Source organism: Phalacrocorax aristotelis, chromosome 3 (assembly GCF_949628215.1).
Source record: "Phalacrocorax aristotelis chromosome 3, bGulAri2.1, whole genome shotgun sequence".
In the NCBI taxonomy this organism is placed as follows: Eukaryota; Metazoa; Chordata; class Aves; order Suliformes; family Phalacrocoracidae; genus Phalacrocorax; species Phalacrocorax aristotelis.
In genome coordinates this window covers 23,500,004-23,644,182 of record NC_134278.1, presented here as the reverse complement: position 1 = coordinate 23,644,182, position 144,179 = coordinate 23,500,004, and the positions used below count along the sequence as shown (strand labels likewise).

Genomic DNA, 144,179 nt, shown 5'->3' with positions numbered 1-144,179 from the left:
TTTGATCCTCCTTGAAGCAAGCATCCCATATGATTTTCCCGAATGCTGTACTCTGTGGATATTCTCCACTTTTCTTCATATTAGGTTCCATGGTTTTTACACTGATGTTGTCATGAGTGGTGAGCAGCCTTCTTTTGCAGACATTAGACCTCACTGATTCAGCAATCAAAACATGAAAATTAGATGTGCCTTTCTAAGGAAAATCAGCAGTGTTCCAAGCTCACCTTTCCACATTAATTTCATGTTTCGGGGTACACAAATATTTCTATATTAACTCCACATGATCCTTTTTTTGGCATCCTCAGCTGTTCTTTCTTCCTACAGGTTTCTGATGGGTTTAGTTGCCATCTTTCTGGCAAGTACAGAAGGGACAGTGTCTCCCCCATTCTCTCTCCTGACATCCTGTACTTTTCCTTAGAGAAAGAAGGTCCAGAGACCTCACGTTACAGGACCACCACTTGGGCCAGTCAAGGAGAGCTACTCTCCTTGATCTCTCTGCCTACTTGGCCTTCTATCTTTAAAGACACTCCTTCATGTGAAATGTCCTGAACCACTCCTGTATTTTCTGAACGTAGTTACAACATTGACTTGATGAGCCAAACAGCTGAGGAACCTCTTTGGTGTCTCCCTGTCTGTTGAGCAGATTTGTTTCTAACAAAGATAAGGTGGTCAGAAGTGTTTCTGGATTTTGTGGTAGTGTTTCTCCTGGCTTGCTTGGTCACATCTGGAATTTTGCTGTTCTGATTCATGCTCAGATCTCTGAACTCAGTTTTCGGTATTGTGAAGGTGATATCTCATCCAGCTGAGAGAAATAGCTGGGACAAAACATCCCACTCTCCAGATTGTATGGCAACATCTACACTATAATTTTGCTAGAAGGTCACAGGTGCTGCCTGAAGGTTAGCAGAGCCCAACTCCATGTATCTTCACTGCATTTGTGAGCAGTCCAGGCTCCAGCTGACTCTGCAGCAGACAGTACCAAGGCCATCTTGTCTACTCTAAATCAGCCAATTCAACATCACCTCAGAGAGGTAAAGGAACACAGCAGTCCCAATGTGCTTTGCCCCTTCAACACAGTAAAACATTAACTAATGCAATAATAAAGTATCCAAATAGGTGTGCTTTACAGCTAAAAGTATACCTGAAGATCTCTTCCCTAAGAAAGAGTACAAACTGGTTTACCTCCACCTCAGACCCAGGCAGACTTCTGAAAGTAAGTGGCATGGACAGTTAGCAGATTTGGCTTTGAAACTGGCACTGAGATTATTCTGCAGGGGAAAAAAAAACCAGCAACAAACACACACCCCACACATCCCCCACCCTCCCCCCCACCCTCTGCAGTGTAAACTCTAGCTCAGAACCAAAGGAATAATTTTAACAACCTCTTCTATGCCAATAAAGGACCAGGTGAATTCTTCTTTGACCTGTGTTACTTTGGCATAGTCTTGTGCTGCTTGTTAGAAAGGTAAAGGTGTAGATTGTATCATGCTGTTGCATCTGCCTAGGAGGACAGGCCAAAGCCCGTCTAGTGATTGTACACAGTCCTTGACTGGACATAATGTTCTTTTAACATAGGGGACTCTTTTTTACTTTCCTGCCATTTAGAAGAGCCACCGCTAGCATGATTTTATGATTTTTACAAAGCTTAGGAGAATTGAGAATCAAGCCTATTTTGACAATGGCAGAAATTGGTTGTAACTCAGCATTTCAGACTGTTTTGGTGATATGCAATATACTTAAGACACAATTTATCTTTCTAGCAGTGAGCTTAGTACAGAGCTAAGTTATGGAAATTGTTTCCTTCAAAAGGACCACTTTTATTTTGTTCGGGTTTTTGTCTGTATTTTTAAATACTGCTGCCCACACAAGTAATACAAGGAGCTTAATAACATTGAGGTCTGTTGTTGGACTTGATGAAGAGAAGATCATCTTTAATACTGTAGGTTCTGTAGTATTCCCATTACTTGTATTTAGTGGGCAGGTAAAATACAGTTTGGAGAGCTTTAACTCCGTGGTATGTGTAAAAAGATATTGCTTATATCAATAAAGATCTGCTGTGTTTATTATCAAGTTGCTGATCTGTAAAACATCAGCTCTATTAAATTAATTAAAAAAGCTAATCAAAAGAACATTCAGCTCTGGTTTCTAACATATGGAACTTGGCTGAGAGTGACAATCTGACTAAGGAACATGTCTTCATGAATTGTAATATAGTTTCAGTAACTAAAACTAGATTCTGGGCCTGGAGAGTGAATTAGTTATAATCTCCAGTCACTGGGGAAGGAGACAGTTACATAAGTACACACTCACAAGAAATCAAAATCCAAAAAGGAGAGTCTAAAGGAAAAGTCCAGGACACCTGAAGCTACGGGAGATATATTCAAAATGTAATTACAATTAAAAATACATTGAGACCAATCTTAGCTTATTTTCTGACTTCCATTAAATTATAATGTATCTCTTTATCTAATAGCAATACAGAAGACAGGATCTGATGTAAGGCAATCTAAATAAATGCTTTCAAATACCTCAGTGAGAACTTACTTCTTACTATGATAGTAAATGACCAGGGCAAGGGCATGGGCTTCATCACTGGTCCAGAATTACCACAGATTCTCAGACTGGTTAATATTGGAAGGAAACTTCGGAGATCACCTAGTCCAATGCCCCTACTCAAAAAAGGGTCAGCCAAAGCAGGTTGCTCAGGGCTGTGTACATCAGGTTTTTAATATCTCTATGCATGTACACTCCACAACCTATCTCTGGGCAACCTGTGCCAGTGCTTGGTCACAGTAAAACTTTTTTCCCTATGTTCAGATGGAACTTTCTGCCTTTCAGTTTGTATCCATTGCCTCTTGTCCTGTCACTGGGCACCATTGAAAGGAGCCTGGTTCCATCCTCTTTGCATCCTCCATTCAGGTATTCATATACATTGCTAAGATCCCCCCCTGAGTCTTGTATTCTCCAGCCTAAAAAGTCCCAGGAATCTCAGCTTTTCCTCATGAAATATGTTCCAGTCCCTTCATGATCTAAATGGCCCTGTGCTAGACTCCCCCCAGGAGCTCCATATCTCTCTCTTACTGGAGAGTCCAAAAGTTGACACAGCGCTTCAGCTGTGGCCTTACCAGTGCTGAGTAGAAGGGAAGGATCATCTCCCTTGAACCGCTGGCAGTGCTTTGCCTAATGCAGCCCAGGATGCCATTAGCCGCCTTTGCTGCAAGGGCATATTTTTGGCTCATGATCAACTTGTGTCCACCAGAACCTCCAGGTCCATCTCTGCAGAGCTACTTTACAGCTGGATGGGACCTGGCATGTATTGATCCATGGTGCTATTCTTCCCCAGGCGTAAGAATTGGCATTGTTTTTTGTCTAATTTCAGGATGTTCCTATCTGCCCAATTCTCCAGCCTGTCCGGGTGAAAGACAGTACAACCACATAGTTTACCAGCCACTCCTCCCAGTTTTGTACCATCTGTGAACTTGCTCAGAGCGAACTCTATTCCATTGTCCAGGTCATTAATGCTGATGTTAAAGAGGTTTGGACTGGTATTGACCATTGGGGTACACTACTAGTTACTGTCTTCCAACTAGACTGACTCTAGCCATTCAGCCAATTTTCATTCCACCTCATTGTCTGATCATCCAGCCCATATACCATCAGTTTCTCTATGAGGATCTTATGGGAGACAGGGCTGAAAGCCTTACTCAAGTCTAGGTAGACAATATCCACTTCTTACTCCGCAAATATCAAGCCAGTCATTTCATCATAGAAGGTTATCAGGTTGGTCAAGCATTACGTCCCCATTTTGAACTCACGCTGATGACTCCTGATCACATTCCTGTCCTTATTGTGCCTGGAAATGGCTTCCAGGATTAGCTGTTCCATTAGCTTCCCAGCAATCAGGGTGTTGCTGACTAACCTGTAGTTCCCTGAGTCCTCCTTCTTGTCCTTTTTGAAGATAGGAGTGGCATCTGCTTTCCTCCAGTTCTCAGGCACCTCTCCTAATTGCCATTTTCATTCACAATATTCAAAAGTGTCCTCAAAATTACATCAGTCAAATCCCTCACTCATGGGTGAATTCAGTCAGGGCCATGGACATACATATGTCCAATTTGCTTAAGTAGGCTCTAAACTGATCCTCTTCCACCAAGGGTACACCTTCCATGGTCCAGACTTTCTCCCTGGTCTCCAGTTCCTTGAGTATCTGAAAACCAGTATTACTAGTAAAGACTGAGGACACAAAGACATTTAATATCTCAGATATTTTCCAAGCTCTCTATCACCAGTGTACCTGTCCCATTCAACACTTGCTCCACATTTTCCCTAGTCTTCTTTTTGCCATTTATGTACTTAGAGAAGCCCATCTTATTGTCTTTGACATCCCTCACCAGATTCAACTCCAGATGGGCTTTGGCTTTCCTAACTGTGTCTCTGCATGCTCAGACAGTGTCTTTATATTCCCTCCAGGTTTCCTGTCCCTGCTTCCACCCCCTGTATAGTTCCTTTTTATGTTTGAGTTTTGCTGGGATCTCCTTGTTCATCCATGCAGGCCTCCTCCAGTATTACTTGACTTCCTGTTCGTTGGGATGGACTGTTCTTGAGCTTGAAGGAGGTGATCATTGAATACAAACTAACATTTTTGGGATCCTCTTCCCTCCAGGGCCATATCCCAAGGGACTCCACCAAGCATATGCCTGAAGTGGCCAAAATCCACACTTCTGAAGTCCAGGGTTGTGTTCTTGCCTTTTGGGCTGCTCCCTCCTTTCAGGATCCTGAACTCCACCATCTCATGGTCCCTACACTCAATACTATGTTAAAGCATTACATCCCCAACAAGACCTTCCTTGTTTATGAGTATGAGTTGAATCACAGAATCAAAGAATCACAGAATCACAGAATCACAGAATCACAGAATCACAGGTTGGAAGGGACCTCAGGGATCATCTAGTCCAACCTTTCTGGGAAGAGCACAGCCTAGACAAGATGGCCCAGCACCCTGTCCAGCCAACTCTTGAAAGTGTCCAATGTGGCCGAGTCTACCACCTCCCTGGGGAGATTATTCCAACCATTGACTGTCCTCACTGTGAAAAATTTTCCTCTCGTGTCCAACTGGAATGTCCCCAAGAGCAACTTGTGCCCATTCCCCCTTGTCCTCTCCATGGGACTGCTTGTAAAAAGGGAGTCTCCGTCTTCTATGTAGCTGCCCCTTAAGTACTGGTACATGGTGATGAGATCCCCTCTGAGCCTCCTTTTCTCAAGGCTGAACAAACCCAATTCTCCCAGCCTATCCTTGTATGGCAGGCTCCCCAGTCCTTTGATCATCTTGGTGAAGTTCCAGCAAAGCACCCCTCATCGTTGGCTCCTTTATTGCTTGGGTCAGGAAGTTGTCATTGATGCGTTTCAGGAACCTCTTGGATTGCCCATATGTCACCCGTACTGGTCTGCTCTTTAACCCTTACTCCTAAGCTCTTAGTTGGCTCACCATCCATCCCCAGGCAGAGCTCCACACACTCCAGCTGTCCTCTCAAATAAAGGGCAACTACCCCTCTTTGTCTTCCTGGCCTGTGCTTCCTAAAGATCTTGTATCCCACCATTGCAGCACTCCAGTCATAAGAGTCATCCCACCAGGTCTCCATGATCGCAGCAAGATCATAGCCCTGCAACTGCACACAGTTCACTAATTCCTCTTTTTTATCTCGAAAACTGTGTGTGTTAGTGTACAGCTGCCTCAGGGAGACATCCCAGCATGCTGATTTCCCAGAAGGGATCAAGGGTAGGTGTTTCATAGCCATGCCTTGTAGGCACTTATTTGCTTACATGAAAATGTTTAAGGTTACCCCACTTCAGCCCTGCTTTGTTGATTTTTGTCTTCCTTTTCATTCACATCACCCCAGGACCTTTGCTCATCAAACTTCCCTTTCACTTTCCCCAGCAATGCTGCTGGTAGCTCTCTACCTCCCCCAGAATTCCTAGCTTAAAGCCCTCCTTAGCAGGTCAGCCATCCTGCTGCCAAAGATAACTTTGCCATGCTTAGTGAGGTGGTTCCCATCTCTCCCAAGCAGACACTGATCTGAAGAGTCCCACAGTCATAGAAACCAAAATCTTGCTGCCAGCACCAGCTCTGCAACCATCTGTTGACACTTAGAATCAGTGCCCTCCTCCTTACACATTTTACCTTCACCAGAAGGATTTTGGAGAACGCTACCTGTCTTCCATGCCCCTGACCATTGCTCTCAGACCACTGTAGTCACTTCTGATACTCTCCAGGTTGCCCCTGGCAGTACCACTGGTGTCCACACGAAAAAAAAACCAGCATGGGGTAATAGTCAGAGGGCTGGACAGGACTCAGCAGTCTTTGCACAATATCCCAAGTCTGGGCCACTGGCAAGCAGCAAACTTCTGTAGACGACAGGTTAAGTTGGCATATCCATACTATTTATCAGCACATTTCTTGACAGGGTTTCCACTCAGACCGAGATTTTCCCCCTTAAAATGCCCAGGTGTAGTTCAGGCAGTATAGGCAGTTCCCAGCAAGCAGTAGAGGCCATGATGTTTTTCCCCTCTGTGGGACCAGGGAAGGAGTTTAGCCTGTTAGCTGTGCCATGCTGCTCATTCTGAGGTCAGCCTAGTGGGCCTTGGTCCATTCTCTTTTCTGGAATAAAATAGTTAGGAGACTGAGGAACTGGAAAGACAGAGCTCTCGGAAGAGAAGGTGTGTTTAGCATCATGAAAGTAGAGAAGGAGATAATGCTAGTGTCAAATAAGGAAGAGTTTGGAACAGAAATCATCCAGGATACATTTGATTTATAAATCTTTGATACAATGACAGAAAGAAACAAGTTTTATATAGCCATAAGGTGTTATTTGGAATTGAATGGGTCATATACTGAAGGAATTTGAACAAGGGATGGCCCTTTGTTAGTGGAGTGGTTTTAAAAAATGAAAAACATTTTTCAAAGTAGAACAGAGCACAAAAAGGCAAACGGCAGTATAAAGCAAAGGAAGAATTGTGTAAGGAGAGGCTGATAGAAATAAAGATAAAACCAAAATGCACTCAAGCTAGAAATGAGCTCAATAAGAGATTAAATTTGGATTTATGGAGACTAATAAAGATGGACATAAGCTCATTAACAGAGGATTTTTGAAGCCCATCCAGCTATCTGCATACAGATAAATGTGTGAAACTATAAGCCTAACTGGAACTTTGCTAGAAGGTAACAATAAAATTATATTAATATCATGGGATATAAAATGTTTTTAGAATGGACATCCAGTGTAATGATGCTCGGGCAATTGAGACAGAGAGGGAGCATTACAACTGTGACACATAGGTAGGAGGCTGATTTTGCTGATATATCTCTCGTGTATTCTTCAGCTAAAAAATTTTTAGAAGTGTTGCAGCTGAACAGATCACACTGTGGGCCGTATTCAGAAAGTAAAAACATGGACTCCTTAGGCAATCACAGGCTTATGGGGCAGAATTGTGAACATTAAGATGGAGTGGAATTCATTAAAGTGCTTATCCCAGCTAGGGGACAACTTCAGTTTTCTACTTTTATATTTGCTAGTGTCTGTATAGGTGGTGGGGGGAGCGTTATTCCAACTAAATACTTAGCTGCAGATGGGCATACCTCCATAAAACTACATCCTGTGTCCAAAATCCCAGAGACTGTGATTTAGTCCTGCCTTTTTCTTTTTTTTTTTTTTTCCTATTTAGACACATGCTCTGCTTTTCCTACTAGTAATACTTTTTTCCAGTTGCCATTACCAGTTGCAGCTATCTCTACTGATTCGTAAGGACAAGCATATCGGTAGATATCAGCCAGGGTTATCTCAATGCATTCAGTTTGTTCTCCAAGAACCCAGAGACTGGGAAGATTCACAAATAATTCAAAAGAAACCTGGGCCATACAGCTAATCTACTGGAATGTCCCGCCCCTTGGAAAGGTGGAAATGTAGAATTTAAGAAAGCATTTGACATCAGCCAGTTAACAACACTTCAGCACTAAGGATTTAGACCACCTGATTTACAATGAAAATATCATGAATGGGATTCATGGTGATCTTTTCAGACATGACCTAACCACACATATTTTATTCCCTTTTCCATTCTATTTCAACTACATTCATATTGTCTTTTCCCATCTCTTTTCATTTGATGTGTTTCTTTCAGAGTTGATGCACATCTCCCTGAGACTAAGAAAAAGAAATTAGATGCCTCCTTTGGGCTGTGATTCCAGACTTGGGTCTTTGAATATGTCTGTGGCTTTGCATGTCTTTTCAGATGAATTTTCATTTTAATGTTGTATATGATGAATAAATCACATACAGATACACATATAATACAATACAACGCAGCTGGTTCATAGCTCTCATGACACTGCTTGGAATAAAAAAATGTGCAGATTCAAAACAGAAAATTATCCTTGCTGCAGCTATTACCTATTAGTACTGTAACTGTGCCAAGAGATTGCAGGTATGAAGCAGGACTTCACTGAGCTATACATTGCTTAAATACTAAAAGAAAGATGGTTCTTTAAAGGATTCACACTTTAACACCTTTTTAAGAACTTGCTGGATTAATTCAGTAAATGAAGACTGGAATATGACTGCTGTCTCTGAATATGTTACAGGGAGCCTGAAACAGGAAGCTAAACAAATTCCAACTTTTAAGATTAAAGCAAATTGGCCTGATATAACAATGAATGAATGCAGGCTGAAACTTGATAGACTTTTTTCAACTATAATATTAAACTACAAGATTCTGGAACATCCTTCCTTTAGATACAGTAGTGCAAACAGTTTTATAATGGAGTTAAGTAAGTCTATAAAGTGCTTGGGCTGTTAAATGTTATAGACACTATTCCCAGGAGACAGTCTGGAGTGAATAGGTCTGGAAGAATAGAGATGTTGGGCATGTAAACGCAAGCTGGGATGTATCACCTGGTCTCAGGACCAAAAGATGGTCTCTGGCTTATTATGGTTTGTATATGGTAGCAGTATGGTTTGCAAGTCCTCTCTCCCTCTTTCTATTGCCTTTCTTGACGCCACGTACCATCTTCCTCAGGAGTTCCATATTTTCCTTTCATTCATAAGCACCATTTCTCCCCACAAGACTCTTTATACTGCCTTTGCCTTTCCTCCCACTTCCCCACTCCTACCATTTCACTTTCCTGTTCTAGGACCTCTGTGTGACCTGCCTTGGCCATGACAGAAGGTCTATGTGTGCCCATTCTCCTTTCTTCCTTCAACATTTGCTGTTTATGGATGATCAGAGAACAGCTTTGAATCAAAAAATATTTTTAGTGACACTTGCACAGAATGAGTAGGAACAAAGTTTCCTTATCTTCTGTCCCTTTAGGGAACAAGCCAAATGTCCATGCTTCTGAATTAGACCCTTTGTTTGGGGAGATACCTCATGCAAACCTGAAACACTACAAAGCACAGCATAGTAAGACTTGGATAAAACCATGTTTGTCTTTAGTTCCTAGACCTTAATATAAAATTTTAAGTTAAGGTGAAGAAAAAGGATGAAGCAGATGTCAATGCTCATGTGTATGAGTTAGAAGAAAGCACAAAATATAGCGTTCCAAAAGTGTGATCACCTTTTCACCACTATTTTAAGGAGGTATTTCTGTCTTATTTCAGGATATGACAGGAGAAAAAGTATTATCCTGTGGAATAATTTTAAAGAAACAAATAAAGAGAACATATAACCTAGCAAAAAGGAGGGACAGATAAGCAACAAAATTATGTTTAGGTTTCACTGCCATTTTTATGATGGGAAGATATCTTCACTGACTCAACTTTTTTGCCAAGAAAAATTACATATACTTTTTCTACAATATACTTCTAGTGGAAGACAAAAGTTTGATAGAAAGTTACAAAATAGTTGACACCAATTTGATAAAATACTTTCAGCATATTATCTGATACTGAAGATTTACATCCTTTAGTAAAATTATGCTGTCAGTCTGTACGTTCCAGTGGGAACTTGGCTAACCCATTGGTTATTTTAATATATAACTCATAAATCAAAGGCCCAGGTTCAATCAAAAAGAGTAAAAATTCCCAAAGAGTAGAACCGAAAGGACTTCTTAAAATCCCAGAAACTTACTGTTTGAATTATGGAAATTATTTATTAGCAGATTTATAATGAAAATTTAAATATGCTATCAAAGGCATAATTTGATTTTTGGCATAGGTAAATTTACTCATATGGTAAATTGGTATCCAGAACAGATTCAAGCAGTACTCAAGGAATTTACATTTCCATGGAAGAAACTGAGGTCTGAACCTGTCACAGGAGAAGACATTTTGACAAGACCAATACAGACATTCAAAAAGTGATGAAGAAAGCTTTATGCATTAAAGGAAAACCCAAATAAATTAGAAATAAAAATTAAATACAAATAAAAATAGAAATCACAGAAATAGAAATACTGAAAAAAATCCCAGGTAAACCTAAAACATGCCCCATGAATAACATATTCTTAAAAGAAAATTGAAATATTGTCAACAGTAAAAAAATTCTAGAAAAGCTGTCTAAATTAAATGCTAAACAACCCTGTGTAAATGGATGAACTTATCCTTCTACTTTCAAGGAGTTTGATGCAAAAAGGAAACATTAAATCAACCTATTTGTCACAGACCCTTCATTTTTATCTTGATTAAACTAAATTTAGTTTAATAATATTAAGATAAAAATTTTCCATTACTGGGAACTCATATGCAGCATAGTGAGATCAAGCCACTTTAACAGTATTTATGATACAGAAAGGCTAATTTGGTGAGGAATAACAACAACAACAAAAAAGTAGCCTTCCACAAACCAACATGCAGTTAACTTCTATCCAACCTCCCTGAACTTCCTTCTCAACCCCAGGTCCACTAACTGCTCAGGCTGCTAGAGCCAAACAAGACCTAGCAGCCCCATGGTCAGGTGAAGCTCCATTTCTCCTAGAACTGGACACAGTGCAGAAGGCAGATGGGCCAACCTGTGGCATTTTAGAGGGCACCATCTGCCTGAAAGTCTGCATAAAATTAAAACCTGGAGATGAGAACAGGTACATTAAGGCAGAGCTAAAACTGTTGTGTGTTGAAGTTAGTGTAGTGGTTCATATTCTCCGCATGAAAGAAGGGTCAAATAGGATGATTTGTAGCTTATTAAACTCTGAAGACAAAAACAACCACCAGAGCTATCCAGCCTGACCCCCTGTATGTGCACTGACCACTGCAAGGCACAGAAGAATAAATAGGTTCAAGTATTAGCCCATGGGATGCTGAAGATGAAAATCAAACCTTTTTAAAGTTACAATTTTGGTTTTCATAATTCCCGATTGTTTTGTTATGATACCTCACAGCAGTAAGAATCCAGAACCAAGAGAGGAGAACTGCAGCTAGACTTTTGAGATTTTTTCAGTTGTGACAGTTTGTTTGTTTCATATTTTCAGTAAAAATGTGGTTAACAGGAAGAAATTTCAAAGTATTTTTCTAAAGAATGATTCTTCACTTTCCAGTCAGTTTCATGTATAAAGACAACTACACAAAAGTAAACTTGATTAAGAGAGAAAAATCCCTGCATTCCCTGGAAAACTCACCTCACCATACCATGGAGAGTGCCACCGTTGTAATAATAATTGCCTATAGGATATAGTATATTTTTCATTTAACAGACTGAACAAGCTTTCAAACCAGATTTCTCAATATCCCCCAATTACTACACTTTTTTTCATGCTCTGAGAAGTCCTGGAACATGCAAACTCAATTACTTTTGGAAGAAACTAAACTTCATGAGTGCACATAACATCTTCCAGTTGCTAATGGGTATGCAGTTCACAGGAGCACTCTCGAGCTGCTCAAGAAGAAAACCCTCAAAGAGCAGTGTGGATATCAGATCCTCAGCACCAGTCATTCAACCATATCTGTCCTCTGATTGCACCACACAACATGAATACATAGACACAGCTTTCCCCAAATCAGTGCTGGGATCAAAGCCCAGGATCCTGAAGGTATTTAAATACTTATCTTCTAAATCCATAGGTGTTAGATGCCTGAGAACCCCTGAGTGTGCAGGAATAATCTGATGTAAAAGATTAAAAAACAGAGGAACATTGATATGTACTGTCAGTGCAAAATATTAAAAACAACCCAAGCGTATTCCTCACAAACAGTACACTGCTCTGTGTTATGTTTTTAACTTTGCTTTTCTTCAGTCTTAAATACTTTACTTATCATTAGCTGGGAAAAAAGGAAAAAAGATGAATAATGCTTGTAAATAACAGCTTGGTCTATTAATTTCAGTTTAATGAGTCTATAGTATTGCTCAAAACTTGAGTATGCTATTTGATTTGGATCTATTTTTAATTTTAGTTCAATGACTTTTAAATCAGGTCACTGACCAGTACATTTACCCATCTTCAGTTAAAGCAAATACATCCACATTATGCTTTGTGGAGCATTTCAAAGTAGCAGCAAGCTCTAAGACTGCATTACAACATCTTGCAGATAACAGCATATAATTTTATCTGAACAGCAATACTAGTTAAACATAACACGTCAGTACAGTTTCCAGCCACTTCTCTTTACTGTCCTTTACCATTTGTATTTAACACCAAAAGTTCCTGACTGGCAGTTAAAAAGAGTATTAATATCTACTGAGATCTCAAGAGTTGTGTAACTGAAGAATCATGGCCAAATTTTTTTAAATTCTTGAAGAAAATAAGCTTTTATATTGTGCAACTCTGGCTTTTTTCTGTGTTTGCTATACCTGATTACCTTTCAGTTCCTATCACTACTAGTGATACAAGTTGCTGTACTTAATCTTAAATAAATTTCTTATTAAAAAATTGGGGTTTATTTTTTTTAGCTATGCCACATGGCATTAGAGTGAATTCTACATTGCTGGATTTTTTAAGATAGAGATTTTCTTAAATTTACATTATTAGTATTTGTTTTTTCTTCCTGTTATAAGGCCAGCCAGAAACTCTCTTATCACTTTACATCCCACGTAGTACCTCAAAGGAGAGAAATGTTGAAAGGCATATTAAATTAACCTTTAAAGTTACATGATATAAGCATAAACTTCCTAAAAGCACTTCTGCAAATCAAAACATCCTAAAATGCTTGTCAAAAACCTAAAGATTTTATGGCAATATGAAAGAAATATTTGATACCACAATATAAGCAAAAACATTAAAGTCACACATTGGGACATGATTCCCTGCTACAATGACGCAAGTGGAATTGAAATTTAGGAGGAATAATCTTAATCAAAAATGGATTCAGATGAAAAAATATCTGATCTAGAAAGAAAGCTCTCAACAACTATAAACTGATACTGTAATTCAGAAGTTACTATAAACACAAAAATTCAGTCAAATACTTAGAGCTAAAAAAAAAAAATCTAAAGGCTTAAATTTAAGCACTGAACAATATAGTTTCCAGAATCTTAGATATCAGACCTGGAATAACAGTATGCCAGTTATCTGCTGTAGAAGAATTTGCTGATAAACATGAGTTATAAGACATAAAATATTTGGCATCTCTTCCCATTTTACTTTAAGTAAAATAAATATTGCTGACATGGAGGGTTTTTTTTTTTTATTTTTCACTCTCACTTCATTAGGTTTCATGTATTACCTTATATTCTAACATTAATCTAAGAAATGTGTTAGAAGTCATGGCCAACATTGTGGCCTTCCAACCTAAACTGTTCTCTGATTCAGTGATCCACAGACCTCTGCTTCTTGGTGATGGGAAAGATGTCTGCTGCATCTTGTCTGCTGCATTGTCAGACACCCTTCCAATGGGTGAAGGTGGTTTACCGCTGGAACCAAGAACTCCATCCCCACACATGTTGGGATGTTGGTTTTGATGTTCTGGCTCAACATAGGCAATCAGTATGCCCAAACTAAAGGAGCATCTAATAAAATCATGTTTTTCTTTTGAGACAAGTGAACTGTTACACACTTTTCTGAGATTCTGGGCCCCAGCCAGGAGAATCCAATCTATGAAAGACCACAAGGACCACACAATAAAGAAATGTTTTGAGGAATTCCTTTTAATCACCTCATAGTATGCCACAGTAAAGGACCTTCTTGTTAAGGAAAAAAAAAATAAAAGAGCTCTAGTCATAGTTACAGTTGATATGAGCAAATTCAGCATCAGCATCAGGAGTATGATCAGCACCTACTGTTGCTCCAATGTGTGCAATCTCTTCTGAAGCATCTTGTCTGGTGCCTGAGTAAAAATACAGGAGAAGCAATATTTGACATAAAAAATAGTAGAGCAATAGCTACAGTATAAAAATGTTTTTTGTCCTTCTAAACTTCCTTAAATTCTGGGGAAAGTACATACTGTGCACATATTCTGCAATACCCTGACAGTTAAATTAACTTATGATTGTTTTAATAAGCAAAGTGCTTGGTACTTAAAAAACAGTTGTCTTCATTCCTAATAGAAACCTTTTAAGGGGAAAATGGATGTAATTATACAAATAATATTGTACATTCTCACTTATATATTAATCTATTTTCTATCACACTGATACAGGTGGTCAAGGTATAAGGAAGTCATCTGGTTGCAAAAGAATATTAAAATTTGAAAATGGTCTTACAGTTCATTAAGGATTTTAAAAGAAGTGTAACCTAATCAACATTCAACTTTTATGCTCTAATTATGTGATAATCAGTAATCACCATTGTCTCAGGTTATATGAACTAATAAAAATCTCTCCCAAGTGCACAATAAAGTGCCACAACATTAACTGAATTACATAGCAAGCAATTTTTCGTTTAAACATTTTTAGTAGACTTGGTTGTATTGTTCAGAGGTTGGTTTTGGTTTTGTTTTTTTAATGATAGTGAGTAGGTGGAAATGAGAGATCCTTTCCAAAATTTAAAAAAAAAAATCAAACTGATTTACAAATCTCATTTAATGAGCTTTACTGCAGTGTGTTTCAGAACCATATCCAACAGAATCCTGCAGTGGGGCTATGGACTGCAGGCTGTACATTAGCTTGGAGGAAATTTTCACTTCTTCCTCAGATAGCTTTGATAGTGAGTTTAGAATTGAAATGCCGCTGAATTAGTAACATTCCAATCTATCAAACCCGTAGATGATTCATTTCTTTCTCTTCTCTCCTTATTGAATATGTGATATAGAAATCATTGATGAAATGGTTATATGCTACTACATCATACCGAGCATACCAGCTCAGGCTGTAATTTATGCTTTTTGTGGAGGGGAAAAAAAAAAGAAAAAAAAGAAAAATCTATTTTCAGAGAGTGACAAATGTCAACATTCAGCACCTTGTGATCATTTTTAATTTGTGTGGTGTAAACACATATGTTAATTACCTGCCATTACAGTAATTTTTCAGTAATTATAATTAAAATAAATATGTATCTGCAGTTACTTTACAGTTGTACCTTGAGCTATTACTGCTTTGTCTGATTCTAAATGTGTGTGCCTAACTGCAAACATCACAGAGAAATTGAACAGCTAGTTTTTAGCATAGCAAACACTGAAACAACAAACATTACCTGTTCTTACAGTTTGGGACTGGAACTGAACACTCTTATGTATTTAATGAACTGATGAAGTGAGGAGAAAGATTTCAGAAGCAAGATATTCTCATACAAAAGCAGATTATTTATATTCTTGATGTCTGCAGAGATTTGTGTTATTTTGGTAGATCTTTACTAAAGTTTAGGAAAAAAAATCAGAAATTGGTTGTTAACAGTTATAAATCTATGCCAAATTTAGGAAGAAAACTTCTAAAGAATACATAACATTTTGAGAAAAGCAACAAATAAAACCTTTTATTTTGGTAAAAAGTACTTGCTTCCAATTTTTTTGGTTTGAAAAGAAGACTTTAAGACCAAATTCACCTGCATTTAATTAAACTTCACTAGACCCTGAAAATACCAGGAAACTGTTTTTCTTGCAGATCAGATTAAATTCTTTGTTTTGTTTATAATCAGTTTTCGATGCATTTATTCATTATTTTGCTGGAGCAATGAAAATGGCAGGTTTTAAAGAAAAAAAACCTGCATGCTTTGTATTCCAGCATTTGACCTCAGCTGAGGGAGGGCTGCGAAGCAGTGAGGATATGTAGATTTCTGCTGGTATATTCTGCAGCTTTGAAAAAACGTTTATCGGTCATGCAGGCTGCTGCTGGACTCACTCGTAAGGACAGTCTCAGCTGTGCTCCAGAGCTCTAATTCCTTGCCTGTTCTCAAGATCAGCACAACAGTGTTTATGCTGCATGAGAGTCAAACTCAGCAATGCCCAACCTTAGTCTGGCCTCCTAGCACCTTCCCAACCAGGAACAGGTCCATAATCATTAGGCAGCACAGGAAAAAAAAACAATATTCTGTATCTATAGATCACACACTGGTGTTTGCTTGCCTTCACATATAAGATGCCTAGTCCTCTCATTTACCTGGACCATCAGGCTACAACAAAAAAGCACCTGAGGTCTTGTTAGAAATACAGGCACAGAGCTGAGAAAGATTTAAAAATCTCATTAAGCTTCACAGGACTCTCAGTAATTTCTTTTCACTGAAGGAAATCTCTCCTTTTGCCACCCACCCACATCACCCTCATAGTTAGGAGTGGGAAGGGCTCCAGGCAGTCTCACACCTCAGGCTAACATCCAGAAAGCCTGCTTGATGTTGCAGATTAAATGCCTGCTTTTATTTTGCTGGCCAAATAAATCTTTCTAGCAATGAAACTCTTCTGTGCCCCTGGTGGAAAAAAAGGTGTGCTGCTACCCAGTACCATATGCATCCTAGAGTCCATTTTGACTTAGAGCATCTACCACACATGACAATATCTGATGCCTCCTAGGTACATTTCTTTTCCTTTTACACAGCAGAAGAGTTGCAATGTGCTCTGCCTTTTTCTGTCACCTGCACTGTACATTCAGAGTCCACAAGTCCAAACCAAACTCTTTTATTTCAGACCTTCCCCAGCCCTGACCAGCAATGCTGGTGCTATGGAGAGAGGAAAGACTGCACAAAAATGTTAGCAACTCGGAAAATGGAGTGTCGCTTCTGTCCCAGCACCACATTTTGCCTTGTCTTAGGATAAGATGGTCACACCTTTGGGAAACAGAGAATGGCACTTTCTGAACCACCTCCCAGCTATGTCCAAGATACTTCCTGGCTCTTCAGCAAATGGAAGTCCGCTAGGTGAGCACTCTGCTCCCAAAATCCAGGCACGGAGGCTGTCAGGAGCCAGCTGTAGTACATGCAGGTAGAAAAGCAGTGTGTCTGGTTTGCGCGGTGCCTGTCTCTTCCACAATCAGCAGCGGGCACCAAGCGCCAGGCCAGTGAGGACACCAGGGACTGCCCAGAAGCCTGGCACTCCTGAAACGTCACAAGCTTGTTTTGTCTTTTGTGTGCAGGGAGAGACACCAGCCATTCTCAAGGCAATCCCACCAGCCTGGCAAGGACCTCTGGGTCTACGGCTGTGCTTGTAAAAGCAAATGTTGACAGGGCCACACAGTCAGGCAACTTCTTTACTATTAAATCATAGAATCACAGAACAGCCCAGGTTGGAAGTGACCTTAAAAGATCATCCGGTTCAACCTTTCATGGGAACGGGAGCGTAGATGGGGTTATCTAGTAACCTGTCCAATCACATCTTGAAAACCTCCAGCGATGGGGACTCTACCATGTCCCTGGGGAGGTTGTTCCAGTGACTGATTGTTCTTATTGTAAAAAAATTTTTTCTTATACTGGGATGAAACCTCTCCCAGTGCAACTTGAACTGACTGCCTCTTTGTCTTCTCCATGTGGCTCCCTGTGAAGAGAGAGGCTCTGTCCTCTTTGTGGGCACTCTTTAAGTACTGGAATACTGTGATGAGGTCCCAGCCTGAGCTTCCTCTTCTTAAGCGAGAAGAGACTTACCTCCTTCAGTCTTTCCTCACAGGGAGTTTCTCCAGCCCTCAGATCATCTTCACAGCACTCCTTTGGACCCTCTCCAGTCAGTCCTAACCTTCCTTGAATTGTGGGGACCAGAACTGGACACAGTACTCCAGGTGCAGCCTGACAAGCACTGAGTAGAGTGGGGTGATCCATTAGCCTTAAAACAAAATGGTCACATGCAGGTTACCTACTGAGGGTACTCTATGGCTTGTGCCAAATCTATGGCATGCCCAAATGACCGGGACAGTACTAGCTGGGCCAGGCCAAACACTGTGCCAGGGAGCACTGCAAACATTTAGCAGGAAAAACAATTCAGTTCAAGTGCCTACTTGAACACTATTTAATTTACTAGTATAGACACACCTACTATTCTAAGTGATGGGATTGTACAGTAGGTTCTAAGGGAAGTGCTTCTGGCTTACCAGCATTTAGGAGAGCTGGGGAGAATAACCTCTCACTGTGAAGGCACCTGACATCCCCATAAGTCATACTACAAAACAGGTTCTTCTTCATCTTCACTCAAAATTAACACACCAGGCGATGCACCTGGTGGCTGCAGGAAGTAAAGCACCAATCCTTAAAAATTCTTACGCAGCTGATTATCTCGGCCCTTCTTGCAACCTTCCTTTTTCTCAACACTTCCATATCCATTCCCATTACCCTCTGGCCCACAACTTCTTAGCCTTATTTTTGGGAAGATCAAACCACTCACTCATGTTCCTCTGAATGTACAATTAGGGTAAAGGAAAAAATTAAAAAATTACTGAAGACATACCTCAGTTCTGAATATTTGTCAATTCCCAGTTTCCTGTAGCTATCACTTTCTTTTAAATATCTTTATATATCTGTATACACTGTTTATGAGTTGTGATTTCTATTTTGACATTCACTGCAACTCCAATAGCCTTTCTCATGTTAGAAAGCCTGCACTCAGTAAGCAGCACGTGTAAGGAGCGTTATTTGGGAAGTTTCTACTCCTCATGGGTCCTTTCATCCTTCTGCACAGACGATGAACCCTGATGATACTAACTGAGCTGGATCACTTCAGGTCCTTTAGGGACTGGAGGGAAAAATGCAAGGTGTTTAATAACACATTCAAGCAATTGATGCTCGTGCTATTGCATTTAGTAGTCAACATGTCAGCTGTGATGAAAGGGGTTCCTTTAAGAAAATACATGAAGGGAACAAGATAAACTCTTGCAACAGCTTGATTTTGTTTCATAGCTTGTACGTACTGAGGGTTTGCAAGGAATATTCCCCCTGCACACTGAAGTTGCACCAGGGGAAAGGTGTACAGGAGTGGAAGAGATCTCCTGGATCAAATCTGTTCTCCCATTACCTCAGATAGTGATAACTGTGATAAACTGATAAATCGACCAAGATCCATCTAACATAGATTCCACTCACTATTCATAACTGAGCTTCTGACAGCCTCAGTCTTGTGGTGACAAGACTCCTTCTAATTCCCAGCCTAAACATATTTATAGTTCCTTTACACCTCTTTGTCCCTATATCAATATTGTCTAAACACGAGCACTTTTGCTCTTTTACCTTCCTCTCATAAAATATCTTTTCATCCCTTTTACCATCTCAGAATCCTTGAATCTTCTCTATCAAATGCATTTTACTAGTGCATTTTAGTAATAATACTTCTTTAGCGTTCATGGAAAAAAGCATCACCCAATAATGCCCATGATCATATTTATTTTTTTCAGAGCTACATCACAGCGGTTGCTTCTAGTCATCCTGCTGTTGACGAATGCACCTTCTTATTATTCTGTTTTCAGTGGCATGAAACAGCAATGAGCTCCGCTGTTTAGGACTCATCTATGCTAAGATTGTCTTAAAAGGTAGAAAATCTCTTTGATAAGTCCACCTATTACTGAAACAGCATTATGTAGCAACCTCAGTAGCTAAGGCCACATGATTTTATGTTTGAAAATTATTTGTTTATACTTACACTCAAATTTACCAAATTTCAAACTTTCATAATGGCATTTTCTGCCTCAGCTTTCTGCCTGAGGCATTTTTGTGTGACATGGGTGAAAACAGTGCAGCAATTTTTAAGTACAGGGAGCAAAATAAATACTCTTCTATCATTATTTAAACATTTTAGCACAAATTTAATATCTGTGTTTTGCAATAAACCTTTGATATTTGACAAGAAAAGTCTCGGAACAATAAAGGATCAACAGCTCTCTGTAGAAAGCCTACATCTATGTGTAAACTAAGTAGAATAATTTTTAAATCCAGATATTCCAAAGCTTTCTTGGTACCAGATATGTATCTATAACAGAGGAACTGAAATAAGGAAGAATCCATTAAAAAATTCTCTGTGATTATGTTTATAGGATAAAACAGGACCTTCATTTAATTCGGCTGAATAGGGCAACCAAAGAGATGCAATGAAGTGCTTTGAGTCTATTCTATAGAAAGGTGGTGTGAAGACCAGCAGGCAGATTTCCTTTACTTTAGGGGAGTCTGCTGTCATGTTCTGCACTATTTGGAGCTTCCAAATAGCTGGTGATTGTCTATTTGTCTTCTCTTTCCAAGAGTTAATCTTAGAAGAGGAATATTAGAGTCCAAAAACCTTTCTGACTATAAGAGGTTTTTGTAGACAACAGGACTTGACCCACAGAGAACACCTGAGACCATGATTTCACTAGTACACAAGATGCGCCAGGCAACAATTTTTAAGAGAGACCTATCTAGGCAAAACCACTTTCATCCATTTTACTAAATCATCCTCCACTATAAGAGAGCTGACTGCAGGTTGTCTAGTGAGAGTGGTCCGTGGTCCATGGCCCATGTTAACACAGAACCATGCCAAGGAATCATTTGGGAAAGTGTTAGCTCAAAAACATGCCAGGAGCTGCTCTGGCAACTCACATGATGAAGTTTCAGCAAGCAGAAATGTTCCTGAGCATTATCACATTTTCTAGTCAAAGTAGCAAAAAAACGTAGTCACATTTTACAACTTTTATGCCTTTCAGCAGGATTCAGCTTTGGTTAGACAGCTATTATTTTCTATATGGTCTGAGAGAAGGATTAAGCATCTCAGAAAGAATCTGGCTGTAAGGACCCATGGTCAATACCTTGTGAGATATATGGCAAACAAGAGTGTGCCTAAGTATGTGTCTCCAGAAAGAGCTACATTCAACTACAATGTCAGTAATGTGGGCCTGAACCTCAGATAGGTCCAAGTTCCTTGCTCCATCTCTCATTTCTGAAGCTGTATTTGATGTTACCTAGTTTTCCAGTAAAATCCAGGAATAATCCTGTGAGCAGGGAAAAGGAGCCATGTCATCCATCCAACAGGAATTTCCTGCCTTACAGAGTCATACATATTCTTATATGTTCTAATAAACCAGCAAATCTTGTCACCACATGTGCACAGCAGTGCAGAAAGTGCAATTCCATGGAAAAGCTGCAACGTAGTTCTGCCCAGAAAAGGCCATTTCCTCATGGCTCAAACACTGTCATGAGGAACATGGGCAGGAACACACAAGCTGAGAAGGGAATTAAATTGGTTTGGAAGAACTGCAAAAGAAAGTGGTAACTGCAGGTGTATTTTGTGAGGTACCAGATACTGTTGGTGTGAGTTGAGACATATTCTGAAAATTCAGCCTGAACCATATTTCTATAGACTTGTTTGGAAAAAATAATTTATTTCTATATCTTCAGTGGGTTTACAGATGGGATAGGCTGCTCAGTCAACCTGGAGTATCATGTAGCATCAAATTCCACTTCTTTTACACTTTCTTTTATACATTCTTTCATCACAGTTTGATACCATAACCTTTGGCTGGAGAAAGAAAGGAAACAAATGAAAAGAAGTGATTCTTCTTTCTTAAGTCCAATTACCAGCCTTACAGATCAATTCACATGCTCTAAAACTCCTCTCCCCAAACAAGTCATCTATAAACACATAGAAGGATAGGAAACAAAATAATTTCCTCCACTTACATATTCTATTTTCTGTGTAGCTTTAATAATGTGCAAACCATTCAAGTGAAATAGTTTCTTGGATCAAACTGAGCTGAAAAAGCATTAGTGACTGCCTAGAGCAACATAAATAAAAGAACAAAGTGATGTTTTTTTATTCAGTGTTTGACTTTTGTTCTTGTTTTCTTTTCCATTGCTGAACCACACTTCTCAACAAAAAAGACACTGAATGTTTGCAGGTCACTTACATAATTTCACCTGGGGACTGTAAGCTTTAGTTCTCCAAAATCTACTCCAAACACAGTCAAAAACACAAACAAAAAGATCAACCACTTGCAAGCACTAGGAAGTTTCCAATTTTGAATTCTGCTGTGAAGGAAGTATGAATTTCAGCATATAGACATAAAGTCAGCACCCTTGTAAATAAGTCTTCAAGACACCCATATCCTTAAATAATCTGCACAAGACTGCAATAATAAGGGAGAAGTAACATGAGGAGATTCAGATACAAGGGTAGTACTAGTGAGGAGGGGCACGCTTTTAAGAGGAGGGACGTGTCAGCTCTCAAAGCTCTTTACATTGCCCATACACATACATCACCTGTAGTGCTCATGAAACAGAGAGATTTACAGATAACTTACAGGTCATTCATCTGAAAATATGGTAGTGATTATCTGTCACCACTTGCCAACCAACAAACAGACCACCTTATCAAGTTCGATTTTCATTTTCATCAGTGTAAAACCAAGCATGCCCTAGACGCGTGTAAACAGACATTCTGTTAAGTATTATAATTCTTATTTAAATAAAGTGAAAAAGTAATAATTCCACATATTGCAAAGCAAAGTTAGTGATCTCATTGTCCCTTTGTGTTGCATGCATATTTGTTTATCGGCATGAAGCAGCTTCTTATCTCTTTTCCAAGCCCAAGGCAAACAAAGTTAACATTTAATTAGAAACCTTAGTTTCTAAACTTATTGACGTTGTTGCTTTACAGTGATCTCCCTGCTCACTGACAAACACCCAAACAGCACAACTTTTAAACACTTGTATCTACTGATGTGGGAGAAGTTGGTATTAATATCATTGATTGCCTGTTCTTATGCAAGCTCCTTTGTTTCAATGTCATTTGAACAACCATTGAGCAGACGTGGGTTGATGGTTTAACCTGATAAACGAGCCACTAGTGTTTTAGTCCTGTGAATACATATGCAAACGGATGATGATGACTTTAATGGAAATTTTGCCTACAAAAACATTGCCCTCTACTGGGGAAGGGGGAACAAGAGCTACTCAGAATTTATATTTGGATCCTGTGTTTCATAACCCTTTTAAAGGAATGGGCCTTATTGTGCTTTTATATACTACTTTGATTAACCTTCCATCACTTCATAGAATTTGAGGCTTCAGGGATCTTCAGATCATCTAGGCTGATTTCCTGGATATCACAGACCATTTATTTTCACCCAGCAACCCTTTTATTAGTACAAAAAAACCCACCAACTGCCTAATATTAAAGCATTTCACAGCACAGAAACAGAGACTGTTGCATAGCACAAGCAGAGAAGCTCAGGGTACAGCAGCACTTCAGGGCTCCAGAATATTAGAGAACTAAATAGAGGATATACACCTCTATAATCCTTTGGGTGCTCTCCACTTCAGGTTGCCAAGGAGAAAAAAAAGAGGGACTCTGCAGCCCTGTGAATCTGAAAGGCAGGACTATTTTCTTCCAACTCCAGCTCTGACAGTTGCTCAGACTGTATTTTTCTGAACAAACATGATTATTTTCTTCCCCAGACAGGTGATGCGGTCCACATCAGGGCACTGCCTTACACTGTCTTGGTCACTTCTGAGGTGGTGAGAGAACAAAACAAAACAAAATAAAATATATAAACAAATATGCTTAATTGTGCCTAGAGGAAAACTTTCCTTCAAACTCTGCGTAAAATATTAGAAATTATATTTTTTAATCCAGTTTGTCCTAATGCTGAGCTGCACCTCTTTGGACAATATGAATGCTGTCAGAAGATAAATTAAAGCTTTTTTCTTCTTTTTTTTTTTTTCTGTCGAAACTTGTTTATATTTCTCTGAACTATGGTATGTCCATCACCTCCCCGGTGTTTAACTACCTGCCCTGCAGGTAAAATTCATCTTATCTTAAAGCTGGTTTTGTTTAACATTAACTTCCAGTGATTTAATCCTGTTCTGACTTTTTCTAGGAATGTTAGAAAGTTTCCACCCATCAGATTCACTTATGTGTGAAACAATCTTTCAACCTGCTTTTCAATAAGCTCTGTTAGGTTAAGCACCTTAAGTCTCACATTGTTTTGCAATTCATAGATCATTTTGAGTGTCTTCCTTCAAGCTGTCTCCATACATCTCCTTAAATTATGGAATCAGATGCAGTGGATTATCATTTCAACCTTAACAGTGGTGCAGCCAGAAGCAAGCTCATGACCCTATTTCTACTCTTTACCTCTACAAGGACCACATTACCTCTTCTTGCCCCCAGCATTACATTATGGAGGACATGGGGAGCTGGCTATTCCTGGTATCTTGAAGCCCTATTTTCCAAGATTTACATTCTCCTCCTGTAGACTGTCTGTGTTTCTTAGCTAAACTAACTTATTTTTCAGCATTAAAGTGTATTTTGTTGGCATCTGACCACTTACCTTGGCAATTTGCCTCAGATTTTGATAGTCAGACCAGTTATCCCTGGGGCATTCAGCTTCCTGAGCTGAAAGGGAGGGACAGGGACCAGAATAAACACCCCATAATCCAGGAGGAAGCAGTTTACAACCTGCCGTGCCACCTGGACACTCACAAGTCTATGGAACCAGATGGGATCACCCGAGAGTACTGAGGGAGCTGGCAGAGGAGCTTGCCAAGCCGCTCTCCATCATTTACGAGCCGTCCTGTTCATAGGACAACAAAGCTGGTGAAGGATCTGGAGAGCAGGTCTTGTGAGGAGCGCCTGAGGGAGCTGGGGTTGTTTAGCCTGGAGAAGAGGAGGCTGAGGGGAGACCTTATCGCTCTCTACAACTACCTGAAAGGAGGTTGTAGCGACGTGGGTGTTGGTCTCTTCTCCCAAGTAACTAGTGATAGGACAAAAGGAAATGGCCTCAAGCTGTGTCAGGGGAGGTTTAGATTGGATGTTAGGAAAAATTTTTTTAGTGAAAGAGTGGTCAGGCACTGGAACAGGCTGCCTAGAGAGGTGGTGGAGTCACCATCCCTGGTAGTATTTAAAAGACGTGTAGACGTGGCACTTCAGGGCATGGTTTAGGAGACATGTTAATGTTGGGTTGACGGTTAGACTTGATGTTCCTAGAGGTCTTTTCCAACCTTAAAAATTCTATGATTCTATGATTTATATCACTATATGAGAACACGCAGTCATCATTGTTTATTCTTCCATCAATAGTCATGTCATGACTGGATTTGCCTGGTAAATTGCTTCATCATCATAAATAAAATAGCTACAAAAATAAATACTAAAATGTTAGTCCAAGGAAAGACTTTCGCTATTTGCAACAAATAAAGAGTAAATCTAGAGCTTTGCAGTAGACAAGCCTTTAATTCATATGATAGAGCTCCTGTTATTTCTATAGGTCAAACTTTTAATTAGTAACACGTTAGATACCATATTATACTACACAATTATCAATATAAATATCCATAATGCATCCAACAGCAGTTATTACTATGTCATTATAATTATAGGCATTAAAATTCTTCACTAACTTCTAAATCCCAATAAATTTTTTTCTGAGGATCAATGTCCACACACTGGCCCACTTTAATTTCTTTAACTCTAAAAATCACAGTCACAGCCATCCATTTCTTTCAAAGTTCCAATATGACTTAAGTCAATATTTTAATTAATTAAAGAAATCTCCTTAAATAATTTCTTTAACATTCTTGCATACAATATCTATCCCCACTGATATTCTTACAAACTTTTAATATCTATTCTACCGATTACAGGATGCTTCTTTTAAACTCATTTTGATACAAAACATTACAAATACATCAAACTTCCCTACCTTGTTTGTATCACTGTTGATGGTTTTATTATCTGCCACTAGCTGAAGATATGGCTTTAAAAAAGTTTATTCCTAAGATGTATCTAAATCCAAATAGTTGATATTTAAGGATCACCTTCTCCAAACTCAAGTATGGTCCATCCCAACGAAAAGGAAATCAAGCAAATGCAGCAGGAGGTCCGCATGGAATATAGAGATGCTGTCTGATTGTGCACGGGTGGGATTAGAAATCCAAGGTCCACACGGAAACTGGAGAAACATAACTCTATGGGCCCCAACAGGTTGCACCCACAAGGTGATTGGGAGTAGTTGACAGGGATTCAAGGATCAACTTGTCCCTAAGCTGGCAAAGGGGAAATCCTGTTTACCCAACCTAATAGCTTTCTAAAAGGAGGTGATCAGCTTAGGGGAGGAGGGAAGAGCAGTGGATGTTGTTTACCTTGAGTTTAGCAAGGCTTTTGACACTGTCTCCCATAGTATCATCATAGACAAGCTGACAAAGTATGGGTTAGATAAGTGGACAGTGAGGTATATTAAAAACTGGCTGAACAGCTGGGCCCAGAGAGTTGTAATCAGTGGCACAAAGTCATGCTGGAGGCCAATAACTGGTGGTGTACCCCAGGGATCAGAACTGGAGCCAATACTACTTGACATCTAATCCGAATTCTGGGACAGAGCATACCTTTGGCAAGTTCACAGATGATATAAAACTGGAAGGAGTAGCTGATGCACCATATGATTGTGCTGCCGTTCAGAGGGACCTGGACAGGTTGAAAACTGGGCAGGGAGGAATCTCATTAAGTTCAACAAGGAGAATTGAAAAGTACTGCACGTGGGGAGGAATAACCCCATGCACCAGTATGCATTAGGGGCCAACTGGCTGGAAAGCAGCTCTGCAGAGATGGACTTCGGGTCCTGGGCAGCAAGTCAACCATAAGCCAGCAATGCACCCGTGCAGCAAAGAAGGCCAAAAGCATCCTAGTCTGCATCAGAAAGAGTGCTGCTGACACACAACTGAGGTGATCCTTCCTCTCTACTCATCACTGGTGAAGCCACATCTGGATTGTCCAATGCTGGACTCCCCAGTACAAGAAAGGTATGGACATGATGGACCAAGTCCAGCACAGAGTTGTGAAGATGATTAAGTGATTGGAGCATCTGGCATATAAGGAACATCTGATGTATAAGGAACATCTGACGTATAAGGAACATCTAACGTATAAGGAACATCTGACGTATAAGGAACATCTGACGTATAAGGAACATCTGACGTATAAGGAACATCTGATGTATAAGGTGAGGCTGAGAGAGCTGGGACTGTCAAGAGAAGGCTCAGGGGGGATCTTATCATCTTGTTTAAATACCTGATGGGAGGGAACAAAGACTCTTCTCAAGTGTCCACTGGCAGGAGAGGCAAATGGGCACAAACTGAAACACCTGAGATTACATCTGAGCACAACAAAATCCCTTTTTACTGTGAGGGTAGGTAGTCAAACACCAGAACAGGTGGCCCAGGGAGGTTGTGGAGTTTTGATTCTTGGTTGTGTTCAAAACCCAACTGGACATAGTCCTGGATAACCAGCTCTGGCCCTGCTTGAGCAGGGAGCTTGGAGTTGATGATCTCCCGAAGTCCCTTCCAACTCAACCATTCTGTGCTTCTGCGATTCCATAAACACATTGTACTGGTCTAGTATTAGTCTATCATACTCTAATATTTCTCTGAGTCTTTCAGTTTCTTTTTTTAGCCAAGGAGAATAATAATACATAACTTACCTGAATTTACTATCTGTTCTGTTTTTTGCAGAAGCTGACAAGTTTGTGCAGACTGACTGAAAGGAGCAGGGGCCTGCCAGCAGGAGGGTGCAACATCCACAACTCTGAGCTGATGGAAATATTTTCTTAAAAATCCACAGAATATTGTTTGGGTTTTTCTTCAAGAAAGCCTCTGATAAAAAGTAGCTGGAAAGAAGAGTGGGAGAAGGGATCTGACAAGAAAGGACACAACTAATAGGAGAAAAGTTTTCATGCTTTCTATTTAATAACGAATGCCCATCATATCTGAATTTTCCCATGTTTAAATTTACTTTGTTCCATTTTAATAGGCTTTTAAAGCACTGATTTCAAGCTTGGAATATACTGATACCTTTTGGTGCGTTCACTTTGAAGTTCCGCTCTGATCTCAGTGCATCCCAACATACCTTCACATGAAGTTATATTACAGCGATTTCAAGATAACTGGCAAACACTGAAGTATTCAACTTCTATGCATTTCTATTTTTAAAACTGGAGTAGAAGTTCATTCATCCTGTACCCAGCATCTCAATGTCCTCCACTGAAATGCAAACAGGATACTCACACTGAGTTTTAAGATAACTATGTACTGGGCTGCATGCCCAGGCACTGCCGGCGCTGCAGGGCGGGCTCTGTGAGGAGCGGCCGGGGCTGCCCCGTGCCAGTCACAGCCGGTTCCAGCCGGCTCCAACCCACCCACCCCAGGGCACGGCCGAGCCCCGCAGCCACGGTGGTGGTGCCTCAGGGATAGTTTAATTAAGAGAGGGCAAAAATCACTGCACAGGCGGTGAGGAGTGAGGAAAAAAAGTGAAACAACCCTGTGAGCCGGGCACAAGAGGAGAGGGAGGGAAGGAGGTGCTCCAGGCACCAGAGCATGGATTCCCAAAGGCACTGCAGCCATGCAGGACCCCTGCAGGGGCAGAAGAAAGTCTGAGAAGGATAGAGCAGCAGAAAAAAATCCAAAAGATCCAGGCCCGCTCTGCACGACCCCACTCCGTCACAGAGGGGACAGAGCGTTGCTGCTGCGATAACAAGGGGGAGGAGAGGTGTCTGTTGAGCCTGGGGAAGGAGAAAGAGTATGTTTTCCCTATCTGTTTTAATGTTTGTGTCTTGGTTTTGTTGTTATTTCCCAATAACCTAATTAGTAATTAAATTAGTAATTAAATATTTATATTAATTGGCAATAAATTAATTTCCCCAAATCAAGTCTGGTTTTCCCACAAGAGTAATTGATAAAGTATCTCCCTGTCATTACTTCAACCCATGAGTCTTCTCAGTCTCATTTTTCCAATTCCCCCCCCCCCCGATCCCATTGAGGGGAGGGAGGGAGCCAGTGGCTGCATGGGGCTTTGGCTGCCAGCTGAGACCAACCTGCCACAGACCAGAGGCTTCTGACACCCAACTAGATTCTTGAAACCTCACATCTTCCAGAGTTGCAGTAAGGGCACATTTGATCAGTGATTTAACTTTGTGTATTCACTGGAACAGAGTTTGTTGGGGATAGTATCAGTAACAATGTTGGGAGACACAGTTTTAAGTTGAGTTCTTTTTGTTTGCTACTCAAAATAGAAAATTGATTCTAAAAAGTGTAATGAAATTGCAGCTGATGTTATCTTTTCACAGCATGTTAGCACAAATAAAGGCCTGGGATGGTAGATGTCTAACTTCCCGTGAAAGTAGATACAGTGGTGGAGGGTTCAATCAGCCTCCCATTAAGTTATATCTTAATTCATGTATATATTTTATCTATAAACATTGGCTCCTTTTCTTCTCACGATACTGTTCTAAGGATCAGTCTTCTACTTTCAGCTAAGCAGATAGTCATGGGCTATAAAGAGAATAGGAACAAGAAATCCGCTGCTTGTAACTTAGCACTGTAGTGCTTAGAGTTTAAGGAGTGGGGCAGGATGACTTGGAGGCAAAGCTTTGCCTTCGACCGTGACCTTCCCATCATCTTCTTGAACTGCAGCTCAGAAGTTCTTCCTGGAGATTGCCTGTGGGTCTGGGTGTAAAGCTGACCTTTAGTTCGACTGCAAAAATTAGTGTGCATTGAAGCTTCAGTAATGCTCAAGAAATTTCTGAAGAGATTATTTATTAAAGTACCATCTATGTGAATGGAAAAGTTAGCTTTCTTTGTTTTGCGGTGCATTTACAGTGAAGTCACTGTTGTTACTGTTCTTTGCTTGTGTTACATTGGCTTCCAGAAGTATAGTAACCTAGTCCTCAATTTTACACAGTGTTCCTAAGGGACAAAAATATTTCTGCAAAACCAGAGAGGTCTCAAAGGTCCTAAGACTTACTGTCTTCAAAAATATTAAGACTCCTTATACAGAAACACCTCTTTCAAGGCTTATTGACAGCTGCTGATTCAGAAACACATTCAGTAAAACAGCTAGTCAACTCAAGAAAGTGGTGATAACAAATAATGAACACTGCATTAGGAATGAGAACATCTAATCGTGTTAAGATGTGGAGTAAAAACTACAGCACATAAGGCCAAGTTCCCATTGTCTTCTGAATATTTTATCATAAACATCCAAACTTACTTAGCTCTGTAATTAATGTAAAAGTATTTCACAGGGCTTTGTCACAAGGCAAAAACACAAAAGCAGGAAAGTGCATATAACTGAAATAATGACTATAAACTAAAAGCGCTACAAGCTTAAATAAGAATAAATATTTGATAATCAGACCTGTCCAACAGGTAAAAAGACAAACGTATGTTCTCTATCCAAAAGGCTCCTATAAAAACAGTACATTCTACCACAAAAATAACACTGTATCTGTGATGTTGCTAAGAGCAGACAAAATAAACTGTGAAATATCATCATATATTTAAAAGCACTATGAAAATACTATGTAGTTCTATATTGCTTCTATGAGGTCTAGTGACTGGGTTTTCCTGTTTAATTTGATGTGGGGGGAAAGGGCAGGGGGTAATGTAGGGAAATAATTTGTCTCACCAGATGCTCCCTACAAGTGGCAAACAGCATGCACATGTTCTGTGCATCGTATCATTGTGTCTGTTTAGGCTGAGCAGACTGTGAGAACTTGTGCATTTTTGAACGTGCCTACCTGTTAAAACTAACGTATACGAGGTAAGTGAAGCAAATTATACTGTTCTTGTCTAAACTTGATCAAAAGATTAAAAGCAGATAAAATTAAGCTCAGATATCATCCACAACATTTGAGTAAATTAGCCTTCATTTAGCTGTGTCTTGCTGCCAAACTGCTTCCAAGCAGTTTGTTTTATCTCTGCTTAATCCTGCAATTTAGATATCCCATAGAAACTAAATATGAGTGCAGACTTTAAAACCACAGAACTGGGAAGGAAACTATAAGAGCATGCTCTTGATGCCAAGAGAATTTCTCTTATTTGATCAGCTATGAATGAACAAACACAAGTGGACAAACAGAAGAAAGAAGAGTGGCACTCTGTGAGTTTACAACTGAAAAAGAAGGCACATTTAGGAAAAAAACACTCTGGAAGGCTCAGACCATATGCCAGAGATTATTTCTAGGTGTTGAGTCTAATAAGCAATATGTATAGGTGGTTTATTTCTTGTATCCAGACCTATGCATCATTTGTGCCATCAAAATTAAAGAGTAGTTGTCCTATAAACCTTTTGGCAGTCCTTCTGTTTCGTGGTTGTACTACAGATCGACCACGAAAAGATTTGTCTGATGACAGATACCCACAGCAGCAGCCAAGGTGAGCATTGGTACCAGGCGGTAGGGTTGCTAGGTCACAAAATTGGAAGTGCTGTGAAGATCAAATCAGAGCCTACAGAGCATAACAATGAGACCAAGGAAAGGGAAAGTTATGGAACCCACTTGGACCACAGGAACCACAACAGTCCTCCATAGGAAGACTCAGTCACAGCGGATTTGTTCATGTCATAAGTTTGGGGCCTGGGACTTTTAAACAAATCTGCCTGGTTGTGTGAGGGATATGCTGAAGGGGCAAGAATGTGTAGTATTCCTTACTGTATGCAGATGCACAGATACATAGGGAAAAAAATACTTCTGAAATTAAAACCACAGGAAAATCATTGCTCCGTGAATATGCCTGGCAATCACATGATTTTGGTACAATGGCATGAAATGCTGAGGTACACAGACAGCATTTAGCTATGATGGGAGATCACAGCCCTAGGAGAGAGGAAAGCACATGTCTGAGAGTTTAGTTTGCTGTGACTGATTAAAATAAGTATAGAAAATGATGCAGAAATCATCTCATTCTTGTATTATCTTCCTTCAAATACTCTTTAAAGTCTTCCTTTGCCACAATGGCTGCAAGAACCTAGACCACATAGCACCTGTTTGTGCGCAGGGCTAAGCAGGATTCTGTCATTGTCTTCTACACACCCATCTGTTCCTCTCTCTCTGCTGACTCCGAACTGTCAATTCTGCGACATAAGGTCAACTATTCTGTGCCCTGTTTGCACACAGCGTCTGTTTATGTATTTGATTCCTCTATGTTACAATATCAATGTATTAAAGTACAAAGCTATTTTTGCTTTTTATAATATGGTGTATTGCAAAGATTTTCTTCTGTAAAAAGATTCAGAGAAGGTAGGCTTTGATATCTTTTATTGTAAATTTATGACTGTATTTCCTACACCTCTACAAATTTACATTTGATATTGTTATAATCAAACTGTGGTTTACCAACACCTATTTTACTATGGTAGGTTTATCAGGCTTTGTACCAGACTCTAACCTCTATGATAATAATTGAGATGGAACAAGGCTGCTTGTAGGTTTATTTTACCTCTTCTAATTAGCTGCAGGGGGTATTCTCTTCTGAGCAATTAACAGAGATGCAGAATACCTACCAAACCACTTAAAAAAATTAAACTCCAGCAATTATTCCCCTAATCATATCAATACAGCCAATAAAAATGCATAATCCAGTGAAGAACAGAGGAATTAGCTTTTTTTTTTAAAAAAAAAGCAAATGTTCTGTTTCACTAAACAAATTTTTCCAAGGCAGCAATGTTGTATTCATATCTGAATTGAGCCTTGGAAGAAAATTCACATGCTTTCTTTAACTTCACTTTAGACATCTTTAATGAAGAGAAGAATTCAAATAATTATAATTATCCTTTAGGAATAAAAAAGTCTGCATGTAACTTATAGTAAATTCCATTAAACTTTTAATACTTTTTGAATGTGTTATTAGCTACATGATTCAAAGACTGAAAAGAAAAAAAGAAATTAAAAAACCAGTTTTATTTTTACCACATTTATGTATGACCACTAGCTGTAACCCAAGGCTTTTTTATAATATAGGATATTCTTTCAATTCGTCCTTCAGCCAGGAAAATGTAATTGATTGTATATACTTATTTCTATAACTGTGATAGGAATGCATGTCATGGCTGTTGTCACTTCAATCTTTCTTCATCCCTAGCAACAAGAATATACTCGGTGGTGTTTTGTTCAGTAGAATAGTGACATACATTTGTTAATTCCTGAACATTGAATATGTCATTTACACACAGAATATTTGAGGTTGTAAGGGGCCTTAGGAGGCCACATAGTGAGCAAGCAGGCTTACCTAGAGCTGGTTGCCCAGGACCACGTCCAGATGGCTTTTGCATATCTTCAAGGCGGGAGACTCTTCAGCCTTTCTGGGCAACCTGTGCTGGTGCTCGGACCAAACTTATATACAGGTTTCTTCAATGTTTTTTTATACATATGCATGTCTTATGTATATGTAACAAATTCATACTCAGAAGACCTATAGAAGGTAGGAGATCCCAAATTTTCAAAGGTAATGGGAGACCTCACATGTCATTCCTCTCATCTATCCTCAGACACTGACATCTACACTACTGTCCAGAACACAAACCACCTTCTTCCAGTTTTGATGCAGAGGGGAAGTGATGATCTATTCACTTAATCTGAAGCCTGCAGCTCAGACATCTACACTTGAGATAGTAATCTGAAGTGCCCATTATAGACAAAGTAAAGAAATTAATATTTTTCAATGTGCAAGCCATTTTATAGCTTTAAAAGCAATGCAAAGAATTTATGATTAACCCATCACGATAAAATAATATTTGTAGTATGACTATTTATTAATCAAATGTATCACTAATAATTACATGGAATACATCTAGAAGACCTACAAAAGTTTTCTTAAACTAGATTGATTTGCTGAACTAAAACATTCATGTTAGAAGTGGTGGTACCACTGACCATAAAAAGCAAAAAAAAAAAAAAAAAAAAGCGCCTTCCCACCCACAGCTAGTGCTAAACAAGTGTAAACACCTTTTTCCTGTCCCTTCTTTCCTCATCTTTCACCATTTCTGTTTGTCTTCTACTCTACTTTTGTTTTTCTTGAAGAACTCTGTTGGGGCTTCTCTCAGTATCTTTCCGCTGCATGTTATTCATTGACCCCTCTTTCTTTTTACCTCCCTCCAACTCATTATGCAATGCTGTCTTTGCTCCACAGTCTCTAGATTCAACATAACAGAATTATTGCACAGTGTTATGTATGGTACATGATGATGCCTGAACTTATTTGGTAGGCACCAGGAAAACAAGTTATTGGCAATAGAAACCAGCGTATGAAAAATGAAGCCTTGGTCAGGTATTAAAAATATGCTCTTAAAAACTAGGGCAGACCTTCAACCAGAGTAAACGACCACAATTCCATTGTCTTCAGTTTGCTGATGTACCCTTGAGTAACTGCTTATTGCTTTCTGCTTTGGAAGTAAATATGTTGTGATTTGCTTGAGCCAATAGCCTGTGAACAGCTTTTCAGCAGCAGAGAGAATGAATTGGATAGAGAACCACTGCCCCTTTAGCCTTACAGTGAGCAAAGCCCTTCTGCTTTGCAAATAACATCTTGAATAATGTCAGCCATGCTAGGTTTGGGTGAGTGGAATGACGCACACCACTCTAAGGGAATGAAAGGGAACATCAGGAGGCAGCCTAAATGGCAGTGTATTTACTTCAGCACTATTCATATATTCACACCAGCTGAGGATCTGGCTCCTGAAGCTCCCTTTCAGTCCAAGAAAACAAAGTGCCTCATCACAGAGCAACAAACTGCTCACAGTTGGTGCCATTCAAGAAGCAGTTTGCAAAAGCAGAAGTACTTTGGAAATACTGGGGAAAAAAGAAAGGACAGTGGTTTCATACCCAGTTCACTGACATACTCACTTCCCAGATTCAAGTGAATCACCAAAGCACTGTAAGATTTACTGCCAGTTCATAAACTACTGGGGAAGCAAAAACCTGAATAGTTACTGATGATTATGTTTGAAAATTAATAACTCTTCTGTTAACATTTATATAGTGTCATAAAAATTGTAGAGTGGATTGTGGATATGAGATTTTCTTGTTTTCATAATTCAGGAAACTCCCTTTCTCAGGCAGGCAAGCCACCCACTCAAATAAATGTATAAATCCAAAAGAGGCAGATCCCGTTAAGATGGATGTAGTTCAACAGTGCAGAAAATATGCTTTGTTACAGAGAAATAATTCTCTAGCAAGGAATATGAACAAGTGAAGTAATGATATTGGATTTCCACATATTTATTTATCAGGAATTGATTTAATTTAAAAGCTAAGGCCAGAAAATGCTTACAGAAGTAACATTGTTCAATTATATACTATTCAAATTATGCTGTTTATTTCTTTTTCAGGATGAATTAATTTCTTTTGCCTCATTTTCTGTGCACTCTTAAACATCATGGGCCTGATTCATGCTACACAGGAGACTTTGAGACAGGTTAGATTTTGGAAAGATGGCACTGAACGGGGAGTCACTAAGTACTATTGCCTAACAGCAGTTTTGCTGGCTCAAAGAGCAGCCAGGTTTAATTAACAGCCTCCCTCTATACTACCTCCACATGCCATGTACATGTGGAAGAAGAGAATGTGCAGAACAGGAAAGAAGTCTGCCTGTTGAAGTCCACATTTTAGCAATCCTCTTCTTTCGTAGCAGGCCAGCACAGTAGCAGTCAGCGAAGAGCTGCAGTATGTGCTGCTGTGACCTGTGCCAGGAAACACTTCTGAACAGCAGAAATGCAGAAAGCCAGTGAGGCAGGTGGCCTGGTGCTTGTAGCAGTCTGCACTAGACCAGTGTTCAGGGACATTGAGAAACTTGCATTTGCCTGCATCACCTCACCGTCTAGAACATCTGTGTATAAGTATTTGTACTTGATTTCTACCCAGTTCCTTGGAAAACAGTCCCATCTCCCCTTTTTTTGTTTAAGGAAAAAAAGAAAGAAAAATGGCATAAAGGACACTGGAGAGATGCAGAGGAAGTCAGATGCAGAAGTCAGAGAGCTCATAGAAAGCAACTGAAAGCAAAAGAGAGCAGCATGCTAAGATCAGCATTAATTTACTTAGGGAACTTGGTTGTGCATCCTTCTTGTCAGAGATCTGTCCTCTATTCCTGGCAAAATCTTGTCTGCAACCAGGAGAATTCCAACCCATAATGAAGATGACAGAGCTTAAAATATGTACCTGTTCAAGCTAATCACGTTTATTTTTTTTTTCTAAGACAAATTAACCCTCAACTTAGCAGACTTTCTTTCTAAATCACTGTATCTCTAATGAGGGGCTGGGGGGATGGAAAGGGGAGTAAAATTTTCCCCAAAATGGAGAGACTAGTAATTGGTCTGTGTTAGAAACAGCACAAGCCACAACTAGAGCACTTTTAGCTGCACAACTGTTTCTCCGGTACCCCTCCTACCATTGACAGACCCAGCTATAGCCATGAGAAGTCCAAGAGATTGCTTAAAAACACTGGGCTCTGAGCTTGACCCATTACGGTTCTCCTCCATCATCCCACATACTGTCTTCAGCAAGCAATTTTGTTCTACCTGTTTCCCCTTGGGTCTGCTTTCATACAACTCAAGGCAAATTTGTATTATGCTAGCCTGTGGGCAAGCAATTTCTGCAGAGTGCATGGAAGCTATTCCTGTTTGAGGAAGCAGGTTGGAGCTCCAAAGCATTCCCTGGTCGAGCCTATGTCAGGGCCTGCTGTGCGTGGGAGCAGACTTAAAAGAAGGGGAACAAGCAGTAGCTGGGGGAGTGGGCAGCCTTATGGGATTGCTGTAGGAAACTGAGACTGGCTAGATGTTCTTTCGGAAGGCCATCTTAGGCCCAGACTCTGCATTTTACCTCGAGCCTATATTTTAGGTGTTGCCATTATCTTTACGTTCTCTGGAATCACCAGTCTGGATACACTTTCAAAAGCCATCTGTAGACCATACAGAAAGGTTAACACGCTTTCTGCTTGGCCAAGATCTGTTCTTTATCAGTTGTAAACAGTGGAAATAAAAGTGATTAAATAGCATGCATTTGTCTCTGCAGCCAAAATAACACACCACTGCCGGTGCATAACCCATACCTTCACACTTCAAGGTACCAGCACAAACATGAAAGTTGAAAACTTTCCATGTTCCTTGTTGTCATGTGTTCAAAGGATAAAAATCTAGACAGAATCAACCATCTTCTGTATAACCCAAGTATTAATTGGAGTGAGACTAATTAGTTGCCTACCTTTGATGAGAAATGAGACATTCTCCTCTTCTCTTTTTTTAAAGTGAGAAATTTACTGTTCAATTTTAATGACATTTCAAACCTTTCGTTCTCTTTTAATCTGTGGTACTAATTTAATACAGATACCTCTGCAGCAGAAAGGTTCTCTGCAAACTGATTCTGATATGTAAGGTGAAACAAGATCATTTTTCAATAAATTGTAGGAGTCAACAGTAATCTGAATATGATGCTGTGCTGCTAAGCTCAATTAATAAATGTGGACTATAGATTTAAAATGTCAACAGATGATGTAAACCCTAATCAATTACATTATAACTAGTATCTCTAACTATAAAATCTCCATTCCAAGCTCTCTTAAAAGCAAACTAATATACATTGCAATTTGGTGTGCTGACCCAATAAAGCCATGCTGATTACCATACAGTAATGAATATCTGTATCATGAATAATTTCAGTGGCTTAAAACAGCTGTAGTATATGTAAACTACATATTAATGGCAAAGAACCTTCCTTGAAACAATTTATTAAGTTCTGCTGAATGTAAGAAAAAAAATCTACTTTTCCAGTGTCTGATATTTGATGGATGATGTTCACTGTTCTCCCTGTCCATGGTACTGGCAGGATTAGTATAGCCACCACACGTTGAAAGTATAAAATACTCATTATGGAAGTATTCTTCTTTGCTAGAAGCTGATTTAAATGAGAAAGCTGAACCTTCTGAAAACTTTTGTATCAAGAAAACTAGTATACAACAGTTCTCCCTCAGATCGCTAGATTTGGGGGGTTCTAACATAGTTGGAAATCTGTCAGTACATCTATTTTATCAGTTAATGGTGTGACAAATTCAAGAGAAAAAGCTTAACAAAAGCTTCATGGACTACCTCAAGCCTTCTGAGGCTTATGCAGAACAATTCTAACCTTTCATAGCACGATTTAGTAAACTGCACTAGTTCCATGCATTTCTAGTGCACTATGATTTAACCTGGAAATCTAAATGGAGCATCATTATTTTGGGTAACAATGCAATAGATAGAATTCTATCAGCAAAGATTCACCAGGATCCAAAAAGATCCTCAGGACCATGGCCTAAATGCTGATTTTCTATTGAAGAATTCACTTTCCCTTAATAACACATTGAAAGGTCATCAACCCCGTGGGGAAAAGCTTTCCCTACATACTTTTATATTTACCAGCAACAAAAATAATAGCCTTTCTCAATCTGTGTCTTTTTGGTATTATAAGTTTAGATCTTGTATAAAAATGAGATTTTCCTTACATATAATTTTATTTAATTGGAAACTTTTATAATGTTACATATGGGATAAAAACACTGTACATTAAAAAAGACTTTCGAAATAAAAAATTTGTTATGGTGTACAGTTGGACCCTTGTGCATTTAATATCTTATTAAAGATTAACAATAATGATTCTTTGCATGGCAGTTTTGTCCATAATATCCATATTGTAATTTCTGAGATATTCTACCTAGTATATATTACTACTTAGAGAAATATTGCAACGCTGAACTTGCTCAGAGACTGTGATTTCAATGGATGTGATTTCACTGGGTCTCTATTAGCCCTGGATCTGGGTCTAGGCTGTGTTCATAATGTCTAAGCATCAGCTAATTCATAATCAATGATCTAGCTGCTGCTGAGCCACCCTAAAATATTTGTGAAGGTTTTGCAATGCACTAACCTAGTAAAGGCCTGAGTAGTATCCTAAGTTATTTCACAAGCAAAATTAATTTCTAACTCTCTGTATGCAGTGACACGACAAAATATAAATGAAACAGAGACAAAACTGGGCAGTGGGAGTGCTTTAATTCTGCAGCTGTTACTAGCTCCAGCTGTGTTTGTTGCCACAAGAAAATCACTTAATTTTCTGTGTCCTATTTCCCCATCTCCAAATCAAGGATGAAAAAACATACCTTGTACATTTTGCAGGAAGCTTGCAGTTGCCTCCTGCCTTACACACGCGATAGCCAGGCCAATGTTTTGGCATATGGAGATTACACAACAGAGAGGATCTGTAAGTATTTCATCTACTGGACCAAAAGCCTAGAGTAAGAGGCAAGTATTGTTCTGCCCTGGTAGTATTTTGCAGCTAGAACATACCACCATGCTGAGACTGCAATAAACAACTCTCCTGCCAACCACCCTGAGCGTCTCCTCTCATAGACTCCATCGTCCCCCTTCTTCTATGTGACCAAAATACCTTGCCTGAATTCTTCATTAAGTACATTTCCTAATGGGAAAAAGCTGGCATTTGAGGGGAGAGAACGGGAAGCCAGGGGCAGAGGTTCCCTGAACTGCAAAGGCTGCTCAAGCTAAGGGGAGTTGAAGACACTGGTACACACATCCTGGTTCTCCTGTCAGTCTTTCCTGCCTCTCCTCCTTCATTGGTTTTCTTCCTGACAGCTATTCAGTTAAGGGCACATCCAACTTCAAACATTTGTTCGTAAAATTAAAAAAAATTCAAATGTTGAAAGAGGAAATGGAGGGATGATAAACCTTGTGTGTGGATGGAAAACCAAATGGAAAAAAACAGCTCATCGGTTGCTGAGAAAAAAGCTTTGTATGATTAGCTATTTACTTGGAAAGAAAAAAAAAAGTCATTTTGATATATCCTTACAATGCAAGTCTAACACAAATTCATCATAAACCAAGGGTATTTAAAATGCAAGTTACACTAAGGTCCAGAAAAACCCCAGATCATGAGTTGATTAATGATAAGATAATTACACTTAACAGGTTTTTTTAAGGCTTTGATATAACAGAGATCCACGAGTGTCAAGCACTTGCCATCTTGCTGAAATCAAAGATGCAAGCAAAACCCTCAAGTAATACATTACATGCTTTTCCTAATATCTAAAGCAGCACTTGTTACATCTGTATATTTTCCATGGGAAAATGTACTCCCATGGAAATTTCCACCCTCACCCTCTCTTTTACAAACTATTACTTCCAATGCAAGTGAATACAAACTTATGATTCCTCCTTCATAAGCCGCTGCATACTGTTTAAACTGACAACAGATCCTTCTTTTCCCAAGAAAAATGCACGTACAGTTCTGCATGGTGATCCCCTGAAGTGACTTGCTTAGGGACTGTGAAATATTAGGCCTTAAATGACTGCTGAATGACAGAGATCCAGATTGCGGTCCTTGCATCCACGCTGAATGCTGCCGCCTCTGTTGGGAGTCCAGCTAAGGTGCAACTTGCTGAAAGGTGAGTCCGAGTAAGATTTATGGCTTAATTTACATGCAATCGTTTTAAGAAAGGACAAATAAATTCTCATAAGTATCAGATGGTCTCAGAGCTCATCAGGTGCTTTTTAGCTGTTAGCTGGGACAGTGACTAAAGCAAACCAGAGGGCTGCGGTCAAGCAGACAGGTTCAGAGAAAATGTTACACCTGAGTGGGCCTGCTAATACAGGAGAAACTTAAAGCATTAGAGATTAAAAGAAACCCAGTTTGAAAAGGCTGTGATTGGTAACAGAAATCAAGCAACTTCAATTAGAATTGCCCCCAAGGAGATGTCTGAAGCTGCAATATGGGTACAAATTGCATTGCATTCAGAAAATACAGAAACTGTCTCTTTCAGAACCACAAAATCTACTTTGAACAGGCAATAGGCCTACTAGCATATCAAGTGGAACAAATTAAAACTGTCAACATCACAGCAACTGTTTCAAATTGGTAACTTAGCATGACCCTAAAGCAGAATAGAAACTAGATGTTCTGATAATGTTCAGAAAAGTGAAGGCAGAGATAGGCAGCCTGCCCTGGCAAACGGCAAAGTTGTAACATGCAGAGCCCTTCTACAAAGTGTTGGCTCACCCACACAAAACAGCAGCTTTAGAAACTTTTATAGGTCGTGCAATAATCTCCAACAGAATAATCATCCAAGGAAAAGAAGTCATTATCAGTGAGTAATCATCAGATGAGTGATTTATCACTAATCTTCTAAATAATTGGTCATGGTGATTGTGAAGACTTCAAATAATATTTTAAAAATGTTCTGGAATCAACATTTAACCTCTACTGTATTGTGATACATAATCGATAAGAGCGTGACGAGTCTAGTAGCATACACCACTGCTGTTTTCCTAGTGCTGCTGTACGGTTAAAAAAAAAAAAAATGTGTGTGTATATACACATATGTAAATTCAAGGAAACTAAGCACCTGTTCCTGGCATACTTTTTCAAATTCAACTGACAAACTGACAGATTTGATAAATAGATTAGAAAATTGTTACTCCCAAAATATTCCCCATATGCACAGCTGCCTGTCATAATCAACAAAGTACAAGATCCCACAAAAATTTAGGAATCAAAATGTTAAGCAATGTGGTACCTAACTTTAGGCACCCCGTTGCAAGACAGCTAGACCCACAAAAACCAGTATACCAAGCACAGAGCAGCCCAAAGGGAAGCCCGGAAGCTTGCACCGAGTTAGTGCCCCAGCACTACCAGGCAGCACAGTCATCCATTTGGGATTTGTAACTTGGAAAGTTCTTAGACCCTTTTCCCTCTACCTTCAAAACAAACCAACCAAACAAACAAAAAACCCATCAAAAAAGAAGAGAGAAGGAATTACCGCTTTTATTCAAGATACTGCTTTTTGTAGGAGGAAGTGTCTAAGACTGATCTCTGCAAATACTAGCTCAGGACACAGGAGGAAGAGGGAGGCTCAGACAGACACAAGCTTGTCCCAGGAGCTCCCTGGCCCCATCACAACTGGGGTGCTACCGGGTAACTTTAATGTTCTGTACTAGGTATTTAGCAAATGTAAATGGTGAGGATTACACAGAAGCTGGGTGAGGGTTTGACGATCATGGTTTTGGTGTTAGGTGTTTCCATTTAGTCTAAATCCCCCATCAGACACTGTGGCCTTTTTCTAATCTTTGAATGAACAGCTTTAGGATGGCCTATGAAAGCTGCTTCATTCATTCAAAGTCAAGGAAAACAAAGCATGGGACTGCAGCTCATTTAATGCTGGCCAGACAAATGTAATAATGTGGTATTATGCTGCACTGATATGCTCGACTGGTTGCTTGCTGACTGGCCCACAATGTGCTGGAGCTGCAGTCTGTGACCTTTCAGGGGTGAAAGTTGCTCCACGGTGCTGATATTTACCCAGGCTTTGGGAGTTTCTGTCTCCTAATACAGTGACTGCTTTGTGAGAGTTCCTGGCATACTCTACAGGAAAAAAAAATGAGAGGAGGGCAGTGTAAAAAGGACTTCAGCAGCCTAGGTTGCCAGGATAACAAAAGGAGCATGTAAGAAATCTAGACATGCAGGCTGACTATTATCCCCAGGGAGTGGCAGCTCACCAAAACCCCATTAATTTTATAGCTGTGGCTTAAACTGTGTGGATTTTATTGCATAGATGAACAGTGGCTGTTCCCTGCCAGCTCTGTCCTAGTTTCACATGATTCAATTGCTACCTCCGAACTTCTGTTTGTTGGTATCCCTGGCTGCAGATGTTTCTTCCTGTTCTTCCACTAGATTAATTTCTGTTAGTTTGTCTGTAACGATTATCTGCAGATGATAAAACTTGAAGATCTTGAAATATACACTGAAAACTGCAAAATATACAAGGATCTGACCAAAAGCCCCTGCAATATAATAGATAATACTTATCACTGAAAAGCAGGCAGCAGAGCAGGCAGGCAGCTTTAACATGCACTAATATCATCACACTGTGAAAACTGTAGAGAGGATGCTGTTGTACTGATGGATAATTTTGTCAATAACATTGCTTTTCAGTTACCATTTTTTACCCAGGTGAATAGTCTTTTGATACTGTTAAAAGCATTTTCTTGGATCTAAGCTTTACAATTAAAGCAAAATTAACATCCTTGCTATTACGATAAAATAGAATGTAAAACAGAAACAAATGCAAATCAAGGGAAAGCATATTGCCTTAGCTTGTCCCTTGAGCTCAGGATGACTTACAGCATTTTACTGAATTAAAAAGGCCATCAGCAATGGAAGGATTATTCAGGGTGGGGTAATTTTCTAGTGGGGCAGAAAAAGTGTACCAGTTCCCATGTTACCTTCAACCCTACAGCCAGAGTAAGGAAGGAAAGGGAAATAAAGCCTGGCAGGGCCTCAGCATGACACTGGGATTACATGGCTGCCACAACAGCCATTCAGGACCACTCACAGCAGCAGTTAGAATATTGTAACTTATGCCACCGGTCTGGTCTGATACACAGCTGGCCCAGGGTCATGGTAATGGCATCCAAAGTAATTTACAGCATCTGTGCACCTCCCCCAAGTTACACTGTGTGCCTCACGGCTGCAGTGAAGAATTTGGATCATTAACTTTAGAGTCATTTAACTTAAGCTTGCATTATGACTGCTGCCTGATGGCATCCTACTCCTCTATCTGCTCCGAGGTTGCCATGACAAACTAAAAATCTTGATGCAATGAGAAGTTAGTAAATCAGATGAGTTCCATGAGAATTTAGGGGATAGTAGCTCTGCCTCCAATATCTTACCAGATAATCGTTTTCATGGCCACTTGACAGTGGCAACAGTTATGACTTCTGCATACTGCCTCATTAACATTTCTAGGATTCAGCACTCTGCAAAGATGCTGCCATTCTTTGATTCATGAGCACTGCAGCACTGCATAGAGGCTACACATGGCCAAATATTCATTAACCCATATTTAGGCAGCTATGTACGTGACCTGCTTTTCATTGTTATGGTAACATTTAACATATCTTTGGCATCATGAGAGTCTTTCTACTCATATTCTGATAAGAAATCAGCTCCTCTTTCTCCTCTTTGTCTTCACCCTTAAGGTAAAGGAACGTTTGTTTCATGAAGTCGTAAATAATCATTTTAGATGTTGGTAAGTTGGACTTTTTACCCATAAACATGAGTTAAATTTGTTGATTTATGCATCTTTTTAATGAGCACATTCAGGACTAGGTACCTCCTAGGCCTTTATTTTCCCCTCTAAACAGAAAATACTGAATATCTGCCTTAATGTGAGCTTAATTCAGACTAACCTTAATTTTTATAAAAGTACTTCTAGAATTTTTTTAATACAAAAAGTACGAAAAATAAGGCCTTGTATTTCTCTTGTCAAGAGCAGAGATATTATGTGACAATTATGTTAATAAGCATATAAAAATTTGCTTTAGAGTAGCACAAGCACAAGATGCAACAATGAAAAGGACAGCACATTTGGTTGGGTAAAGACGCTTATTTATGAATTAACAGCTGAAGATAACAGTTCTGTCATTAGAATCATGCACTGCATTATTGTACGTTGCAGTAAGTAGACTATTATGTGAATACGATCATGAAGGCTTCTTGCACAGATAAGCACATTGCTGTGCCTAGAAATCAGACTCCTGTACAAAGGAAAGCTTTGGGTTTCGTTTTAAGCAGGTTCTTTTCTGATAAATCTTGATTGTCACACCATTTTAATTGCAGGTGAAGGTAAAATTCATTTCACTGTGTTCATACATAATTAACTATCAGCCAAATGCCTTCAGGTTTATGATAAAATTATAATCCTGGGATGCTCACCTCACATCCAGTGGGGCTTCATATGGCCCATCAGAAAAAATAGTCCAGTGTACAGCTGCTTTCAGCATCCCTCTTTCTTCAGGCAGTTCAACAGCAACCAAGGAGTAGGGGTTAAGTCTAATAAATTGATTTGCATTTGTCATGTCATGAGGGAAGGATCACAAGTAGAAATGGTGATGAGGAGCCAGTTGCAGTTGTAACAAGGACAGTTCCTGTGGCCTGAGGAGAGCTTTCCCCACGCCATGCCACCTCCAAGGAAAGAGGATCCATAGCAGATAGTTCTCCAACTTGCTCCAGTGGCAGCAGCCCACTCCTGGATGCTTTGCTTTGGGTGTATCTGGGGAGGCATCTTGTGAATGATGTGGTTAGAGTGGACACAATAAGCCCAGTTCTCCTAAGAAGTGTTAAATGCACTTGGCATTATTTATCTCTGAAGGGTAAATCCTTCTATTTGCTGCCTTCTCATTTTTCTAACCCTTTCTAGTTTGTGTTCTCAAGCTTTTCTGCACCACCACAAGATTAGAAATGCATTCTTATGATTTAAATTAAAGCTGAGATACTTACATCAGACTAGGACTTCGAGCCTAAATTATGAGGTGGTGCAGCAGAAATTGCAGCCGTTGGCAACTTTACATCTCATTGATGGATCTGAGGCATTTTGTACCACTTCTACCACCATTCAGCCATGATTTTTAGCAGAAATTTGAATGTTATTGTAATAAAAATAATGAACACATATTTTCAGTATGATTAGACAGCTTTTTTAATCTGTCCTGTATCACAAACACCACTTGACAGATAAACCATCCTACTACTGAAATGCAAAATGATTTAATGAGACACAATACTGTAAACTCTCTTTTATTCTCATCAGCCTTTTTCATTATCAAGGGAGTGCAATATCAAATTAGTTTAACTTCTTGACACAAGAGAACACAAAGAGCTCACAAATTAAGATTCTCCTGCAAGAATGTTTTAGAGCCAGGATTAAATGTGAACGACCAGTTGATTGATAAGCAGAATTAGCACAGGCAAATAAAGTCCTTGGGGGCCAAACCTTCCCAGTGCCCAAGAACATGTCACTTAGTATGACCCCATTTATTTCAATAATATGACAAGCCTGTGACTCAAAAATTCAGCCTGATGATATACAAGGAGTTGCACCCAACTCAAGATCATTAATGAGCCCCATCTCTGAATGCAAAGACAGCTGTATCTTGTCATATATCTTTTACACTCGGAAAAGCTTCATCTCTCATCCCCAGTAAAGGAGGAGGTGTCTCACAGAAACATCTAGCTGACCTTCTCCTCTCAGTTACTTCTCATTGTTATTGAGTTGTACACCCTTCATGATGACAGTCACTTGTTCTTTTGTTCAAGACCTTGTCCCTAAACCCATGAGGTGAAAAAAGAATTAAGGTTTCACTTAATATATTAAGATTATATGGGACTACTGCAATTGCTTTATAGATTTTTAAGGCAGGGAGAAAATAATTGACCAGCCTGAACAAAAAAACACAAACTATGTTGACCAGTATTTATTAAATAACTTGTGATTTAACTATTGTGTAACTCTTCAGAAAGACCCTCTATCTCAATTGTTACTGAAAGCTTTGCCCCATATCTTAATTGATTCTCACTGCTGAAAACCAGCTACTTGCTTCCAATTTTAATCCTGCTAGCCTTAAGAAGGGTTATTTCCTCCTAATGCCTGGGTTTGAATGTTTATCTGTTAGTCATGTTTAAGCAACAGAACGAGGGCTGGACCTTTGTACGAGGGCTGGACCTGATATTTTCACACATTGTTTCATGAATGTTGCATCATACAAGACACAGAAAGTTATGGAATGAATCCTCCTGGGGCCATCACAAGTCAAACGAAGCATGCGATTGGGAAAAGACAACATGGCTTCACTAAAGGCAGATCGTGCTTGACAAACCTGGTGGCCTTCTATGACAAAGTGACTTGCCTGGTTGACATGGGGCAGGCAGTGGACATCATCTACCTGGACTTCTCCAAGGCTTTTGATATGGTTTCCTACAGTCTCCTCCTGGAGAAATTAATGCGTTATTGCCTAGACAAGTGGTCTGTGCAGTGGGTGGGGAACTGGCTGACAGGCCGCACCCAAAGGGTGGTGGTAAATAGCTCTTTTTCAAACTGGCAACCTGTCACAAGTGGATCCCCCAGGGATCAATATTGGGCCCAGTGTAATTCAACATCTTCATAAGTGATCTGGATAACGGCATCAAGTGTAGCCTGATGAAGTTTGCTGATGACACCAAGTTGAGTGGGGAAGTAGACACTCCAGAAGGGAGAGCTGCTCTGCAGGGAGATCTGGATAGGCTGGAAGAGTGGGCCAGCAAGAACCTTATGAAGTTCAACAAGGAGAAGTGTAAGGTCCTGCATCTGGGAAAACATAATCCGGGAGTGCAGCACAGACTGGGATGCACCTGGCTGGAGAGCATCTCTGTGGAAAGGGACCTGGGGGTCCTGGTGGACAGAAAGCTCAACATGAGTGAACAGTGTGCTGCTGCGGCCAAGAAGGCCAACAGGATGCTGGGTTGCATCAAAAAGGGCATCACCAGCAGGGATAAAGAAGCCATTATCCCACTCTACTCAGCGCTTGTCAGGCCACACCTGGAGTACTGTGTACAGTTCTGGTTCCCGCTATACAGAAAGGATGTGGACAGGCTGGAAGGGGTCCAGAGAAGGGCCACCAGGATGATCAAAGGACTGGGAAGCCTGTCATATGAGGATAGGCTGAGAGAATTGGGTTTGTTCAGCCTTGAGAAAAGGAGGCTCAGAGGGGATCTCGTCACAATGTACCAGTACTTAAGGGGCAGCTACATAGAAGACGGAGACTCCCTTTTTACAAGGAGTCCCATGGAGAGGACAAGGGGGAATAGGCACAAGTTGCTCTTGGGGACATTCCAGTTGGACACGAGAGGAAAATTTTTCACAGTGAGGACAGTCACCCATTGGAATAATCTCCCCAGGGCAGTGGTTGACTTGGCCACATTGGACACTTTCAAGAGTTGGCTGGACAGGGTGATGGACCATCTTGTCTAGGCTGTGCTCTTCCCAGAAAGGTTGGACTAGATGATCCCTGAGGTCCCTTCCAACCTGTGATTCTGTGATCTGTCTGTTTCTAGAGGTATATGTGCTGTAGCCCCTATGAAGAACTTATCCCTCTAGGGAAGGATATCCCAGAGAGAAATTGAGTATTTAGGGTGGATCAGTCACTCTGCAGATATGCTCAACTTCTTTAATTTTTTCCATTAATTTCTACTTTAAATTATAACAGGTGGGACAAGCTACATAACACCTATTTTCATCAGAGCTTCCTACATTCCCACTCCAGCTCACAACTTCAATTTTTCCAGGAGTCTCACTTGCCCATGATGCTTATCATGATATTTCTTATGCCTGAAGTGCACTACCTTTTTCTGCTATCCTGTCCTCATAATTTTGTTTTTCTGGGAAGAGTTTAAACAGTGGTCTGTTAAAGATTTTCACTATAAAATGTACTTCCAGTAAATTATAGCTAAGATGTTGTCATTCTGGGTTGAATAGGAATATTGCAGCAGTTGTTATCAAGCTCCTCATATGTGATTCACACTGTATAAGAGTTTATGCACTCAATTAAGTCCTTATATAAAAAGGATGTGATACTCATGTCCCATCTGGGATTAGCCACCAAAATAAAATTTAGGAAGGAAAATAACAGCTACATGAAGTAGCTTCTATTTATCTTCCAAATTAGGTGTTGGTTCATCATTGAAGCATTTATTATCATTCAGGAAAACAAAGAAATCTAACAAGGCAGGGTTTAAAAATCAGAAGATGGCAACTAAAATATACAAATTTGTTTTCTGCAAATGCAGTGCTGCAGCTCTTCACACAATAGCTCATGGCCACGATGGCAAGGTAATGAAAACAAAAGAAAACCTTGAAAACTCAGTACTTCTACAGGTGAGAAAAATACATGCTAGATTCTTGGGGTTTGTTTTGTACAATGCCAGAAGGGCACGAGGGTCATAAACATTAAGGTTATGGCCACAACATGTCACTGGAGCTGGGTAAAGAGAACCAGGGACACATCAGTGAAACTGGCAGGACACAGTATCTCTTATGATTTTTTTCTATTAAAGATTTTTGTTTTGTAAAACCATAGCATAAAACTGTATGCAGCTTGACAGATTAAATCACTGTAGAGAGAATACTGATAGCTGTGCAGTTCCTGCTCTGCCTTATTTGAGATCCATCCTACTGCCAGTCAGCCAGAAAGGAACATTTAATCAGATTGTGTAGCCCAAACATAAACTTTCTTTTGGACAGCTGGTAAGGAGAAAATACTCCCCAAACTAAAGAATTCCCTACCAGCATCCCCTCAGACAGAAGAGAGTTTCCTACTTCTCATCAAGAATAATATGTTCAGATCACTCTATGTGTTAAGCTTTACAGGTCCGGTGCTGTACAGGGATCTGAGAAGGAGACAGGTTTAACTACCAGGAAGTTTCAGATCAAGATCTTGCAAGTTTGTCTCGAGGATCCGGTCACAGACTTTCATTTACTTATGTAGAAACATGTAGCTGAGTCCCTTAGTGAGCCTGGTAGTCTTCACATGTAGAAGAATAGAGCTTTACAGGGATACATCTGTCATAACTAAAAGAACAACTGTTACATTCATCTGACTAGCTTGAACCTTCTTGTGCAGCTCAGTCACACATCTCTGCTTCTGATGCCTGTGACTTCTGCCACCTAACACTTTCAGCAAACTGAAATTCTGACACTCCCACTGCAAATATCCTCATATAGCCGTGAATATACCCACTATCAATCTCCTCCTCAGCTTGCAAGCTTGGTTGAGTGTTTCATTTCTCTCTTTCGTCCCTGCATACTCTGGCTGGTGTTATTGCTGAGTCTTGCTTTAGTATCTCAGAGTTGGTACCTTTCCATATCAATCTGGCTTGTAGTCTGACATGGACTTCCCCAGTTACAACAGCATCTTGCCCTCAGTTTCTCACCAGATTCTCTCTTCCTGTCACCCTATCCTACTGCTTAGACCTTTTGATTCTCCAGAATTTCAGCCCTGTTACTCCACTTACCTGCCATGATCTGTTTCCTTAGAAGCTGCCACCAATAATTTTGGCTAATCAACAGCAGATTTCATAAAAGGTACTAATCTAAGATACACAGAGATGTCCATGATCTCAGGCTCTGGAGAGAAATATATGTCATCCAGCCCATGCTTTTGGCCTTGCTGCTTTTGTGCCTTCCTAACCAGATGTATTCTGTTTCACTATTGCGACTCCCATACACAAATCTGGGTACACATCTCAGCCTGACTGCCTGTCCCCTTCATTGCAGTCTCCTTCCCCTCTATCTTGTGGTCCCCCTTGTAGTTTCAAAATTCTTCTTTCTCCCTGCTGTTGTCTGTTTCCGCAGCCAGGCCAGTATCCCCATGATCAGATTCCCTCTGAAGCTGTCCTGTTCACTCACTCTATCAGCTGCCCCCCAGCACGTCCATGGTCTCCCTTCCCCTCTCCTCCCTTGTTTTCCTGCAGTCCCAGGCTTCCCACAACCATCTCCCATTGCCTGCTTTGCACCAGCATCAGCCAGCTCCCTCTTCCTACCCTGCCTGAATCCTGCAGGGAAGCAGGAGGAAGACAAGAGATGCTTTTTGCTGCAGCATCTAGTTAGGAGAACAGGCGCTGCCTCTAGCATCCCAGAGGAGTCATCTCAGGGAAAGGGCAAGCTGCTGTCAGCTGGAGCTTGACCTGTGCGCACAGAACCATCAGAGACTTTTACCTCTAGGAAATCTCTACTCATGTGCAAACTACAATTTACCAACTTGGCCAAATTTAGACAGGTTTTCAAGAGGACAGCAAGAGGCAATTTTCTTCTGCAGATCCCCTTTCCTGCTTCTCTCCATTCAGTCTCAAGAAAAATTTCAAGACCATGTCCCAAATGCCTGGGAGATTGAAAAGAAAGAGTTCTGAGAGTGCTTTAGTCTTCATAAGATGGTTAATAAACACATTTTGCAGATAGACTTTATATAATATATAACATGCATGCACATATGTGCATGTATTACATATGTGCATATATGTAATGTACTTCACATAATTCCTCCTGATTTCAGTCATAGGAACAGCTGATATGTTTTCAAAGAAATTACCATTTTCCTCCCAAAATAAGATATTAAAATAAAAACATTTTAAGACAGAGATCTACCATAAAGAATGTCAGAAAAAAAATATAATAGCTAGTCAAACAAATAAGCAACTTCAAATAGGATTTTTAAAAAGGAATTGCTGGTGAGCTTTCATATGTACCATCTTTAGTCAGTGGGAGTGTAGATTTCAAAGAGAAATAAATATGCTTATGTTTATTCACATAAGCAGATCAGTGAAAGAGAAATTTTCTCTTGCACAATGTTGGTACTTAAAATCATTTCAAAAAATGTTAAGATCATTAAACCTGGTTTTCAGTGTGCATTTTATTGCATTGCAGGTAGGATCAGGATGGCAGTATTCAAACAATGAGTGGAGGTTCTATTATCAGTTAGCACAGATACTATACACACTGTATGCTTTTGTGTTTGTGTGGTTCCATGTGTGTTTTGTATCTTATTCTCCTTAATAAAATAGACACATTAAGAGGAAAATAAAAACTAAAAATTGCATGAAAATGCTTTTTTAAAAGGAAGACATTTTAAATTAACACAGTTAAAATATTAGCAACAATAAAAATAACAGGGGTTTGTGGATTTTTTCATAAAACATATGTATTTCCTGTGTATATAGTAACACCATAGATTATTCTGCATGAAGAATTGAAAGAAGAGATGTAATTGTCAATTTTACTACTTTTTTTCCCTTTCTCTTGGTTCAGGCAATGAATATAGACCAGCCAATTGGTATTCTGTTTGTCTGTGTTTCTAGTCAATTCTACTTTCTTTGGCACAAACCCAGTTTTGCACTATTTCACTTGCAAACACTGCAGAGATCTGTTTATCTGTTGATCCAAAATACCTGAATGCACTGGGAATGTTCAGAGAACAGGAATGCTACCAGTGGTCTTAGATTTTGCAGACTTTGTAGAAACATTATTAAGAAACACATATTTCAAGCATGTTTGATATGAAGAGGATCTTCAGTTTTGTTTTAAACTCAGTTTTCATTTCCAGTACTTCTTTGATTAGGAATTTGAAATTAAAATACTCTGCATGTGAATTTTCTATTTGACAGCCGTCTATTCACAATAGCTTGCCATGAATGTTAATAGCACAGAGATGTTTAGGACATAGATGCTCCCACTCCCTCTGCTACCCCGTCTTTCCATCTCCTTAAAAGGGGGGTGGAGAAGGGCAAGAATTATGTGCATTAAATAGCATAGGCAATGGAGTAAAGGCAAAGAATTAGGCTATAATCTGTTAAAAAGAAAAACTTAAGTTAGTCCTTCATCCATATCATCACAGTAGTTTTGTTTTCCTGCTAATTTTTTGTATTCTTCTTGGGTCAATGAATGCCCAAAGTCTGTCCTCCAGAAATCCATGAATGCCTCCCTCAAATTCAGTGACTACATTTCCTACTGTCTGTGAGTAAACTGACTTATATCCTGCTTTCCTTCACCCTATAGCAGGTCCATGGGGTTCTCTGCATTTATCCTAGATTTTCAGACACCTGTTCAAGCCTGAGAACAGATCCATTGTGATAACTGATGGCCAACATCTGTGATTCAGCAAAGGAGGAGATGGTCGAGGAATACATGTGGCTGAATATGTGCGAAAAGACAAAGCACCTGAAAGAATAAAGAAATCGAACAGGAAGTCAACTGTGGCTTGGGAATGTTTGAAATAATTTTCAAAGTTTGGGTGTGAGCTCAATGTAGGTGACTTCAAGTCAAACATACGATAAGAATCAAAGCCTTCCTACAAGGACGTGCTTTCTTTATTGGCAATGAAAGATGTCGTCTGTCTATCCCTTATATTTCCTTTTCTTTTCAATTGTCTGTCTAGAGACAACTCCTGCTTAAAGAGAATAAACATAAAGAGATGCCCATGTGCCAAGGTTTTTGCTGTCCCAAATCATTTTTATAGACTGTTGAAAAAAAAGTTCATGTTATAAAATTAGAATAATTCCAAAGAAAATGTTGGAAACAAACATTCTACAGTCAGCACTTACCAACTCCTCTACATCTCTGAATCTCAGGAACTGAGAGGCTTCAAGGAAATGTCTAGAGTTGTACAGGTGCAAAAGGCAGTTTTTCTACATTTTACACTTTGATATGACATGTTTGTGAAGCTGAGGAATACGTAAGAAACCATGATGTAACAACCAGAACATCAAAATACAAGATCATCTGAAAGAATAAAGATTAATATAAGCAAGATGCCAATCTTGAAATGCCTGTGGAGTGTCTGTAATTACAGCCCAAGGTCTCAGGAGGAGACTTGGGAGCACAGCTACTGCAAAGTCATTGGCCCATGGCATTTTCAATTAAAGCCTGTCAGGCCCAAAGAGACTGTGCTCAGATGGAAAGGGAATTAATAGCTGTGTTCTTTGGAATAGAACAGTCATATCAGTTCATGTTTTGGCATGGGATGGACATGAGGCCTGACCAGAGTGCATCAGAAATTATCATGTGAAGCTCTCAAAGTGATGGAAATTATGTTTTTATCTTTGGTACTATGAGGTAAGGATAAGGTTCTGAGAAGGGAAATCACATTTAATTAAATGGACTACAATACAGGTGACTTGATGATGCAGGAAACAGAGAGGTCTGCAGGACCTCTGATTTGCGATGGGACACTTCAGTCACACAGGATAGGACACAGACTTCCTTCAGATGAATAAGCCTGAAAACAAGATCTGTAGGAATTTACCTCCCTGAAACTAGTAAAAGGAGGGCTTTGCATGTAAAACACGATTGTGTTTAAAGGGAACACAAAAGCTGTTTTAAGACCTGGTGAAATAGGTCCACATGTCACACTTCGAGAAAAAAGACACGTATGATGCAACCTGGAAGCCCATTGACCAGGCACAAATGCCAAACAGACTGGAGATCAGAAGAAAGGTCTCATGAGAGTCCAACCTGTTCCTGAAAGGTCAGAACATAACCTTTAACAGCAAAAGCTGCCAGAAGTGTTTACTGTACGTGACCTGGAGGTCTATCAAAGAGCCAGTCAGGAAGTTTAAGGTCCAAACCTGCAAAGTGCTGTATGCATTACAGCGGAGTTCAAGTACTAATGTGCCAGTTAATCATAACCCATTTTTTCCCCCAAGGTACCCTAAAATTAGTGGGAAGACAATCAGTGGCAAATGCTGATAAAAAGGCATCATGAACAGGAAAGGGTCAACATCCAGAAATGCTGGGTTCAGCTACCAGCAGTACAGAGACACACAGGCTGCTGAACCAAACATTTCGTTTTCATTAGGATAGGCTTCCTTGCTGAAAGTGGTTATGAGACAGCAGGCTACGTAGGCTCTATTATTTACTTACTAACAGGACACTAAGTCTTGATGCTATCACATACACATTTCATATGGCTACTGGTGCTTGGACACTTTAGTTACAACCTCTTCTAGTAAATTGAACAGCACTAAGGCATCGGCACTGAACTTAATTATCTAGTACTTGTATTTGTTCAGACTGACCTTAGCCAAGTTTTGGTGCAGGTCAGGTCTCACACTCCTGTTCTGAAGTTAGGGTGGGTAGGTGCTGTCTCCAGTGGGCAATTCAGATGACATTACACTTTGTGGTGGATGCTAGAAGAGGTTAATGTGATGAGTACAGGGTGTTGGCCTAAGGACTAGATAATCAAGCCTGAAATTCTGCCAGTAAAGCAGTATCAAAAGACAGCAGACTGAATGACAGAGGAAAACAGATCATATCAACAAACCACAAAGTCTAGAGAGTAACAGAGCTGAACAGAAAGATAACTGGGAGCCAGTCAGAGACAACCAGAAGACAAAAGCAGACAGGTTCAAGCCCAAGAGCAGGAGGATTCAGAGCTTTGGCCAGTCGCTGAGCTGCCTTGGGCACACTGGAAGAAGCCTGGCATATGAGAACCACGGAATCATGCTTCTGCAGCCAGAGGGTGTGCCTGGCCAGCACAACAGAAAAACCGCGCAAGTCATATCTTATGGGCTTAGCAAAAGGGCACTAACTGACCATGAAAGGCTTACAGCATCTATTGATTGAGATGTTGAAACAGAGCGATGGCACTGAGAGAAGCAAAGGCAGAAGCAAGTCCCACACTAACAGCAGCATCACAGCCAATTAAAAACCGTGATGAAGACTTACATATTTAAAAGAATATAAGGCCTAACACAATGTCTTTGTAAAGACCAAATCACAAGCACCAGCTATGAGTTGGGACCAAGTGGCTGCTGGAAGTCAGCAAATGGTTACACAGATATTTCAAAATAACATGTATGTCAGAGAAGGCAGCAAAGACTTCAAAACACAAGAGTTCAGTAGAGGAAGACAGCTTGTAAAAACATAGCAAAAATTCCAACTATTATCAAGCATCTCTGTAAATAGATTTTTCAATTAAAGAGATAACTAAATTAGAGAAACATGGTGCAGAATTTATCACACCTAACTTCAGACATCAGCAACGTAGATGTCTCCCATCCAATCTGGTTGTACTAAGCTCTCTTTACAGTCAGTGGAAAGAATAAACATGATTCATCTCATTTATTTGAGACACCTGCTTTAGAATGACATGACTTGTGCCCTACTAGTCCTTGTTTCCCTCCATTTTCTAAGAAGGGAGTTTCAGTGATTAGCTCAGATGGAGACATCTGCATGTGGCCTCATAACTCCCAGCCAGGGAGCTGTCTTGTGTTTTACCTCCCATTAAGCACCATGCAGGAGGTTGATTGCCATTTTCATATGTGGAAGGCATTTTACCCAGACAGCAAAAGTGGCACACGACTATGTGAGGTTCTTTTCCACACACTATCTTGCAATCAGGAGGGCTGGCTTTGGGGTTGATTTACAATTGTTGGATTGGCTTTTAGTGCACTTCATTCAAAACGGTCCAGTGGAGATCACTAAGTCAGCAGACTACAATTTTGTTCATCATTTTTACCATGATTTAAAATGGTAAAGAGCTACACTGGCTCTGTCTTTAACAGAAGTTGGAGCTCTTTCCATCTGCCTCTCTTCTACACGCTGTGTGCACCAACATCATCGGATGGATAATGGCTTCCTGCAGAGGCCCGCGACAGGGTGGAGGGCAAATTCCCTCTTGGGGGACACTGGTGCCCAGTTAAATCTGCATGGGACAACCCTGATGGATAGTTTAGGATACCACGGGAAAGGCTTTAGATGCAGCTGTTAACCATATTACTTCTAATTGCAGCAGGATATCTAAGTCTCTTTTTCCTATCAGAGTCTCAGCTGTACAATATTAATGTAACAGAGGAGCAACAATAACAGAAAATGAAGTTACATTAACTTAAAAAATGAGACAAGTTTATTACAAGTTAACAGTTCTTTAATGCACCCACACAAAGTTCAAATGTTCATAAAGGAAATGATGTGAGGTCAAGTGTGCTATTTTTAAAATATAACAATTTGATAAACCTTGAGCTAATACCCAAGGACAAAGCTGGTACTGAGTTACGGCACACTTCAATGGGGAATTAAATATTAATATAGAAGGCTACTGGTAGTTTCTTACAGGTCTCGACATCACTGAATCTTGCAGTGGCAGTGCTGAGCGCCAGACCCCGCACTCTTTGCTCCCAGACCTCCCGTTAATTTCAAATGGAATCATCCCTCTTTAAAGACTGAACAGAAATTGTAGGGCATGGTCCTTGCAGTATTAGAAACAGTGTTTTGAAAACCTATGGAAGTTGCTAAGTCTGAGAGGTTTGCCTTTAGAGCTCAAATTCAAATGTCCCTTTGTAAATACAGTCAATATGCTGGGGTTTTCGTATCCTAAGGAGAAACTTGATGTAACATGAGTCTTGCAATATTTTACAAGGCATGCTTAACCTCTTAATGTGTGTCATGCAAAGATTAAGAGGCAGCGTTATTGCTTGCAAAATCACCTGCTATTTCCGGGAAACAGCCATTTGCTGGACCTGTCCTTGTCACTGGCATAAGTGTAATGCTTTTAATAATCTCCCGTTCCCTAAGTGATGTGTTTGCATCAAAATGACGGATATGCTATAGCTGGCAGAATTTTTTGAGATCTGCTCATTTCTATCTTGTTCTTCTGGTGCCATCTAGAGGTTTTATTCTTACTTCTACAAGACAGAAAACAAAGCACATTATATTTCAAAAGTTTCCTTTAAAAACTGTCTGTGCGTTAACATCACTTAAGGTGCTGTTATCACTGAACCCTCCATACAAGAGCAGATTAATGAAGTGTACACAAGTTTTTGAGCTGTGGGATGCAAGTGAACGTTATGGGCTGAGGAAAGATCTACACTAGAGGCAAATACTGTCATTAAAAAAGAAAATCTTTTCCTAATAAAAAGCATCTGTAAATTGGCCTTAGGAGGAATTTTCACAGAACATGTTTTCAAGAAAATAAAGAGTAACATATCAAAACTGATTCAAAGGAAGCACGTGCTTGGACAAAAGGCAGCCTTGCCAGCCTTATAGCAGAATGCCAATGTGACAGACACAGCCACGACTTTGGCCCATCGGCACAACTGGCTGACATCCTGTCTGCCTCCTGTGACAAGTCGACGATGCCCCATTTCATGCTAGCACTGCCTAGAAAAGCGCAACATGAAACCCAGACAACACAAAACTCACCACTGTGACAGAAAATCAGTCTAATAAAAGTATTTCTTCTTAAAGGTAACAGACACAGCTAATTCACTGTAATGGGCCCATGGATTTCTAAAAATAACAGACTAGATCCACATCCAGTATAAATGAGTCAGTCTCCCTTGACCTTAGTGTGGGTAGGCTTATTTGGCACCAGACCTTCTCCAGCAGATCTTATTTTCTTCTCTTGTCCTTTCAAAATGCTTATTAATTAAACTAATGCTGTCACCAAGTCTGTGAAGGGGTGTGAAAATGCTAATATGGCTCATCATGTATTCCATTTGACTTGATTACCAGAGCATCCTATTTGTCTCTCTAATATCCATCCAATTGTATTTCCCCTCCATGTAACTAGACGCACGTTCGCTCTGAAAAGGTACTCCCTTTTAAACAGAGTTGGCCTGATTTATTTCCTAGCATTGATAACATTTTTAAATGTGGAGAAAAGAATCAAAGGTACACTGAACACTGAAAAATGTGAAACAGTTCATAGTAAGTCCGTAGCCTTTTGAATACAATGTTAATGTGAATGATAATTTCTGTACTTCAGCAGAGGATTAACTGTCATAATAAATTATTTCTGTTTGCCTGGAAGGAAATAAGTGAAGCTTGCTTAACTAAGAAGGCCAGCTAAAGGTACAACCAAGATGAGACTAACCTTGTCTCCTGTGCCCAAGGATACCTCTGAGAAGCTGCTATAACATGCAATAATTTGATAGTCTCAGCTAAAATTAACCTGTGTACTGTAGAAGGAGATAAGAATAATATTAAATTCTTGCTGATACTCACTTTGTATGCTACGGAGACTGGCTCTGATGTTTTGTGAGCCTGCCATAGTAAGATTTTGAAAAAGCTTAAAGGCCTTTAATAAGAAATTAGAATAAAAAAGAAGAAAAATTGAGTTATTTTATTGAAACATTTGCTGAAGTCCTTGTGATGACAGATTCATATAAAAATATATTTTCTTATTTTGGTAGATACTTGGAGAATAAATCCTTGGTTTGCATCTTAAAATTTCTTATTTAAACTATCTCATGGCAATATCATGTTATTGAGTCTTTAACCCTCTCAGACACTTTCGTTCAATGGCAAGACACAGAATGTTGTTCCATAGCCAGAAGAATTTTTCACCCAAAAGAAGCATTTCTCATCACTGTCTGATGTAATTCCTGGCTGTTTATACTGTACTTAAAAAAACACTTAAACAGTGTTTACACTGTTCATTGGCTCTAAGTACACAAACCTTTCAAAAAGCTGTTTATTTAAAACCAAAGCATCTTTTAATAAAGTGTGATTAAAGACTATTTCCTTTCCAGAACTGGCTTGTTTTTTATCATGGCTACTCACAGATATCCATGAGTCACAAAGGAGGTTTGTAGTCTTTCTTGAGGAATTTGAAACTACAGTGAATCCATCCTCATCCCCATCATTATCTGTTCAAACCATCAGGTTCTTAAATAGTCTACAGTACCAGCCCTCAATCCCTCCTTCAATACTGAAAACTAAGATAAAGTACAAGAAAGGGAGAAAAACCTCTCAAATCTAGCATTTAACATGCTCACGTGAGAAGTAGGATGCCTAGGTCTATCTCTTTTCCAGTCTATTTACCTAGTTAGACCAAGTAAAAAAGGATAAATAGAAGCAGCACTTCCAAATACAGGGAAGACTGGGGGCTAGCACACTACCCTTGGTCAGACATACAGGTTCAAATCCCCATGGATGGAGATGAGGGGAAGGGGAATGCTGCTCTCCTCTCTCCCAGATGAGTGCACCAACCTACTGTATCTGACAGCTTCTAAATTGGCTTCTCATTTCCTTTGCTTTTCACCTGTCTCAAAAAATAAAACTTTTTTTGAATCAAGTGAAGTATTTTTTGCCTGACAAAAGAATGGAAAGTCTATGTCATTTGGATGAGATAAAAAAAAAAATTTTAAAAGCCCTGAGATTAAATTTACTCTGAAACTGTTCATTTTCCTTTTTTTTTTTCAGTTTGTCTGCTAGCAGGAGACAGAGAGAGAACCCAACACAGAAAAATTATTTCCATATTTTCCACGCTTAAGCTCAGAGGCTGTCAGAGACTCAGTGCTGGCTTTCAGCCATGACTCCAAACACAAGTTATAGTCCCGATATTTGTGCTAAACACTTTTATGTAGTATCTCCAGTGAAGATTTTGCAGAGTGCCATTTCTCCGGGCCATCCTTCATCCAAGCTCCCCTGTCTCCACAGTGCTCCCTTTTCCTTGAATTTATCCTAGAGACTGGGAGAAGTCACAAGAGAGGAAGGCTGCATCGGGGATGCTTGTATCATCAGTGTTACTTACTATTAGAAGAACTCTTTGCTGGAAGCTGCTTAGCAAGCTACAAAGGTTCATCTAGGAAGATAAATGGACTTTTATTGAACAGGGAACCTGATCTGAGTAAGCCAGCACTGTAAGCACTCAATCATGTATGGTATGACAGATATGTGAGTAATCTCACTGAAGCCCATTCTATCTGAATGCTTCATGGTACAGCATATATTGAAATCTTTGCCTAGCAGAACATCACTTCGCCCATGGAACTGTTCTATTGTTCATTTTGGATAGAGAATCAAAGACATAATGGTCTTAAGTGACTGAATTGTATGCATGTCTTTTGGTACCACTTTAAGTTGCATCTTGACCTGTATTGTAAAGAGTAAAATTAATGTTCCAAGTGCCACCCAGTGACTGTGATTAACCATAATTTGCATTCTTTATTGAAAGTCGATAGTCTGCATGCTACCAGCTGTGAAATTGTGCAATAAGCAATAATTAAACAATGAAAGAGAGTAAACAGAACTAGTTAGGTGTGATTTGGAGCAGTGAGTAGCAAAGGTGACTTTTAAAGTTTTATTAGCACAAAGCAAGAAAAACAAAATACAACCATGTGACCTATGTTTTAATGAGTAACAGTGAACATTTGTAAAAGTCTACTAAAAATAAAGTCACACTATAAAACAACAGTATGACTACTAAATAGAGACTATCCACTAGACCTGCAGGATCAGAGGCTTCAAAGTCAAAGGGACTGTGTGTGGAACAAAGCAGGAACTATCTCTGAATATGTATCTAACTGCAGCTCACTACCTTTACTGATGAGATATTTGTTCTCAGAGAGTTGTTGGGTTGGGTTTCTTTTTTTTTTTGCAGAGGGTTGGGGAGGGTGGAAATGGAGGTTTACTGTAGGTTTGTGCAACTTGCCGTTGGATATGGGAACCTCTAGGAGGCATTTGGCTTTTTGCTATTTGCAAGTCCCGCCCTATTACATATATTCAAAATGAGATTGTTGCAGATGTGTACAGCACCATAGCACAGCTACATCCCTAAAGCAAACTCTTAAATGCTCAGTTTCCCTTTGGACATTACTATTACTAATTAGTTATGTGTGGGAATACCTCAACTACAGCTCATGTATTCTATTTTGTTTGTCAAATGTAGTGTCAGGCTTTACTTATTGGATTTTGCCTTGCTCTCAGGTTTGAGGACTTCTTCTGATGGTGGTATTGGCCTGGGTTTAGCCAGCTGGCCTGGCTTAATTTCTGGCATTTTTTCACCATGTCTGTACACACTTACAGTGACATCCACTGTTTCCCCACCATACTTGTTCTTGACATGGATGCTATATTTGCCCGAGTCTTCTGAGGTCACTCCTTTGATTGTTAAACTGGCATATTTCCCTTGTTCCAGTGAAAACACATAGTGCTCATTAAGTTCAAAGACCTTGTCATTCTTGAACCAAACCACTTCAGGGTCAGGATTTCCAAATACAGTACAGGTCAGATTCAGCGTCTGAGGGAGGAAAAAAGTAATTTAAAGGATCAGTCAGATTTGTTTAACCAGAATATTCTCAGCATTGCTTTCAGGCACTTCTTATTCCTAGTTAATTAAAGTAAGACAGGTATCATGTTCTTGAGGACTGAATAGTAGAGTTCCCAATATTTTTTTCTTCAATTCAGTCTTTCCACTGACTTACCAGTGACTGTGATGCAGTAATAGCCTCAGGCTAACAGTGTCTGAAGATGGTAAGTTGGACTGTCATTGCAGTCCTGCCTGCAGGAGACTCCTGACAAACCATTAGTGTGACATGAGGTCCAGGCAATGATATGTTTAAAAACATCCTTGAAGTTTCCCTGTACACAGTAGGGAGAACTGAGGAAATCTTTTCTGACCAAGGCCTCCTGAGGTTATTGCTTGAGATGATGAAAAAAACTCCAAATCACTTAAAAACAGAGTGCATAACATGAATCATTGGACATTGATTCCAGGTGCTGCTGACTAGTAAAATGGAAATATTTCACAAAGAATAAATAGTACATAAATGTTGTAAAAGTGTTACACACATGTATAGCTTATTCAGAGAATAGCTGAAATGATCTAGTAGGACATCCTGGCAGTTCAGGTATTTTCCAAGGACTGAACTGAGATTGAAGAAGCATGTAAAACTTTCATGATCATCCTTCTGAATTTTTGGAGAGTTACTGCCGAACCCCATTTTGACCACCATATGTATATGTATGTAAACTTTATGTATTTACATGCAGTGATGACAGAAAAAATGAGAGAATCATTTGAGAAGTTGCATTGCTTAGTGCCTACTTAGTCCACCTTTTCTTGAAACTCATTCTGCCCAAAATTCTGCCCTAGATAATTAAAAGTCACCTTAAGAAATTCACATAAGCACTGTTGGGTTAGGGAAAAAGAAAAAGGAAAAAAACCCCAATGAGCAACCCAAAACTGATAGTTTCTACCAGAATGCTTCCTTATATTCCCTCTCCTCCTTATTCCCCTTCAGGTTTCACCAAATCCTGACCCAGAGGGAGCAGAGAAAGTCCATCTGTATTAACACATGCATGTTTTTGTGCAATATTTTTCTTGAATGATGATGACTGATTAGGTGTAATATAATCCAGGGGAAAAGATAAAACAGGACGAAATTTTAAGTGATCAAAGTGCCGTATGTTCACAAATAGAAGCAGTCTTGCATACTACATGCCTCCAAAGCCAGAGGGGAATGTTGAAGGAAGAGTTGCATGCTCTGGGTACAACCTAGTGACAACCTAAGTGTTTCAGTACTCTTAAAGAAGAGATATCATGTAGGATGTAAAGTTAACTAATACCCTATAGGAACTAGCCTTACTATAAAATATTTAAAGGCGTAATGATGTAAACAAGAAAATAAAATTTGGGGAGATCAACCTAATGTCTAAATGCATGAGTTTAAATCTTACTGTCCTTTCTATAACTCAGGCAATATTTCATTACTATTGCCCTCAAAAGTGACCTCATTTAAGAGTAATTAATAATTAATTATTAATAATTAATCAAGTCTTAATAAGTTAATATTAAAAACTTACCAGGGAACAGATATATTCCAGTCATTTTAGATCATTTGGGCATGTTCTAATTTATTAAATTATAGATGTGACCTAAAATCATTTATACTCTTCTAAGAAGCACTAGTAAGGCTTTGTCTTGTATCCATATATTTGTGTAGTTATACTATTCCATTACATGGGGGAAACTCTGCTCTTTTTTTGTTTCTGTATAGTTACTTCTCACACTTGTATTTACACAGCTCTTGCACGGTACCTGGTCATATTTAATTTAGAGGTGTTTTGAAAGTTTTACTTTCTTGTGATCCGTTTTGTTTTGCCTGATTTCAGGAATCAGACGTTTTCTCTTCACCTATTCAGTTACTTAGTCCTCACACAATTAGGTCTTCTTTGAAGCATTTTACTTCTGGAAATGCACTAAGCACACAAGCATTTCCTTAATTTAAAGTTGCAGATTTTAGGGCGCGGTTGTATGAGGAAACTGCAGCTAGTCTGTGCATGCAGTCAGGGGTGACTTCACCGAGCTGTTTCCTTACAGTTAGACTGTTTTAAGATGTTGGTTGTAGAGTGGCTTACACCTAACCTCCTAAAAGACTAGCTTTCTTGCTGTGAGTTGCCTCTGTCTACCACAATAAGGCAGCACCTCATTTGGACACCTGTTAAAGACAGAGGAAGGAATGGGCCAAGAGGAAAATCATCTATGTTTGTTCCAGAATTGAGCAGCTTTCAGCATCCACTGAAGGATCACATGTTCCCCCATCTTTCTAAAGAGGCTGCTCCTGGATATCCAGAAAAATGGCCAAGTACAGAGAAAGTTGGAAGAGTTGTGTGCAGCCTTACTCCGGTGGTAAGACAGTTTCCACGCAGAGCAACACAGCTGTAGTCTCTGAAGATGCACTTCATACAAGAGACATAAACAGCCTGATCAACATGCTTTTGATAGCCAGCAGATGGTAAGAGTCACATCGGCTCATGAGATGATCTGCTATAGTCAGTCAGAATGAAAGTCCATCTAGCTCTTTTAGAGGTTGAAAGCAACTGCTTAAGAAAGTACCCAAAAATAGAGAGGATGAGTAGTGACCCTATTCCCAGTATACCCTCCTGCTTTCCACAATTTGGTGGCTTTTAAACTGGTTATAAGCACAAGTTATATCAAGAACATTGTATATAATGGCCCCTTCTGTACTTATTCTCAAGATATTACCTGTTTTCTTTTTTGGACCCAAATCTATTTTCACCTAAGGCACTAAGGCACAAATTAATTATGAACCACTTGAAAGAATACTTCCTTTTGATTCTTTAAAGCCTGTAATAGCCATGTAATTAGGCATTACCTAGTTCTTGTGCTGGGAGAAGTGCTGGGAAATGTTTCCAGGTATCACCTCTGCGCTGTGCACAATACTGCAGATTTCTTTTTATTTACCCTGTCTCTTTTAGTAGTTTTTCTTCCAAGACTGAAGACATAGTTTCTCCCCGTAGGGAAGGACAGGGCGCCCAATAGAAGAAGATTTGCTTCAGGGGAAAGAAACAAGAACTTGCTGTCTGTGTGGGAAGGATGAAAGAGTTTGTCTTTCCTGGACTGAAGTCTTGAGTGTCGAGTCTGGAACTCACCCCCCGGCATGGAGAGACTGAGTTGCAGTACTTCCTCACACCTGTAAGGACTAACAGCAGCTCAGACTAATAGACTTTTCCTTCTATCCCAGTGTCCAGAGAGTTTGGGCTGAGGTTGCATGAGATCCTGCTCTACCATGACAAAAATCCCAGTGAGGGATACCATTCAGTCACAGTCATGAAGTTTAATCTCCACCAGCCAAGCTGACCTGGGAATGGACTTCACAAACATTTACCAATTTTGACTTTGTATCTGGGCATTTAGTTGTTACTGATGTCAAAAAAAATATGTGTATTCACTGGCTTTCAATCTCCCATAATCATATATTGTAATGGGGCTATCTGCCAATGTATAGGAAGAGGAGAGAGTTTAGCCCCTTGGCCCAGATCAGTTCTTTACCTTCCTTTACTCTTACCAGACACAACAGTCTATACCTGGCACCTGGCTGGAGAATGGCACCTAATTTTTGTTTCTGTTATACTGGCTCCCAGGGAGTGGCTGCTGCCTCCTGCCTACAGGGCAGGAGCGGACTCTCCCCTTGAATTGCTATGCTCAGTACACAGAGCTGAAAGCCAGCCCAGATTTGAATATGCAGCTAATTCAGAGCCTTCAAATTCTATGAAATCATCTGCATTCCCTTCCCTTTTGCCATCAAAGCAAAACTCTCACCAGTCAGCATGACTCATTCACAAAAACTGTCCTTACCTTGCCATCCATTATAGTAACGACATCAGGCAAACCTCCAATGACTTTACCACGATCTAGGAGTTAAAGAAAAATATGTGGACTATGTGAAGTTTAGACCTCAAAATTACTAATTTCTTAATGATTTTATAACTTGGTGCCATATTAGTCACAGTTTTTGTTGGGACTTATCTTTAAAAAAAAGTAGGCCCTAGTTAACTAAATGTAAAATAATACAGTTTTTGTGATATTTTGTGTTATTTCTTTTTAATATATTTTATGGTCCCCCACGATTTTTTAGCAGAGATTGTGCTATATCATTTTACATTGATAACAACCTTGAAGCTACTGCTGAGCTTGACAGCTTGTGCTTTGGGCACAGAGCAAAGCAAGAAGGATGCTTTTAGCATCTTGGTGGTATCTAAGATCTAAGGAAAATTGGTTCTGCCACTGTCTTTGTGGGCAGAAGCATTTTGTCATTACCAGCGGAACTGACATCAAAGCACCAGAATTCCAACAGCCCCTAACAGTAACAAACTTCCCCTTACTTGTCTTAGCAAGCACTGCCTAACAGGCATTTGCAGGTAATTTTTTACTTAATAGGTAGATCCCAATATTCAGTATCATCAGCAGTTTTCAGAATCAACACCTCCTTGTATGACACCCAGAAGCTCACACTTCACAAAACCTCTGCAGACACAAGAAGATAGAGTGGAAGCTTGCAAAATGCATAAAACTTTTAGTGGGTTTCCATTGGAATTAAAACCAAATAACTCCACAGATTACTGTTATTACTGCTGTATTATGTGCTAACAGGGGATTTCTGCAGCCACAAAACCCTGAAAGCTATGACAGCTTATTATGATGGATGCCTTAAAGAGACCACTAGACTACGTTGTAGAACACCTTTGATAAAATGTAAAATAAACTTACTCTTCTCAGCGAACGCAGCAGCCCTAAAATTGTTGAGGAAGAGAGGAAGAGAAATATATAATGTTATTAATGAAATTATTAATAATTTTCCTGTAAGTAAAGACACTGTTGTTACAGCATTAAAATGCAAAAGATGTAGCACTTACTTGAGTCGCTGGAATTCTGCATATGCATCATCAAAAGCTGTAAAAAAACAATTGAGAGAGTTATTGCCCATGAACATAACTTGCACTTGGGGATGAGCATAAACATTTAAACATATACCCATGTCAAAGCTCTTTTAAAACCTATACAGGATTACACAGAGGCAAAATGGGAAACCATATCCCTGAAACCCAATGCCACTGGTGGTGTAAACAGATATAAGACTAAAAAGATCGTAACAGTTATGCAACTAAACTACAGCTGGTTCTGACCAAAGGCTTCCTGTTTTTACTGTCATTCCTCTTACTATTGCCAGTAAATTCTGTTTAATCCATGAAAAGTCACCATATAAATATGGTCTTGTAAATATACCTTGCCCAGACAGATCAAGTGTGCGTTTGTAGGATTCCTTATCACCAAAGATTTCAAAGGTGTAGTTCCCTTTATCCTTTTCAGTGGGTTCAACTATCTGCAGCCAGGCAACACCCTCTCCACCTCCAATCTTCATCTTTTCACCAGAAGTAATCTTAGATTCCCTGGAATACATGAATAGAAATTAGTTTGGGCTTTCTTTTCAAGCATATGTACAGGAGATCATCTATAAAAAGTCACAAGGATAACATACTATCCCTAAAGTACAGATAAATTGCAACTAATGGGAAAGATTTCCCAGAAGATCCTTTTCTTCCTAATGGGGGTATGAAACACTTTGGAACCATTAGCTTGAGCTTTTGTTCTAAAGATTAATTTGTTCACCCTCTTCTCAGTCTTCTCTCCACATACACAATCATCTGTGTTTATATGCATGTACATATCTGTATTCAGAAATGGTGCATGACTTCAGAGGTCTGTATACTTCATACACACTAACATCACAATAGTAAACTAAAGGCAAATAACATTTTCTGAGGAGGAAAATAAACTTTACCTTTCATTAACTTCAAAAATCAATTAAGAAAACAATACAGGATTTGCACAGAATTTATTTTTCCTGCATCAAGTCAAAATACATCTTTGGGTTTTTTTAAGAAGAAGACAAGAAACAAATTTCCTAACTGCAGAAAATTAAAAAACACATCTTCAAAAAACAGTGGCATTATATTGACTTATCATCACTTCTTAAGCTAAGAATATAAGAAATGCCCTACTGATTCAGATCAGGGTTTCTTCTGGTCCTTAATCTGCCATGAAGAGTGGAAATGGGAGCTATTTAATGAGAGCATGCAAACCAGACCACTTTCAATGGTTTGAAGAGAAGTTTCCTTTTTCACTCATTAACTAAAGATTTAAACTTTTCATCCTTCCTCCCCAAGCATCTTTAGCTGGAATTTCTAATAGGTGAAGTTTGCATTAGCTTCTCTTTGATCAGTTATTTTATTTGACCAGACAGGGCTGGTTTGCCTTCATAGCTAGAGAGTTACTTTGATGGAGAAAAGGATTTTTTACTATTACCCTTTCTGTAAGATGACTACATTGAGTTCAGTGTACCAAATTAAACACCTGGATAAAAACTACCGTATATTTGAAAATACTACGTATAATATTTCCCACTGTGCCATGAGTGAATGATGCATGCTAGCTTTAGGACTTGTATTATGTTCCCTGCTATGTGGTATAGTAGATAATTCAAAGCTAGCTAGAAATTTACATGGTATGTTTCATGATGTGCAGACATAAGTAAAAAAAACATAGATTGTCTAGCCTTTCATTTTTTCCCCAAGAAAAAATTTGCTAGAACCCCACTTAAAAGAGCTGGAAAGTTTGGAGGCTGGTTGGTTGTTTTGTTTGTTTTAGTCTTTGTTTTAGCTTTAATAACTCTGGCTTATAATCATTGTATTCATGGAAGAATCTGTGTTCAATGATATTCAAGATAATCAATGTGTAAGACATTATAAAACAGGAAATATTAGAAGGGGGAGGAGGTGTCTGTAAGTAAATATAAATATGCATATTGATATTTCCATATTAACCATGTAGCATTCTCTAGTTTTATATTTCTATGAACTGGATGGAATGGACTAAATCACTTTTAAAACTCAAGCAGATACAGTAAAAGGCAGAGATAAAAACTATACTTCTTTCTCTTTCCTTCATATTAGTATCACATTTACTGAAAGAAGGAGCAGAACTTACTGAATATAAACCCTGAGTTATGAGTTGCACTGGTTTTGGCTGGGGTAGAGTTAATTTTCATCTTAGTAGCCAGTATGGGGCTGTGTTTTAGATTTCTGCTTCTCACCCCACCCCACCAGAGTCAGCTGGGGGTGCACAAGAAGCTGGGAGGGGGCACAGCTGGGACAGCTTAGCCTAACTGACCCAAGGGATATTCCACATCATATGACAACACCCTCAGCATATAAAGCTGGGGGAAGAAGAAGGAAGCAGGGGTACTTTTGGACTGATAGCATTTTGTCTTCCCAAGTAACCATTATGTGGAGCCCTGCTTTCCTGGAGCTGGCTGAACACCTGCCTGCCCGTGGGAGTAGTGAATGAATTCCTTGTTTTGCTCTGCTTGCATGTGTGGCTTCTGCTTTACTTATTAAACTGTCTCTGTCTCAACCCATGAGTTTTCTCGCTCTTATTCTTCTGATTGTCTCCTCCATCCCACCAGGAGGGAGGGAGTGAGCAGCTGTGTAGTACTTAGTTGCCAGCTGGGGTTAAACCACAACAGCTGCACACGCTTGCAGAAGTGTTCTCAAGCTCCCTGAACCTAATGATCACTGACACTTTTCTTGTGTTCCTGCCTTCATAGAAATCAAGGGCCGGACAGCATTGCAAAACTAGGAGAACATGCTGATAAACCAGCCTCTTCCTGTCCAAGTCAGACCAGTTCATGGTGCGTCATCTTTGTAGGCCATCAAGGAATGTGAAAGTTCAAACTACTCAAAGTGTTTTAAAATCCTTCCAAACCTTACCTGCAGTTTTAAACAAATGAGGGCCTGACATAGCAAAACATTTGAAAACATTTTTTTATTGTAAATACACAGATGAATAGAGTGCCTCCAAATTCAAAGATTAATGTCACATGAGAGTGGAAAACTACTGGGAACTTTAAAGCTCATGTTTAGTCATATTCTCAACTCTCAGGGCTATTCTCAAAGTATTCTGTGCCCCAGTGAACATCTTTTCAAAGAAGAGGAACAGAATTAAAGTATTCTGTATTACTTAAGACTGTATCAGTCTGAAAAAAAAATACCATTCCTTTCTTAATACAAGCTTTTATTAAACTGTGAGAGCAGATCATTGGTATTCACCTAGGACTGAAAGAGAAGTTCATCCATTTAAAGAAAATGGAATACCTGAATAGAAAACTGTCCTCGAATTTTTGCTATCTTTGAACCAACCAGATAATATAGTGGAAGACGAATAGTCTTGTGTTGAATAAGAGGCTGGAATTCTGTAGATTCTTTTTTTCCTGGCTGTTATAGCCCTCCTGATAGGTATTGGACTAGTCTGTTAATATTTGTTTTACTGTATGTATTAGATATATGAAAAGAGACTATGAAGTGCTGGGAAGAGAAATTCATTAATGTGGTCCAGTTACTAAATGAATGCCACAGAAAAATAAACAGAAAATCATAAAGATGTCAGTTTTACTCAAATAAAATTGAAAAAAAAATATGCTCATCTACCTGTGAGACCAGTTGACTCTCATTTCTTCATTGTAGTACTTCAGGAAACACTGGAGCCTTATTCCTTCCTCAGTGCAAAGGATCTTCAGTGGAGAGGCTGACTTACCTATGTAAAACAGAATATATGCAGATCAAACAGGATCATAGATTGAACAGGAAACAGTCAAATGGACTACTTGTACTGTCAGGACAAAAATAAATTTCAAGATCTGGGCCATAATTTTCAACTACTACAAAGAGATTTTAAGAGTTCATGCCTCTTAAAGGAGATCATCTGATTTATATCAGGCAAAAGTTCAGTATGAGTTTATGGTTTTATTGTCATATACAAGCATTGTGACTAGCAAGATCCATTGTGAAATTATAAGCTTAGTCATGTAATTGCTGTGAAACAGTAGTGTCATAATTCTAACTGCACAAAAGAATTATTCTTGTGAACCACTGTTCTTTCAGTGGAATGACTCCCAGCTTCTCACTGGGAGCAGGATCAGAATCTCGTTCTCTCTGTATCAAGGTTTACTCACTAATGGGAATTAGGAGGAAAATTATTGCTACATAATTGTCACTGTATCTAAACCAAACACTCCAGGTGGAATAATACTTTGTTCCCTTTTAATAGTGTCAATTAGCAAGGTCAGCTGCCTATTCAGAAACTTAATAACATGTCCATAGTAATAGAAGCATCATGACTCTCAGAGATTTCCCACTTACAGTAAAAATTGTCTGCCTCGGGCTCAGATGACTTTAACATAAAAAACCTACATGAAAATCCAAGACGGCATTTACTTACCACTGACTCCGCTCAATGCCAGAATTATATCATCATACACTGAAGAGAAAAAAAGAAAAGGGAAAAAAAGAAAATGTACCATCAAAATTCAATCAGAATACGGTTTTGTTATGTTCAGTTTAATTAAAGCAATATGGGAAATCTTCACATCCTTAGGCAAAGAAAACCATTAAAATTGCAACAGGTGTATGGGACAAATTGGAGGCTGTCTGGGTACAGCATATGAATTCTCTGCTGTGTCACTCAGTATTTCTGTTGTGCATGGAGTCAGATGTCTGTTGCCAAATCTTCGTCTTTGTACCCCTCAGGCCAGAAACAATAAAAGGTCATTAAAACTGGAGAGTTCACATTCAAAGGAGATTACAGGGGAAAGAGAAATTGTCACAATCTAGGTGAAAACAGTTTTTACTTGCTCCCTGTAGGATGGCATTTGACAAATATAAACCCCTTCAACAGCAAGTGAAAGAAACCAGGTATCATATCAAGCTTTTGAAATATCACAGAGCTGATGGGCTTGCAGATGGGGAGAACCCTGGAGACAAGGGCAGAAGAGCAGGGAACTCCTTCATAGCAGAAGAATCCTATTCAGTGTCACTGTGTAAGATGGAAAGAGAGAGAAAGAAAGAAAGAAGAACCTTAATCTGAAGAATGCATATTCAAGGTTGAAGAATTTTTATTAGTAGGGAAGACAGAAAAATGCATGCAGTCCAGAAAATACTACTTGTATATTTGGCATGTATTGATCTGTATGTGCACATTTTTTCTCTCTGCTAAAATAAATCGTGATTCAATTCCATAACCATCTGCAAACTCCAGTATGTTCCTACTGGCATGTTGACATGAGGACATGAATTGCATACTATATATACATTACATTACAGATGTCTGGGAAAGTGGGGTTATATTACCTATACCTTCTAAATGGGATGTTTTTTTCTGAAGGAATAATGGGCAGAATTTATGCAGAGGAAAAGTGCCTGAGAGACTATCAAGTAATGATACAGCTTTCTGAGGTAAACCACAGCTTAAGAACTCAGCCAGTTATTCACCTTTTCCTCTTATTTCAGGTACTTCCTCAACCTGCTGGGGAAAAAAAAAAACCCAAACCAAAAAGTGAAGATCTTTGGTAAACCAAGTTAATTTTTTAACATGTCTGTCTGCTTCTGTTAGGACCCAGCAAAAAATATTCATTATTTGGGTCAAATGTCTACAGGCAGGTGGGATGAAACCAGGTTCACTTTGGCCTAGTTGATGGGACTTAAGCAAAGAAGCCCAGGGAAGCTCTCTTTACCAAAGCTGAGTAAAAATCACTTATGTTGGCAACATATCAGTCTTTGCTATAGTCTCAGAAGTAAACTAAAAGTTATTTTAATGAACAAATTTAAATATGCATAGAATTACAATAGTTCACTGTGATACCTAGTAGCATATGAAACCTTATTTAAACGCCTATCATCAGTGCATTTTAGACTAGATTCTCCCACCCTTATTTGGATTGATCTTCATCTGAATGTCAGTGCACACTGAGCTTGAACTAACCTGCCCCCATACAATATGCAGTCTTCCAGTGCCCCATTCATGCTAACTTTTTTGTACATCCTTTATGTTTCAAGGTTAACTCCACCATTTAGGAGACCCAATGTCTGGTTTAACACTGCAGTTCTTGTGGGTTTGCTGGTTATAATTTTCAAAGCCTCCGGGCCCACAGATTTAGACATTCTCTAAATTCTCTAAATATGCATTTAACTGGACATATCCAGTACAGCACAGTCTTGCCATACCTGAATTATAGTCTCTGGAAGCTGGAAGGACCCCTGACCATAAGATGGAGAACTACTGTCCCTGTTATTTATTCCAGTGTTTAGGATACCCCTTACTTAAAGAGTAAGTTAAGAAGAGGGGTCAGCAGAATCAATACCATGGACTTCCGGAGGGCAGACTTTGGCCTGTTCAGGGCACTGGTTGGGAGAGTCCCTTGGGAGGAAGTCCTGAAGGGCAAAGGAGTCCAGGAAGGCTGGGCTTTCTTCAAGAAGGAAGTCTTGAATGTGCAGGAGCAGACTGTCCCCAAGTGCCGCAAGACGAACCGGCAGGGAAGACAACCGGCCTGACTGAACACTTCTGCTGACACTCAGGGAAAAAATAGTCTACCACTTTTAGAAGAAGGGGCGGTTAACAAAAGAAGAGTACAGAGACCTCATTAGGTCTTACAGGGAGAAAATTAGGCTTCTACCAGGAATAGTGTGGCCAGCAGGAGCAGGGAGGTGATCGTGCCTCTGCACCCGGCACTGATTAGGCCATATCTCGAGTACTGTGTGCAGTTTTGGACCCCTCCCTACAAGAAGGACATAGAGTTGCTGGAGCGTGTCTGGAGAAGGGCAACAAAGTTGGTGAAGGATCTGGAGAGCAGGTCTTGTGAGGAGCGCCTGAGGGAACTGGGGTTGTTTAGCCTGGAGAAGAGGAGGCTGAGGGGAGACCTTATCGCTCTCTACAACTACCTGAAAGGAGGTTGTAGTGAGGTGGGCGTTGGTCTCTTCTCCCAGGTCACTAGTGAAAGAACAAGAGGGAATGGCTTTAAGCTGCATCAGGGGAGGTTTATATTGGATATTATGAAAAATTTCTTTACTGAAAGAGCAGTCAGGCATTGGAACAGGCTGCCCAGAGAGGTTGTAGTGTCACCATTCCTGGAGGTATTTAAAAGATGTGTAGATATGGCACTTCAGGGCATGGTTTAGGAGACGTGTTAATGTTGGGTTGACAGTTGGACCTGATGATTCCAACCTTTATGATTCTATGATTCTATACCCCTTACTTGAAAATCCATAGACTGAGGGAATGATATCTGTGTATATATCAAAGGACAGGAAGGGAGGAGGTGGTTAAAGAGGACGTACTCTAATAAGAGGTGGAGATTGTACTGGTTTTGGCTGTGATAGAGTTAATTTTCTTCATAGCAGCTTCTGTGGTGCTGTGTTTTGGATTTGTAACTAAAACAGTTTTGATAAAACAGGGACGTTTTAGCTATTGCTGAGCAATGCTTACACAGGCCTTCTATTTCTGTTCTTCAGACTGCCCTACCAGCGAGGAGGCTGGGTCTGCACAAGAAGCTGGGAGGGGCACAGCCAGGACAGCTGACCCCAGCTGACCCAAGGGATATCCCACACCAAATGGCATCATGCTTAGCATATAAAGCTGGGGGAAGAAGAAGAAATGGGCAACCTTCAGAGTTACGCCATTGGTCTTCCAAATAACTTATGTGTGATGGAGTCCTGCTTTCTTGGAGGTGGCTGAACACCTGCCTGCTGATGAGGAGCAGTGAATGAATTCCTTGTTTTGCTTTGCCTGCAGACACAGCTTTTGCTTACTATCTTAAACTCTTTTTATCTCAACCCACAAGTTCTCCTACTTTTCACCTTCCAGTTCTCTCCCCCATCCTACTGGGGGAGAATGGGCAAGCTGCTGTGTGGTGCTTGGTTGCTGCCTGCTGGGGTTAAACCCTAAAAACAGCTGTATGATTTTACAGTTTAATTAACTGTCAGTCCCCATTGACAGTCTCACATCAACATATTAAGTGGTTTGGTACTTTATGGCATTTTGTAGACAGTAAAGCTTAACAAATTTGAGAAAGAGAGCGAGCTTTCTACAAAAGGTATCACAAAGAAGAGAATTCTGTCTGATTAGAAACTTACTTCATTTCTTGCCTGTTAGAGTGCTAGAGATTAGTTATTACAATGCCCAGTGCCTCCCCTTCTAAACTGGTGATTGCAGTTCAGGCCTCTATAACATAAGAAGAGAACAGAAATGCAAAGGACCCCAAAAATGTTTGCTAGCACCGTTTGCAAGGATTGATCTTTGACACCTCCTGAGAACACGTGGAGATTATTATTTCAATACTGTAAACTGAATGTTACCTTTTCCTGATAATTCAAGAGTAGATACATCATGACCTCTATCATCTGATAGTGTTGCCTTATAAACTCCTTCATCTTTGCGAGACAGCTACAAGGAAAACAAAAAATGTTTACTGACAAACTTGATAATAGTACATTTGCTTAACCCCTGCATGATTTTCTAAATCAAACAATATACATTGTACTGGATTCTGGTTAAAAAATCTTAATCAGAGATGAGATGGAAACTCTGAGTGGTTTGTGCATGCTGTTTTTATGGAGTTGTAGTTAGTTCTTAAGCCTAAAACATATTCTGATTTCAGTTCAATTTCCTTGTGAAACCATGTTTTTTCTCTTGTTCCAGAAAGACAAAAAGGATTGATCTCAGTCAGTAGAAATTACAAGTAGTGTAGTAAGATGTAGCAGAGGGTAATTTCAACCCACACAAACTAGAAAAACAATTTTTCTTCAACGAAAATTATTATTTTTTGAATCAATCTATCTGAAGTGTAACAACAGATCTAGATCCTTTAACTGTCCAAACATCAACTCAGTAGCTTTCATTCAAGCAGCAACTGTAGTCAAATTATATCTATGCTATGTAAACAATGAATTCATTACCCTTGGAGAGCTTGCATTCTAAAATCTAACACAGTGATATTGCATTAAAGGCAGTAGGGGTTTTTGGTTTGGGTGGGTTTTTTTAATTTATTTTAAAACCGGAAGGAAAAAATATAAATAATTATACATAGTTTGGAGGTTATTTAATTGATCCTTAGACTTATACAAGCCCACAAGCAAGTAAAACATAGTAGAAGCATCATATATTTGAATGACAAGTAACAAGAGCAATTCAAGACAAGCAGAAACCACCCTCTCCAAAAAAAAAGTCTAATCAAGAAATATGAAGCCACTGGAAAGTCAGTGTCCTCTTGCAAGGGAAATGAAGAAAGTAAATTAGAAGAATATGAAACCAATAAATAAAATAAATAAATCAATTAAATGGAATGCACATTATGCTGAAAGCAGAAAAACTTGATCCAGGAGGTTTTTGCACTTGACAAAGGCAGCAACTATGCAAGCTAAGGCTTCAGAGACAAGTTAGGTCCTGTTGCATAAAGATAAATCTTAAGAAGCCATATACCTCAAACCTATTCATTTTAGGCAATAAAACTGAAACACTGTCAGAAATGAGGTGCTTGAACAAATTGAAAAATTAAGGAGCAATAAGAAAGAATGAGATAGAGTTCACCTAAGGACACTGAAACAACTTAAGCATGAACTGTCTGAGCTGATAACAAAAATAGATACTCTTACTAGCATTAGTTGCTCACCAGCTAATTGAAGGGTAGCAAATACACATTTTCTTAAAATGGTTCTCAGAAGTCATGATAGCTGGTTTAGTGCTCTGCCTGGCAAATCTATAGCGTGTCAAGCAGAAGCTGCCATTTCTAATCAGTAGGTGATACTGTACCCTGGGAATACTGAGATGACATTCTCCCTTCTGCAGATCAGGCACCTCATCAACGTCAATCCCAGAACCATCCTTATACCACTTGAAAGCTGTCTCCTTCTTTGTGTTTGCAACCTGTACAACAGAAAAGGCACATAAGCCTGTCTGTGTCCTGAATAAAGTTATTGCACTGTAGGTAGTCACATAGGTACTTTCAACATAAGAAACCAATTTTTTTATAACACGTGTCAAATAAAACTAAGTGAAAGATCTATTTCAACAAGTCCTACTAAGCAAATCTTAGTCCTATGGTATTTATTTGCAGCACAGAACTAGTCAGAAGCATACAGTTTACAGCTTCAAAGCCCTATCAAATCCTTAAAGGCAGTCCTGTCAATCTCTTCCCTTAAAGGGTTTTGCACCCTTGCTATGCGGTTGTAGCTTGCCTAGAGATACCTGTGAGTAGTATCTTTGAAATTAGAGCTGCTGAACTCTCCTTTATCTTGTTGTATTTGCCATGTGTCTCGAGAGAGCTCTAACAGAGAACTTATGCCCTATCTTAGAGAGTCTTCAGCCAATTTGCAGATTTATCCCAGCTACTTAAGCAGTGTCTTTCAGGGCTAAACTGCAGATGGTAACTGAAATTACTATTCTGAAAGTATCTGAGGCTTCAAAATTGTGAGCTATACCAGAAATCTTTTTTTTCTACTACATTGTGTCCTATGGGAATTACAAAGACTTCAGGAATCCTACAAATTGCAGTCTCTCGCAACACAAAGGGGCTTAACAACATAGTGCAAATCCAGAGAAGCTGCTTGAAAGCCAGAATTTTGCTGTAGTAGCAGCAGCTCATCTAAGCAATGTATAAATAGTCTACATCTATACCTCAAGTACTGCTATAATTTTGAAATATAAATTGTGTATTGGTGATGCTTAAAATATCACTAGATGAATGACCTCAAACTGTGAATTCAAAGAAGCTAAAAGCCCAGCTCTTTTTAGAAACCCTGGCAATATATTTTATTTTTCTCATTTTCAGAAATGCTATGGTTTATTTGACATCACTATCCCCACTTCTTCTAAAAATCACGAAAATGAAATGCTGTTTCCATGCATAGCCTGAATTCCCAGTCAGCATTATTTTAGTAGAAGGACAGAGCTGGCAGGACAATTCTTAGTCCCCAGGCTGTTTCTTTAAAAAGCTTCCTTAAAAAAGAACTGAACAAATGGATAGAGGGAAGCCCAGAAGTTAAAACAGATCTGCAATAGTTTTCAAGTGGCTTACCTGGAGGGAAAAACATGCACCAGTTTCTAACCATTTCACATTAGAGAAGTCATTCCATAGATGAACAGCTCTATGAAAGTTCTCTATAGAGGTGAATAGACAAATAGGAGGGCCTCCTATATTGATTCCTGGACATCTCTATAAAACCTGCTCAGATTAATCCCATATATTGCTGCTTAATAACCAGTGTGGTTGCTATGGTTCTCTGACAGAGTACTTGAGATCACAACCTGGCCCAAAGCAATGCCTTGTTTGAGAAAAGTGAGCAGCACTTTACATTTACCAGTAACCACAAAGTGGCTAATCCTGTAGTCATATGACATGAGTGGCTATTTTATTTGAGCAAAGCATGAAGGAACAAGCCTTTAATGCTTTTCAACAATTTTTCATCAAAGACTGTTAGCTCTCAACCTGACAATAAATAGACTGAGTTTCAGACACAGGCAATTTGCAGTGCCAAAGTTATTTCATGTTGACATTTACTATGAAAAGTTACCTTTTTTGCTGCTTAGCCACACACTAAAAATCTTGGGTTTAACAGACACAGTACAAATAAGGGTCAAAGTTATGCAAGAGTAGGTAGTTTCTGAACGTTCTGAAATTTAGAAGTACTTGAAGAAAAATGACAGTAGATGCTGGCATACGAAGAAATATAAAAACACAATAAAAAGCAAATACCATCAGATTATCACTCAGATGGACAAACATGTCCCATTGGCATGCAGAGGCTACAATACCAAGAACAAGGTCACCAGTCCCAGCTATTTCAGAATTAAATACTAAGTTAATCAGAAGTCCGAAAGGTCCAATCACATAGAAAATAAGTGGTACGTGAGGTAACATGTATTACTTCTGATATACTCTTTTATAACACAATCCATAATTGTTCATTAATTGTTCATTATTACTGTTACTATTACCTGGATTATACAGTCAGTCCTCTGCCCTACACAAGCTTCCAGTTGACCTGGTTTCCTAACACCCCTATTTCATGCCATGGCTTTTGGGAAAGGCAAGGACAAAGGCACTCTCTTACTGGTATTTCCTTCACATTATCCCAGGCTCTTTCAAGAGGTAAAAACACCCATGACAATTATTTTTGTACAGAAGCAATAAACAGAGCCTAGAAGAGACATGGGCCAGGTGCCTTGATATAGCCTGGGGAGGCAGGGGTTGCTCCCTGAATGTTTTTATTACCACAGCAGTAGCCCAGGGCAGCCACACTTCTAACCTGAATGTCAGGTGTCTGAAGTTCGTAGGAAAAATCCAGGCTTTATTGTTCAAATTCTCCTATGTACAAATATCAGTTAAACAGGCATAAACAATACCACCATGTGAACCTAATGGCCGGTCACATACTAACAGTAACAAACATTATAAGGTCAATGGCATAGTTAAAATGATGAGTGTGCAAACACTCACATCCTAGATTTCATTTACATAAAATGTTCTGACCTTGTGAACAAAAAGTACACTGGTGAAAAGCATATAATCAGACGCTCAGCCTTTCACAGTTTCAGTGGTATAAAGAGGCTCGACACTCAATGAAAAGAAGGATAATTTCAGATTAATTTGTAAAGAATTAACACTAGTATAACTGGTTCAGCAACATTTAATTCCCCATGTGAATGAAAGGATAAGCAAGGTTCATGCCTGTGGCAAACGCATGTCAAGATTATGAAGTACTCCAGCTATGCAGCAAAGGTACCGAGTTAGCTAATGAATGTTGAGCCCTAAAATGGGGGCACACAGAATGGCAGCTTCACCACCCAGGTCAGTTCTGCTGGGAATAATTGGAGGTTTAAAGGTCTCCTAATTAGTGAGCAGAAAAAAACAAAGGAAAAAAAAAAACAAAAATGTGCATGTAAATTGCTCATAATGAATGATTCACATTAGTCTAATTAAAGGCCAAAAACTTATTCAAAAGAAATAGAGAAAATTAATACAAAAAAGTCCATATTACAGGAAAAAGCAATGAAGAAGAGTTTGATGCCTGTTGAATTCAATTAACTTAGTCATTTAGACCTCTAATTAGTCACTCTAGAAAAGCAACAAAAATGGAAATATATCAGTTTAGAGTGGCACATAAAGATGTTAATAGCGGAAGTTACTCTGAATTCCATGCACATTAGCATTAGTTAAGATTCAAAAGTCATTAGCCAAATATAATAAAAATCATTTTTTATAACTTTAATTCTAGAAGCCTTTGTTGCATGTTCGCTTACAGTTGATTTAATAACAGATGTCTTGGTAGAGGAACATCTAAATCAGAAAACAGTGAGGAAAGAGTTTGAGTTCTGGATTTTTGTGGCTATTTTTTGAGGAAGGAACAAGGACCATTAAGGGATGAATATTTTGTTTAAATTATTTTAATGGCTCACAATTATTATAAAGAATTAGATCAGCTAACACATTTGGAAATGTCCTATAATTTTTTTTTGTTTTAATGAAGACTACTGCTGAAGAGTAGTAAGTCAGAAGTTTTGTATTGAAGTATTTCTAAAAAATAAAAAAAAAGGTTTCATATGGAACTTTTAATTTTAAAAATAGCAAAATCTTTCCTCACATTTTCCTAGCTCAATTTTTAATCAACACATTAAAACAAATTATTTCAAGTATATTTCCTCACCTTACAAGCAAGTAAAACTTCACATTCCTCTGTAACTTTCCAATACAAGAACTCTGAGAAGTGAGGGCCTAAGAAACAAAATTGTCTTAAAGCATACATTGTAGAATGAAGAGTACCAGAGACATCCAGTGAAAGAAAGAAAAAGGATGACAATCATATTATAACATCCTTACACCAGAACGGTGAGAGGGAACTCCTGAACTACCCATGCACTAGAAGGAAAATCCTGCAGTAAGCTTTTGTCATACTGACCCAGGTGTCTACAGTACGGCTTAGAAACCTGAAGCTCATCTCTGTTTGTATGATGTCATGTAGTATTTCAAAATGTAAAATGGTGAGACAAATTAGTTTACTGAATATGTTTATGCCCAATTGCCAACTAAACATAGGAAAGAAACAGAGTAGCTACAAACAAGTGTGCAAACAATGTATTTAATGCAAAGGGAACTGGAGAATAACCAAGTGTATCAAAACACCCAATTAAATATTCAAAGCAGAAATCCTATGCCAGACATGCAGGGACAATTTGTCCAAATTATGTAAAGTTAAAAAATGTATTAATCATTACAAGCACTACAGGAAATAATCCTTTTCCCCACTGAGGTTCCAATCCTGCAAATATATATCCTTAAGTAAATTTACTGACATACATAGCCTTTTTAAGCTTACTGTGGTTATTCACATCAGTAAATTTATATGTTTTAGTGTCTGCAAGATCAAGGCCCATAATTGCAATATCCAAACCTGGGAGGTAGCAGAATCCCAGACTTTCATTTAAATCATTGAGAACTGAAAGATCTTGTGAGTTTACACTGTAAGTGGTATAATTTCTTTTCTAAATCCAGTAAAAAGAAATCCCCTCCCCCCAAAAAATAGAAAATAATAGAATTACAGTACTTATGTCGAGAATCTTACCCAAGCTATTTAGAAGAAATGTTTTTAATTATTATTGTTAGTTTCATCCTAAAAGCTATGTTCTTGCCAAGTGAAAATTACAAACTAGAGCTTAAACTCAATTTTTTTAAGGATTTAAGCAATAGAATCCTGAATTAGGTATCCAGTAGTAATTCTTTCTTCCAGCTGCAGACAATATCAATAACAAACTCTGTAACTGTATAGCAACTATGCAACAAATATATATTTAGTTTCTGGAATTTTGCCTGGACAGAAACTACAGGATCAGGTTTTTAATCTTCCTGTCTGACACTATGCTCTCTACTCTTCTGTCAATTATATTGAAGGGACAATTTGTATGTTTAAAACTAAATGTGCTGAAATGTGTTGTTGGATTAGAGCCTACAGTAGGCACACTTCTCATTAATATTGAGCAAAGATAATCTCTTGTAAGGACTCCCAGTTTGTTGCTCTACTAGCGAAAGTTCTGTCACAACTGGCACATATCATGTAACAATGTTGGAAAATAAGATCCACAAAGGGTTCAGTGTCTCCTCAAACTGAGCAACATACTCATCTTCTAATGAAATCAATGTCAATTTGAAGCACCTAGTATTCACCAAGAATGCATCCTGAGCTGCAAACTAGGCCTAAAGTCACCAATCTGCTCTACCTTACCTTGCTTCCTGAGAAATTCCTTTCGCTGGAGCTCAGATTCAGCCAATACTGCCTTGAATGCTACATTTTAGAAGAGATGAATGAAAAATGAGTTAGTTACAAAATTAGTCAAAGAATAATTGAAGTTCATTTCTTCATCAGAGTCAAAGTTTCAGTGTTTCAGTGAACATACCATCACCAATGAGAACTAATGAAGACTGGTTCTTGGCCTTTCCATCTTGAATCTGCACTGTGTAGGTACCTTCATTGTCAATTGTAAATCTGTCCATCACCATTTCTATAATGCCATTTGAACGGTCACAATTTATTTTATGCCTCTGAAATAAACAAGTAATAACTTTACTGTAGTATAGTGTACATTACTTATGATTCCCTATCAAATTAATCTTGTTCTATATCCCTAACTCTACGCTCAATCCTTTTCATGCCCTTTTACTTGTAAACTATGGAAACAGGTCTGTGCTTGTACAACAAGATCCCAGTGGTGACAGAAACCTCTGTGTGCAGCTGCATTTGGAATCCTCGAGTCATCATAATACGGGTGGTTTGGATTTAAAAATAATAGTTAATGGCACTATGCGTGTTTGAAGAAGAGCCTACGCAGCCAGCCTTTAGCTGCATTACAGCTTCCAGTTCAACAAGGGGTTTTGCTAGGCTGAAGCACTATTCCTAGCAGAGTCCAGAAATAGCTGGAAGTACTATGTTTGTAGATACAAGTGTGGATCTCCAACTAAATCCATCAGAACAAATCCAAAAACTCATCACAACTAAATATCTATGGGACATATGTGGCAACTCAATACTGGATCTTATTTTCTCACTAAAAGAGTTTATTTAGGAAGGGTATAATGATTTGCTTATCTAATGCTGGGTATTCCTTTCAAAGAACACTAAAGTGCAAGACCATGAGAACAGTAACTTGTACAAAACCAACAAAGCTCATAGGAACTGAAAAGATCAACAAAGTCCAGCAAAAGAGAATTAGAATTCTATCAGAACATCTAGTTACCTATTGAAGTTCTTGCAGAATGCCCAAAACACCAAATATTGACTTCAGTTAAAAGTTAAATATGCTTTTCACTGTTTGTGCCCTTTTTGCATTTGCTTTCTGTTAAATATTCCAGAAAAATAAGTTATTGTCAGGCATTGTCAAGGAAACAGAAAATTGTAAGCAAATATTGGACAATACTTGCAAAATGTGTGTTTTGAATTTGCAGGTACTATTTTAGATACAACCACCTTTTACTAAGTAATATCCTCTTTCATTCTGTGTGTAACAACCATGAGGAATGTGTGTCCCACTAGCAGTGATGTTGTTTGAATCTCAACTAACAAATTCCTGAAGCAAATCAACAATAATCCACGGAAATTACTTGGCAAACACTTTCAGTTAACCAGTGTGGCCCAGGATATTACATACTAACTGTTCCATTCGTGATGGGACAGGAAAATAAATGCCACCATCTAGAAGGAGTTCTATGCCGTAAATTATTAGAGACCCTGTTACTGTTAAAAGGAGACATGATGCCTTAAAACAAGAATGTTTTGATTAACCTTTTTATTGGATTCCAAAACTAGAAAAAGGTACCAGAAGTACTGGGGCATAAAGTTTAGGAAAGGGGAAGAAAGAAGGAAGGAAAATAAAGCTAGTAAAAATACCACTTATTAAACTCTCTGGGACCACTTCCTTAAGAGGAAGAACCCTTAAGTACTGATCCAAAATTAGTAGGAATGATTCCACAGACATATCTGCTTCAGCTTTGAGGGACACCTTCTGGCCAGCCTCAAGAGCAGATTCACTCTTGTATGCACAATAAGCCTGGAAGAATAGTGTAGACAGTCAAGAAGTTTAGCATTCATTACTGGTAGTTTCAAATGCACAAATGGTACTAGTTTAAATCTTAATGGGGTAACTAAAGAATGAAGAAAGAGAAAACATAATGGAATTAACAAACCAGTAGCCAAAATATTGATTAGGGTAGCAATTTAGTAAATAAATGACTTAGTGGGAAGAGACTGAGGTGCAACATTTTTATAAAATAACGGGAAAATGCTCATACAATTTGGATATGCGCTTTCCCATATATAGTTCAAAGAAAGATATAACATCAAAGAGTAAGACAAGATTTAATTAATCGGGAAATTAAGTAGAAAAATTACTTATGTAAGAATTCATCTGTAAGCACTGAAAAGATAAAGGTAGGTTGAGGTAGGTTAAAAAGAAAAGTTATAAACTTCACCAAACTATCAAAAAGTGCAAATTCAAATTTTCATTTACAGTCTCTTGCCCGCAGAGGTCAAGGACAACAGTTGCATTCATTTCATGAGTTCTCAGGGAGAATGTTAAATGGAGATTTGCCAGAAGCAGAAAAAGAAGAGCAAGATGTATGTTTTAATCTGATCCTTTATCACACTTCTAGAATTTTTTTTATTTCTTGCTTTTGGGTAAAGGAAAAAAAATAAGATATTAAAATGATAGCTGATTAAATGGGGCCCAATTCACTCAATTTTCAGATTATTTTGAAATGTTACTGAAACCATTCCCTGTTAGGTCCTAGAAGGAAAAATTTATCACTTCAGCCAATGTCAAGAATCAGACTACAATTCACCAGCATAACGGTCTATTGAACATGTTCAGTGACTGTAGCCCAGTCTCCAGGCAGGTTTTAGAGTGTAATTAGGCTTCTAACTATTGCCATTATGCAGCAAGATGAAGTTCAATGATTTTATGGGCACCATAAATACTAGGCTTTTATGTGACTTTCCACAAAAATATCATCAGTCTCCAAAAGTAAATGTCACCTGTGGGTTACTAATTAAAGATTTGAAATAATGCAGCTCCACTTCAAGACTCTCTCTGATGTCAACACTTACAAAACATATGCGAACTAAAAATAGCTTGTTCTGTTCAACTAACACTGCCAAGACAGAATATTGCCATTTCAATACATCCTAGTCACTAATATTCAGGTTTTCAGTGCTATAGTTTATTACTTCTTAAAGTAAGAAAAGCAGATAAGTATTTTACTCAGAAACACTTCTTCCACTTGTCAATATGTAATTAAGGTAAATGGTCTTTGCTTTTCTATGGTATAAAAATGCTGATAAGCTTCTCTGGATAAAACCAGGCTTTGCGTCCTCAGGAATAAACTGAACCTTTCCAATAGCTGCACTGGAGGTGGATTCCTCATAGGAAAAGACATTTCCACTGCTGTACTTCATGCCCAGTAGATGAACCATACACCAGTCCTGCAAAGGCATGACCTTGCTTTCTTCCGACCACTTTTTTGTGTCTCTTTCTATGAAAGGTCTTCCTAGAATTATAAAAATGCAGGAAGCTGGTGGCCCACCCTTTCATTTCTTTGTAGCCATTCAATGGTCATTTAGTGTCTAGGCCAAAATCTAAAAATAAGACCAAAAAAAAAAAAAAAAAAAAAAAAAAAGATAGTGACACCGTCTAAAAGTTTTATGTCTATGACCATTGTTGCATTGTCAAGTGCTTCCACGTTACATGTAAAACTAGTAGCAGTAGCCGCAGAGAGTCTCTGGGAACAGCATGTCTTGCTGGTTTGGAGTCCAAAACTGTACTTGAAGCAGCTTGAGCTATTTTCCTAAAATATTTGTGCACTACTTTTAATCAGATGTGTTTAATACTGGTCTGCATGTAATTTCTCCTTCTCTTTGGCTGTGGGTTGTCTAGCTACCCAAATACGTCTGAGTGTTAAACTTTGCCCTCTTTTTTTGGTATTAATAGGCTCACTTTGGAAAAGAATTTCATACTGCAAAAAGATTCAAGTTGAGGATTGTCATTCCTTTCAGGTATTATCTGACCTTAATAAAATGGTTTTAAGCAACTATAAAAATAGAATATCTATTAATGTGTAAAGGTTTATTAAACAAAATCATATACATATATATAGTACTCAGTATGTACTTACGTCACTGTTTTCAACTTCTTTATCATTAATAACGAATCTGAAGGTAGAATCTGGTGATAAGCTTTCAGCCTGAATCCAGAAACGAACTTCTCCTTTGTCAAGAACCTGATAAGCTAATTCTGATTTCAGAGGTATTGCTGCAGAAAGAAAAGCAATCAAAAGTCAATAATGACTGAATCCTTGTGAGAAAAAAGGACTATTATAGTAAAATATTAGTATCTCCCTATTATTTATGGAATGCTGGATATAGAATAAATTTTATGCAGGAGAAACATGTCTAATGCTGTCTTTGGCTGATTTTTAAATTAATTCCTCAAAGGGAGAAAAGAATTTACAGCTTATAGTTGCACATTTTTTAAGGAATCGGCTAGTGCAACCTATAGACTGTTGTAAAAGTTAAACTTTGAAAGACATTTAGGCAATGATGATTTTATTCAATGCAAACTAATATTCTTCTAAATGAATGGAAAGATAAGGAAACAAGTTGTTCCCTGAAAAATTAAACTGCCATTGTCTCAGGAAGAACCTTTGTGGAACTCCAGTCATAAGTATGTAATTATATTTCTTCTAGAAGTATCAAATACATTCAGATCTTCAACTTACTTGGATTCTTTATTTCATTGCTTAATTCCATCAGACGTTCTAACTCTGAAATTAAGAAAAATACTCATGTTTTCATTTATTCTGAAAAATACAGTCAGAAAACAAGTGTCAAATAAGGTATCAGCATCAGCAGATAATCTTAAGACTGATATGTGAAATACCCAACTCTTCGGAAAATGACTAAAAAATAAGATTTAAGAAACTTAAAATTCTGATACATGGATTTAACAAGTGTTCCTATTTCATGCATTTTCATGCACACTCTCTTATACAAAAGAATCTAAACAAAGGAGGAACCTATTTTAAACTCTCTATGGGATTTAAATTAAAGATGGGAGACAATAACTTCTAAGCCGTGTATGAGGTTCCTTTACCTGCTGACTTTCTTTCTGACACCATACCTGAAAAGCTTGTTTTACTGTGGCAGGAAACAAGACTGAGTGCAAATTAGTCTGGAAGAGGCACAGAAAGTTCTATTTAATGCACTAAATCCTCATGAAGGTTGCATGAGAGTCTAGAAATCACTTTGTTAGATTTTCATACTAACCCTATTTATCATATTCATTACTAATAAAGATTTGGAAAATGAACATTACTGTCAATTCCAAATTTACAGATAATGTAAAGACTAGGGGAAATTAGCAAGGATTTATGGCATGATCAAGAATTTAGCAAAATTACAGGAGAATTTATACCATTTAAGGAAATAAGTGGGCAGTGAAATAACAGGTTTCAGTGCTAAGATACAAAATCTGACACTTGTGCAGGGATCTAGTACAAATAAAAGTGTGATTTTGTGTGACAGATATGACCAGGGAAGGCACAAGCTAAGTGTGGGATGGGAAACACCTCAATGCTCTTCTACAAAAAAGCCTTCGAAGGTAGGACTGATGGTGACAAGACCTACAGACAGGTTTCAGTGACGCTTCAAACTAAGCCAAAGCAAAGTTCTTATGATCGAATGCATATCAGTCTTTTCCTACAGTATTCATTGGCAAATTAAAAATATTACAAGTTTATCTTCCCTAGAAGAAAGAAGGTATTGGTAATGACTAAGAGTCCACATAAATGGTCCATGTTCTGGAGAACAGTGTTTTCTGTGGCTGCACATGGATTTCTTCTCAACTCCTACTTTGAATGGGAGATTTGACCTGATTTGCACTGCGATAAAGTCCTGCCTACTATTAGACTCACACTCAGTCTCATCTCCTCTCCTTAAATGACTTAGAAAGAAGGTAAGATTTTCATGCTTAAGGAACTGTGTATAGAAATTACAGCCTGTGGACTGGGAAAGCACCAAAGTAATTTTTGTGCCATTTAAGAATAGCAAAGTTCCCACTTTGCCTTTCACCTCAGCATCTCTCAATGGTAAACCAAAGTCAGACTGAAGCAAATTCATTGCAACTCCAATGAAACAAAATTGCTGCAATGAAATAAAACAAAACTACTCTAAATTTAAGCAAAGGATCATTTAACACCATGTATTCAGATATTGTTAAAGCAGCATCCTTTTTCTCACACTCTTTTCACTAATTCTCTGCATCTCAGTCTTATGAAACTATATCTAGAGCCTCAAGGTCTGCCTCTGTATTAAGTTCCTTGGTAAGCAGAGATCTGATGCTAGCTTTACAGCTAACAGAGAATTAATTATTATAAGATGTGAAAGGCTATAAATTCAAAGCACAGCAAAAGTGACATACTAGAGAAAGGGATTCACAAAACAGTGAAAAAAGCAACATTTTCAGACATTTAACTGAAAGTGTAACAGATATTTGCAAACAGCATTACAGTCCCAGCATAAAGAGAACAATTCTAACTGGGCATATTCTTTATCTTTTTTTAAAGAAAATATGGCCTTAAGTTATCCCAACTTTTATTATTGTGATTATCAGAAAAATAAATAATCACACAAAGCCTGTTGTGTGGTCTTTTTTGGTTTGCCTTAAACCATAGGAATGAATGTGAGAGTTGTGGCATTTTGGTGGGGTTTTTTGTTTAGGTTTGGTTTTGGGGTTTGTTTGGGGTTTTTTTTAATAATTTTTAGTGCAGTTGAGGTGATAAAATGAAGAAAGACTTGAGATTGTAAGGATCTTACCTTCATCATCCATAATGAAGCTGGAGGAAACCCCATCTGTGTCAGTAACTGAGATAGAGTAAGTTCCCAAGTCTGATTTATCAGGATTTTTGAAGTACAGCTTAGAACTAAAATAATGAATAAAGGAGGATATAATTAGTGGAGTCTCTTGTGTTATTGAGATTTTTAACAGAACAAACTTCTAAGAATTTAATTGACTGGTATGACTTACTGATTTCCTTCTGTTTCAATCTTAAACTTATCAGAATCCTCAATCTCCTCATACGATTTACCCCACACAAAATGAGATGCATCTGTAGCTTCTTTGCATTCAAAAGCCAAGTAAATATTACCCTCATCATCCACACCTGAAGAGATTTCTTTTGTTCCTGCAAAATTGGAATCAGCTCAAATATCAAGGTTGCATCTCTCTTTCAAGCTGCAATTCAGAAATTACTAAAGCCCATGCAAATTTTGTCCCTCTTCACTAATAGATACTGATCTTAGTTGCAGGTCTTGAAGCATGTTTATGTCATATGCTGACTCAGCACCACATACTAGCAAGATTCTTACTCTACACAAAAAAAATACTAAAAATAATAAATACTTATTGAGAAACAAATCTATAAAATGAAATTGAATATGAGAAGATATGAACAGTTTAATTAATTTTATTATCACTCTTGAAGCTTTAATAAATGTCAGACTTCTTCACACTCACAGCAAGTAGCACCTTTGTTTATGAGAATATAAACTAAAATAACCAATTATCAAATATTTCCTGTAGTAAGTAAAGCAAAAAGTCTTGATAGTACCTCTCCATCCACACGGTTTTTTCTTTAAGCTTTAAGGCTAATAGCTTCTTAACTCTTGAAATACTTATCTGTGCTATGGTATCAAATCAGATTGATTAAATTCACTTCTAAGTATTTCAGCATTTTAGAAGCAGAGGAGATAAACTAGTTTGTTACCTGGCCGTGCCTCAACAAGCACTGGTTCAGATATCTCAGATGACTTGCCTACCCCAGCATCATTCACTGCACGAACTTTGAAAACATAGGTATGGCCCTCATGTAAATCAGTGACCTTGAACAAGATAAAGAGCAAAGCCAATTTAAAAAACAATCTAAACACTTTCATTTACTTAAATGAAGATGTTCACAGAAGCCCAAGTTCAAAAACACATATTTGTTTTACTCAATCGGATGTTTTTAGAACTCAGTTTTAAATTAATGAAAATGTTACCTTAAAATAGCGCTTCGAAGTAGGTTTTTCATTAGCAGTGATCCAGTCTTCTGTATCTACTTCCTTATAGTCTACTAAATACCCAGTAATAGGGCTTTTGCCTTCATACACAGGAGCTTTCCACAGAAGAACCAGTGATGTATTTCTAACTTCACAAATCGTGAGATCATAAGCAGGACCTAAAATAATTAAAATATTGGAAGTTCACTTCAGTATAATAAAGTTTGGCAAACGGCCCTTCAGAGGACAAGTTACACCACTTCAACTTTGTTTTGACTGTGCTTGCTTTCAAAAATCTCACCCTTTACAATAAACCTGGTATATGTGGTATTTAGGCCATTTTCCACTCATGGCTGTATACAGCAAGACCTGCTTTATGCAGTGAGTGGAACCAGTATTCTGAAGCATACATTCTTAGCTAGATCTCAGTTAACACCATTTTAAGGGAAAGTTATTCATGAGGAAAATCCATGCAGTTTAAAATTTTCAACAAGTGACAGAGGTTTCTTGTCTATTATTTCAATCACGAGCCCCACATCAATGTTGCTTCACTGAGCCTGACTCAGGGTTACAGTTTAGCATTAGGATTTTTATTTTTTGTTGGGATATACGAACCATGATCCTTCAGACTAATCCAAAACCCACTGGCACCAGTGGACTTTGGATCAGGCTTCTTGTTCCCTGACAGAAGAATTTTTCATTGTGAGGTGGACAATGATAGCCAAGATGAACTTCTCAAGAGGATATCTGTTAGGATCTATGCCAAAAACATCCTGATGCTCTATTAATAAGTGAGAGTTCATATCTTTGCAGCTATCAGGTTATGTTCTCCCTACTATACTTTCCTTCTCCTTCACTTAACTGTTCTAGTGCTATTCAGTTTAACTTGTAGCATTCATTTTTTACAATACTCCTGATAAGTATTTATACCAGTAGAGTATAAAAGCATAATCGTATCAGTTTCCTACCACGGTGAAAACACCCATGACAGAATACTGGTATTCAGCCAAATAATGTATCTGGAAGATTGCTTTTTCTGCTTTAAATTTACAGTAGGGAAACCTGAATGTACCTGAGACTTAGAGATTTTCTCAGTGTTGTCAGTTTGGCCTAATTCAAGGTATTACTTTTCCCTACAATGTCTCACCATTTAAAATAAAAAAAAGTAGAAAAACCTTACACATAAACCTGATTGCCTTTCCAGCCTACATGATGCTAACCAGTGATGAATGAACTTGAAATTTGTAAAGGATGTTATTCAGCAAATACACAGCAAAGAAACAGCAGAAAAATGTTTTTCCATAGTGGATAAGCACATTTCAGAAAAGAAGCATATAAGTACCCGTTGGAGACCTTATGAGGATAAATACTATATTGTTCACGGAAAGACTGAAATTTTCAAGGACTCTCTCTCAGGGCTCTTTAAAAATCCCAACCTAAATGTCTATATATCCACAGATAATTAAAATTCCACTGGCAGATGCATCTGCTAGAAATCTAGACAGTGGAGGAAAATGTGTAATGACGTATGTTCTATTCTGAGGATTCTGAGACCACAGACTTTTCTCTTTTTTTCAGTAATTTAAAATAATTCATTAGCTATCATTGCTAACTCACTGAGGCTTACAGAGTTCTGCAGAAGGATGAAATAATTATGGGCTCTGGGCAAGGAATCCATCACTCATGCTGGAAATCCTGCAAGGGGTTTTGGCTTTTCTAAGGAAACCTCACTTCCATAACAAAAGGTGGAAGAATATTTCGTTGACACTGGGAGTATATTGCAGTCACATTACATTAGTCTTCAGTAGCTTTAGTAAGTCAGGGAAGAGGGGGTCAGCCTCTTTCTTCCAGCCTTAAATCTCAATTATTTCATTTCATTATTGCTAAGCCATTGTTTAAAACTTATTCTAAAAAAGGCTTGTGAAATATTTTCACAGGTTTGGCAGTTTGGGGGAAAGGGGGTTGTTTGCCTGTGGTGTTTTTTTAAGCAGGAAGAATGCAATACTCTCGGTTCAAGTAGTTTCATAATGAGAACAATGTAATCAGATGAGGAGTAGAAAGGTCAGATTGTTCATTATGAAAATGGAAATTTCACCCTCTTCATTTCCTGAAAGTGCCTTTTATTTTATTTCTTTATATATCATTTAAAATGAAGGATAATCTTCCCTTGTTTACACAGACCATTTCATTGATGTTTTGAAAACACTGTAGAGAGTATAAACCACAGATCCCGTCTTTGAGGAAAATAATCGTTCCACTGATGATGCATTTATACTAAATATTACAAAATGGTAAGAAAATGTAATTAACATGAAGGGAGTTAAGGTCAGGAGATTAAACATTTTGTTATTGACAGCTTTGCCATTTCATTAAATCCAGAAGGTAAGATTTATGAACTCAGAAGAATTTAGCTAGGAAGCGTGCAGAACAACTCCCTGGCAAGTAGCTCTGCAGAAAAGAATCTGGCTATTAAAAAGAGATAAACTTGGAATATAGTATAACACTGTAAGGATTTTTTTTAAAGATACAAATGGAAGGGAATTTGTAAGCAGGCAAATAATGTAGGAGGTGTAGAGTTACCATTTCTCTGCTCAGGACTGAAAAAACTTTAATTTAAATAATGTCTCCAGTTTGTGCACTGCCATTCAAAACAGACTTAAACCAACTAGAAAAAGTTCAAAGAACAGTAAAAAATTTTGTTTATTTAGAGATAGGGAATACATGATCTATGGGGAAAGGTTCCATGAACTGGATTTTGTCAACTTAAGGGGAAAGCTAGGGGTCTGATAAAGGCTTTAAACACATAGAAAAGCTGTTGCCAAGAGGAAAAGAATAATCTCTTCTTCATGTCCTTGGTGGACAGGGCAAGAAGCAAACAGGCTTAAATTGCAGGAAGAAAGATTCGGGAATATTAGAAAAACTTTTAAATTGTAAGCATAATATTATAAAATAGATCCTGTCCAAACAACCAGGATATTTTCATGAGTATAAGTCTTTAAGGATGGATTAGACAAGCCTCTGTCAATAAGATAGGGATAGCTGATTCTGTGTGTGGGCAATCAGTTGAATTAGATGACATCTGAGAGTCTGTCCTAGTAAGTGATTCCACGATCTTACTGAATTGTTTCTTGTTCCAGGCAAGAATTACTTTTTATGTACAACATAGTATAGAAAACAAATTTTCCTGCCTTCTTATGTTAATTATGTCTTTTTGAAATCACTAAAAATTCCAATAGTTTTATGAAACCAGATTTAGGGGTTGGATTTTTTTTCTTTACTGAGAAAATAACTGCATGAACATTTAGGCATGAAACAGATGTGTGTAGGTGTCAGACAGATCCTGACGACGTAACAAGTATTAGAATGGATCCTTAATTGCATACCAAAGCTCAGTGTCATAAATAGAATCAATTTAGCAACACAGCAGTATTTTACAGCATTTTGAGGAAAAGGAGGTAGAAATATACTAAAGGGGTAGGTGCCTGTGTTTTCATTATGTGACACCCTTTGTTTAGGCAAATCATTACCAGACATCAGAAATAGTTGCAGCAAAATTGTTGCTCAGCATGAGTGAGGGTGTTATAAAATAAGCTGATGGGCCTTCAAAAACCCTTTCATAGATAATCTATAGAACTCAGGCATTACTAAGAGGAACCAATTCCCTAGCTATCTAACATTTAGGCAAAAATGTATATGCTTACATGAGGTAGGTTAAAGTTTTACTTTCTTTTGCTGGGGGTCTTGAATTCACAGTACGTCTTGTTCAACATATTTTACAGAGTTAGCGTGGCAATTAACAGTCTTCAGCTATATCTACACTGCTAAACTACAGAAAACCTAAACACAGGTTTGAATACTAACATGCAGTCATTCCTACTCTGTGTTTGCTAGCGCATTTATTCTAACACCTGACTAATAATAATCTCTCAGGTAACACCTGGGTACAACCTGGGAAAAACACATAAGTAAGGGCATACTAGTTGAGATGGGGAGATTTTAGCTGTAAAGTACGAGCTATATTTTGCTACTTGCCTCTATGTGAAGAAATAGGCCCCAGTCATATCTTATTTATGAACAAAAGACATATTTTTGGAGTCTGAAACTCCAGGAATATTCTTAATAGACTGCAGTTATGGTGCAGGGATGCCTATCTACTGTATAGGTGGCTAGCCTGAGGTGTAGCTTGTAGGACTGGGGGTGAAGAGCTGAGACAGGTAAAAACAGACTAAAGGCTGAAGACTTTCCCTTCTGAGCTGATGTGGGCAGTGAAAGGAGGAGATACTTAGCAAGCTAAGTAAAGGTCACCCACTTCACAGGACATGCAATGTCATCAGTGAGGATGTGGAGTTAGCTTTTAACAGGAGACCCTGGAAGAAATGGTAAGCTCACCAGGTAATATGGCAGAAATTAACCAAAAGACATCCAGCAGAGTTTGGCTGGAACATTACACTGACTGTGTTTTAAGGAGATTATATTGAATGGAAATTCATGAGGAAGTAATAGACTTACCAGGTTCTGGCATAGTCCAGGCTTTACACTTGAAATGTTCACTGGGATCTGAAGGTTGACCTATTCCAACCAGATTTGCAGCAGCTACTTTGAATTCGTAGAAGGCATCTTCTGTCAAATCCTCTACCTTTTTTGAGAAAACAATTCAATATATCAAAAGCCATGATTTATATTCTTTTGATAAATTTAATACTTAAAAATAAGCATCCTGACATTGGTTAATTAATTATCAGGCCTTACTGCTGTGCTGGAGCACTGGAAGAATCTAATTTGAAGATTTTACTCTTAAACTAAACACATTACAGAGATCGACATCATACTTCCGTGCTTCAGACACATCATCCTAGGAATAACAACTAAGCACTCAATATATTGGCATGAGAGGCTGTAAAAGGTTAGAGCAAAGGTCCAGGGAGCCCACTCAGCGAATGACCACTAGCAGATACTTACAGGTGAGTGGTTTAACATGAAATACCTTCTTGCATTGCTTATGAATGGTTATTCATAAGCCATTCACTTAAGCAAGAGTTCAAGTGGTGTTTTGGTCTAAAGAGGTCAGAGTGAACTGACCAGGGGAGAAAGGAAAACAACAGGAAACTAAAGGGAGAGCCAATCCAATTAGTTCAGCAGTGTGCTGATATAACTTTGGGGAAGACTCTCTCAGTAATTTTTTCTGGCTAGTGTGCATCGCATCTTTCTTTTAATATTACCTACCATTACAAAGTGAGGAAGTAAGCACTGGAAACAGGATGACCAGAATCTGTGCTATACCTCTGCAAGCGTCCTGGTGAATGGGCCCTTACTTATCTAATGAGTCCATCCCTACATCACCATCTCAGATTTTCAGTTCAAAGTAGAAAAGCTATAAGGCATGACTTCTTGACCCCCTGAGTGCATCATAGTAGCAGCCCTCTTCCATCCTTCCTCTTCCAGACAACCTAAATATAATAAACAAGTCTTCTACACTTCAGCCCTCTGCATAATATTCCCAAAATTATATTTAATTATATGTCTCAAGAGAAAGAGGCAGTAGAGAGTAGTATTCCTAGTGGAGAGATTGAACAGTTTTCGATTTTCATTAATAAATGAACTAAAACTATTTTATCTGCGATAATGTGACATAAAAAAGGATTTTGGGGTGATTTTTTAATTGTAACAAACGTATGATGGGATTATAATAAATATATGATGGTGTAGTATACTGGGTTTGTGTGGCAAGGTTTTGGTAGTGGGCGGGCTGCAGAGGTGGCTTCTGTGACAAGCCGCTAGAACCTTCCCCTATGTCCAATAGATCCAGTGCCAGCCAGCTCCAAGATGGACCCGACGCTGGCCAAGGTCAAGCCCATCAGCGATGGTAACAGTGCCTCTGGGATAACATATTTAAGACCGGGGAAAAAAATTCTGTGCAGAAGTAGCCAGAGATAGGAGTGAGACTATGTGAGAGAAACAATCTGCAGACATCAAGGATAGTGAAGAAGGAGGGGGAGGAGGTGCTCCAGGTGCTGGAGCAGAGATTCCCCTGCAGCCTGTGCTGAAGACCATGGTGAGGCAGGCTGTGCCCCTGCAGCCCATGGAGGTCCATGGTGCAGCAGATATCCACCTGTAGCCTGTGGAGGCCCCTATGCTGAAAGCAGGTAGATGCACCTGAAGGAGGTTGTGACCCCATGGGAAGCCTGGGCTGGAGCAGGTTCCTGGCTGGACCTGTGAACCCATAGGGGACCAAGGCTGGAGCAGTCAGTTCCTGAAGGGCTTGTGACCCCATGGAAAGGGCCCACACTGGAGCAGTTGGTGGAGGACTGTGTCCTGTGGGAGGGACCCCACGCTGGAGCAAGGGAAGAGTGTGAGGAGGGCAGAGTGGCAGAGATGTAATAAACTGACCACAGCCCCCCATTCCCTGTCCCCCTGCAACCCTCACAGGGAGTAAGTAGAGATAACTGGAAGTGAAGTTGAGCCCAGGAAGAAGGGATGGGTGGGGGGAAGGTGTTTTTAAGATTTGGTCTTATTTCTCATTATCCTACTCTGATTTGATTGGTACTAATCTAAACTGATTTCCTCAAGTAGAGTCTGTTTTGCCCATGACGGTAATTAGCGAGTGATCTCTCCCTACCCTTATCCCAACCCATGAGGTTTTCATTATAGTTTCATTTTTTGTATGTATATGAAATGTATATTTAAATATAGTTTTCTCTTAGATATATATATATGTCCTGTTGAGGAAGGGGAGTGATAGACCGGCTTTGGTGGGCACCTGGAGTCCAGCCAGAGTCAACCCACCACAGGTAACATCAAATACAAGACCAAAGCAAACAACATAAGCTAGGAAAAGTCAGGCGCTAATACAATTTAGGTAGAATTTCCTGAAGGTAGAGAGCTATATAGTGATTCACAAGAGAGAATAACAGCTCAGCCTGTAAAACTGGTTTTGAAATCCCAGGTTTATTTCTGGGAATATTTCTGGGGTTCCCATAGAACTGTTTAATCAGAGAGGGTTAAACCTTTAGTGATTTCCTGGTGCTGTACTGTATATCTCAGGGCCTTCTGTGCTTGCAGTATGTCATAAAATATTCTGTGCTACTAAAGGCTGTCTTGCTTTTATTTCCCATCAGTATTTCAGATTCTAGTCATTCAAACTAATATATGAAGATTCACCTTAAGGCACAAATACAGTTACTGGCAGGACTGAGACTTAAATATCCAATTAATTAAACTCTGAACGGTTTCCCATAATTTACATTACTCATTTGTTTACAAATGCATTAAAAAATGAAAATATCTGGAAAGCATTGCTTTGTATTTCCTTGCCCTTGCCCTTTCATACCTACCCAACCCCCCCTTTTTTATTTCTTCATATCCATGCTCCATCTGCCATGTCAGAGGTGCCAGTTATAAACTCATTCGCAAGCATGCGTACACTAAGTATTGCCTGCTGCCTTCTGTGCATGGAACATTCTTCCTGAGCATATCTGCAGCATTATTTTCTACTTTAGTGTCTAATATCTGCTGAAGACTTACGTGCTCTCTGAGGTTTATAAGAAATTTGCTGATTTGCACAAAAAAATTTAAGAAGTATTTGGGAATAAAATCTGATTGTTTAAGTTAATCTAATAAGTGTCAGATTGATTAATTACTTGCTACATCCTATCATCCTAACGTTTCTTCATGGAAGTTAACATCAAAATTTTCCCCTTCTAAAAAACATTGAATACATTGTAAGCGCAACCAGAAGTAATTTATTTTAAAACTAAAATCGTCGCTCTGGTACTCTGGAAAGGAGGCTATGAGGCATAGTGCTAGGTTTATTAATATAATTTGCTTTCCAGCTGAAGGCAGGTTTTGAGAGTAAGAACAGGGACAGTTACATTTGTTCTCAGCCCATCTCCATTTCACCTACGAGTCTCTAGTTCTACAGACAGCATGGCCATCTGTCCTGCTAAATGCTTCCATCCTTTCTCTGCACGTTATTACAGTGGTGATACATATAGTGTTCATTAATGAATACAGTTTATGAAGCATTTTATAGCTCATTTTGTTCTTTGTGAAAAATGTGCTTCACAAGTCTTTCCTCAAAAGTTTCCTCATCTGAATGGCCTTATTGGACTTAGAATTTCATAGCAGGGGATGGCACTGATTCTCTACCTCAGTTTTTAGGCTTGTTGCACTCCAAAATACACAATGGAAGGGCCTGGTTTTGTTGTAGTATGTAATGAACTTCTCTGCCAGAAAGTAGAACTCTGCCAAAAGCAAAGAAATAGTACAAATTGACTCCAGAAAGATAATAATTAAAAAGTACCAACCGTATAAATCGTCCGGGTAATAAGGGAAGAATTGACTTCATGCCAGTTTTGATGGTTAGCTTCCCGCTTATCCATATAATAACCAAGGATTGGTGAACCTCCACTGTATTTTGGTGCTTTCCATCCAAGGGTCATTGAATGACCATCACAGTTCAGAAGTGTGATACCATGAGGATATGATGGACAAGCTAGAAGGAAATAAGCATCCCGAGAGTTAGGACAGAGTCTGAAACACTGCAGAGTATAAGTTGTTTAGTGATTTTTGTACTGCTTTTATTTTCTGCAGTGTACTGCTATCACTTGAGTATCAGTACAAAAGTTGTAAAGCTGCTAATCAACACTAATTTTATCTCCAAACATAAACATGGAAGCTTTTGAAACATCTGCCCAATGTGCTGCCCTCTCAGGAGATAGGAAGAAGGAATCTTTGGTATGGAAATGGTAGTGCCAGCAAAAGTGTCTCCAGACCAAATATTATGCTAGAAGGTTGAAATGGATCAGAAAATCTTTTCTTGATAAGAACCAAATAAGCTGCTCAAGTACTTTTGGAGTACAGTAAGAATCACCTAAGAAGAAAAAAAAAAGGCTATAAACTTGAATGAAATGAAGTCATATGTCTCTCTGATCTATGGCCTTCATGGTTTTCCCCTCCTATCCTCATATCATGTGCCTACTTCAGACTGAGAGTGCTTTCTGCCCTATAAGGAATAAAAAATATTTAGGCTTTCACTAGCTTAACCTATGTTGAGGCAGGAAAAACATTTACTTCATGAGTTTACCTTCATGAGTTTACTCATATCTGCAGCAGAAGCAGGAATGTCACCCAGGCATCTCCCTAGAGATTAAGAAAACTGTTTTCCTGAGCTTTTTACACCCCTACTACTAGCAAACACCTTTTCTAGCAAGCAGTTTTGCATTTGCCGTCCGTGCATGAAAGTTTGCCCAAAGATACCCTGTTCTTGACCCTGCTGTGCTTCAGTCAGTACAGGCTAAGCTCCTGCCCCTAAAGCTCATCTGATATTTTCAGCTGAATTACCAGTATAACTTGAGAGTATGTGACTTACCTCATTCAGAAGAGAATATGTTAGCAGAGGCCCTTAATACATTCCCTGATCTTGTAGCTGTAGCTGATCAGCACGAAAACAGATAGGCCTTTGTTCTTTTTTTACAAATGTGCTGTTACACTCAGAGGCCAAAAACACGGCCTTTGAAATTATTACTGCTTCTTGAAAAATAAGAAAAACCCTAACAAACTTCTATAAATGCCCTTCAAATAATACTGCAGAAAGAATCTGTCCATGCTAATGCAAGTCACCTATAAGTAGTCTTGTTTAATACTTAAGTGTACTGACATGGATAAAAACCATCCGCATCCCATAATTGTGTGTAAGATCCATGTGCTCTGTGTTTGGTGACATACCCCATGCAACACTCATCTTCCAAACACACAGTGCAAAATAAAAGGTGCAAGTGCATTTATGACATAGGGGTGATAGATGTGAAAGTGTTTGCACACCACCTACCCATATGAGACACACTTTGTCCTAAAAAGAAAATCAAATAGAGTAAGTTTGTAAGTAACGTCTCATCCAGATTTATCTTCTAATAGCCAATCTGAAATATGAATCTTCTAGAGGATTATTTCTGACAAGTATGCCTGTTGGTATCCTTCGGCAAGAGGTGGAGGCCATTCAGGTAGGAGAAAGGTGTTCTGTTTTAAATCTTTCAGTACGAAACTGAAACTGTGCAGAAATGAAAATTGGACCATAGTAGCCGATATCTGTGTACTTTTTGTTCTAAATAATTATCCAGCCTTCCACTCAGCATGTACCATTCCTACTGAAGGTTGCGCAATGGGTTGCTCTTACACTGAAATTTTGCTTGCAGGGTACCAGAGAAGGTAGATTGTGCTCCAACCTGGAGCAGCCAAAGGAAATTTTCTGTTTGGTCCAGTCACACAGTAATGAAGTTTCCTGAAACTCTTCTAAACTGAACAGATTCTGCGCTAAACTGATTTGCACCACTCCAAATCACCCAGAAGCTACTTGTCAAACTTAATCAAGATTTACGGTTTCTTTGTTACAGCTGAGGAACAGAACACAGCCTGGCCGTTACAGTGAATCTGACCCAACATTTCTATGAGATATTATGAAAAGCTCTTTTTTTAACAATGCCTTTTCTCTTTAGAACAGCCACATGCTAGAACATAAACTTCACTAATGTGATGTGCTCAATAGCTGCAAAATGTACCGTTATAGCAAATGAGACCAAAGGAGTTGATTGCTGAAAATATGTCAGTCATTCAAGAAACAAGAAGCTGAGCTGCACAGAAACATACTTACTAAGGGCTGCCTGTACTGTTATAGCTTCTGACTCCTGTGAGTTTTCACTGAATCCTACAGCATTCACAGCTTTCACACGGAAGACATACTGCTCTCCAGTTTCCAAACCATGGACAACAAACCTGGGTTAAATAAAAATAGCATCACATATTAGTACGTATCTTACAGGAACCATTCTGTGCTGTAACATGAAGTCTTGGCAACAATAAGAAAGCTCAACTTCATGGATGCTTCATGAAAATGTCCAAGAGGGAAACTGTAATACAATGACGTGAAGTAGTACAATATAATTGGATGGGACACTGGAACAAAAGTCACATTACTCATTAAATTGCTAGTGCTGATCTACCAGATAAAGTTAGATAAACTGTAATATATTTCCTCTGAACTTTAGATTGCTAAATTCTAATCTATTCTGGGAAGGGACTATATTTTTCACTGTATTTTCATAGTCACTATCAAAAATAGCTTTCACTTTGGTCTCAGGTTCTACGTAATTATTGTAGCAGATAGAATAGTCAGAACTATTCTATTGTAGGATACATTCACATATGAACAATTGAAATATTTTTCTTATTTTTGTGCTGTCCAAATGCCTTTGACCAAGAATTAGTCTCTACTTTTTCTATTATCACATTCCTTGACTACTTGATCAAAGGATTAAGCAGAATACAAAGTCACTCAAAATTAATTAATAACTGACAAAATACACTCAACAACATGATGTGTATAAATTACACATCTAAACTTGGCATTTGGCAAGTCATTCCAATAAAAGAAGTAAAATAATAATAATAAAATAAAATAATAAAATGACTGTCACAAAGGAAATTACTTGAAGAATCACATAATGAAGTGTGATATTTTCAGGAGAGAGTGAGAAAGCAGCAGAAATAGACAGGGCTAGCGTCATGACAAGGGAACTAGGAACAGAGGCTGCTGTCCTTTATCCATAGATGTAGCAGATCAGGGAGCCCTGATGTTTCTGGGGTGGGATACTTGGATTTCCTGCACAACAGTGTCAGCAGCCGAAGCACTTTTCCCACCATGTTTATAGCAGACATGGCCTGCCCCTTTGCTCTGCTGCCCACAGACTATGGGGTCCAAGAGTAAACACCCTGGAATGCTTTTGAGTTCCCTCTCCTTATACTTTTCCTCAAGTACTTCAGGTCTGTTTACCCCATAACATAATTCAGACTTTAAGAGAGGCATTTATTTTGTGCTTACTTATGTCCAAGACATACATAATCATGTCTCTAGAACCTTCTTTTATAACTCAAAGTCACGGATTAGACATAATATGCTTCTCCTTGGAGGAAAAAAAAAGGGGGCAGGAAGGGGCAGGAGAAAGTCTGCCCTGCAATCTGAAAAGGTTAGCTCCAAGTCTGCAGACTTTTTTTTTTCACATTCATTCAACATTCACCTTTCATGATAACACCATTGCTTAGCACATAAATTGGCTTGAAACTTTCCTACAGTTTTCAAACCTCCCCAAAATACAAAATTATTTTCAATACCTGTTATATTTAATAGGTTTATGGTTACTAGGTTCCCAGCGATTTGATCCCACCACAGAATAGTCAATGTAGTAGCCATATAAATCTTCTTCATGTTTTGATTTATCCCATTGAACTACCACAGATGTTTTTGTATTCCTTGTGGCCACTACCTGACCAGGTGTAGATGGGACAACTAAGAAAAAGAGAGAAAACATATGCTGTTATGAAATACATAAAAATAAAAGTGAGCTGAGGTATATTCAACACTATATTTTTATAATATTTAATCACTACAGCTACGGCTTCTCCTACCATGTTAATATTGCTATATGAGATATATTTTAGTATATTTGTTTCACTGTAAATCTGGATACTTCTATATATGTGTGTATAAATATATTCATTTTTCTGTTTGTTTACTTAGAGTGAACTTACTCTAAGCTATGAGGTTCCCTACCTGTCTGATTTTGCATAGGTTTTCTGAGAAGTGAGTTATAGGAGAACATGTTTTCAAATATCAGTGTGGATAAAGGTATACAGATACAAAAAGGTCCTCGCCCAAATAAGAGGTTATGTATAGCTTAAGTTCCTGTTGCACTACTGCACCAGTAAGAAATGCACATAAACTGTAAAGGCATGATATCATGAGTATTAAGAAATACTGCCTTCCAGTCAACTAATGACAACTCCAATTCAGAAAAGGCCACCTTTCAGGACAAATTTAAGCATATGGTTGAATGCTAAGTGTTTAACTAAAATTAGCTAGATGGATTTCACAGAAGCACAGGAAGACTGGTTGGAAGGGATCTCTGGGTATCATCTAGTCCAACCTACCACTGAGAGTGGGATTATCACCAATACTAAACTGGATTGTTAGTCACAGGTCTGTCCAAGGCTTGAAAACTTCTGACAATGGAGATTTCACGGCTTGCCTGCACAACCTCTTCCAGCACTGCATACTCACCTTTTGCACTAAGACAGTATGTCCAACCTGAATTTATTAAGCTACAATTTGTGGCTGTGGCCTCTTCTTTGTCATCTGGCATGGCTGAGAGCAGTTTGGCTTTGTAAGTCACCAACCTAAACAACCCCTGCTACCTCCACCTGTCTTCACAGGTCACAACGTGAAGGCCCCTGGCCATCTTGGTTGCCACCCAGTGGAACTCTCCAGTTCCTCTACAACCATTCCTCTAGACTACGGGAGCCAGAACTGAACCCAATATTCCAGGACCAACCTCAGCATCACCAAGCAGAATTGGATAAAGCTTCCTTCAATCTGTTGACTACTGTTCGCCCAATGTAGTATAGTACCTAGTTCACTTTACATGCAATTAAAGTTCACTGTTGTGAACAACTGCATTTGTTATCAATCACAAGTGTGTTCCCAATCACAATTATATGGATCTAAACTCCCTGAATGTGCATAAATAGAATCAGAAACATCAAGATCTAAATGAAAAAAAGATCTTAATAAGGGCCAACACACAGTGTGTACACTATAAAATATATATCTGATCTTTCATAATGTAAGGAACTAAGGCAGTGTCTCAGCCTTTCATGACAGGTTAAGAGAGGCATCCAGCACTTGCCTATTGAAGGCATTTTAGTTTTCTCAGTTTGATATGTTGCGGAGAATTACAAGCACCATGAAACAAAAGAAAGGCAGAATTTTTTTTATTTAGTCTTTCAATCTCAAAATAAAAATACTTACACACTATTGTACTTTGTGCAGTAACTCTGTAAGATCAAATGGGTTCAGTCTGAGATAAAGATATCTACATTTAGGAGTTTATGGGTAAGTGTCTACAAGCAATTGTTCTTAAGCTGCCTTATAGCCAAAGAGCTAGGGTTTAATTTAGTTACCCAAACAAAATCATTTAGGGACATTTTAGAACATCTAAGACTTCTTCATGGAGCTGCTAGGAATGACTCAGGAGATACTGAATGCCTATATCCCTCTGAAATGGCAAACTGAAAGCATTTGAAAAGGTACTAGATGTCTGGCTAATTACACTGAGCCTCTGATCAGCAGTTGGTAGAGCCATGAAAATGATTCATGTCACCCCAATGTAGACTCTCTGTAGCTCAGTGCCATGGGGAAACTTATGGCAACATCAGCCAACTTATCCTCCAGGCTCCAACCGCCACAGTGGGAGCAGAGACCTCTACAGCTCCTGTAGATGCCTACATGGAAACACCTAAATTTAGTTGTTAATCTCGGACTCAGTATTCTTTTACTACTCAATTCAATTGCATAACATTAAGTGTCATTTTGGAGTTTCTGCTCAAGAGAGAAAGTTACCCATAATTCCTGTGTAATGACTGCCATCCCCATGAAGTTGTCTCAGCTACCCTCAGCAATGTCAAATGGCAACTCAAAGGAGCCATGTGTGTCTGACGTATTTTAGCTCAGGTAGTAAACTCCATCTCTGAAAATACTCCTGCACTTTGTCTTTAAAACAGCATCTTTTGCTTTCTGCTTTCAGCTATAGCTATGATTTATTCAGAACATCTTGTGTTAAACCCTAAGGGATAGCCTATTTTCTGTACTAAGTGAAATAAATACAGTATTTTTCTTCCCTACCTGGGGGAATGTTGAATGTTTTAAATAATTTATATGCATTAATGAGACATCAAATCAAGAATACATAAAAGCAAAAGATATTTTTATTTCATCACATATAGTTACAGATCAAGCTAAAGGTGAAGGATTTTATTTTTTTAAATTATGGTAAACATTAAGAAGGCTATATCTATCAACATTTAGTGAACTATGGTATATCAGATACTGTAAGTATTTCTTATATTTCTAGCAAGTGTATTAGTAAGATATGTGCTTTTGAGGTGACAGCAGTCAATACATGGGGCTGTTATATGTGACCTCCGCAAAACTACAAAAGCAAAAAAAATATTTGAGCCACAAGATGATTAACCACTCCCTAAATTTGCAATTGTGTTTTTGAATGTGCTCCCAGGATAAACATTTCATTTTCAGTTGGAAAGTTACCACTGAATATGTAGGTGTATCTTCCCCTGTCCCTGAAATCTACTCATCTGCATGCCACAGGAATTCTGCACAGGCAGTAATCTGCAACTTGGAATACTAAGAAAAACACAAAAGGCTACCTTATCCAGCTGAAACTGTAGGGAATTAGGTAGCATATAATTACCTGAGGCAGACAATATAATTATCTAAGTTAGCGATTAACCTGTATTATCCTATTTTTTGACAAGTAACATTAATAGAGCACTGTGAAGAACAAATAACTAAAATTAATTTAACTTTTTCAAAAGTATTGGTCTCAGCAAGGAGACTAGTGATCATTATGAAAATTTTGGAATGTTTCTAAAATTTAGCATCTTGGTGTTTTTTAAATCCTTTGCAGTACGGCACAAAAATCGATTTGATTACTATTAATGTAATTATACTAATCTGATTATAATGAGAGTTGCTTATTTACATTTTGTAAAATATCAACTGTATTTAATATTAATGCCTTACAATTAATGCCTTACCAATGGTATCTTGGGGTTGAATAGGTTGTGTGATTTCAGATGGATCACTGATGCCATGCTTGTTTGCTGACAAGACTCGGAAAACATATGATTTTCCTTCTGCAAGGTCAAACACTGCATAGCGAGGAGATTTTACTGCAACCTGTGCATTGACTCTTTGCCAGCTCCCACTGCCAACCATGGACTACAAAAAAGAAAAAAAAAAAAAAAAAAGCTGTGAATCACTTCTATGAACTGTCAAAAGATGAACATATTGCTGTATCGCATCCTGTCATGAATTTATTTAAGAGCTATAAGAGAAGGATCACTCTCAAATGCCTCACTTTAACATATGCAAATTCTCATAGCTCATGCATTCCATTACTCTACAAAAAGGTCTGAATACCTCACTGTCTCCCTGCCTGTCTAGACTTCAATATACGTACACTTGTACATACAGCTAGCCCTCAGTGAAGGCCATGACAGTCAACTGTGATTGGTCCCAAAAGAATTACTCTCCTGTCCTGCAAAACTCACTTGAACACCACAAAGGTTCAGTATAAAGCAAGCAAGTCCTAATACGTGTTCTGCAGAAAGCTAGGGAAGGGGATGTCACTTTACTCACTGCTTTATCTTTATGCATTCTGTTGAGTAAGGTCAAGTCCCTAAAAGCATTCATCAAATGAAATTATTGCTTTTGCGTATTTTCAGTACAGCAGCTGAGCTAATCGTCATCACAACTGCACGTGGAAGAGAGCCAGCAAACCAGCACCCCGAGAGAAGTCTGCTGTCCATTAGGTTTCCCAGATAAACTGTTGACCCAAAATAAAAATAAGTCATGGAATCTTTCAGCAATTTTAGTGAAACCCAAGTGCCTAGTAAACAGCTTAAATCAAATTTCCTTCAAGCACAGAAAGGTGCACACAAATTAAATGTTTTGGAACAGAAAGTCTGGGAACAGAACAGATAGACTGTGAACTTAGAGGAGGAACATTGTTTCATCAGTGCTTGGAAACTACCCTGTATATGACGAGGCCTGCTATAGATAAATAATAAAAATGTAAACTGCTGGAGCCCATATATGAAAAACCTTTTTATAGATATTGAACCCACCTAGCGTTCTCAGCAGAAAAAAGAAATATAACACCCATTTTCTTCATAATAAAAAGATGGAAAATATGAAATAAACATTATTTTGCCATATCTTTTACTTTCTGGCATGAAAAAAGTTAATTGTTGAATTTCATTTTCACAGAGGAAAGAATCAACATCACATTTTACTCTGTAGTTTGATTTGATTTATCTGTTAAACAATGATTTTAAGGGAACATTGCTGTACAGCATAGAAAACTCATTTCCATTTTGTGTTTCTTAAAACTTTTAAAAATTCATTTTTATTCTTCAAAACTGAGTCTTATTTGAAATAAATTAATTAGAAATTGTGCTTTTCTAAATTAACAGATGACTGTGAAAAGCAAAAAACAAACATTCACCTATGAAATATTCACTGAGCTATTCATATATAGAAGTTATTTATATGCAAAAACATTTTAGTTTCGGGTATTAATTAGTATAATGAACCTTTTTTCTAATAATAGCCTTTTAGTCCTCATTCTCACTTTCACTCAGTAAGTTTGGCATTTAATTAAGACTTGTTTGTTCATCATTGTCATTGCTCTATACTCTTCCTGGAGCTATATAAAGCTATTTCCGTAAAACAAGCAGATACATATATTTTCCAATTCACACTGAGAATGAAATTCAACTAACTGAGTGTAGGTGTCCAGTCAATCAAAATCTACATCTGAGCTTTTTATCTGGGCTATTTCTGCATATACTGGAAACAACGAGGTATTTTCATGCTGGTTCAAAATCCTTAAGTCAGTATGCTTAAGATTTATAGATAAGAGCAGATGTATGCAACTGGGAATAAGTACAAGGAAGACATGCTATTTTATTGCATAGAAAGAAAGCTAGATACTTATTTCTGTGGAAATTTTTATTATTTCTTTTGAATGTGAAAGGCAGAGTGTGAGAAATCATGGCCATGCTTGCTGGAAAATTTAACTAGTGACTGGACTTCACTTTATGCCTGTTGGTTCAATATCCAGCAGGTAATGGATGATGAAGAATGTAGAGATGGGCTATAAAAGTCTTTTGAAGTGGAGATTTTTATGTGACTGAGAAGGAAAAGACAAGATGGGGGCTGCAAAAAGAAGAGTGATGTGAACAGAATTATTAGCTGGGAAATAAACTTTGGAGGAATATGCTGAACGGATGTGAGAAGGCAAAAAATTGCATGGTAAGGACCTGAGAAAAGGCTGTCACAATATTCAAGATGCAAATTGAATGTGTGGCAGTTTTATGGACAGTTTTACTGTTGGTGGATTGTTAAGAGCGGGCATATGCTAGAGGCATAATTCATAAAAACTAAGTATAGCTTGGCATGGAAGAGTTTTGGAGGTCAGGCATGAGACCCAATTCACCTACTGGGGAAACTTCGTAGCAAGGAGGAAAGATTATGACCTCTGGCTGTAATCCAACATACTTAATTTAGAAACCTGGCTCAGGGACAGATGTATCTAAATCCTAGTAGCTTAGATGGGACAAGAACAAACCTCCCTACTGTGATCACTGAATCCCCCTGTCAAGTCAAAGGGAAGAGGAAGGCAGCCTTGAAGACTTCCAGGGAGTGGTGAACCTTAGACTGGCATCTGCCTCTCTGCTGACCTTGCAGGGAATAAACTAGAAATATCAGGGTATAGCGGAGGGTGCCATAAGCCTGGAAAAAGGAAAGTGATGATCAAATTATGAGTCACTGTTTATTCCTTGCTCTGCCACAAGACTACCAGAAACTTCCCTTTAATACAGGCAGACTGCAAACCTCCGGTCTTGCTGGTAGGGTTGGGAAATCTTAAGATGTTTCCATTAAACCGCTACCTTACAAGTTTGTTCTCATTTTAGACAGAAGTAAGCAAATAGCACAGGGGCATCCTTTTCCCCAGACCATGAATTTCAATGCTCATTAAATCATGTAATAAGATATTTGATTGTCCATGCTTCTCTAACATCCCATTAAAAAAAAATCCTGCAGGATCTCAGAGAGTGTTAGTTTTATTGTTTATGCTGTAGTTCTAAAAATGAGTTGAATGTAATTGCACACAGCAATGAAACACCTTACAGCTGAATGCCACCGTACAGTACAGTACCTTCTCAATGAAATACGTCAGTGGCTCCCTGCCACGGGGAACAGGTGGATCCCAGCTGAGTACAACATATGTTTTGCTGATTTCTGAAGCATGTACATTGGTGGGAGGGCTTGGAATCTGAATATCGCCTGGAAGAGTAATAAACGTAGCAAGTGTTAAACAGCAGACTAACCCCTGGGTCACCACGCATGCTACAGCTCATCTTTCTGAACTCCCACCCTGTAGTGCAATGCTCAGCTATTAAGGCCTACGATATCATCTGTGCTGTTCACTTGCTCATTTCAATTAAATTTTGAGAAATGAAGCATCAGTACTGAAAGTTATTTACTTTTTCAGTAGAAGTTAAATATGCCCCCTGACAACCTGTGCATTTGTCACACTTTTTTAGTTCGATCACATTTCAATAACTTCTATCTGCTGGGCAGAATACCTTGGAAAAAACCTGCTCACTATATGCAAATAAGAGAGATTTTTTGATCAAAGATGGAAGTCCAAAGAGTTATTACAAGAAATTAGACTAGAAGAAGATATCTGGAAAGGAAGTACATTAAGGAGAAAAGCAACTTAAAACAAAGCAGAAAGCAGAAAAGGAAGAAGAACCTCTTAGCAATGTATCCTGTAACGTGGCGGTATTACCAGCCATATAGTCTAAAGCACTTCTAAAGACTGTGGATCAGAGACACAAAAATATGTCACCAGCCCTCTGGTGACTCCAGCTGTTGGCGTGGCCTGATCAAACCGCTCTCCCCACTCACCCTGCAGGGTTACAGGAACATGAGGCAGGACCTGTGTACCCTGGGCCAGGCTGGAGAAAATCAGCGTGGGCCTTTGTGGTCACGCTCATGCACTGCAGCACAAAAAGAAGGCAGTTTCGCTATCCAAGGAATTACAATGGTGTAAAACAACACTGGGTAGGACAGCCTTGGACCTATGAGGGGCAGCTTCAGACATAGCCACACAGCCCTGAAAAAACTTCCCCGTGGTAATAGGTCATAAATAGCAACTCAGCAGATAGATACCTACAAATATTTTATTTTTATGGATTGCAACAGAGAAAGCAAAAAGTGTTTTTTTTTTAAGGTAAGTTTTGCCACTTCTTAGCATAGCAAGGAGCATATATCCTCTAAATACTCAGAATCTGACATTAGAAGAGGGAAAATGTTTCAATAATAATCTCTAAATCATGGAAGTGATGTTTTAACAGTTTATAAACATTTGTAGAACCAACCAGGCTCAAAATGTATACTGAAGTTAATTCATCACATGTTTCCCAATCAAAACCAGACTTTTTTAAAAGCAAACTGACATATCCAAAGACAATTTACTTTCCCTCAGTATTTGGGGAAAGTATTCTATATTTGATTTCCTACAAATACACTTTTTCTTTAAGAAAGGCACACAAATTGGCTGAGTTTAAGACAAAATTGCCAACATACAGTCGAGAAAATTACAATAATCCTTTACAGCCTAATGCTGTAAGTCAACAGGTTTCCAATTGGTTTCACAAAACTAAATCTCAACATGGTTTCTTACATACTTGAAAAACCCAATTTCTAATGTTATAATTTAATGGCACAGTCTGTTCTCTCAGAATGGAAGGTCATCCGGCACTAAAAAGGAAATCCATTTCTGATCTATGAGACCACTTTTTCAGAAATGGTCTCCAATCTTGCAGATGAAAGTAATAATCTATAAAAAAATTATATTTGGATATTCATACTCCTTTATTAAGTATGCACCTTCATGAAACAGAAATCCAAATATCATTATTCATGCTTATGCCGGAGTGGCTTTTAACAGTTCCAGTCATTCTCAGGGAATTCTGAAAGCAGGAGTCTGTTCTTGGAAGCCAAACAAGTCAGACTAAATTATTCTGATCCTATAATGTGATTCTGAGCCTATAACATCCATATCAATTCATTTAGGGTACCATTGTAAAAATACAGAAACTTCATCTCTCCCACTTGTGCACCGGAGAAAAAAATCTAACGTCTGACTCTCCTTCGAACTACACCTGTTCTCAGGTGGTTTTTCTTTTATTATGTTATTATATGAGTTACAGATTTATAACCTGTGTGGAGGTTCGTTTTTTTGTTGTTACTTTTTCTTTTTACTACTTAGCCAGTACAGTTAACATTTTTGACAGTTTAAATGAAAAGGAGATCATTATTCAAGCCCAAACAATCAGTACATAAAGAAACAACCAAAGACAGAAGAAATTCAATTATCTTACAAGTTGGGAGTAGCTCCTCCAGTTCACTTGAGGAAGAGCAATATTTAGTGTATAACCTTAACCTTAAGAACAACCTCTCTGTTCAGACAGATATATTAATGAAAGAATTGGGATGGATTGCATAAGTTTTTAGGAAAAACTTGCTCAGATCACCAAATTCAGTCTAAAAAGCTATCTTTAGTTCCCAGAAGGACAGGAAGAAGGAAAATGTGGGTACTCAAATGCAATGTTCAGCTGTTGAAACTCATCTTAGCACTAGCCAAAGCAAAAAGGTGAGGAGGTGCTGCCAGCACATAAGGAAAGTAATGCTGTTGAGGGTCCTTTTAGACCTCACTTTACTTGTGTTCTCTCAGACTTGCAAGCCAGAGTATCTGTCTTTATTTATTATTATAAAGAGTTTACTTACTGGGTGGATTTCTTTGCAAGCTGTGTTTCTAATTATAATGCTTTATTCCTGGGATATAAACAGATGAACTGAAATCATAGAAATGCTACATACCTTCAAGGTCATCCTTACTGATCACAATCTTTCGCCCTTCATCCACATGAATAGCTGTTAATCAAAATATTCAATTAGTTTCTTGAACCAGTTTAATATATAAACAAATTTTGCAGATTATTGTTCATCAGCTGTTCAAAAGCCTGTATGCCTCTATTTCTATAACTGTTATTAAATCTTTCCACAGATGGAATCAACTCAAAGTCATATACTGCTTCATTCATTTTCATAGGAAACAGAGCATGGCAAGATAGTACTAAAAAGCAAGAATCATACTCACTGTAGATAGATTTAATTCTGCGGCTGATTAGTAAACAGTTGTATCATGAATTGGACTTCTGTTATAGGAATTAATCATAAAGCTAACAGAAACACAGCATATTCAACTCAGATTTTACAAGCAACATTGGGGCAGTGCTCTGCAGTCTTCATAATGAGTTTAACTCCTCTCTGAATAAAAGGAGCCCACAAAACAGAAGGTGTGCAAGTACACAATATATGGAATTTGCAGAGGGGTTTAGGACATGGCTAAATCAATAAAACTACTCCCCAGAGCAAGCCAGCTTACTATACTCATGGAGGAGCTCTCATATGGCTCCTTTGCAGTCTGCAGTGGCCTTCAGCACAAGACCAGCTTTTGGAAAGAGCTTGCTCATTAGATTGACTCTTTCTGTCTGACAGAAAAATCAGAGAGCCCCCCAACCTGTAGCATGGGAGCTTTGTGCCAGTACTGGCACTTCACTGAGAAAAAAAGGATGTGGAAAAATACAACAGTCTGTGGGCCAGTGTACTCATATGGCAATTTTTAATTTTTGTTTAACTAAAACAGACATATTCAATCGTTTTTTCAAAAGTTACTACTAGCAAATGTAGAAGTTTATGGGATCTGAGGACTCAGTTCCCAGTGCAAATGATACAAGCTTCCAGGGCATATTACCTCATTTGAAAACATTGCTCCTTGTAATAAAGAGGGTCTATATTTAAAGCTAAAAACCAGCCATAATTGAGATGGAGTTCCCAGGTCCTGCCAAATTGTCTGTATGGACCTTGCCATTCCAACTACATCCCCCACTTGAAATTAGTGAGATATTCAATCAAAGGAAGAAATAAACTCTGCTGTTTAGGTTAACTAATAAAACAGAATCTGAAAAAATGTAAAACCAAATATTCAATATCTGTTTCAGCCTTGTATAACCTACTTTGTGTTCTCTCCAGGTCAACGGGGTCAAGAGCTGCAACCGGTTCAGAGACTCGAGAAGGCCTGCTAATGCCAGCACTGTTCACTGCTCTCACACGGAATATGTAAGACCGTCCCTCGTAAAGGCCAGTCACAGGATACTTGCAGATTTTTACAGGAGCATCATTGCACTGGACCCAGTTTTCCAAACCTACTTCACATCTTGGAGTAGCAGAAGACAACATTTATCAGTGTCATCCCAAAATAAATATACACCATCCTATACACATCAAGTCAGAATCACAGAAGTCATCCCCACTAAGTTGAGGAACTAACCATACACCTCATTAATGAACTTTATGCACTCTTTCCTCTGCTCAGACTACCAATTCCCACCTTGCTCATATTTATTCATAATGCATTTGCAAAGGTCATTTTTCTTGCATGGATTTTGGCCTTTTCAACTCTCTGTGCTTCCCTTCCATTTGGTTCTTTTCCTTGTCATCTGAAGAACAAGTTATTCACTTTTATTTTTAACATGCGTCTCCACAGAACATGCTGAAATGGCAACATTCACCTGATCTTTTCCATCTCTTTCTTGTCATATTTTTAAGCAAGCATCTTTGTTCTTTTCCCTCTAACAATGGTTAGGTGACAGAGTTGTGTCCCCATACTGGCTCCTTTGTGCGTATGCATCTGTTTTGTGTCCTACTACTATAAACTTTTGTGGAAAAGACTGCCTTTTGCCCTGACAGTACCAGGGAAAATAGGGTCATGATCAAGGGCTCCTTGGTGTTGCAGTAATCCAACCAAAATGTCAAAAGGCACAGCTGACTAGATTATACACAAAATAGGTGAAATACTCCCATGATCTATGCACTGCACAAATTGGATATGAATGGTAGAGTCCCCAGGGCTTAAGTTAATTTCCTCATACTGACTGCCATTCATAAGCCAACATTTTCCAGCAATTCCCAGACAGTTGTCTCTCAAGTAGACCAAATTACAGGGTAGCAAATAGCAATGAGCTGCAAATGTTCCTTTTAAGTGTAGAGCAGTATACATTATGAAATCATTTCAGTAATGTTTTTGCTGACTGACAGTTTCAGGCACTAAGGATCAGATGTTCTGCTCTGGCTACAAGGGGCAAGCATGCACTTCAGTAGAAGAGATGTGTAAAATAGTGTTTGGATCCCCTGATCTTGGGCTGCCTGCACTGAGCTGAAACCCCAGCAAAGTGCAAAGCAGGCTGGAGGAGAGAGGACTGCCATTCTGATTTCAGCTACCAGCCTCTGGAAACCCATGCCCTGAGCGCCTGGTGTGCCCCAGTTAAGACAGAAATAAAAAGATAATGTAATAATTCCTAGAGTTCAGCTTTTGCAGTATACAGATTGAAAAGACTAAACCTAATTTAAGATGCCCATGGATTCTGGCTTCTATAAATTAAATATTGCCAAGGTTCATTCTCTGTTTTGGCTACATCCATGCCATTGAACATTTTTAGTGTCTGATAAAGTGTGTCTGCCTGCAAATGATTACTGGAAATGACCCCTGGCCCTTGCTAAATCCCAGACTGCCCAGAATTGCTTGGGAAAGTACTAGATCATCTGGGCTAAAAGTTAGCCAGGGAACAATCTAGCAATTTAACACAGTGAGGAACTGAGTTCTAGTGCCTAGGGTCTGAAAAAATATATCTAAAGAACCTACATATTGAAGGGTATAGTGGTAATCTTTTTTTCCTTCAGTAGATGCATGTTTTTGGCAATGAACAAAATTAAATAAATCCCAATGTTTACATACTTGTCAACAAAATATCCAATGACTGGGCTTTCACTGGTTGTGTTTGGTGGTTTCCAGGTAACAATAACATAGTCTCTGTTAGCATCATGGCATTTAACATCCATCGGTGCCCCTGGTGCTCCCGCGATCAATGCATCAGCATCTAGACCACAAATAAAAATAAATCAGTTTTGACCCTGACTCCTCTGAAATCTACCACAAAGACAAAAGGGAAGATTTCTAGTTCACTGTGCCATTTGTCTGTATGAATGGGATCCCAGAGATTTCATTACACACTCATTCACTGCACTAATGAATCAGGCCCATAATGTCTTTATGTCCACATAGATAAAAATGTTCAGGGATATTTTTGAGGGCAGAAAAGCAGTGTAGGCATCAAACATCCATTACTTTTCACCAGAATTAAAAGCCCAACTACCCCATGTGGTTTTGATGCTCTTTCCCACCAAAAGCTGTAGCTCAGTGGGTTGCTGATCAGACCAAGGTACTCGGTAAAGAGCATGTAGCTGAAGAAAATAAACCTCTTAAGGAATAAAAAATCTGCAAACTCCTGGTACATTTCTAAGGCTACTTATTTTTAAAGTCTTACAATATCCACAGGCATAAGTAATCATTGTTCTACCGTTACGATACCCTTCTGTGGCTTCATTTTGAGACACGTTAACTGATGTGGACCCAACAACTGCTAATGAAGTCTCCTAACAGGTAAAGTTCTCTCCCTTCAAAGAAAGGTTTCTATAATACAAAAACTTCCTGTATGGAGTCTAAATCCATAAACTCTAATCTCAATCAGTTGTGAGGTGGCTGGTGCTCAGTATGAGATCACAGCCTACATGAAAAAAGGCAAGAGGAAGGCCAGCAGAGGACACTAGAGACTCCAGAGGACATAGCTCAAGTCCAGGGTCCTGTGCATGCAAAGGAATCAGATATAGTATAAAATGGACAATAGAGGTACCTAAAATTGACCCACCTCTAGGACAATACCTTCTAGGAAAGTTATTATACATTAGTGGGCATTTTTCGCCTGAGTACTTCCTTTCTTAGAAGGGAATTGGGAAATAGAAAGCTTTAGCAAATTGTTTCCGATGAGATTAGGGTGGCAGAGTGGCTTGTTCAGGACATACTGCAAAGCTGATGAAGCCCTTGCACTAGTCCTGTGAGGAAGATGGATCTCAGTCCCCTGAAAGGAAGGATTCACGTCCTTCCACCCCACACAAATTCTCTGGATGACACTACTGTAAGACACATGTGTTCCAACACGTTTCCAAGAAAAGCAAGGTTTAAAATTAATAAAGCTCCAATGGTTTCAGTGGGGCTGCTCCAGTTTGCCACCACCAAGGATATTGTCCAACATATTTAAGAGAGTGAAAGGACTGCTCAGCCAGAGTTATTTGCATTTTTCAATGAAAAAAATAAGAAAGTGAAACTAAGTTCTGCTTGCGGGTGTATATGGAAGCTCATTCTCTCTTCACTGAGAGTTGTGCATGCAAATGTGAGGGAAAATTCTGACCTTTAATCTATTTTAATGCATTTACCTCCTTTTATCTATGTCCCTTGTGAAAACTGTATTTCTTCAGTGGCCCAATTTCTTACTTTGCTTCTTTTCTCTGATTATTGAGATGACCGTGACTGGTTAAGTGATGGGATTATTTCTTTCGCTTTCTCCTGTGCCTCCTCCTAAGGCCAGGCACAGAATATGAGAATGCTCAACAAGGCTCGTTCCCAGTTGGCAACATCTAGAGCTAAAACCATCACAGTGAGGACCTGTAGCATACAAAGATGTTTATTTCCTATCAGGAAAGGGGATGGCAAAGAATAAACAAGCTGTTTCTTCACAAGAATGATTTCTCCGGTTCTTCAGGTAAGAAAATGTCCTCAGGAGCATGCTCCTCTTGAAGCTTCCCATTCATGTGATTGTTTTTTCTAGCAGAGACTACTATATAAATCAAATGACTATGAAATACCACAAGGCTGGATTTCTTTTGTAATTCAGTCACTACATGGGATTGTTTAATAAAAGTAATCTCTCTACTGCTCTTTTTAATTTCTCCCCTATTAACAGATGAAAAGTTTACCTCTGACAAACAGGTATGCACTATATTCGCTCACTCCACCTTTTGTAACCATGCGCAGGGTATATAAACCTTCATCATCTTTGTTCAGATGGGTAAAGGACAGAGCTGCCTGGCCTTCTCCAAAATACAGCTTCGTCCACTTGGAGTCCTTTATCAGCACGTCTGGAAGAGAAGACCCATCAGACACATTACTGTGCCAGCCAGAACAACCTACATCCTAGTGCAGCTCTGTGCTCATCAGGGGTACAAACTAACATTTATGCCAGCTTTATTCGGAGTGATGGTGCTTTGATGCTATGAAAACTCTACAGAGAATAAGCTGCGTCTGTCTAAACTGATTTCATCAGTGAATTTTAGAGAATACGAGGTCTCAGACTAACCTATGCAGTGCCAACAACAGCATTTCCATTACTATAATTTTTAATACACTGACAGAGAAAAATATTATCCACATTTTGAAACAATGACATGAAAACCTGCCATACCCTGTAATGAATGCAGGGTGGAACTTTGTTTCATTTTTAATAAGTTTTGATACCTGTTCAGGTCAAATGTCAGATTACTCAATTTCTTCCTCCAAGTTTAAAGACCAGATTTCAGTTTAATCTGAAAGCTGCTATAAATATACACCAAATTTACATCTTCAAGGCATGCCTGTTGAGCAGTGAATAAAATTAAATTTGAATCTCTCACAGGTGAGAGGTGGTGACCCATGATTAATGCAAATTAATCTGATTGCCTAGTGAAACCAGAGCAAAAGAATGAGCAGGATATTTTATGCTAGCCAAGGGATTTTCTCACATCATCCTTTTTAATAATTGATTGGATTGTTTTTTATTTTTAAATTCCTAAGACCTATTGCGTACTAATTTATTGCAATCATTGCAGCAGAAATGTATTAAAAGGAGTTGAATAGCTATAAATGTTTATTATTCTATTGCTTAAATACACTTTGGAGCAGACACTCAAACAATTGCAAAGGAATAAGTTTTTCCACCTACCAGCTGAATTGCATAAGAAGGTATAGAATATGACACACATGAAGATAATAAAGCATCTGGAAGACACACATTACTAAAACATACAGCAGTAAATTACATAATCACCTAAGCATACAGTTGTTTTCTGGCAAGCATACAAAGTAAATCGAGTCACATTCCTTCCCATAAGATCCTTAATCATGCAATCCCTACCTAGAAAATCTACATCTCCCCTTTCTGTCATGCATGACACATTGGTACTGAGACTTTGTGTAGAGAGACATGAAGTACTATAAATTAAATCAGAAAATGTCTTCACCTAGAAACTTTAACCAATGCATGAGTTCTGTGGAAAATCCTGAAGAAAAAAAAAATGTTGAGTGACCAGCACCTCTGAAAAGCAAGTCACTTATTTACACTCCAAGCTTGAGTGGAATAGTAGACACATAGTTTGAATATACAGAAACTGTAGGCAAGCCTGTATTGTCTATTAAGGCCAGAATCATCCATTTCCAACATCTATGTGTACCTGAGACCAGAAACTGTGGAGGCAGTCATGTTTGGAAAGAGGAGAAAAACTTCTCTCCTTCACACAAGGCCAAAGGCCCACCAGATCACCTAAGAAAGCAGGACCTCTCTGTTTTAATGCTGTCTGGATGGATGACTTTCTAGACAAACCAAGAAGAAGAGTAAATTTTGGAGGCCACAAACATATTCAGAACTTCTAATAGAGCAGGTATTCATGCACCTGCCATCACAATAATATTAGTATTACAGGGTCCCACTACTGCACTCAAATTCCCAGTCTATTCATGTTGTGCTCTGTCACTTTTCCCATAACTTACCAAAGAACAAACCTGCAGAGGACTAACCCTTGGAGGCAGTGTGACTCAAGCCTCACATGCTATTTTGTGTACATGAGGTAATTTTCATAAATCATTACTGTGCCGAAAATTCATATAAAGAGTGGGGAATTACTATTTACTGAAGCTTCTTTTCATTATGTATTTTGGTCCGCTGAAGTTTCAGCTGAATTCTGCACTCCATGATTGTTCCCTCTGAATTCAATTATTTTATTCTAGATTACAGCATAAATGGCTGCAGGATGTTCATGCATATAGCTTTATAATGTTTATTTTACATTAGAAAGCAATAACAGAAAACTCCTGTTACCAGCTGAACTCGTACCCAGATTAGATATACATTCCTGAAGTATTAGTTTGATTTCGTTCTTTCAGTATCTTAAATTGTTCTAAGCAGGACATGAATTACAGACATATTCATGTTTGTCAAATCCCAAACCACTTCAGAGGATTTGGTTCAGCTGACTTATATGCCCCTAGGAGTCTAGTAGACAGCCTCAATAAGGTTCACTCGTGTGAAGCTTATTTATGCTGGATAAATACATATTTCTTTTACATATAATTATGAGAAGTAAATCATACGTATTTATCTCAGGGCTTTCGTTGTTATTATTTGATTAATACAAACTGAAATTTTTTAGGAAAAATACAGTTTGTCTTAATGCGAGAGTAGAATTAAGTATTACCTCTCAAAAAAAATCAAAATGCCTAAAGCACACTATGTTGAACAAATTATTAAACTTCTCATTGTTTACATTTATGCATTACTTCCAGCTCTCAAAAGTCTCAACACAGGGAACTGTGCACATAGCACAGTGAATTCCTGCTGTGTTTAGAAAAAAAATTTGCCAGTTGATGCACCTGTACACCTTTTGGAAATATTGTGATCCATGTATGTGCAACAAAGCACAAATCTAAGCTTGTTCGTATCATCTTATTTCCTGTAATATAAGTAGAATAATGGGTTGAAAGCCTGTCTGACTCACTAGTAAAAACTGATTGGCTTCAAAGAGACCAACTTTTCATCTCAGGTTTTCACAGAGAAGGTAAATTTAAGTCAAATAAGGGGAAAAACAAAGAGCATAATATTGTTACATATTAAGAGGGAATTATCTTGGCATCATGAAGGGTTAAACCAAAAGGGCCATAAGCTTTTGTTCACCTACCCATAGTACAAGAACAATCCATGTTGAATGAAAAGTGGAACAATATGGGACATCCCTTGAAAATCAGAAGTTTATCTCATAGCTGCAGTTCCAAACCCAAAATTGCAGAAGTTTGGCACCTTGAGAAACTGGGCCCAGTAGGAGACAATGTAAAGGTACCATTAAAACCGATGGCTCGCCTCAGAGTGAGGTGAGTAATTATAGCAACTACAAAATCCCTGTACACTTCAGTGGGAACAGAGTCTGGGTTTAAGGATGAGCCTTAGACATTTGATTATTACCAAACAAAAAAACCCCATTTTTATTATTTCATAATTTTTGTTTTAGTAACATCTTATAGTTCCATCACAATGAAGTATCCACAGCGACTGACAAATAGGAATGAAACAGTAAGTAGCAGGCCATTCCCTGAAGGATCAGATGCTATTCTGTGTAAAACTATGATGTGCATGAAACAAAAGGCATAACTAGCAGCAATGAAAGCATCCTTTTTCTGATTTTCCTAATCCTGAATTTTCTTGACTACCTTATTAATCTTACTGTCATTTCTTAGTTTATGCACCATATTTTGTCAGTTACGAAAATTTATGCCAGCTTGCCTGGAAGTCACCATTCTCAAAAGCGTTCCCTTTGGGGAAAGGTCTCACCATTCACAAATAAAGCTTTCCTAAATCCTCAGGCAGAATAATTAATTTAGAATCCTACACAGAGTTTGTGGTTGGTGAAAAGTGGTGAGCTAAATATCTACAATAGCCTGCTATCTGTTAAACTTTAAGTAGTTGGTTTTACATTTCAAGACCTTTTTTGATGCGGTGAACAAACACTACTCATGCAGGGTTTGTGTACCATCCACCAGAGTATTTAGTGGTGTTATTTTCAGTACTAAGATCACTTCGCTTGGCATAGCATAGCATAGATTTTCAATGACAAAAGAGGCACGGAAATCAACCTACCAACACGGCACTTAAACAGCAGAGCAAAGGCATGTGTTTCAGACATGGCTTCTAGAAGTATTTCTGAACTACACATTAAATTGATTATAATAAAAGATTAGCAATAAATACTGGAGAAGGAAGGAAGTGAAGGCCCACGTCTACACCTCAGTGCTTCAAAGTTTAATTTACTGCTCTGTGAGTACCCTTCATCTCAGCAGTCACAGCATTCAATTACAAATCGTGGCCAAATCTAGGAAGTGAGTTTGGATCTCCACCTAGTCAGTAAATGTTCTAACTATTGTGTTATTAGATAAAATGAGATTACCACCTGTTGCTGTAAATGAATGCTCAAGAAAAGGTTGACCAAGTCACTTAATTGAAACAGGGTACAGGTCTACAGATTTGAACTAGAGAGATTTGTTTGCTCTATTCCAAATTTAATTCTGAGAATCTCATGTTCTAAGCTGATCTGTGTCCTCAGTCTTTCCTCCAGCATTTTCCAGGTAGCTTCTATCCAATGTACTAACTTACCATCTCTGTACCACTCAGCACGAGGTCGTAGTCTTTTCAGGTCTGGCGTGATCAACATAGAACACTTCAGGGTCAATGTTTCACCTTCAGTTGCAAAGGTGACTCCAAACTTCTCCAGAAACTGGACATCAATGTGGGTGAAGCAAACATCATATGACAGGGGCACTATGCATAAGAAAATTAAAACATTCTTGAGCGTAAGTAAATTGTATTTTGCACAAACAGATTACTGTCCAATCTTAAAAGGAGATGGAGCTCTCTCTTATACTGTATGCTGATCTAGAAATGCAATGGGGAAAGCAAAAGCATCTGCACAGCTCCTATTGCAACCGAATGCTTAGAAAGCGATGCCAGAAGCAAGTTGTATCCAATTTTCCCATCTGTAAACATTAAGCTGATAAGAGTACATAAACTATCTAAGCAAAGAGAAAAAATACTTACAGTGGAAGGGCATTATCCCAGCCGGGTGAGGCTCTTCACTCTCTCTGAACCCTATAAACAAGCATAAAATAAACTTTTAATGACATGAGCATTATATTTATTTCTTGTTTTAATCATGAAGTAGGACTTACTTCGCACAATCACAGCACAATTAGTTGATGCTTGCCCATGGACATTTGTTGCAACTGCTGAATAGGTAGCAGAATCATCAAAATCAGCTCTGAAAAAGGGAAGGAGGAAAACAGATGACTTCATGCAAACACAAATTCTCTTAATGGCTGATATTACAAAACAAGTTACATCAACCCTGAGGAAAGTGCATAAAGCCCTTTGCTGGTGTCACACAGTGCAAGACATTGATCAAAGACAATCAAAAAGCAGGTATTGTTTTTTACTGCAGTTTTATCACAGCTTAGTGTGCACGCTGCATTGACTTGAGCAAACTGGAAATGACCTTTAGAGAATGATCAAAAGGAGATAGCTGGAGGACGCCAGTGTGGCTATTCCCTTTCTGTATGTAACCTTCTTCCTTAATCCGTCTTGCCCTTCTGCCACATAATTTAAGAGACACAGAAGAAAAGTACATGTGATACTTGCAGAAATTCCTCCTTCTGTGGCTATTCCCAGCAGGAAGATATTGGCATTTTTGCTTCTCTCGTATCTCTTGGGCATTCCAGAGGAGATGATACAAAACCAGGGAAACTGACCAAAATTGTTTATGGGCATAAATGTTCGGCTTGATATATTTTTTAGTGAGAAAAAAATAATTTATTATGCAAGGACAAAATAATGAAAAATAAAGAAAAAAAGTTACTTCAAGTAAAATAGGACCCAGTAATGGATTATCTCACTTACTACATCCTTCCCTGAAGAGGAAGTTACATTAGCATGTATGTGGCCAGATGTTAAGATATAGATACAAATTAGATGTCCCAGTTCCTTTCTTATTTAAAATGGGGTCAGTCAGGAGAAGAGCTATTGACATAAAACAAGTAAAGGAAAGGAAACTAAACTATGTGAAAAATATACTTTTGGTGCAATTACTCAAATTCACAGTTGAAATAAACTTATTTGCTATGTTTCTAATAAATATAAATATAAGCGACTACTGAGTAGAAAAAGTTAAAAATATTCTGGACTAGATTTTGGTAAAATGCAGATTTAGGGAGAATGAGATTTCCTCAATTTTGCTGAAAGAACTTACTCCAGATGAAGAAATAATTTTGACAAAAGCAGAATATTTCATTTTTACATTTCAGAATGAATATTTTAATTTAAAAAATTATTTCAGAATTTACTTCTGCTTTGTTTTCAGAAACATACTAAATAGTCTAATATGAAATAACACATTTTAGTTTTGAATGAACAAAACTTTTTTTTGGTACAATTCAATACTTTTTCTTGAACTTTCCCATTAGCCAAGTATTCTATAATATGTCTGTCAATCAAAATTGTTGGGGTTTTTTTTGTTATTTCTTGGAATTTCTACTAGGTTGAGCCATCAGCTATTCAGAGTGCTGTCTGAAACACACACATACTGCTTCTGTATAGTTCATTTAGTAGTGCATTTAATAGAGGCCACTGAAATTTCCAGTGATGAGAAAATATGTTATGCATGCATGCACTTAGTTTCCTCTCAGAAGAACAAATTTGTATCTTCTTGGCAACTGCCAGATGAAAGGGATGAAATTCTGGTTGCACTTGTCTTCTAAGAGGTCATATATCTCAGGTGGGAGAGAAGAAAGAATATGTAAAACTGTTTGATGTAAATTGGATAACAGGATGCCAATTCTGGGATATGTAGCACCTGTGACAGGCACATCAGACACCTATTTTTCAGTTCTGGCATATATTCTGGACAGTGTCATATCACAAAAATGATACTATCTGCACTGTGATGTTTAAAACACAACTTGATGAAAGCTCTATTACATTGAGATTTCTCTCTCTAAATGTACAGGACTAACAGCTCCTCCTGGAGGCTAATCTTCAGCCAGACTTTTCACAAAATAAAGAGGTAAAATACAAAGTTTATTGTACAATTAAATATCTAAGCCAGAGGAACAAGTCCTAAGATTAGGCCACTTAACCAAAAAGCCTGCAGTTGCCTATGAAGCCCTTGAGCACCCTATTACAGTCTGGACAGGCAAAGTAAGTCTGAAAAGCAATTAAAAAAATTGAAATACTAGGCTTGATATTATTCAATTTTTTGTTTGTTTCTTCTCAGGAAGGATTTAAAAAATGCCAATACCTGTTCACAGATCTATATAAAGCTTAACTGATTCTGGACTTGCTCAAAAGCTGTCAGACTTGGTGACATTTTTGCACTAACTTCTTAAAAACAAGAATGATTTTTTTACTATCCCAGTTTCACGCTATTTAACATTTGAGTGATAAAATGCCAAAAGCAAGGCAAAACTGCAATAAAGCTGCAGGCTTCTTTCCTAAGACATAATGTCTCTATACTGAAATATACGTAATTCACACACTTCTCACAGACCACTACAGTGTCTTGCTATAATGAAACAAGCTAACAACAAATAAGGCATTTCAAAAATTTCTTACAAGAAGGGGCATTGCAGAACTGACTGTACTGGAACGATAAGGTGTTCCCGTCACTCTGCATATACAGTAAATAGTACATAGTACACATTATGTTTAATAACTTACATGAAGTACTAGTAAATTAAACTGTGTTAGGTAATGTGCCTAGAAACTGGATCTTGATCACCCTAGTGCTGATGTGTTAGAACCGCCCTTGGTGTGCCTTGGCATGTGCCAGCTCTCCAAAAGTATTCCCAGACACAGGTCAGGAGTTAGCAAGGGTCCATTCCCAGGAAACAGTCTGGATGTAGCTGCCCTGTCCTGAAGGACAAGAGAATTACCTCATCCCATACCAAGAGGCCACTGTGGCAGAGGATATGTTTAATTTACTATGGCAAGCAGATTTTAGAAGTGCAATTCCTAGGCCCTAGTGGCAGGTATATCCTAGACCCTCCAGGACGATGGTGCACACGTCTGAAAGGGCATGTGCTGGGGGAGCCATGCTGTGATTGCTGATGAGGTGGTGATCCATCCCTGGGCTGGAGATGATTTAGGCAGCTTACAGCACCCATATTATAACTGGGTGATGAATGCTACCCCACCTTTGCTGTATTAGGCCATTCCTTCCCATAAGTAAATCATTGCTTCAGGTTGCTTTGCTTCTGTCAAATCCAACTTAACTGCTCTTTAACATTTTGTTGTTGTTACAGAGTCTTGTCAACAAGGATAAAATAACAGTGTATCTTAACTGAGGTTACCTCTGATTAACTATCATTCTAAAACAGTCATCATCTGCTCTCAGGGTTGGTTTCATTTTCCATCAAAACAACAGATAAAACAGTCAATAGGAATTATTTTTTTAAGAATTACACAGGATTCAGGATCTAGAGTAATTTATCGTTAACCACAAGGTAGTGTGAAAATAATCCAGAAATTATAGAAACATGTATTCTGAACAAATCGAGGCCCTAGTCTGTGCTTGACCACTCAACGCACCAGAAATTTAGGGGTGTAAGAGCTGCAAAAATGTCTCCCTAAAATGAAGAAGCAGAATGGCAGATACCCTATTAACTTTCCAAATGGATATATATCTGTGCTCATCTCAATCCCCTCCCCATAGTCTTGCTCTCCCATAAGGAACAGCAAAATACATCTCTTTACAAGATTTTCCAGTTTGTGAGGGTCTCCAAGCTAGACAAAAGATGGTCCTAAAAGTCTCCAGAACAGACAGGAGATTTGCAAAAGAGTTGTTTCTTTAGCCCAAAAAGTTCAATGTCTGAAAGCAACTGTTCAACAGAAGTTACTGATGGAATGAGAATTCACTTTGTCAAGAAGAATAAAAGAAAGAAGTTACTGACCACACTGTTACAACATCCTTTGGTTTTATGAAAAGAAACAAGTTACTTACAGTTATTATGAACATACAGGTAACAATTCCCTGGTCCAGGCACTTTCTGCTATTTAAGAGGTCCTAACAACTCTCCCCATTTTCTGGAAGCCACTGCTTTGAAAGCATATTACAATTCTTTGCTATGAACTCTAACCTGACTCTCCAGGAGATCAATCAAACCACTTTAGATAGCGTAGTAGTCAGTGGACTGCCTTCAGGTATTGGGAGTGTACAGGGTTAGTGGGAAAGAGGTACACAGCACATTTGTTTAATACACACCTTGAAAAAAGTTGGAGAGGATGGGAAGACACATAAGGTCCTGACTTTCCTTTTGTGCCACATAATACTCAGACTGAGGATTATCCTGGAAACTATCTACTTCCCTGTATGCTAAAACCCCCAGATTTCCTAAATTGCACTATAAAGTGCATTGAGTCAAGACCAGTTAGAAACTACATTTGAAGTACCCAGGAGGCAAGGTGTGGTCTTGCCAATGGTTATTTCTGCATCATGATGGAGAAAGTGTTTTCCAACCTTTACAAAGGTCAGATAAAATATGCATAGAGTACATTTAGATAGAATGAAGTGTGAGTGCAGTGCTGTATCTGTCCCAAGGTACTAATACTTTTTGTGAAAATTAAATTGCCCTGAATCCACATGAGGTTCTGAAGTGCTAATGTTTGTGCGGGGAGTATTCCCCAGGCAGATACATCTATTTAAAATGCATATATTCATCCATCTGCCTAGTGTAGATTTAAACACAGGAGTTAAGAGTGAAATAACATTTTTGCCTGAATTGGAACACAATTCAGTGCATGTCAAGAACAGGAAGCAGAACGTAGTAAATTACACAGAGTTAAAATTGCCTCCTTTGAATTCAAATGACAAAATTTTCAGTGTTATGGCTATATGACATCAAAACGTGGAAATACTCTACAGGATTACCTTCTCATGCACTGAACTTCCAGTCAGACCGAATCTGAGTGATTCGTTTTGTTTGGTTCGTTTTTGTTTTTACTGAAGAGGGGACCTCTATTACAAGGTGGCCGCTTCCTCAACCTCCTAAATATTGCAGCTTGTAGGGGACAGTGACTGACACGTCAGAAGATTACAGACCATTTCATTTGGGGGGCTGTTGTTTACATTTCAGCAAGGAAAGAAGAGCAGAAGTAGCCATGGCTGCTGCCTGTACGCTCACTGGTACTGCGTACCTGCAAAACCCTGGGAGCTGCAGTTTATCACCTGATCAACTCTATACGGCTCAAAGGCTCTGCCAGAGGACTGCCTTTGCTGCAGTGCCTCCACTCTGCCCTGCTTCCACCTACAGCAAGAGAAAGAGCAGGCCTCACTCTCTATCTCTCCAGATTAAATCATCTCAAGCCTTTTGTGCCTAATCAAAATAAATAGCGCTGTACTGACTGCACAGTGTCATTTGTTAAATGAGTATAGTTAGAAGAGAAGGCTCATTCAATTTTTAAGCTTCTTTTTTTAAAGCAATGCTGGTGGTGTGCTGAGGATCTGAGGGCCTGATCAGAGGGCGAGTTCTGCCTACTGACAGCAGGTATTACACTGCACTCTGCTGGCTCTGCCACACATTTTTGCTGATGCGACCACAAACCTTTTCTGCTGCAATTACAAGCACTTCTTAAGCGACGACTTAATGAAACAGGAGAGGGATCTAGTAAAAGACAAATTACTGCCAAACTTTGAGCCTTGTATAGGTGAGACTCTGCAGCCACATCATGCTGACAGAGCTCTGGAAAATCAAACTTCCTTCCCTGCTCCTTCTACTGTCCAGCTCCCATCAGCTCATCTGCCTCCTCACTGAGGGGTGGGGGTCAGGAATGCCCCCGGTCAGGAGCATACTGCTGTCCCCTCTATGCCCCAGCCAACACATCAGGAAATGTAATATAGCCATTCACAGTTGCATAAAGCTAAGTGATTCATTTAAGGAGGCATCATAGTAAACAAACAAAAACCCAAAACCTGTTGCTGAACGAGTAGCAGCAACTAAGAAATTCAAAATTAAACAGTTTTTCGTTATTAAGATATACACCAAGGCAAAAAATATTTTGCAGCTATGCTGTAAAGCAATGGGGCATCCTCATCTGATACAGAAATCTTTTCTTGTATTATGTGCCTATCCATAGTTAAACTAGGTGGGACACAGAAATACATTTTAAACAAACCCTCACATTCTGAGGCACGTATCAATCACTTCAACTACCAGTAGCTTTCCCTCAGAAGATTCCTCACAGTCTCCTCTGAGTCACCTATCAGAAGTGAGATGAAAGATGAGATGAACCACTACCCCAGTGCAGGCTGGCAATATCTCTTCTCCTGTAATTATGAGATGTGCAAAAAAGATAATGACACTCCAAATGCCTTTATTTTACTGCTCAAGGGAGACCTTGAGCTCAAGCTCCCAAATGAAGAAGCCTAAAAGGAGCAAGAAAGCGGAACTATATGATAATGATAGCATTGAATGCATGCAGAAAATGTGGTAAATTGAGCACAGAGCATCATAAAAATATGAGACAGAGAAATGAAAATGATCTGGTTACTGTATAGGCTTATAGGCCCTGGAAGACAGCGAAGAGGGGGGATGAAATTGTGTCCAGTTACCACTTTAAGATGACAAAGTGACGTTCTGGTTTTGGTGCCTCAAGAATTTTTTCCACTGGGATCAAGGAATACTCATAGGAATAAATATCACACTTGCATCAGAAGGAAAAGTTCACTCCCTGAGCTTCACTGAAGTACTAGAATGAAGCCAAGAAATTCCAAGGCCGTTCTGAGCGGCTGCAGATCAGATGACATGCAGCTCAGCACTTTGGTATGAACAGCTGAGAAGAGCACAGAAGTGGATAGGTAGAAAATCCCAACAGTTCTACTTCCTGGGAAAAAAATAATACTCCAAATACATGTGCACATATAGATAAGTATGGAAGATCCAGAGCTAACTGATACATGCTTGTATAAAAACATTAATAATATATATTTTTAACCACTACCTGTACATCCATTGTTTTCAAGACAAGAAAAACCTAATATTAGTAATGCACTGCCAAAACATTCTTCCATTTCCTGCATACTGATTTCCTGTCTTTTAGGATAGAAAATATAGCTGATGGTCAAGTTTTGAAATAAAATAGATTAGTAACAAAGAAATAAATTTAGGATTAGAAATTTTAATTTAATAAACTGTATAAATCTATGGTAAATAAATCATAACTCTTGGTCTACAATCCCCCAGTTTTCTTTTAAGTGGAGAAGGGAAACCTGTGGGAGAGCAGCCAGACATCTTTAGGTGGCAAAAAGATCATCCTGCCAGAGAGAATGAAAGACAAACAGAGCAACAGTCTCTGAGGCAGCTTGGTTGAATGTAAGGGAGTCTGCATGAATACCTACAGGTCTGGGACTAGTAAACAGTGTGTGATGATGGTTGGGTGGGGGAACCTGAGTTGGGTGCCATTAAATGACTCTGTGCTATGTCTGAACAAATATGGCTGGGTCTGAATGCTCCCAAATCTGATTGTGGATGGTGTCTAGATAAGAGAGAACCGGCACAGGGAAGAAAAATAAAAGCACCAAGGTAATTTAACCCATTAGTACCCTTCAGCCCGATGGTTACAGATGCTCAGAAATGAGTATCAACACTGATTCTCATTTCTTCAAAAAGCCATTTACTTCAAAAGTGTCACAAAAGGAACCTATGTACTGCATATCCAGCATCAGGACTCACCAAGCAGCTGCTCACAGGCACTAACCAGAGGAAATAAACACAGTCACAGTCACTAACCGGCAAGAAGTCACCAGGTTCATCTCTTGTCTGTCACTCACACACATCCAGACAAAGAAGAGCATTTTCCATTTTCTGTGTTGCAAGGGAGAGGATTGCAGAAGGACAACCCATTTTTATCTTTTACCCTCCTGCTCTCATTGCCAAAATTAATGTTGATGGGAAGAATCAGCTGTGTTGAGACATCTCATGGATAGACATGTGTAGAAGATGGGCCTGGGAGTAGAAGACCATGAGCATCTTAGAGGTACTCATAAGTACCCCTACTCCTTGAGAAGCAACCCTTGCAAAGAAACAACTAATGGTTCTTGCTGACAGCTTCTGTACAGGCATACGCTTCTCCCTTCCTGAGCTATAGAAAGATGGAGAGTTGGGCTGGACTTTGTTGCAGGATGACAAAGGCAAGCAGTCCCTCCCAAAAGCAGAAGGAATTATGCACTTATTTTCTGTACTAATGCCACAAGGCTGTGCTCAGGGCTGCTTCCACTGCTGACAGATGGAGACAGTGCAGAAGGTGAAATGGTTGGCTAGCCAAGCGGTAGCCACAAATATTCCAGTTGTTTCAGCACAGCTGATGCACATGTTCCAGAGAAATTGAAAGAGTGGGTTGTGTCTCTGGTCTAGATATTGTCCTTTTAAATACCTTAGTCATGTCCTCATTTTCCTTCGGGTTTTTATATTTTTAAAAAAGCTTGTACCAAGTCACATGTAAGATGCAATATTTCAATTGTTTAGGACAGCATGGGATTAGTTTTGGGAAGCTGTTCTACCCAGGCATTTTCTATACCACAAGGTTAACATAATTTTAAAAATTAAAATTTATTAAATTAGAACCTTAAAAAAAAAATAAATTACATTATCTTACTTTTTGGAGAATAATCAAGATCCAGAAGTAAACAGAACCTAACATATAATAAAACAAACACTGACTACTGGGTATCCTTGCCCTGACCAGCTAAATTTTTGCTTACCTTATAGAGTTTCATCATGGCAAGAACATAAAATACATGGACAACTTTCCACTTCAAATACTGAGAAGATATAATTTAATAAAAAAGGAACTACTGTTCTTTCAGCTACTTACCCCTTCTATCTTCTTCTAGATTGCTGGAGTTCAATAATAGAAATATCTAATTTTTCATTTTATTTTCATGATCTAATATTTAGCTACTTAATGAACCTTCTCTAGCCTAAATGTGATTACCAACAGAGAAGTGTGCTGACTTTAACGACTCTCTTGCAGCCTTTGTGCAAATTTGTAATTGTATTTGATATAAAATACTTTCTGTATAGTATAAAAAAATGTTGTATTCCCCACAATAATCTACCTGTTTATATGCAACACATGTACTCCATATTTGCTTTCAATTCTGTACTTCACTGGATCACTTGCAGGGGTAATCAATTCCTCATTTTTGTACCTGAAAATCAAGAAAAAATGAACTCATTAATATTGGCTGCATTAACTGCATTAATTTAGTAGATTTTTACATCTTTATATCATTTACTATCATCTGAGCTCTCTCTATAAATCTTCTCTTCCTGTATAGAATATTTTCCAGTATGTATGGCTAGATACACATTGGGCATGAGGGCAACGAGGGACCATCACTGCAGTAAGAAAGTGGAAAGAGATAATGTGCACCCAGACCAGAAGAGCAGGCAGTAGATAGATGTCCACTAGCCCCAACACAAGATGGGAAGCAAACATTGTCTTGCATCACAGTAAAGCATTTCGGCACAAACAAGGGAAGTAGTAACAGGATTGTGTCTCAGGTTAGATCTTCACAAACCAGCCTGGGGTTCTCACATATACAGAACAGCACTTGTCTGGAAAGGAGGGCAGCTTCAGGGATGTTACACCAATGTCCACCTCAACAGAGGCTGACACAAAGTGAACACGGATACAGCCCATGACAACAACGTGCAAGATTACCCAGACTTAGCAAGTAGCCTGTGAGCTCTGGGAATTTTGCCATTTGCTACTTCATCATGATGGAACTCAGTGGCCAGAAAGACTGGAATGCTTTCCACAGTCTGCCTTCTGAAACACTCGAGTTTGCCTCTCACACTGCACAGGGCTGTTCAACAAGCTGTCCTCCCACTCCCTCCACTGCAGTATCAACTGCTACAATCCAACACATCTATGAGGATTATAAAGGGGGTTTAACTTAGCCATTATGTATGTGACACTTATCTGTTATGCCATAACTTCCAAATGAAAAAAGCTTAACAACATTTTTAGAGGGCTAGGAAAGGCCAGTCTCTTACCATTGTACAACAGGGGTGGGAAATCCTTGTACAGTGAAGCAAAGGCTCACAGACATCTTTTCCCAGACAGTGTGAGACCTCAGGCGCACTAGAATTTCAGGAGCTCGACTTATACTTTCCTCAAGAGCGTGTCTTTCCAGAGCCATATTTTCTTCTACCTATTAAACACGGGAAAAGAAAAGCATCTAGCACCAGACTCAAATGGGGTAGACCTAATCTTAAATCCACAAAATTAAAAGATGCTAAATTACTATTGGTATTTGAAACACAGGCCTAAATTTCAGTATAACTTATAATTCCACTTGGATAGGAGCAAAAAGGTTCAGCACTGTACCATCCTTTGAATAGCAAGTTTATCCAGATGTTCTCTAGCACGGTGCCTGGCTGTGTGAATCTCTTTTTCCAAAGCAGACAACTCACTGGCAAAACGGATCCTTTTCTCTTCACTTGCATGAGACTTTTGTTCATGAGTCCTGTAGGACAAGAAAAAACATCAGGTAAGAGTAACCAGTATGAAGTTTTGAGATCGTCACTCATACACATTAGGCAACTGAGGGCTCTGAAACCATACCAGCAAGATGTAAAATCTAGTTTAGGAATTTTTCTTAGAGTTTATCTGCCTATCCTAATGAGCATGTGAAATGAATATGAATTTTCCTTCATTTTCTTTCCCCTGTATATGTGGTGTCATAGCTTCAGCTCCTGAAAGCTGGCATGGTCACATTGATGTGGTACCCCACAGTCTTAGTCTTCTGGTAATCAAGATTAAAGACCTTCCTGGCTTCCCTCTGGCCCCCAATTTTTCTTCCCATAGACACAAGAAAGCAGAGGAGTGAAGGCACGTTCTGTGGCTGTTTGCACCCTGATAAGAGCTGGGCTTTGTTTATGGTGTGCCCTTGGCTCTAGCACCTGGGAAGTGCTGCTAGCTCCATGGACTGTATCTGCTGACCTCACCTGGAAGATACAGACCAAGGAGTTCACAAGGATTTGATGAACCGCTGCATGCCAAAAAGCTGTCCTTGGACAAGGGTGAGCAGGAAGTATTATAGAAACTGCCAGGAAAAGACAACATTTTGAGAAATTTGCGGGTTGTTCCCTGAAAATCTAACTCCATAGATTTTTCAGAATTCCTAAAAAATATCAGTGCATAAATGGTTTTAGGAGGAGCTAGCTCAAGCTCTTGCATTCATGCTGATTCAGTAAGTAGCCTATGTTACTCTTTGATTTGCCAACAGGACAAAAGAAGGGAGCTGAATATCAGAAATTTCTGACATGGCTGTCATTATAGAATATGGCAAGACTTTTAAAGCATAATCAAACATGCCATGAAGCAAATGAGAAGACTTGCATGAAATTCAGTGAACAGTAGATCAAGGCATTTTTTGTCTGGTATTTTAAAAATATTCCTTTGTACCATTTCAAAGCACTTTAGACACCAACCTTGTTCTGCCATATATTTTTATATTTATAAAATTTAAGACAGTTTGAAAAAAAAATGAAAGTATACAAATTAGTTTGGTTTTCCTAGAACATTCTGTTTCTGGAATATATATTTCAAAACCAAGTACAGACCCATGAGGATGCGTATGATTTTTGCAACACTTTTTCTGCAAACAGGGCAGAATTAATTCTTGTAGTGTAATTGTCTATGTCTTTGGTGCAGTCACCATAGAGCATGGCAGAGAAGTAACAGTCAAATTCACTAACAGGAATATTGCTGTCAGCACATTTACTATAGGACTTTGTGTCAAGGCTGTAACTGAGATGTGACAGTAAGCCCTCTTGATATTAAGGAAAGAACTCAAAATGTTTAAATTGATCCAAACCAGAAATTCAGGAATAGTGAAGTAGATCTGTTCAAAAATGAGGTTTGGGTCCCAAGCAGATTCTAAGTTATTTTGGTTTTAAAGCTGTTTTCAAGGGTCAGAGTGGGGATTAGGGGAACAACTCTGGTTTGAAATATGAGATTGAAAGTGACACTCAGTCATTTAATATTCCAGCCAAAATAGATTAGTAAAGAACAGAGACAGAGAAGCCTCCAGCCTTGTCAACTCTGAAAAGAGCTCTGGCAAAAGAGTGATACTAAATGGGAACAGAGCCACTACACAGGTCAGATGGGACCAACAGAACTTTACCTTTTCCTGGATTCTTGTATTGCTTCATGAGCCAAAGTGCGTGCCCTCCTGGCACAGAGCCTACATGTCGTTTTTCCCAAACCAGGTGATTCATAATAAGCAGCCTGTCTGGAAGCAGCCCTTCAAATATAAAAGACATTGTTGTAACCCAGAAATTCTGGTAAAACATGAATTCAGAAAAGTCAAAGAAATTACTTTAAATGAGCTGAATACCATGACTGAGCACTGTTCAGTGAGAAACCTACTTTGCATTCCTCACTAACTGCACTAGGGTGCTGATTCTCACTTGTCCTTCAAGGGCTTAATGCCCATCATCTGTCAAATGGGGATCATTAGGCATTTTATTTCATTCAGTTCTATTAAATTTATACTTATCTCAGTCTCCAATCATCCAAGTGCTATGACAGCACTCCAGTGAACCATGAGGGTACCAGCCTGCCAAATACACAAATCACACAGAACCCCTACAACATTGTCTATTTCTAAATATTCCTGCCTTTCTATATTTCACATAACCTTCTGCATAAACTCTCCTCTTTCATAAGGGAAGCTGGACAACCTAGACAGCTAGCTAGGCTAGCCAAGCATCTTAATTACTGAGGGGGGAGGACAGTGATTTTTTTAGCAACCAAGATTCAAAGCTCCAGACTTTGAGACACAAAGAACGTGTATCTTGTGGCTAAAACTCAGAGATTTCACATAAGAGGAGTTAAACTTTTATTTAGTTTTAAAAGAGGAAATGGAATCATAAAAACTGTATTTATAATATTATAGCCAGCTTCAGGAGAAGGAACATCCACATGTCATATGGAAGAATGAGTAAAAAACTGTTTCTATGATTTACAATAAATTTCATGGCAATTTGTATTAAGCAGATTTCAGTTGGAGCCTAAAAGGAAGAATTTCCAACTTGGAGGTAGTAAATAGGACAGATCCTGAGCTAAAAGGTCTGTGTAGGTGAGTTGCAACATATCTAGAAAGTCTATCTATGGTGATGGAAGTCAATAGACAAGGAGCATTCCAATGGAAGGAAGTGGAAAACTACCATTCTGAATAAATCACTATTGGAGGGGGGAAGATAAATATCTCAGTTCTAAGACCTGATTACCCAAAACAGAAACATCTCTATGCTCCATATATGAAACACATGGCACTTACTTTCTTGCTGCATATTCCTCAAGTACATATCGTGTCTGAATGTTGCGATAGGACTGGTCAAAGTGCTTATGCCTCCTCTGGTAAAATGGCACTGCTACTGACGACATACTTCAGTTTGTTACAATCAGGAATTCCTGCAGTGAGTCAAATCACATTTATCTATATATTTCAGACTCTTCGGTTTGACATTTTTACATACATACACATATGTCTGTACATGTACAAATGTATAAAATTCCATCAATTTATGACAAACAGAGCCATCAATTATATACATGGGCACCTCAGGATGTACTTTATCAGCCACGCAGTGATCCATGGAATCATACATGATAGAGCTAGAAGAGACTTGTCAGATCATTTCCCCCTTTTTTGTAGATGTCATTCAACACCTCCATAGAAATTTCCAGGGATAGAAATTTGATAGCTTTTGGGGCATTTTTAAGTGTTGCAGCTCTCCACTCTTCAAACTTTTTACTTTGTCCTTTGTTGCAATTTATGCTCACTGTTTCTACACCATCACAACAAAAAACAGACCGTGTTCACCCACTTTCACAGCACACTGTTGAAGATTTTGTTTGCATCTCCTTTCGGCTCTCTTATTTAAACTAAATAAAGCTGGCTCATCCAATCTTTTCTCATGGGTTATTTTTTCTAGACCTCCAGTCATTCTGGTTGTCATCCTGTGGACTTTCTCCAAAGTATGGATAGTTTGATCAGTGTTTGGACAGAAGGTTCTCGGGAACATTCAGGGAGCTCCCAGAAGCAGTATGGGTGGGAAGAGCACGTTTACCACTGAGTTGGAGTTAAGCAAATTCCCAGCCATGGCGATAACACAGAGACACCCACATCCCTCTAGGTTCATGAGAAAAATGATGATAACTTCTTGCAAAAGTGAGGAATGTCACCAGCTGTGTCCTGAGTAAGTACCAGCTTGTGTAATTACCATCTGCTGAATAAGCCCCATCTACAGTCTTGCTTGGATGTGGGGCTCTTTAGTCCTGGACCACTTGGCCTAAATGGCTGTGAGGGATTCCAGAGTGCAACTGAACAGCCAACACGATCCCCAAGAGATGGCTGCACTTCAGTGACAAAGGAAGCAATTCTCCAATACAAAGTCTATAAAGCAGCTTGGGCCAAATCCTGGAGTTTTTAGTCAAGCAGGCAAATTCCTCCAGTAACACTTAATTTACTCCTGAAAGGTAAGAGCTCCTCAATTGTTATACTCCCATGCAGGGTGCAGCCTGTCAGCTGCACTCCAGAAGCTGGGGCACGGGCAGAGACATGGCCTGGGACCTACCTCAGGGCTACTCATGGGAAGTGAAGCAACACTGGCTCATCCAGGGGCCACGTTTAAGAGGGTTTCAGGGTCCTGGAAGCAGCAGTGGACCTGACTGGCTCTGACCAGCCTCCTTCAGGGCTCCCCCCAACCTGCCCATGGCCCAGGACCACATTTCAGCCCCCGAGACCATCAGCACTGCCCCAGCAATGCTGCAGCAGGGCCAGCCTCCAGCTCCTCGCAGCCCAGCCCTGCCCAGCCACGGGCTCTTCCGGGAAGAACCTCCCATGATGCAAATCCTCAGACCTACACGAAAAGTCTGCATTTGTCACAAAAAGTCCCAAAAATAGGCAACCTCATGATACATATAAAATGAAAGCTCAAAGGGATTTGAACAGAAATCTTATAAACTCATCTAGATACAATGTGAGATCCTCTTACTTAATTTCAAAGGCACCGGTACTGACCAGTGTTAGGCTGTGTTCTGTTTCCTATCAAATACCTGGAGATACGTGCTTTGGGGACAAAAATGAAAAATACTCACATTAAAATTCAAATAATAACTGTTTCAGGAAAAATGTGGTTTCTGGTAAAACGAGAACTAGTTCAAAATTGAAGAAATTCAGTCATTGCTTCATTGTCAACTTTCAAATTCCATCTAATTTTCTTGGTTTCATTAACCCTTTTACTGCGCGAGAAGTACATGCAGTCAATGTACTTTAATAAAATATTGCTGAAAATAGGTTTCTAAATGTTTATTACTTATTCTGAAAGCAATGATGTTTTCTGTCACGTAATGGAATTTCAATAGTATCTTATGTTTTGAAAAATCATTTTGCAAAATCCCCATTTGAGAATAGGAAGCAATGACAAAATTGTTGAAAAATTACAGATGTTATCAAGAATTTTGCATTCATTTTTAAAGTGTTAGTTGTTTACATTTTTTCTAATTGTATTACTAGCCAGATTGTATATGCAGAAGAAATCATATTCTACATTTCATTAAAGCAATTTATTCTTGAAAAATGAGAGCTAGATTTCTTATACAACACATCATAGTTTTAGAAAGAAGAATGTAAGATGATTCAATGAAAGACTGCAATTCTTAATTTAGCAAGTCACTTCATTTTATGTGTTTCATTGGCAATTTTGCCTGAACTGTACAAAAGTAAACCCAAATTCATTAAAACCACCACCCATGTTTTATAGATTAAGAGATTGAACCTTTAAACATGGCAAAATACCTGTAAATACTGTATTTCCAGCATATAGTATTTACCAACAAAAGGAAATGCTAGTTATTGATTAAGTAGTATAATAAATTCCAGCTGTGTCTGATTGTTAGGTTCAGGTACTCAAAAGCTGAGTCAGATGCCCCCAAGTCATGACATTCTCACATCAGCTAGTTTTACTTTTCCAAGAAAAAGGTCTCTGCAGGAGAAGACAGTAGGTGTATTTAATAGCAGATACATCTTATTAAAAAATGTCATGAGCTTTAAAGAGAGGAGTTTTTACAACTTATCACCTGATAGCTGCATCTTCTGCATAACCTATGGTTACCTTTTCAATCCTTTTTCAAGAGATATGAGAATGACAAGTCACACGTTCAGGAAAGAGAGCTTTAGGCAAAATACCAGACACTGCAAGACAAAAATAAGGCAAATTTACAACATTACTACGGGACAGTAAAGAAATATATTACCTCATTTCTAGAGAAATAAGAAAGCTAACCTAACCCAAGTTAGTACAGCACTGTGCAGCACCTTGCAGAGATGCTAGCTTAGTTAGATGCCCTCTTGCAAAGCTGAGCTGACATGGACCTATTAACTCATCATGCGACACATTGTCTTAGTTACATGAACACAGTTACACAGAAGCATGAGCAGCCTTAGCTCCTCCGTGTTTTGGTATCTGTACATGACGTTATGCTATACTTGCAGACATCAAATACTGTTTTTCTTTCTGCTAATTGTGTGACTATTGTGTATATGACATTCGACTTCCCCCTTAGTTTGTATGTTAACTGGCCAGTTAATAGTATAAAGTTCCCTCTTTTCTATTTTTAATTAGCCCTTTCACTTAAATGAAGGTGCAAAGGGCAAACCCATAGATTAAGCTGACTCAGCTGTTAAGTGCTACTCATATGCACATGTGGCCCCGTTAAATAATTCTGTGAATTTATCAGCATGTAATTTATGTGTTGCTAGGTATATAACTCCCACTGACATCTGATGTATAAGGGTTGCAGAGTAATGCCCACGTGTCTGGATGGATAACAGTCTGGGTTATTTTCATTTATGAGATAGGATAAAACTTGTTTGCCATTTACAGTTCAGCCTTTTCTACTAAATGTAAAACACATTTAATTAGCATATCTTGCTCTACTGATCAGCACCCAGGGTTCCTCAAAATTTGGGTTCAGATATTTTTCACATTTACCCACCCTTAGAATAGAAAAAAAGCGTAGCCATTCACTCCCAGCCTCCAAAGAAGCAATTAAATGAGCTTGTTAGCAGCCAGACTCATTTTGCCTTCTGTTAACGCAGAGGGGAGCTGCCTGGCAACAATTCCAAATGTAATAATCATCATCAGTTAACTACAAGTAGAGTATGTATTTAATACTTAATAGTGCTGCAAAGATGAGTATCTGAAGAGCAAAATCACAGCCCTATTGAAAAACCAGCTTCAGCAGAGTCTACAGAGCATGTAGGGTATCTTGAGTTCATGATAAGAGAAGTTTCTATCGTCTTGCTAGGAGCAATGTGCTGACTGTTTTCCCAGTTTTCCATCGCTACACGTTTACGTGAGATGTTTGAAACACATGCTAATATTTAGTCAACCTACCACTAACAGAGTTAGATAACATGATATGTCGATGACAGCTTAGCCCCAATGAAGTTATTGATTTAGGTGAACCAAAATTTTATTACTGGCAGTGGCTGGAGACCTAATTATACTGGCATATCAGTTGGTGGAACTGACCCAACAGCAAGACGCAGGCAGTGGTCTGGCAGAGGCATTGGGGGAGAAAAAAATAAAAAGCATCTCCCAATTAGAAATTGAAAATTTAAAAGATAAAAAAAAAAAAAGAAGAAAAAAAAGGCATAAATAGGCCAAGAGAAAGATAAATTAATTTTCTGGGTGGTTTTAACAAATTAAAAAGCAAATCCCAAGCTTTATTCACTGAGTTGTACTGGTATGTGACTGCAAGAGTTACAAAGAACTTGCCAAAATATATGGCCCATGTGTCAAAAACAAACCTCAAACTTCACCCACACAGATCCTATTAACTTCCCTGTACTTAAAAAAAAAAAAAAAAAAGACCTAGAATTATAGGACAAAATGGTTCTAAAACACTTAGTCTCTCATCTTCATTGGTGGAATACAACACCGTTGTACTTTTACTTTTTTCTATTATTATAATTGTTGCTATTGTTATTATTAATAATAAAATCAATATTATTATTATGGTTGAACACAGCACCAGTGTACTCCTAGTTGTTGTTGTTGTTATTATTCCTGTTTATTTCTGTGACTGTAAATGCTGGGGACATCAGCAGGACCTAAACTGCACTAATCTATGTTCTGTATGAACCATTCAGAAGAATATTAAATAAAAAAAAAATCATTAAGTCAGCCAAAATGTCCTTAAGGATTAATGATATAAACCACAAATTAATTTGACTGTTCAAACCAGTTTACACAAATATACATTTTCACTTGCTTAGTAGCATATATATAAAAATTTATACTTGGTCATGAGTAAAAGGCAGAGTTTCCAAGCTAGGATATGCATAGTTTCATGCCATAGTAATAGTGGTCTGAATAGAAAGCAATAATCTAAGGCCACGTGACAAGGGGCCACATTCCTGAGCAGAGAAGCCAAGGGTCTGATATAGACATTGTTAGTCTGATAAGTGAGTTAATTTAAGATTTAAAGGACAGGCAGTAAATTCTAGCATGATCATTCACATAGCCTCAGAGAGCAGGCACAACCAAATAAATTGATGGATGAGATGGAGAAATGCCATGGGAAGGAGAACATGGTTGTGCTCACCATAGATAGACAACTTGCATTCCTAAACTCGGGAGGCTCCTGTCGTGAGCGATGCACTATACAGCATGTACTTTCTCTGCCTGACCTGCCAATGCTATGCCATGCAACAGGCACTTTCTTTGCTCATCTCTGTCCTTGTCCATCTGCAGAAATGCCAGAAATGATTCACAAGTTCTTTCCTGTCCTCACGTAACCTATCCTCCTCATTCTGGCTGAAAGATCAGTACATCCTGCTCCTACATGCATATCCTCATTCTTGATCTTCCTCTGTATCGCATCTTTCTTAAATATCTTTGACCATTTGTACTGACGTGAGGGTTTGTCCAGTTTTTGCCCATGACATAGGCATTGTTTCCTCTACTTGCCCATAGTTCTGCTTGTTGTCCTCCGCATTGCTCAAAGTTAAGTGTTTTTAGAAATCCTGTTTTGCCAATTTATACTTCCATGATACATTAAAGCCCATGATATTTAGATGATAAAATATATTTAATTCCATACCACCTATATACCAAAATGAAAGATAAAATTAAAAAAAAAAAAAAAAAAAAAAAGCCACCTTCTATTCATCAGTTGCTTCTAATGACCAGTTTAAAGAATTACCATACTGCCTCAGAAAACATGTGGTCCTTTCCAGATGGTTATGTCAACCCTGTAAAATTGCGGTAGGTAATAATATAAGAACATTTTCACCTGAGAAGCATACTTTGGTGGAAATCTTCTAAAATCAGCATGAATATTTATGCAGCTCATAGACACTGCAGTCTAAACAAAACTGGGATGTAAAGGGTCTGGTAATATATTCCCCATTTTAGCAATAAACTTATGAAATGTTATTATGTCTCTCCAGTCTTTTATCTCAGTGTGCATGTGTATTTAGACCTTACATATAAAATTATGTTCTGTGTAGGAAAAAGAATGAACTTGAGAAAAAAACCACATAATCTACTGCCATTTTAAGATGTTTCTGTCTCTCCCATTGGAGACTTTTTTCCTTCTGCATAAGAATTCAGCTTTAACTTTTTTGACAACAGAACACAAATGCTTCTGAAATTAAAATAAGTATATGGAATTCCTATTTGCTTAAACCATATGGAACTCCAGATATTACTCAGCAAGTTTTGAGAGTCCTTGTCTTTTCTTTCCTCACGTCTTTGGCTACACCATAGCTGGTCTTACATTTTACTGATCGTACCTCCTTCGTATGGGAATAACGTTGTCCTAGTTTCGCAAATCGGTTTTAAACAGACATCTTGTGGACAACAGATTCAATCTGGTTCAAATCATCCCCAGAAGTACATGCATCACTCTTCTCATTTGACCTAAAAATGGAGTCTCTTATCAATTTCTAGTCATCTGAATGTCCAGCAAAACAACATTTTCAAGCAGCTGATGATGCTGGCCATAGCAGATGCATCTATTCTTTTTTAATACTTTTGTATGTTTTGAATGAGTAGACTTTTAGCATTTCACTGCATCAAGTGATTCTGCTTACAAGGACATACAGGTAGATTAACCAGTTTAATGAAATCATTTGGCTATGGCACATATATTATCCGTTAGAATGCGTACCTTGACCTTGTAATAGTTCCTGAATGGTTTTCTTCACCCTCTAGCCATAACAGTTAATGAGGAGGCAATTCGGAATATACCATGGGTGGTCATGGCCATGGTCATGGCCACAGCCCTTTATGGAGTTAACTACCAGCTATGCTCCGCAGAAAACAGGTTGTAAGGCAGAACCGTAGGTACCCTTCCCTCAAGTGACATCGTTGTTGTGGAGGGCAGCACCGGTTCCTGTATTGTTGTGAGTAAAAAAAATGTAATTTTGGCTTTTCTATGACTGTCATGATGGAAGGGAATGGAAGCATCCAGTTTGGCTTCTCTCCCACGTCCTTCTTATAAGCTAAACTCTATATAGTCTACAGAGAGTAATTCTGTAGACACATGCTTATGAACTCATGATCTTACGTGACTGGGAATTAAGCTAGGCTGGATTTGGCCACACTGACTTGAAACCTTGCCATCCTAACACTCCAAATGCTTAAAGAGTCACAACATGTTCTTATAAAGTTTTAAGAGTTCCCTTCACTTGGTGAGTGTACTACATTCCTTCAACTGGACAGCAAGGACAGTGAGATAAGGAAAGTCATTCACTTCCCATCACCCCAACATTCATTATCCTTGATTGTGATACTTCATTAGCTCACAGGTATTATCAACACACAGGCATAGTTTCAAGAGCATGAACATGATTTCCCAAGATTCAGTGATATTTAGCTGGAATTTTAATGTGGCACAGAACACATCACGTAGCCTAGAGCAATACAGACACCAGAAATGCACCTTCTGAAGACATGTACTTGAACGTATGGTAGACAAAAAATAAAAGTAGGGTTGTTTTGTCCTAGCTACATCCTATTCTTCAGCATGCCAAATAGTTTTGCCAGTTACCATAGGATTTTATGTTTAATTATTTACTCACATACTTCAGATATATCATGTTCTGTCACTTTTAAAGCATAAGCACACAAGAAGGTGGCATTGCCAATATATGTGCAATTGGAGAAGGACATATACCAATAGAGCTATGGATTGATATAATGTAGTTCTTTGTATGTAGAAAGAAACAGAGGAAATGTAATACAAATAAAATCAAGCTGACTAAGCACAGAATAAAACGATTCTACTTTACTTTTTTGTCTTTTCATAAATCAATCTGTGTCCTGCTTATTGCTTGTTTTCCCCAAGGAAGGTAGTTTATTTTTTACTGAAAAGCACCCAACACCATCCCACAATCATCCCCATTTGTTCCAAACAAGAAAAACCTAGATGAAAAATGGACTTACCAAAGGAATATAGAAAAACTGCAAAGCAGAGAGGAAGACCAGCCTTTCCCAGCTTAGTAAACTCCGGCTGAGGAAAACAAAAATAATTCCCCTCCCTAAAGGCTACTGCCCCTTGATTCCCATTTAAGGGCAGATGCAATGCTATATTTAGAACTAACCAAGTGATTCTTCCAAACCTGAGGTCAGCCTAATAGGCAATAAAGGTGTGATATAAAGATAGAAGAAAAGCCATACCCCATATGCAGTTTTATACTGTATTTTAATAAAAGATAGACCTCATTCCTTAAAAAAACAGTTGTTTATGTTAAAATTGTTGTTTCTTTTCCCAGCAACACCAAGCACATGGGAAAGAGTTTAAAGTCAGAAAACAGTCTGAACTTTTTATTTAGAAATGATTGAAGTTTTAAAATAATCAGTAACTTAGAAGACCACTGAGGAGATGTAAACTCCAGAATCTTATTAGTAGAGACACAAAATCCCCGTGGTGCCTCAGGCTGTAAAACGAGCCTCCCCATTGCCTCCTTAAGAGCTCCCTGGATTTGAGAACGTGGCTGCAATATGTGAAGGCATAGCAACTATACATAAAGCCTGCTAACATGGATTTAAAGAAAGTCCAGTTCCTACTCACTATTTCCTTCTCCATAATATCACCAGTCAACCTGAAAGACATTTCTTTATGTCGTATAAGTAAAGTAGGAGGAACAAATATGCATAGAGGCATATACAGGCAGATGAAAAAAGACAGCCAAAACACTTGATTCTGTGAAACCCTGATGGTCCCTGATTACTACCAACCGAAATGGAGGTTTGGTGCCTGTAGGGCTCCTAGATTTCTATCCAGAAGGTCCAAGGCACCACTGTGGTGGCTCTGACATCCAGATGCGATGGGGTAGCAGCACTTGCTCAGCAGAACTGGTGGGTGTGGGCTCAGTCACTCTGCCCCATTCTGGTCGTGTGCAACCCCATAGGGATTTGTTCTGTGACGTGAGCCCATGTGAGGGAAGGGAAGGAAGGGTAGGAAATCTGACAAGGTTTTGTGACTAGTGTGAAGAAATAATCACATTCCTCTTATTCTGTCTGGAAATAAGGACAACATGTCTGGGAAAACCTGGCTATATGGCGGACTCAATCACACCTCATGACTTGGCCCATGATGACTCAAATATCCAGTGAGTCAGCAACATACAGGAAGTAGGGAATTCATTAATGTTCAAAGTATTTGAAAATAACAAAAACTATTTTCAATTTACTTATACAGGAATGGGATCAAGACCAAAGTCACTGACAATTAAGATCTGCAGTGCTCAGCATAAGAAACTTTGATACACGAACAATGCTTTCTTCTTATGCTTGCATGTACAGAAAGCAGAACAAGATGTGGAAAAGCCTTTAACCGACGGCTTCTAATCGCATCTGCAGTATTCATCCAAGTTTCCTAAATAACTCTGCTAAGGATCTTTCCCACTTTCCTGTTGTTTAGGACTACCATTTGCTTGACACAGACTTCTCCCTTCCTCCCATTGATCTTAAATTATAACTCAGTCTGACAGAATTAGATCTACCAGGACAGACACAGTGGAATGAGTGCATATGCACTGAGCATAGATGTTGTTTCAGAAGCAGCTGTCCAAGCAATTAGCATGCAATAATCCAGAGCAAACCCACTTTACTTACACAGCTCCTTCTCTTGCCTCCTATAGCATTTTCCTGTGGGAGGT

At 38.7% G+C, this 144,179-nt stretch overlaps 1 protein-coding gene and 2 long non-coding RNA genes across 5 annotated transcripts; 1 reads left to right on the top strand and 2 right to left on the bottom strand.

Moving 5' to 3' along the window:
• Positions 1-23,240: 23,240 nt before the first annotated feature.
• Positions 23,241-28,382, bottom strand: LOC142054406 (uncharacterized). Its single transcript, XR_012659518.1, has 3 exons — positions 28,067-28,382; positions 27,697-27,882; positions 23,241-23,729 (listed from the first exon to the last, which is right to left on the bottom strand). It is a non-coding gene; the product is annotated as an uncharacterized LOC142054406 (long non-coding RNA).
• An 8-nt stretch (positions 28,383-28,390) lies between these two features.
• Positions 28,391-52,867, top strand: LOC142054405 (uncharacterized). Of its 2 annotated transcripts, none has more exons than XR_012659516.1 (7): positions 28,391-28,790; positions 30,746-30,812; positions 31,375-31,426; positions 35,376-35,461; positions 39,189-39,273; positions 40,297-40,471; positions 52,442-52,867. It is a non-coding gene; the product is annotated as an uncharacterized LOC142054405 (long non-coding RNA). The 2 variants fall into 2 exon arrangements; XR_012659517.1 differs by lacking the exon at positions 28,391-28,790 and adding an exon at positions 28,797-29,152.
• A 7,439-nt stretch (positions 52,868-60,306) lies between these two features.
• MYOM2 (myomesin 2) lies at positions 60,307-142,558 on the bottom strand. 2 transcript variants are annotated; one of them, XM_075086933.1, is made up of 38 exons: positions 142,462-142,558; positions 137,119-137,198; positions 134,280-134,413; positions 133,122-133,241; positions 131,321-131,459; positions 130,987-131,144; positions 130,044-130,136; positions 121,111-121,199; positions 120,980-121,030; positions 120,539-120,703; positions 116,064-116,225; positions 113,989-114,130; positions 112,211-112,410; positions 111,012-111,065; positions 108,280-108,407; positions 105,092-105,275; positions 101,594-101,768; positions 100,077-100,198; positions 97,731-97,922; positions 93,941-94,063; positions 89,432-89,610; positions 89,158-89,272; positions 88,419-88,575; positions 88,208-88,314; positions 86,113-86,157; positions 85,510-85,646; positions 81,744-81,888; positions 81,572-81,631; positions 80,000-80,067; positions 76,107-76,220; positions 74,654-74,741; positions 70,746-70,784; positions 69,956-70,061; positions 66,696-66,859; positions 66,326-66,362; positions 66,180-66,202; positions 65,268-65,323; positions 60,307-61,406 (listed from the first exon to the last, which is right to left on the bottom strand). In XM_075086933.1, exons 3-38 carry the CDS (start codon positions 134,384-134,386, stop codon positions 61,065-61,067), a joined length of 4,386 nt encoding a protein of 1,461 aa, XP_074943034.1. In that variant the 5' UTR covers positions 134,387-134,413; positions 137,119-137,198; positions 142,462-142,558; the 3' UTR covers positions 60,307-61,064. The 2 variants fall into 2 exon arrangements, with proteins under 2 accessions (XP_074943034.1, XP_074943035.1); XM_075086934.1 differs by having other exon boundaries at positions 93,941-94,067; positions 97,735-97,922.
• Between the last annotated feature and the right edge of the window lie 1,621 nt (positions 142,559-144,179).

Excerpts from the sequence above, each read along its gene's own strand:
- MYOM2 (XM_075086933.1), bottom strand. The coding sequence starts at position 134,386 with ATGTCGTCAGTAGCAGTGCCATTTTACCAGAGGAGGCATAAGCACTTT. Across the intron at positions 101,769-105,091 it reads TCAACCCCAAGATACCATTG|TTGTCCCATCTACACCTGGT; the intron begins GTAAGGCATTAA and ends TCTTTTTCTTAG. Across the intron at positions 76,221-79,999 it reads AAGTTTTACTTGCTTGTAAG|GTTGCAAACACAAAGAAGGA; the intron begins GTGAGGAAATAT and ends TCTGTTGTACAG.